Raw genomic sequence first — 144,179 nt, 5'->3', positions numbered from 1 at the left:
GGCCCTTCCAGTTTTTATGGTCTCTCCTGAAAAGTCATGTGTGATTCTGATAGGTTTGCCATTATATATTATATGTTGGCCTATTTTTTTCTTGCAGCTTTAAGTATTTTTTTTCTTTGTTCAGTATATTTAACATTTTGATTATTATGTGGTAGGAGGATTTTCTTTTCTGATCTAATCTATTTAGTGTTCTTGTATGCTTGTAGGCATTTCTTTCTTTAGATTGGGTAAATTTCCTTCTATAATTTTGTTGAAAATATTTTCTGGGCCTTGGATCTGGGAATCTTTTCTTCTATTCCTATTATTTTTAGGTTTCATCTTTTCATAGTGTCCTTGATTTCTTGGATGTTTTGTGTCAGGAATATTTTTTAGATTTAACATTTTCTTTGACAGATGCATTTTTTCCATTGTGTCTTCTACACCTGAGATTCTTTCTTCCATCTCTTGTATTCTGTTGGTGATGCTTACCTCTGTAGTTCCTGTTTTCTTCCCTAAGTTCTCCATCTCCAGGCTTTTCTCAGTTTGTGCTTTATTGCTGCTCTTTCCATCTTCAGATCTTGAATTGTTTTGCTGGTTTACCTTCACCATTTTGTTGGTGTTTCCTGCATTCCTTTAAATGATTTGTTCAATTCCTGTAACTTTTGTTTTGTTTTGTTTTCCTGTATTCCTTTGAGGGATTTATTCATTCCTCCTCAACAGGCCTCTAAAAAGCCCTCACTCTGTTTAGCTGTATTTCTTTAAGGATTTTATTTCTTTCCTCCATTATCATCTTCATAAGCGTAGCTTTAAGGTGTGTGTGTGTGTGTGTGTGTGTGTGTGTGTGTTTCATCTGTGTTAGGGTAGCCAGGGTGGCTTACCATGGGATAACTGGGTCCTAGAGATGCTGTATTACGCTGGTTTTTGTTGATTATGTTTTTTTACTGGCCTTTAGCCATCTAGATTTCTCTGGCATTGGCTGGTAGTTTCTGGTACCTGCTGAGATTCTGGGGTGGTGTAGGGGGTGCGAGAAGAGCCCTGTGCAGGAAGCTGGATTCTCCTTCTGAAGCCCTCCTCAGATTGGTGGGCATGAAATCTGACTGGGGGGTGGTTCTCAGGGAACTTCTGGATGTTCTCCTCAGGGGTATGATCTTATTGACTCACTGGATTGGTCAGGAGCCCAGGGATTCTCCTCTCACTGGAGAAAGTACCAGAGACAGCCCCCTATCACTTTCTTGCTCTGAGGTTAATGAGCTGCAGCTGCCCAGACACTGTGCTCAGACAATGTGCTCAATGAGGGCAGGCATTTTGGAGAACCTATAATCCCAGGACCATCTCCCTAGGGAGATATGTTGAGTTTTGGAGAAGCATCTGGGGCTGTTCTTGTGTCTCCAAGGCATCAGGAGGCCTGAGGTTGAAGCTATGGGCCCCTGGTACCTGAGTATTCACACTGTGCAGGCTAGATGCTGAGACAGTGCATGTGTGGGAACCAGGGAACTTTTCTGGGGATTAGGCAGGTGACCCAAGGTTGGACCCTTTTCCTATTATTTTCTTCACTGTGAACCCTCCTCTCACCTGGAAAACATGGGCACTGGTGTTTTGAGTCCCTCAGTTTCATCTGTTGGTCACTCTGCAATTACTGTTGTCCTGCTGATCAGACAGAGTGTTTGATTAGTGCTTGATTGGAACAGTCACCTTGGATCTCTCCAACAGAAAATCATTTTAAAAATAACTTTCATTTTAGAACATTAATAATCGTCTAAAAGGCTCTGCCCTGCAGACCATCAAAGCAGACACTGAGACTTGTGGCCAACTGTTGGGCAACATGCATGGAATCTTATGTAAGAAGTGGGAAATAGTAAGATCTGGAGAGGACAGGAACCCCAGAAGGAGGGCAACAGAACCAGAAAATTTGAGCACAGGGGTCTTCCCAGAGACTCATATTACAACCAATACCAGGTATGGAGATAACCTAGAACCCCTGAACAGATGTAGTCCATGGCAGCTTAGTGTCCAAGTGGGTTCCATAGTAATGGGACTGCCTCTGACATGAACTGATTGGCCTGCTTTTTGATCACCTCCCCCTGAGGGGAGAGCAGCCTTACCAGGCCACAGAAGATAACAATTCAGCCATTCCTGCTGTGACCTGATAGACTAAGATCAGAAGGAAGGAGAGGAGGACCTCCCCTATCAGTGGACTTGGGGAAAGGCATGCATGAAGAAGGGAGAGGGAAGATGGGACCGGGAGTGGGGAACGGAGGGCCTTATGGGGGGATACAAAGTGAATAAACTGTAATTAATAAAATAAATAAATTTAAAAAATAATTCAATATAAGTATATGCCAATTTTAGCACAATTTAAACTTCCAGTTATTTTCACAAATATTTTTCTTATATGTTAGTCGAGTTTCTCTAGCAGAACAGAACCCACAGAAAAATAATTACATTGTGAAAAGGAAGTAAGGTATGTGTTTTTGGTTTTCTGTTTGTTTGTTTTGTTTTGTTTTGCTTTATTTTTCAGAATTTGCTATGGTTTGAAAAATCTATCCCCAGGAGCCATTGTTGAAGGTGTAGTGTCCAGCCAGGCTGCTCTTTGGCCCCTAGAGGCGAGGCCAACTAGAAGATAGGTTAAGAAATATTGACAATTTGTTCTTTTGTGAATCTTTCTTTGCTTTCAGAGCACATTTAAGTGAAAGAACTCTTCCATACCCTCCCACCACAAGTTCCACCAATGGTATAAGGCAAAAGAATCAAGTGATTGTGCACTGAAACCATTGACACCATAAACCAAATGAAGCATGCCTTCTTAAAAGTTATTTATCATAAGATTCCCTGCACTCTGCCCAAAGGTTGCCCATAAATCTCAGCATCTGCTTTGATACCTGCAGGGTAGAGCCTTTCAGAGGCCCTCTGTGGCAGACTCCTGACTTGTTCACTGTTTTCTCCTTCTTCTGATGTCCATCCTCTTTGCCTTTCTGAATGGGGATTGAGCATTTTAGCCAGAGAATCTTATGAAAGAAGTGGGAAATAGTAAGATCTGGAGAGGACAGGAGCTCCACAAGGAGAGCAACAGAAACAAAAATCTGGGTGCAGGGATCTTTTCTGAGACTGATACTCCAACCAAGGACCATGCATGGAGATAACCTAGAACCCCTGCACAGATGTAGCCCATGGCAGTTCAGTGTCCAAGTTGGTTCCCAAGTAATGGGAACAGGGGCTGTCTCTGACATAAACTGATTGGCCTGCTCTTTGATCCCCTCCCCCTGAGGGGAGAGCAGCTTTATCAGGCCACAGAGGAAGACAATATAGCTACTACTGATGAGATCTAATAGACTATTATTAGAAGGAAGGAGAGGAAGACCTCCCCTATCAGTGGACTTGAGGAAGGGCATGCATGGAGAAGGGGGAGGCAGGGAGCTACAGGGGGAAAACAAAGTGAATAAAGTGTAATTAATAAATTTTTTTAAAAAGTTATTTATCTCAGGTATTTTGTCACAGTGATATAAAAACAACATAGTGCTAGAGATCTGTATAAAACCCATACAAAAAATAAATTAAAAAATAGCCAAAAAATCTAATGCAGAAAAATAATAAAATATATTAAAACTCTGCAGTATTTTAAAATATATTCTAATCCTCTATAGTTTAAAGAATGGCATTGCATGACTACTATTCTAATAAAAATAAGATTATTTTTATATAAAAAATAAAAGATAAGTATGACATATACAAAATGGTGATTTATGGTAAGATGTTAATTTAACTCACTGAAAGAGCTATTCATAAATGTTTGGGGAACATGGATAGCAATCTAAAACAAAATATTACATTTATTTCATATCCCCTAAAATCAAAAGAAATTCAAAATAGGTCAATATCCAAAACTCAAAAAAGAGAAGACAGAGGAATCTGGAAACAACTGAGATGTCCCTCAACAGAAGAATGGATACAGAAACTGTGGCATATTTACACAGTGGAATACTACTCAATTATTAAAAACAAGGAAATCATGAAATTTTCAGGCAAATGGGTGGAACTTGAAAAGATCATCCTGAGTGAGGTATCCCAGAAACAGAGAGACATACATGCTATATATAAGCAGAATATTATAAGGATAAACATACTAAAATCCACAGAGCTAAAGAAGATAAATAACAAGGATGACCCTAGTAAAGAAGCTTAATTCTCATTCAGAAGGGAAAACAGGATAGACACTTGAAGCAGTAGAAGAGAGGAAAGAGGACAGGAACTTACTATAGATGTCCGCTAAAAGATTCCAACTAGCAGGGGATTGAAGCAGATGCAGAAACTCAGCCAAACTTTGGACAGAGCACAGGGAGTCTTATGGAAGAAGGGGGATATAGAAGGACCCAGAGGGGATAGGAGAATTTCTCTTATCAGTGGACTAGGGAAGAGGGATACAGGAGAGAGAAGTTGGGACTGGGAGGAGATGAGGGAGGGGGCTACTGGGATACAAAGTGAATAAATTGTGAATTAATAATAATAATAATAATTCCAGAAAAATAAAAAATAAATCTTTGCTTTTCAAAGTGAAGAAAAGGGAAGAAATAAAGAAAGAAGAGAGGCAGACATTATGAGCAAATGGGTCAGAGGCAACCTCCTAATTCCTCAGAGAAGCCACGGGACACAGTCCACAGAGGTGCTCTTGTGAAAAGCAGCCACCTCTTTCCTAAATCAGAGCCAGCACTGCCGTGCCCAAGCCCCTACATCAGCAGTTTCCTAAGTGTCATGCTACTTACTGGTGGGATGGAAGATGAAACCCCTCTGTGTTTTCATTACTCAGAGGATAGAAATTTCAGATGTAATGCGACCCACACCCTGATAAGAAAAAGACATTTGATGCAAACATGCTGGGAAGGAACAGTGGTTTGGCTCTCTAATATTAAATCTAAAGTTCAGATGTTGCCAATTCAATCCGAGTAGACCAGGTAACAACACTCAGAAGGGCTCCTCATATCTGAACAAAGTGTGATTCCCTGGAAAGGATTAGGGCTTCACCATCTGTAGTGAGAACAAAGCTTACAGTTTATTACTCATATTTAGGTACATCAAAGGACAGGGATAAATTCTGATCCTACCATTTGTTCATAAGAACAAAAATAAATAAATAGCCCCCTTCTATTGTCTCTCCTCAAAATAAAATGTTTTCTTCATTCTTTACATATACCTTGCTAATTTTGGAAAACTGCAATTTTCTTGTGCTATTTTATAAAACTATTCTCTTGTACTAAAAACTATTCTTTTGCCGACAAGATAGAAGGTCTTTCTCAGTTGCATTATCTGCATCACCTGAAAACTTGTATATAGCACAAAGCTACTTTGAATATGTGCTTCAAGATAACAGCCCACCAGTTGAGATTCAGAAAGGTTAGTGCAGGTTGAGCTATGGCCTCCATCTTAGCTTCATCTCTCTAGTGGTGTCTAGAGTCAGAATCACTCCCTGCCAGGAACCAGTTACATGTGACAAGAAAAGAGACACCTGAAATATGTTTGAGTAGGTAAACTTGCACTTATTTACAATCCAAGATGGAGATGATTTCCTGCACTCTAAAGTAAAGCACAGAGACTATATTGTTCCCGCTGCAATGATATTTGAAATTACTCATAAGCAGAGCTCTGAGCTTTTAACTCCATCACACTGTATGATGCTATTGGGACCCCTTTCTAGAAGAACACTCATGGTTCTTGCTGATGTAAAGGGATTCCTACCTGGTTTTTGTTTTGTTTTCTTTTGTTTTTTGTACTGAATTATTTGGTTTATTTGGTGCTAAGTTTTCCCTAATACACAAAAGACATTTTGTGTATTACAAAATACACAAAAGGATTTTGTGGTAACTGTTTAAAATTGAAGTCAGTTGACTAACAGAGTACAGCTATTCTTGGATGGTTTTGTCCTGATCCTTGAACGACTTTCCTGATATTTGCAGACTAGAAGTTTTTAAAAAAAATATATTGTAGAAGATCAGAGTGTGGCAGAACAGAGAAGGAATGCTCTGTCTTAGCAGAGGGCTGAGATCATTGCTGAGCAGGGTTCTGTTCTGGGAGAGTAACACAGGGCTAATGTAAATATCAGGTAATGTTTTTCTTTCTGTATCATAAATGGTAATGATTTGGGGTCTATACCATCATACTGGAGAAAATCAACTACAAGGAGGAAATACTAATTCTGGCTTACAGTATCAAAATTACGACTCCATAGTAACTTGGCTGTTCCTAAGTATGTGCATAAAGTAAAATGTTATCATGGTAGCATATATACAGTAGATCAAAGCTCTTCAGCCCAGAGTGAGTGGAGAGTAAAATGTAGGAGGAAGTAAGTGGAATTTGATCAAGCATACCCATTGATAAAGTCTCCATTGATTTGTCTGCTCTGCAGTTACCATCACTGCCCAACAGTGCACAAAGTGATAAATCTATCAATACGTTGATCTATTGTTGTTGAAGTTAGAATCCTCATGAACCATTTCCCAAAGGCTCCAGTTCTGAACACTGCAGTTTTGGAAAACACTCACCAAATAAATAAGCTTATGAGACTATTTGAGGTCTTCTAGTTCAATATAAAAATTATGTTAATGGCACCAAACACTTTCCCTCCCTAATCTCAGATAATTTTGAATTCTTCTCAGTAGATGTCCTGGAGTAATTGTCCTCTGTCATGTACACTTCCAGGGTCAAATGATAAAAGACTAAGATTTACTCCTCTATATGTCAGAAGGTAACTATTTAGAGATAAACATTTAAGGTAAGAAGCATAAAATGGAGCTATTAGGGTATGTTTTCTCTAGTATGAATTGTTTCCTATAGAACTATCAAAGAAATACTGAAAAGGGAAAGTAAAAAGGTAAATAACAAAGATGTTGGAAAAGTCACAAGGAATCAAATGAACAACAACCTAAAATACAGATGTCAGTGAATAAACATACAGATCAAGAGTAAATAAAAATTTCAGAGCCAACAATGCTCCTTCTAAGAGCCATAGACTATCTTAAAAAAGCTTGAACACCAGGCATGAGAAGCCCTCTTTTGAGTTGCTCAAGAGACAGTTCTTGGTCAGATCTTTCAAGGAGACTCCCAAAACATACAACCTACTGCTGTTGCACATGGTTAGTGCCAAGGTGCCAGTCTCTATTGATAAAGACACTATACACTTCAGAGATAAGACCAGAGGTCACTGAACTGTGACTGATCTGAATGCCCTCTCTCTGAGGAATAGTTTTCATGGTACCAGAAAGCACCTTGAAAGCTTACAAAGGATCAAAGAAACCAATAGTTCTAATCCACTATGATGCCTCAGTCTGCATCATGGAACCTTCTCTTTGCAAGAGAGAGAGAGAATAAGGAGAGGGAGATGGAGAGGGAGAGGCCATTACAGAAAACCATGGCCAATCAAAATGCAGAGAAGTAGGACCCAGGCTCAAGGAATATACCTACAAAACAACTTTACCAAAGGCCATGTTTGTAGCAGCTTTATTTGTAATAGCCAGAAGCTGGAAACAGCCCAGATGCCCCTCAGTGGAGGAATGGATACAGAATTTGTGGTACATCTACACAATGGAATATATTACTCAGCAATAAAAAACAAGGAAATCATAAAATTTACAGGTAAATGGTAGGAGCTGGAAAAGATCATCCTGAGTGAGCTATCCCAGAAGCAGAGGGATGCACACGGTATATACTCACTCATATAGACATATAATATAGGATAAACCTACTAAACTCTGTACACCTAAAGAAACTAATCAAGAGGGAGGACTCTTGCTAAAATGCTCAATTCCTTTTCAGAAAGGCAAAGAGGCTGTACATCAGAAGAAGAAGAAAAGAGGGAACAAGTCAGGAGCCTGACACAGAGGACCTCTGAAAAGCTCTGCCCTGCTTTATCAATGCAGATGCTGAGACTTATAGACAATCTTTGGGCAGAGTACAGGGAATCTTAGGAAAGAAGTGGGAAACAATAAGATCTGGAGAGGACAGGAACTCCACAAAGAGAGCAACAGAACCAAAAAATCTGAGCACAGAGGTCTTTCCTGAGACTGATACTACAACCAAGGACCATGCATGGAGCTAACCTAAGACCCCTGCACAGATGTAGCCCATGGCAGTTCAGTAACCAAGTGGATTCCATTGTAATAGGAACAGGGACTGTCTCTGACATGAGCTGATTGGCCTGCTCTTTAATTACCTCCCCCTGAGGGGGAAGCAGCATTACCAGGCCACAGAAGAAGACAATGCAGCCACTCCTGATGAGACCTAATTGACTAGGATCAGAAGGAAGGAAAAGAAGACCTCCCCATCAGTGGACTTGGGGAGGAGCATGCATGTAGAGGGTGGAGGAAGGGAGGGATTGGGACAGAAGGAGGGAGGGAACCGCAGGGGGATACAAAGTGAATAAAGTGTAATTAATAAAGAATTAAAAAAAAAGAAAGAGGGTATGGAAACACTGTAAGGTGCAATCAGGGTGCTTGCTGTGAGATCATGGTTTTTAGTAACATCAGAAACTACTCCCATAAAGTCTCACAAGCATGATTGCCTAAACATGAGCTGAACAAAGACAACAGACATTCTAATGTGGATTTGGAAAGCCCAAGAGGACTTAGGCCTACACAGAGGACTACAGGCAACAAAGAAATACTGAGAACAGGAGAAATAGTCTTCCTCAGGGAATAGTGTGTGTGTGTGTGTGTGTGTGTGTGTGCTAGAGAGTGAAAGAGAATCCCTCCTGTCATGGTCGGAGTTCTGGTGACTCTTCTGATTTGACTGCAAGAATTTGACTGCAAGTTCTCCATCCAATGTCATAATAACAGAAGGAGATGGCACGGTCCCTTGAGAAGCTATTACTTGTTTCTTTCTGGACACCATTTTGTCCTTATCATACATCTATAACTGAACTGGAGTTGCGCATCAAACCTGCCTTATTTAGAAGCCCTGCCTCTTGTGGTAGACCTTCATCTCTCTGCTGAGCAAGGTGTGACTGCTGATCTTGACTTGAACCACCTGCCCCATCTGCCCCAGACTGATGTCTTCACTGTCTTCACTTCCTCTGTGGGCTCCTTCTCCAATGTGCTTGGCAGACAGCTACACAAAAATGCTATGAAAATCACCTCTACTGAAACTGGAGCAGATGTGTCATGCCCTCTTTCGCTCTTCCCAAATGCATGCTTTAGTACACTTCTACCGTGTGCTGAGGGTGCATCTTGGGAGCAGGATGCTTGCCTAGTGCATAAAGCACACTGAGTTGAATCAGTGTATCAGAAAAAAAAATGAATCCATTTTAATATTGACTGAGTACTGCCTTGGATATATTTGAGTTGTGTTACCTCTATGACATTTTGAAAGCAGAAATATAAATGGTAGCAGAATGACTTGTTACCTAGGTATTTCAGATTCCCTAGTGATGTACGTGACTAAGGACACGAAGTGATATAGAGCAACATTCCCAATAGAGAAACTGGACATCAAGAAAAAAATAGTTTCAGTTGTGATTCATTCAGCCAATTTCTATTTCTTTGAATAAAAAATAATACACCAATAGAAAATTTAAGTATTATCATGGAACACTTGATATGAAGTGAAAGAAAAACCAAGGTGGTATGGCTGAGATTTCAAAGACATTGAGCTCCACATAAGAAAGACTGGGTCTTTTGCCTTTCGCCCAGAATACAACTTAGGATGACTTTGGCTCCAGTGAAGCACAAAAGGGCTGTGATAGGAGAGGGACACAGGTGGGGAAGAGAGAGGGTGGGATTGGGAAGGGAGGTGGGAAGGAGGAACAGGGGGTATACAAAGTGAATAAACTGTAATTAATAAAAGTAAAATAATTAAAAAATAATAATGATAATAATAATAAAGAAATGAACATTTTAAGGATTGTGAGCATGTCTATAGTTGTCTCTGACTTAATTACATAACGAGAAAGTTTTTATTTTAACTCTGGCCAAGTAAACCCTAGTCTGGAACTTTTTTTATTTGATGAAATGTTTACTCTCACAGAAAAAAGGCAGGACCATGCACAGTTGCTGAGCCAGCTCTGAAGTGATTATACATGAGCGGAGGGAATGATCCAAGGAATGGGGATGGAAAAGTTGCCAAAATTATCATGACATCAGGGTCATAGATCAAATCCATGACCTTGCAAATCTTGGGAAATTCATGTTTACAGAGCACATGCACAATCCTGAAACTTCTAAAAACATTCTCCAAGCAGCCACTTAGGCTAAACTGCTGAACTGTATATCACAATGAATAAAATGTTAATGTTTTGAAGACTCTAAAAAGCAAACATGCTTTTATATGCAGATTTCAGTTATAGAGAAATTCTTGTCCTAAATCAACTGTGCATACCTTTTCCTTAAGCAAATGCTGCACAAATACCAGGCAGCTGAAAACAAACAGTGGGAACAAAACACAGCTCTCTTGAGCTAAGAGCTGTGATTCACGCTCGGAGGGTCTAGCCACTTCTCACTGCCATGAGATGTTTACTGCTGGTGAGAGACAGAGGGACTGATCATCTGCTCTGAGTTCACTTGAGGCTCTAACACCCAATAAACTATGTAGCATTTAGGAAGATGGGTTGGCAACAGCTGAAAACCAGCTTATCATTACGGTTTCTCCAGAAGGTCAAAGGTAATCCTGCATGGTTGCAAGTATTATGACCGATAAGACCCCATTTTGCAGCAAAATAATAATGAAGATACACAATATTTGTTCAGTTAATGACTTTGGTGGAACTGGAATCAGGCAGCCCTGCTTCAGTCCAGTAACTGTTTTACTGTGAAATCCAGTTGCTTCATTGTGTTTCACTTATATTATTCAGCCTGCTTTGCTAGAAAACAGGAGATAACAAGGTGAACACAAAGTTCAGCATGTGATAAACATTGTAGCCAAGCCACCAGAATGAAAAGCTGTACCTACAGCATGAGAAACATCAGGATTGGCTTTGTAAGGAACACTAACTTTTAGTGTTGAATGAAGATAAAGACTCTATGTGACTAAACATCCAGTATATAGGCTAGATATTTATTTTCACTCTTGCTTTGTATTTATTGACAGTTGACATATAGTTGATGCTCCAGTAAAGGTACATATTTTATCCATAAGCAAATATATTGTTAATTGGGACCCCACAAAGATTTTGCCAATGTACAAATTATGCCATTTTTTTTTAAATGAAAGTAACCCAGAGATGAAACTTGTGCTTCAAGTAGAATAACTGACCTTGTGTTATTGGAACCTTGGAACTGACTGTTCCATATCATTTAGAATCTTAGTCCTTTGACATGGAATCACCTACATTGCAAGTTCCCAGAAGGAGAAAGTTTGAGATTTATAATAATGTGCTAAGAATTTGTCACATTGAAAATTAAGCATGTTGGATGTTCAGCAGTGTTGGTTTTCACATGTACCTACTGTTACCATATTATCCGTGTAATATATGATTAAGGTGAAAATCAGAAAAAAATCAAAGACCAGTGGATAGGAAATTGGTTAAACAATAAGGAATTCAAGGATTCGCACCCTTCAGTGTCTCTGTATGTATCACTGGATCTCCAGCATCAAGACTCACTAATATGTGTGCGACCCTGTAAATATTTAGGATTTGTTTTTTGTTTTAATAATAACGAATTAACATTTATTCTCTCAGTAACAAAATGCTTTGTTTCAAGTATTAGATAGTTTGCTTTTTTCCTACAAATAATCTCTTTGGCTCTAGGTAACAGTAAATCTCACTTACTCATCTCTTGCCCATCTGACATAAGAGGTAAGGAACAGGAAGCTAATGAGGAAAAGGTTCAAGTGTGGGAGGACCTATTATGTACTAACCAGATCTTGCCAGGGCTTTTATATGAAGTGTCTCATATACAAGCAAAGCATCCTATAAAACAGATACTATCATTCATTTCCAAAAATAAGAAAGCAGGACACTAAATGAATAAAGCAGACTCACTCTGAAGGGCATAGAAAAGGGATCCAAACTGTTGTTCAAGTCATAAACATTAATAACAAATTAAATTTTGAAAGTTTACGTGTTCCTTTAATGCTGTTATTAAAAATCCCAATTGCCCAGCACTTACTTAGTGCTTGTGAATTTGTGCTTGTGTGCCTGTTTCCAATTGGATGATAAAACTGAATCCAAAAGAGTTTTGGAAAAAACATAATGAATGGATCCAGAAAATTTGTCCACCACAACCTCCTATAAATGATCTCATCTCTGTTTTTCTTTGGGGAAAGCCACTTTCTGAAAAGAAACAAAGTAATATTTAGTTTCAACCCTCACTGTCTTCTGTACTGTTCATGAATAAACTGGACTAATCGTTGCCTGTGAAAAGTGACAGTTTTCTGATATACACATTACCAAAGTTATTGGTTGCTAAACTTGCCCTCTTTAGCCAAATATACAGCTGAATCTAGAAAGTGGATACAGATTCAGTCTTCTGCATTTGCAGCCCCATATGGATAGGCGACAGGTAATTCCAGTTATCCAGTCTGCAGACCTGAAACTCCGAAGGGCTTTCAAATGCCGCATAGCGTTCCAATATTCGATCTGTATTTGAGGCATATCAGTTTCTGCCTGTGAGTGGCCAGCACATCATGCATCACAATGCCATCTTGGTTCTGAGCAACAACGGCTTCCAATTTAAAGAATAAAACACCCTCCAGCTGAAGAAAATTCTCACATTACAATATGTTTAAAAGAATCTATTCCAGTTGTGGTTGGTTGTCTACGAGAAATCTTTTTCATAGTGAGGAGGAAAATTGAACATTCCCATGTGAAAGTCTTGCAAGGGGGAAAAAAATAATGCATTGTATTTTAGACAAACTAGGTGAATTCAAAATGATGGATCATTTCAAAAATATTCATTATACTATTTACTTACATAAATGCGGTTGTATAAAAAGTAAAAAAAAAAAAAGGAATGCATTCACAATTGGTTTAAGTAATTTTCTCTTGGCAAACCACCATATAAAACAGGGGCGTCATGGCGCCACAGAACTCTGAATTGTGGTGGAGCATCATCGGTACACATGGCATTAATCTCTGTCTCGTTGCAGGAGACACCCTTGCTTGCATTAGCAGACTGCCTCTTAAATATAAGATGGTGTAATGTAACTCAGGTTTAAATAACACAATAAATAAGACCTTGTTCTCTTCATTCTGTCTTTCTCACTCATCTCATCCGAACCCTTTATGCAAAAGTACTCCTTTGTTTATAATTTACAATGTAAATAACAACACTTTATTGGGTGGGGGGTTTTAAGAAAGAGGATGTAAAGGAAGGAGCATTCTGGGGATAGGCATAAAAATTTTAGTTAATAAGTTAAACACATGAAAGACATTTACAAAAAAAAAATTACCCTGTGCATACGGACATAAAATAATGTCATACTCCACACTCTTTAATTGTCTTTTAGCAGTCTGACAGTCTAAAATCTACTGTTTTATATCACTTCATGCTACCCATGACAAGGGGAATATTTAGCTGCCTTTAATGTCTACTAATTAAATACTCAAAGCATTCTTAAATTCTTTGTTTTTTTCCAAATATAGAGATATTTAAAAATAACAGACTTTTTCAAATGCATTTTTTTCTATTGAACCGAAAAACCTCTCAGAAACTGTCCCCACTGAAGATAATGACTATTTAAGGAAACAAGCTATTTGTGTGCAAATATTAAGAGGGGTGATTTTGATAACCCACGCTCAAGGCCAAAATAAGGATCACTGGGACTTCTACTGAAGAAGTTAATGGAGGCCAGGCCATTGGCAAGTGACCTTGAAATCCCTCGATGGAGCCTCAAATTGGCTTCTGTACAAGCTTATTATTAATGCAGACAGCTAGTTTATGCCATGAAAAGCACATGGTATCTCTCTCTCTCTGAAACCAGAGATGTCACTCAGACACCCCTAGAAACAAACAAAAGCATCAGTGGGGTAGTGTTTTATACTTTTGCTTTAACAAATGTCACAAGCTTGGTAATTAGTATTTTACGTTGTCAGTGAAACCAAGACTTCATCTGCTTGCTATAAGCTTTGCACATATAAATATATACCAAATAATTATCATATAATTACTATATATTATTAAAGTGCCATATATCATCTTCTAACACAGATAATTTGGATTTTAACATCTGTATTCCTCTGTGATTAGTAATGCCCTTGAGAAACATAGCAAAAAATCTTTCACTTTTAGGTGACTCAACATGAGAAACCATTTTCTCTGATGTGTGTGAATATTGTTATACTCTAGATCTCACACATATCCATGTGCACACTCTTGTTCTAGCCAGTTAGATACATATCTTTTGCTCACTTACCACATTCGCAATCATTAGGGACTACACTGCATTGTAAGAAATTTAAGTACCATGCAGTGTTGAAGCAAGGTCAAGAAATAAAGCCTGAGAAGTCAAAAGACTTTTGTTTTGTTTTTATGGGTTTTTTTCTTTCTTTCTTTTATCTTTTTTTTGAAATTGCATGTTTCAAAATAAAAAAAAAGAAAAAATCCCCAAATGTTAAAGTATTAACATACTTTTTCATATGAATAAAATCTGTAATCAGTTAGATAAGAGCAATGTGCCTTTTTTGGCATTTAATCAAACAATGAAATCATACACATATTTTCTGACACAAAAGACAAATGATGCAATAATCTGAAGGAGTTTCTCTATCTCCTTGGAACTTTGCATACTTGACTTGTTTTCCATATTTTGTGACTTTAAATGGTGGGAAAATTATATTAAAATGCTTGTAGCAGTTCCTCTAAACTAGCATCCTTTTTGTTTTATTGTATTTAATATAAAAGCAGCAATTATTTGATTTCAAAGTTATGAAAATATGTACCTTATGAGAAAACAAGCAATTTGAGCTTTAATTGGTGTCATTTTTCACAGAACTGGCAAGATTCTCGCGTCCCTGGCATGTTGTTTTTCTATAAAACTGCAGAGCTGCCTTCAATGAATGTTTTACGAACGCAAAAGTTGTTATATGAAGGTATATGCATAGATGCCTGGAATATAAGATTTCTGGTGGGAGTTATTTACTGAAGATGTATTTCATTTGTTGCTGTGCATGTAACAACTCCTATTATTCTAAATGTTTCTCTCTTCTCAATAAGACTGCTCTCTGTTTCAGTCTAGGAGACAGTCTACTTATGTTGAATGAGAGGAGCTGCTTTGAAGAAGTAAAAAAAAAAAAAAGCAGAACACTTGTGAAAAAAGTAAAAACAAAAAAAAATTATCATCCTAACTGAAAGGAAGTTACATGGTGTAATATACTGAAAGGCTGATTCTGGTTTTAATTAGAAGGCAGCATAGAATAATACACAGTGGGCAGCTTGCCTTATAGAAATTCTTATAGGAACCACACAACTTCAAATTGCATAAAACGTTAACTTCTGAAGGGTACCTTCATTTGTTCTGCTTAGATTGTGTGCCAAAAAAAGAGGTTTTCTTTAGAGGACAGCAGCTTTATGTATTTGTTAAGAAATCTTGTAATTCTATAATATCTGTGAAGGTTAGCGGTTTCCATAGCTGGGGATGGAGTAAGGTCGGTTTTTAGTTCTCATGTGGGTGCTCATGGCTGCTGTCAAGGCTTCTTACTCATAGATGAGAATGGGAGAAGAAAGTCTGCCTTCTCAAGTCGCTACAGTCAGATTTAGTGGGTTTTATGCAGAAAGCTCTCATTGGGGCCTAAGTGGGTGTTATGATATGTAATGATATAATATATACTGTACTATGCATGTGATATTATGTATACATAATATATTAGGTATGTGACTACAGCCTTGAAAGCTAACCTCCCAAAAGCCTCATAAAATGGAGATCATTTGTTGTCTCCTCTTTGGAGAGTAAGGGAGTATTTTAGAATGAGTCATGTACCATGGGCACGCAAGTAATGTGGACGTAGGATATAAAGTCCAGATCTCTGTGATGCCAGCGGTCACTGTCATCACACTTCTCCACTAGGAAATTAAAAAATAATAAGGACCAGGAGTATTTTTGAAAACACATTCATATTGGCTATCCAAATTAATAATAACTCACTAGAGTTGTTGTGATAAAGGTATTGTTAGCGCAACGACATATTACCATTATTGGTTTGATCCAATTTCATTCCAAATGAATCACAGAAAGATGCTCATCTGAATAATCTGCCCATTGCTGCCATTTATGAACCATGAATGTCAATATTAAAGGTTTTTAAAAGCAGCTCAGTGGGAACAAAGGCATCTATTGATCTATGTATAGGCCCCATCTTTCCACTTATTAATTTACAAGTATGTTTAAAAGAAAATAAAAATTTAAAAACCTCTCCAAAGCAGGAGCAAAGCTACGAAAGAGAAAGTTAAAAGTTGGTGTAGGGGAGTTGCTGTTGTTGTTTGTTTCTTTGTTTGTTTGTTTTTTTTTTCTGAGAAACTATCATTGTGCTGTAAATTTTTCAGAGCTATATTTAGACCCAAAATATGTGCCAAATTATTCCAGTTTGGGTTGTGTCCCTCTTTGTTCACCTTTCTCTAAGTTTAAAACAAAATTAATTGTGTATATATGTATATGTGAGTGTGGGCTTTGCACATGAGTGCAATGACCACAGGGGAGAGAAAAAGGCATCAGATCACCTAAAATTGGAGTTCCCAACGATTTTGAGCTGCCCACTGAGAGTACGAGGAATCAAACTCAGGTCCTTTATAAGGACAGTGTGTGCTATTAATGCGCTAGCCATCACTTCAATCCTCTTTATTTTCTACAGGTACCTTGAAATTCCTGGCTTCCTAACAGAGCTGGCAGTCCTTTCTGCTCAGCGTTCTCTCCATCCCCAGATGGAGGAATAGGCTTTTGCTCACAGTCAGGTCACAGAGTGCTTCTAGATTGTTTCTATCTACAAAATGCAGGTACTCCAAATTTTAGACTTCTGCAGGATATGCAATTTCTGTGGCAACTAATAATTCTACCTCGTGAAATAGTCATGGTGGCATATAAGAACTGGGTAAGCCCAGTTTCAGTATAGCTGTGTTTAGCTACACTGGAATCTGTATTTCAGGTAATTGTGTATGTCAGAAAATAATATTGTGCTTCATATTTCCAACCATATTAAAATATAAAAATAGTTCTTGTGGTTTGCAGAGCATACAAAAGTCAACAAGGAAGCTTTGGGCAAGTTTGTTGACCTCTCCTTTAGACAATCAATAAATATTTGATGATTGGGTGACTAGCTAGATAATTGTGAGAAATTAGTCTCTGTTTAGATTGAACACATGATGAGCCTATGCATATGATAAATTAAAGCTTGTGTCATAACATTCAATCTCAAATTTAGAAATAATTATAAAGGACAGAAAAGTACTTTGGAGGTAGTAATTAGTAGAAAAAGCCAAAATGACGCAGGACTGCGTGATTAATATCCAACTAAAAATCTGGGAAAATCCAAAGTGCATAGACTCAAAAAACATAAAAGTACAGTATTTCATTGTCACCAACAGACAGAACACTCTGGCCTTTTACCCGATTCTGTAGCACCGTGCCCTCCACCCCATTTGATCTGTCTCTGCGGACCAGAGTACCAGTTCCTATATCTGAGCCTCTATGCTTGCTTCCCAGTCATACTCACATTCATTACTTATTTAAACACAAAGGCACCTGGGCTTTCAAAACTGTCACAGTGTAGCTCTGAGAAAAAAATCCAGTGACTTTCTCATAGAAATGGATTGCAGTGTGGTGGTAGATTTCACGTTAAGAATTAAAGAGCATTTTTAGCTTGTGATGAAGAGCATCTTACACAACAAAGCTGCAGGTAGAGCTGCTGATGCAAAGTGAGGCTGAGGAGCCAACAGACAGGCCAGTGAGAGAAATACCTTTTCTTGACCTTTACCTTGCTTTTAAAGCTCAAATTTTAGAACAACAGTGTATCCCTGGGCTCCACTAAGCCATTCTAATAAATGAAGCAATGAGATTTTTTTAACACCTTACACCATGTTCTCAATCAAAATTCTTAGAGTGGTTAGTCCTGCCTAAGAAACCCAAGACCATCATTTCCTCCCACATCCACATGATACATAAACTTCCAGGAGACAGACAAGACCCTGCCTGGCTCTTCCCCAATCTCCAGAACAGACCACTAGGAAGTCACATCACTCTTCTTTCCAGGCTGTATCACTTAAAACCAAGAGGATTCAGAAGACTCACTCACCCTACTTTTTTTTCATTTCTATTAGAAGTTTATTTTTAAAATGCAAACCATAAAAAATTATGACAATTATTTTTAAAACATTCATATTTTTTCCTTGGGTAAAATGTTTTATTTGGAATGCAATCAGAAAGAATGCTTAACAATTAATTGATTTTATTTTCCTTGATCAAGCCAGTCTTGACATGCAGTTTATCTCCAGTCTCCCTTCTCCCCCTATGCCCTTTCCTTACTCTCCTGACAGAGGAGGACATCTCCCTTTCTATCTGACCCTAGCCTATCAGTTCTCCTCAGGAATGGCTGCAGCATCTTCCTCTGTGGCCTGGCAAGTCTGCACCCTGCAGGAGAAGGTGATCAAAGACTCGAACAATGATTTCATGTCAGAGACAGCCCCTGTACCCCTTACTAGGGAATCCACTTGGAATTTGAGGCATCCATGGGCTTCTTCTGAACAGGGGGTCCAGGTCCTCATTGTGTATGGTCCTTATTTGGAGTATTAGTCTCTGCAAGCCACCCCTCCCCCGAACCCAAGCTTCTTGGCCTTGTTGGAGTTCCTTTTCCCCCCAGATCTTTCCATTTCCCTCTCCTTCCACAGGGTTTCCAGCACTGTGCCCAAAGTTTGGCTGTGAGTCTCAGCATCTCCTTTGATACACTGGTGGATAGAGTCTTTCAGAGGTCCCCTGTGGAAGACTCCTGTCATGGGCTCTGTCCTCACTCCCTGCCTTCTCCTACCTCCAATGTCTATCCTGTTTACCCTTCTGAATGAGGTTTCAGCATCTTTTCTAGGGTACTCCCTGTTGTTTACCTTCTTTGGGACTATAGAATTCAGCATGAAAATCCAATATTATATGGTTAACATCCACTTATACATGAGTATACCCTTCTGCTTCTGGGTCACCTCACTCAGGATGATCTTTTCTAATTTCTACCATTTGCCTACAAATTTTATGATTTCCTTGTTTTAATTGCTGAATAGAATTCTGTTGTATAATGTACCACAATTTCTGTATTCAATCCTCCATTGAGGGACATCTGGGTTGTTTCCAGAGTCTGGCTATTGGGAATAAAGCTGCTATGAACATGGTTGAGCCAATGTCCTTGTTGTATACCTGAGCATATTTTGGATACACGCCTAGGAGTGGTATAGCTGGATCCTGAGGTAGCACTATTCCTAATTGTCTGAGAAAGCACCAGATTGATTTCTAAAGTGGTTGTACAAGTTTACATTCCCATCAGCAGTGGAGGAGGGTTCACCTTTCTCCACATCCTCTCCAGCATGCATCATCCCTGGAGTTTTTTATCTTAGCCATTCTGATGGATATGAGGTAGAATCTCAGGGTCGTTTTGATTTGCATTTCCCGAATGACTAAGACGTTGAGCATTGTTTCTCTGCCATTCAATATTCTTCTGTTGAGAATTCTCTGTTTAGCTTTGTACCCCGTTTTTAAATTGGATTACTTGGTTTGTGGGCCACAGTCACCTTGATACCTAAGCCTCACAAAGACCCAGGAAAGAAACAGAACTTCACACCAATCTTGCTTATGAACATTGATGCAAAAATACTCAATGAAATACTCGCAAATCGAATCCAAGAACACATTAAAGATATCCACCACAACCAAGTAGGCTTCATTCCAGGCATGCAGGGTGGTTCAATATATAGAAATACATCAATGTGATCCACCATATAAACAAACTGAAAGAAAAAAAAAACATGATCATCTCCTTAGATGCTGAAAAAACATTTGACAAAATTCAACACTCATTCATGTTTAAAGTTTTGAAGAGATCAGGGATACAAGGCATGTATCTAAACACAGTAAAAGCAGCATACAGCAAGCCTATAGCCAACATCAAACTAAATGGAGAGAAACTTAAATTAATCCCACTGAAATCAGGGACAAGGCAAGGCTGCCCACTCTCCTTATCTCTTCAACATAGTTCTTGAAGTCCTAGCTAGAGCAGTAAGACAACTAAAGGAGATCAAAGAAATACAAATCTGAAAGGAAGAAGTCAAAGTGTCACTATTTGCAGATGATATGATAGTATAATGAGTGAGCCCAAAAATTCTACCAGAGAACTCTTTCAGCTGATAAACACATTCAGCAAAGTGGCTGGATACAAAATTAACTCAAAAAATCTGAAGTCCTCCTGTATACAAAAGACAAACTGGCTGAGAAAGAAATTAGGGAAGGAACACCCGTTACAATAGCCACAAATGACATAAAGTACTTTGGTGTGACTCAAACCTCAATTCTCTTATAAAGTGAAGTGAGGGTTGAGTCACACCAAAGTACTTTATGCAAAAAGTGCACAAAAGTAAAGCCCAAGTGGATCACAGACCTCAACATAAAACCAGACACACTAAATCTGTTAGAAGGGAAAGTGGGGAAGAGACTCAAACTCATTGGCACAGGAGACAACTTCTTTGATAGAACACCAAGAGTTCAGGCTCTAAAATACACAGACCTCATAAAACTGAAAATCTTCTGTAAAACAAAGGACACTGTCATCAGAACATAATGACAGTCTACAGACTGGGAAAAGATCTTCACCACCCCTACATCTGACAGAGGGCTAATATCCAGAATACATAAAGAACTCAAGAAATCAAACACCAACAAACCAAATAATTCAATTTAAAAAATGGAAAACAGACCCAAACAGAGAATTCTCTACAAAGTAATATTGAGTGACAGAGAAACACTTTAAAAAAATGTGTAATGTCCTTAGTCATCAGGGAAATGCAAATCAAAATGATGACTGAGATTCCATCTCACACCCATCAAAATGGCTAACATAAAAAACTCAAATGACAACACATGCCAGAGAGAATGTGGATAAAGAGGAACCCTCTTCCATTGCTGGTGGGAATGTAAACATGTACAAGCACTTTGGAAATCATTCTGGTGCTTTCCCAGAAAACTGGGAATAGTGCCACCTCAAGAACCAGCTATACCATGCCTTGGCATATATCTGAAAGATTCTCAGCCATACAGGACATTTGCTCACATTCAAAACAGCTTTATTCATAATAGCTAGAACCTGATAACAACCTAGATGTCCCTCAATGGAGGGATAGATACAGATATTGTGGTACTTTTACACAATGGAATACTACTCAGCTCTTAAAAACAGGTTATCCACTTGGAAACTGAGCCCACCTGTGGGCTTCCTCTGAGCAGGGCCTCTAGGTCCTCTCCATGAATGGTCCTTGATTGGAGCATTGGTCCCTGCAGGGCTCCCTGAGCCCAGGTTTTTTGGCTCTGTTGGTTTCCTTGTGGAGTTCCTGTCCTCTTCAGGTCTATCTCCCTCTTCTTCTATAAGGTTTCCTGCACTCTCCCCAAAGTTTGGCTATGAATCTCAGTATCTCCTTCCATACCCTGGTGGGAAGAGTCTCTGAGAAGAGGGGCAGGGGCTGTCTCTGACATGAACTCAGTGGCTGGCTCTTTGATCACCTCCCCTTGGGGGGTGTAGTCTTGCCAGGCCACAGAGAAAGATGATGCAGCCACTCTTGATGCAAGTTGATAAGCTAGGGTTAGATAGAAGGGAAGGAGGTCATCCCTATCAGGGAACGAGGAAAAGGGCATAGGGAAAAGAAGGAGGGTGGGTGAGATAAGGAAGAGATAAAGGAGGGGGCTATAGAAGGGATACAAAGTGAATAAATTGAAACAAACAAACAAATAAATAAATATAAAAACAAGGAAATCATGAAATTTGCAGGAAAATGAATGGAACTAGAAAAGATCATTCTAAGTGAGGTATCCCAGAAACAGAGAGATACATGCTATATGCTCACTGATAAGTAGAATATTAGCCGTATTATATAGGATAAACATACTAAAATCTACAGACCTATAGAAGCTAAATGGCAAGGAAGTTCCTAGGGAAGATGCTTAATTCAGAAGGGAAAACAGGATAGATACTGGAAGCATTAGAAGAGAGGAAACAGGACTGGAGCCTACCACAGAGCCCCTGTAAAAGACTCCAACCACTGGAAGATCGAAGCAGATGCAGAGATTAACAGCCAAACTTTGACAGAGCACAGGGAGTCTTATGGAAGAAGAGGGATATAAAAGGATCCGGGGTAGGTTCCTAGGTTGTTTCCTGTTTTCTTCTTCTTCTGATGTCCATCCTCTTTGCCTTTCTGGATGGGGATTGGACGTTTTAGTTAGGGTCCTCTCTCTTGCTTAGTTTCTTTAGATGCACAGGTTTTAGTGGGTTTGTCCTATGTTGTATGTCTATATGAGTGAGTATATACCATGTGTGTCTTTTTGCTTCTGAGACAACTCACTCAGGATGATCCTTTCCAGATCCCACCATTTACCTGCAAATTTCATGATTTCCTTATTTTTCATTGCTGAGTAATATTCCATTGTGTAGATGTACCACAATTTCTTCATCCATTCTTCAGTTGAGGGGCATCTGGGTTGTCTGCCCTTCAGACTATCAAAGCAGATGCTGAGCCTGATGGGCAACTGTTGGGCAGAGTGAACGGAATTTTAGGTAAGAACTGGGAAATAGTAAGAGCTGGAGAGGACAGGGTCTCCACAAGGAGAGCAACAGAACAAGAAAATTTGAACATAGGGAACTTCCCAGTGACTCATACTCCAACCAAGGACTATTCATGGAGATAACCTAGAACCCCTGCACAGATGTAGCCCAGGGCAGTTCAGAGTCCAATTGGGTTACATAGTAATGTGAAGAGGGACTGCCTCTGACATAATCTGATTGGCCTGCTCTTTGATCACCTCCCTCTGGGGGGGGGGGTGCAGCCTTACCAGGCCACAGTACAGGACAATACAGCCACTTTTGATGTGAACTGACAGACTAAGAACAGAAAGGAGAGGAGAACCTCCCCTATTAGTGGACTTGGGGAGTGGCATGCAAGCAGAGGGAGGAGGGAGGGTGGGATTGGGATGGGAGGAGGGAGGGGCTTATAGGGGGATGCAGAATGAATAAAGTGTAATTGATGAAAAAAAAATAAAATAAAAGGATCCGGGGGGTGGGGGGATAGGAAGACTTCCCTTATCAGTAAACAATGGAAAATGAATAGGGAAGGAAGAAGGAGGGAGGGTAGGACCAGGGGGTGGGGAGCTGAGGGAGGAGACTACAACTGGGATACAAAGTGAATAAATTGTAAATAATAATCATAATATATATACAAAATATGAATGAGGAATTCTCACATTAAAAAAAGTGCATTCAAAAGCCAAATGGCAAATGATCATAGTTGTTGATTAGAACAGTAATTAATGAGACACTAACAGGTAAAATACTATCCAAGATCTCCTCTTCTCAAACACTAGATGTCATCTTTGTCTCTAAATGTATTTTTGACCTTCTGCCCTGTCAGTCTCAGATCCAGACTTTCTAACCAGATCCCGTATGACCTCACTGGCTTACTTTCCCTTATCTCTGTCTTCAGGTGTTTCTTATACCTCCTCTGGAGCTAAATAAAGTTTACCACTTTATGCAATGTGACAGTCATAGGATATTACTAATTGTCCTATCATTTCCTTTGGAATGATTCATGTCAAAAGTACAGGGAAGTTAAAGATATCAATAAGTGTTAGTAGATGAATCATTAAACATTTAGTAGTTGTGCTAGTACTGGTTCTTCAGAGGAATAAAATAAATAGGACATAAGTATAAGAAGGGGATTTATTTGATTGGCTTAGATGATTAGGGTTGGCATACTTCAACACTAGCCATCTGTACTTAGAGACAGAGAACATAGCAGTTGTCAATGCAAGAAACTGGTCGCCTCAACAGTCCCAATCAAGTGACTAACGTCTTGGATACATGAATACGCATGGGTGGTAAGTCCACACTGAAATGTTGAGGAAGGTATGGTCTTGTGTGGTGTCCACAGTCAGAAGCAACAGCCTATACATACTCAGTCAGCAAGACAGGAACTGAAATTTCACTGACATTTTCTTTCCTTCCATCTAACAACCACCAGCCCATTTCATAGAGCGACCTACATCCAGGGAGGGTCTTTCTTCGAAAGGAAGAGTTCCATCTATCAATCATCTCTGGAAGCACACATAGAGGTCTGTTTCAGCATTCCTAAACATCTCTTAATCTAGTCAAGTTGACAGCAAATACCAACCATTACATTTGGCATTCCCTAGTCAGTTGTAAGTGGATATAAGATATCATAACAGATTATTACTTGGAATTAAAAGGATTAGACAAATCTGGACAACTTTATCATATCACAAGCTCTAACTAGACAAGCTATAGATATGACTAATTGGTTTCATATTTATGCAATATGCTCAGGTATTGTGCTGAACGAGACTTTTTATTCCCTAACAAAGCTCAGGTTTGGGCAAATATTACAAAACAATATTGACTGCTATAAAAGAAATCTGTATAATGCAGTAGGCGTCTCAGATGGAGGATACGTTCATTTATCTGAAATGTTGAGAAAGAAAGCACATAAGCAGGAGCTCATCAGGAGCAAATGCAGAGGAGAGATAGTCTAGCCAGATAACAGAGCACAGTTAGCAGTCCATACTTCCCAGATTTGCCACTCTGGGAACCAGGAGCATATCTAACTAAAGCCCTGTATAGATTCACATGTGTTGACCCCTTTCAACATAAAAAAGATAGTAGATGAATATGATTGACACAACTACTTAGAATCAGAACGAGCCATATTATTTTCTGGGTCCTAATTCTATAAAAAAAAAAAAGGTGACAAGTAGGATAACTCTGTATGAATGCCCGAGGAATAATTTCTACTCTAGGCTTGATATCTCTTCTTCCATGTGTTCAGGTCCTGAGGATCATAACTCATGACCCCCTACTATTATTCAGCCAGCACAGGGAGGTACATATAGATATAGATCTAAGTATATCTGGGGATTGAATACAGGGCCTTGAATGCGGAGCCTTGCATACGCCAAGCAAGTGCTCTACGGCTGAGTTTTGTTTGTACTTGTTGTCTTGAGACAAGCTTTTGCCACAGTCTCAAGCTCACTCTAACCCAGGTGTTCTGGCCTTAAATTTCTGATCTTACTGACTTGACTCTTTAACTGTTATGTGCCACCGTTCTGCTTCGCTACCATTCTTTTCTGTTGACTTTTAATATCATGTTTTACTACATGTCTGAGAATGTCAATGTATTTATCCCCATTCTTCACCCTACCTCCTCCCATATCCACCCCATCTCCTTACCTCCTCCTAACAGTTTGTCCCTTAAAACAACAACAACAAAAACCTGAATCCAATTTGTGCTGTCTATATACTCATAAGTGGGGTGCCATTCCCTGGAGAGTGATCAGCGTAACAGGGGCCGTACCCGTTAAGAAAATTTACTCTTCTTCCTCCAGAAGCTATCAACTTTCAGTAGCTCCTCAGCGAGGGGTAGAGTCTCCAAACTCCATCTTCCTCCTCACTAGAATATCCACAGGCTTGATCTTTTACAAATCTTATGCAGGTAACAACAGCTAATATGAGTTCAGAGTAGTAGTTCATAAATGCAGTGGTCCTGTGGTACCAAGAAGAAACTGTTTCACTCCGGTTCTCTCTGGTTCTTGTAATCTTTCTGGCTCTTCCACAATGGTCCCTGAGCCATAGAGAGAGTCATATGATGTCCTTTCTGTGGCTGAACATTGCACTGGCACCTGTTCTCTGCATACTGATCAACCGTGGGTTTTTGTATCAACCATGGCCTACTACACAAAGAGGTGTGAGAGAAGCATTATAGGTATAAAGATGTGTATTTAGCAGAGTGTTTGCTACTACGTTCATTCAGCACAATAATAGTAGGAGGTTTGTCCCTAGGAGCTGTAAGCTCTTGGTGAGATCTGTAATACCTGGCATTCTTTTTTTTTTTATTATTTTTTTTATCAGTTACATTTTATTAACTCTGTATCCCAGCCGTGTCCCGATCCCTCATTCCCTCCCAGTCCCTCCCTCCCTCCCTCATCTCCACCGTGCCCCTTTCCAAGTCCACTGATGGGGGGACCTCCTCCCCATTCATCTGATCCTGTTTTATCAGGTATCTTCAGGACTGGCTGCAAAGCCCTCCTCTGTGGCCTAACAGGACTGCTCCTCCCTTCGGGGGTGGGGAGACCAAAGAGCCAGTCATTGAGTTCCTGTTAGAAATAGTCCTTGTTCCCCTCACCTTGGGAAACCAATTGGTTACTGAGCTACCACAGGCTACATCTGAGCGGAGGTTCTAGGTTATATCCATACATGGTCCTTGGTTGAATGTCAGTCTCAGAAAAGACCCTGTGCCCAGATATATTTGGTCCTTGTGGAGCTCCTATCCTTTCCCCATCAGACTAACTCCCCTTCTTTCTTATGATTCCCTGTACTCTGCCAAAGGTTTGGTCATGAGTCTTTGCTTTGAAAACACTGCTAGTTAGAGTCTTTCAGATGCGCTCAGTAGACTCCTGTCATACGTTCAATGCACATCCCATCTGTCTTTCTAAACGAAGATTGAAACTCTATTTCTTTTCTTTTTTTTTTTTTCAATGCAGTTTATTCAGGAACATTGAACAATCCTCGGACCCCGGGGAAAGCCAGCCCACAGCTTAAATAGCCTCTGGGTAGCCAACCGAGGCGTGCCACGGGGGCAATGCAGATAGGTCCACATACATGGAAGCAAGCCAGATCCTCAGCCTTAGCCAAATGTGGAATTGTTCATGACAGAGAGCACTCACCATCGGGAAGGTGGAAGGCGGAAACCAGCTCCATCTTTAAGGCATAGCATTCCGCAGCTCTCTACAGTTCCCCCTTTTTGTTTTAGACGCATCAGGCAAGAGTAGAGGTCTGATCTCTGATATTAGAAATAAATTGGGACTTTGTACTGATGTTCATTTAGATGTCATCCACCCAAAGATCATCAGACCCGTCCGATACCTTTTTCTCAGAGGCGGGACCTGGGGCATCAACCCGCATGCAATCAGACATGCTCTTCTCTGGGTCCAAAGCGGCTGACCCTGAGTGCAGTGCTTAGCCTCGCATCCTGAGCGTATCATTTTAGCTTTTTATGGTATCCAACCATGCTTGGGGAGAATGTCCTGCTTCAATGGCTGTAAAGGCCTGAATGATCATGGCTGCATCACACTGTTGTGAGACTCTAATCTTGCATATATACCACAGGCAAACCAAGGAGACCAACACCAGAAGGCCTGCTAACACTCCCATGCCCGCCCATTCCTTCAGATGATTCATGGCTGCAGCAATCCATGTTGATAATCCTGTGGCTAGTCCTGCGTCCACTCCGGTAGAATTTACTGTGACAATGGCCACTCTCAGCTGCTCCATCGTAGTATCGAATTCTCCAGTCCAATTACCTAAAATATAGCTCGACAATTGTTTAGACAGATTTGCAGCACAGGAAAAATTCTCATGTTGTATGCTAGTGACACAAAGTCCAGCATACTTTCATTGACAGCCAGGTTGAGCGATTTGCCATAGGGTATCAATTTGCTCCTGCACAAGGTCAATCCTCTGATTGAACACCATCAAGCTTCCTTTTAGTTGAGCATTAATTCCTTTATGTACAACTAAGGCATGAGCTACATTGGCTAAATGATTATTCAGGGTCTAAGCAGTCTGCCCAGTATGACTCATGGTTAATGCCCTGGTGGTAGCTCCAACAGCCGTCAATGAGATGGTAGTAACAATGGTGGCTGTAGTTCCAAGATCCCTTTTCTGTCTGAAGAGAGTCATAGCGTGAGGGGCATCAATGGGCACAGGCACCCAGTGAGGCATGCGAGTAACCAGGGCATACCTAAATTTACTAGCATTCCAGCATTGGGCAAAAAAGCAAGTATCATTACCACAATTACTTGGCTCTATCTGGCTAATAATGAATAAAAATGGGGGATATAGACAAACAGGTGTGGGCTTATAGGAAATATTATGAGAAGCCTTAACCCCTCGTTGGAACATCCTGCGTCAGTTCTAGAACTAGCAGTGGTGGTGTCCGAGGTCTGAGTAGGTTCAGGAGACCATTGCCCCCAGGGGCGAGACGTGCTCCATGCCAATTGACTAACTCCATGTTTTCCTCCAATTTTGAAAGTCATTTAAGGTTCTTAAATTATTTTTTTCCCTTTTTTCTTAAATTTGTCATCAATTACACTTTATTCATTCTGCATCCCCCCATAAGCCCCTCCCTCCCCTCCCAATCCCACCCTCCGTCCTCCCTCTGCTTGCATGCCACTCCCCAAGTCCACTAATAGGGGAGGTTCTCCTCTCCTTTCTGATCTTAGTCTGTCAGTTCACATCAAAAGTGGCTGTATTGATCACCTCCCTCTGGGGGGGGGAGCAGCCTTACCAGGCCACAGTAGAGGACAATACCTGGCATTCTTTTCTCCCACAAAACATGTCCTAAAATCCTATCAGAAAGCAGAGGATTACTCTTCTTATATTTGTATCACTGTTGAATCTATGGCATATTTTTGCACACCAGATACTACTGTAGTTCATGGACACAAAGCTGGCTAAGACTACTGACAACTTTTCCCGTTCCCAGCCTACATAGCAGAGTCTAATACTATGAAAGCTAGCCAGAAGGGAGGAAGCTTCCCAGTAAGTAGCATTTTGGTTTCTCTATGTCCTGTAGCTAAAACAAGGGGAATTTTCAATAGTAGGGTCTTACCATCAAGTTTGTTAGGTAGCCAAAACCAATGGCAATAGACTGTGTTGTGTATGGGGTGTCCAGGACAGTCTTGACCAACAGCCTAAGGAGTGGCATCCCACGCTTGGCACTTGGCAGCCTATTGTTTCTGGGAGGAGCACTACCTTCCATGCAGGATAACTCCAATTATTTTTAACACACACACACACACACACACACACACGTGAGTCTGTGCCATCACAAATGTGCCAGCCGTGTGTTGTGGCAGTGAGGAAAACACTATTGGTGGTCATTTTTCTTGCCATCCCATAATATCCATGGATGGAACTCAAACATCAGGTCTATGACAAGTACCTCTACAGGTGAAGACATCCCCCCCAGTACTCCTCCACTATTCTTGATCCCTGCTGCACTGGTCTTGAGCATCATTTGTTGTTACATACAGGGAATTTCTCTTTGTGGTAATGACACTTCAAAAACGTCAAATCTGCCATAGAGGTCAGGCTCCTCTAAAACATTCTGCAAATGATCTGAGGCAAAGGACAGTGTCCTTCTTGCCAGACAAGCCCATGTGTAGTTTCAACTTGCTCAGGTAGGACTAATCCATGCCCAATTTTGAAAGCCAACATTTTTTTTTTTCTGATAAGTACGTCCCACCCACCTCATGCTTCCATTAGGCAGTTAACTTGTCACTACATTTCTAGTTAAATATTGTTTAAAATCTTTCCTGGATACAACACTTCATTTCATAAGTATCTGTTGCCATTTAACTCTTACAATTATGTACACACACACACACACACACACACACACACACACACACTTTTACATTTCATGACAAGTAAGTAATTATAACAATTACCTCTGAGCATCTGTGACAGGCAGGAGAAGGGTGGCGCTCCAGAAGGAGCAACAGAGGAAAGACATAAACGATGATTTCCAAATATCTGTAAGAGGTATGGTGATGTGCATCTTCAAACCTGCTTCAGCTAGCTTAATAAATACACAAACAGGGCTAACGAAAGCTAAAGAGGAGTAAAGAAAATACAGAGGAAACACAACACATGTGTGATTGTGTGAATTTGTCAAGAAATATTTTAAAAATTGGAGACTTTTCAAAATAATTTTGGAAAGTCATCATTTCTCTTCCGATCAACAAGGCAAGGGAAACTAGTAGGATGTGAGTACATATGCCCAAGGAAGCAGGAGGCAGTCTATAACCTGGAGCTGGTATTATGGGAAGCAGCAAGCTGCCAGACTTGGGTGCCTCTGAAGGGGCAGTGTGCACACTTGACCGCCGAGCCACCTCTCCAGACCTTACATTTTCAGTTAGCACTGTACAATAACTTGATGAGAAATAGACAAACTGAAAAGGGTTTGCTGTAATGAGAAAGAGTGGGAAAGATCTGGGCTGGGTTCTGTTAAGTTGTGTTTTCGTAGGTGTTCCTTTTCAGTGACCATTGCCGTGAGTCTGCAGGTTCTGGCAGTGAAACACTGTGAAGTCAAACTCTAAAAGGCCTCAGAAGAGCTCCAGTGGTGGAAACAATACAATATGACCAAAATACGCACTTATAAATACTATAGGTCTATCGCATGATGAATAAACCGTATCTAATATTTGTACATTCACATATGTATTCAGAGTGGAGCAAGGCAGAAGCAGAGAGACTATTTCTGCTAATGCCTGCAACTAGTTGGCAAATAAACCTCCCACAATATGAATACAGTGCATGAGACTTCTGGGAATATGCCTTTCTGTGTTGAATACATACACATAAACACAGAAATTGGAATGTTCACATGTACACATGCATATATATTTTAAATAACATTTCGATGCAGTTTGAAAATACATATGTATATACATAGGCACACACATGCTGAAATGCCATCCTTCAACATAATTCATGATGTGTATTGAAATGTATCAAAGCAGAAACACATTCCAAAAAGAAATACTCACTGCAATTAAATCATAAAAAAAAGTCTAATTTGTTCACTTAGTAGTTCAATGTTTATTTTGACATTTTGGTCGGCAGACTCTTTGATGAGAGTGAACCTGGAATGAATTAAACTTGGTTATAATTTAAGCTCAAAAGTTAACATGTTTCTTTGGGGAACACACTTACACTCGGAGGCATTTATGTGAACACTTGAAAACACCCATTTCCACCGCTTTGAACTTGAAACCTGAACATATTCATGATGGTCTTACTTGAGAAATGAATTGGAACATTTGTGGACTTGAAGATCAGTAAGTCATTTTATGTGACAGCTTTATTGAGATACAGTATTCTAGTAATTCTTTCCTTTTAAAGTGTTACTGTCAATGGTTTAAAATATTTAAGAATACTTCAACCAACATTAAAATCAAATTTATTTTTCTGTATTTTTACTTGCATACATATTAACAGGTGTTATTATGTATTTCCATATATATTTAGATTTGCTTTGTTCTAATCTGTTTTCTCTATCTTCCTGTCCCACACAAGAAACTCTATATTAATAAAAAAAATTATTCCCCATTTCTTCCCACCCAATTCTATACTTAGCCCTATGTAGGCTCTAATCTATTTTTATCTATATATTTGTATATTCTGGAAATTATATATAATGAGATTATGATCTCTTGTAAGTGGTACCTCCTGTTTTAGAATCATTTAAGGTTTATCTGCATGGTGGTGGGTATATTATTCATCTACATTGCTGAGTAATACTCCACTGTATAGATTACCATGTTCTATTTATTCATTCACCACACAATGATTTGGGAATCGATTTCACCTTGGGGCTATTTTCAATAATACTTCTATGAGCATCATGTAGAAAGTTTCACAATGCTACATTTTTGTTTCTCATGGCATAAATTCAAGTGTGCAATATATACAATTGAATGTGCCAACTCCGTATTTACTGCTGTGAGAAACTAGCAGACTACTCGCCAAAGAGGCCTGCCTTTCCTACATCCCCGCCAAAGAGCGTGCGGAATCCAGTTTCTGTGGTCATGTGTCTTCTTGATGGACGTTCGCAGACACAGCCCCAGCAGGCAATGCTATGCAAGACCATTTTTAATTAATTAGTTAATTAATTTTATTTTTGTTAGTTTCAAACATGTTTATAATGAATGCCAGCCAATTTAATCTCCCATATCCCTGTCTTATCCACCTTCCTCTTCCACTGAAAACTTTCTTCGTGCCCCTCATAGTTTCATAGCATTTTCTGTATGTGACCAACTGAGTTTAATTGTGGGTGAAAGGTTATTTAGAGAGGAAACTTATCATTGACTACACCACTAAAGAAAAAACATGTCCTCCTCCATACCCTTTAACTACTCATAGTTCTTCAAGAAGGGACTCACATACACATTTCCCACCCATGAAGGAAGGTTGACTGAATAATTCCTCTTTAGGTCTTGTACTTACACACACATCTGCAGGGAATCCATACATGTAGAATACATGTCCAGAAGACATCTGTTTTCTACACATCTTTCCATCCTCTAGTTCTTTTATTTTTTATTTTTTATTTTATTTTTTGCCTCATCTCATGTGATGTTCCTTTAGCCTTGGGGAAGTTATCTAGATAATGCATTTAGGGCTAAGCGCTTCACTGTCACTTTTAGCATTTTGACCAGTTGTGAGCATCTGCATTAAGTGATAACTGCTACATTAAGAAGCTTCTCTAACAAGACTGAGCCAATATGGATCTAAACATAATTTGGTGAATTCAATTTATTGAATTTTTAAGTGTTTCTCTTAAAAATTAGGAAGTAAATTGACAACACACGCAGCTATTTAGCGAGCAAATTTTGTCCAGGGCCCGTGATTCCCCAGCCACTGGCTCCTGACCAGGTTTGTCACGACACTGTTGCATCGGGGGCACATTTTGCCTGGTAAATGCCAGATTATATTTAAAATACGAAACGCAAATCTTTTTAAACAATAGCATTAAAGAGATACATCAAGTCAATGTGGCAAAATAATATCATAGGTTACTTAATACATTCAAATATATACTTCCAATGTGATGAGAAGAGACTCCAGCCATTTGCTAATGGAGTAGTTTTATAGGCATTTTTTTTCTTTCCTAAACTATCAAATGCCACAGGCTTCAAATTTTTTTTAAAGAATTCTTACTTACTGTTTTATGTGTATGCTCTACCTTGCTTATTTTAAATACAAAACAGTCCTGAAGATTGCATAAGAGACAATACCTGTAAAGCATGTGGGCTTAAATGTGGCCCACTTAGTTATTTCCATCATGTAAATCCAAGATTTAAATAATCAAAATACACAGACATAGAGAATAAGCATTCTGATATGACCATTAACAAGTCATCACTTAATTAACAGCAATTAAAGAAACACTTAGTAATAAGTGTTATCTGCAATCTCAAAGTAAATTAAAATTATCTCTTATAAATTCAGGAAATTATCTATCATATACCTCCATGGATGTAACCCAGCATTACAGCAGTATATTCTCAATGCTATGGCTAACGGATCTAGAAGCAACCCTTAAAGGGGCCTTTATCTGAATCAAACGGTATGGATGTACAGAAAAGATTTGGATGAAGATAAGCTCCTAGATAATTTTACTTTGTATTTCGAGGATCAAAGCATACATAATTACTATATGAGATAATGCTATATGGAAACACTGTTGATTTTTAACAGATACTGGCCTAGAAGTCAAAGAGATGTCAGTGTCTTATATGCTCACATATGGATACATTCTTTACTTTTTCCTTTTGTTTTGGTCTCAATGATACAAAAATGAACAATTTTGTTGCTTCCAGATGCCACTCTTCCCTTCCTTCTCCATTCTCTGGAGACTCTGGGGAACCTAGGTGCATACATTGTTTGTTTGTTTGTTTCCCTATGGACCCTCTCAGTCCTTCCTTTTAGCACACTGCCATTCCCTTGTGTCAGCCATGGAGACCTAGAAACATTCAACCTGGTACCCAGTGTCCTGGACTCAGACCAGTGCTTGCTCAGCCAACATCAGGGAAGGGAAGTCTTGTCGTAGATGGGAACAAGTTCAGAGACCCACAACTGGACAACTCGCAGAGAGTGGGAGACTTTGGAGTCTTAAACAGGATGTCTCCATCAAACCCCTTCCCTCACATCTCAGGGCGCTATGGAGAAGGAGAGGTAGAACACTTTTAAGAGCCAGAGAGGACAGAAGACACCAAGGAAACGTGGCTTTGCAAACACAGCAGGACTGACGCCCATATGAACTCACAGAGACTGGCAGCACGCATAGGGCCTGCACAGTCTATCCAGGTGGGACCTTCAGTGCTGAGAAGGGAAGTGGACATGATTTCCCGTCCCTAACCAAAAAGCTACTTCCAGCTGACAACTGCTTGTAAAAGAAAAATCAGCTTGTTTCAATAAAGTCTCACTGACTATACAAACCACACTTAAGGCCAGGCCCCATGGCAGCGGTAATGGCCAACACAGGCAAACTGATGGTGATTGTATAGATTGGTGTGTGTGTGGGGGGGGGAACATACTTTGTTTGTTTTTATTTTGTTTTGTTGGGTTTTAGCTTTACCATTCTTTTGCTTGTATATTATGGTTTGAAATTTTGTATTTGTATGGTTTGGGTTTTTATTTGGGGTGTGTGGTGTGTGTATGTGTGTGTGTGTGTGTGTGTGTATACTTGTGTGTGTGTGTTTCTTGTTCTGTTTTGCTAAGAAAGAAATCATGGAGTTGGGTGGGTGGGGCATATCTTGGAGGAAATGTTAAGGGGGAAACCATGATAAGAATATATTGTTTGAATTTTTATTAAGTATATAAGAAAAAGGAAAGTAATAAATAGTTGCCTTTAGGATATTAAAATAAATGGCTGTATATACAACTGGGTATAACAAAATAACAATTTTACCTGTAACAATTAAAAATATACTTTTTATGAGAATCCTAAGGTACTAAAAGAAGTTGTGACATTATCACATTTATTTTTATTCTCATACTTTTCTGTGTAAAATTGAAGTGTCTTGTGGATTACCAAACTGGAACTATGGCAATTTGATCTTGGACATAGCTCAGACTTCCAAGAAATTTTTTAAGGAATGATCTCTCTGTCTCTCTGTCTCTGTGTACGTGTTTGTGTGTGTGTTTGTTTGTGTGTGTGTGTGTCTGTTTCTCTCTCTGTTTGTCTCTCTGTCTCTGTCTTTGGATCTCTCTCGCTCTCTCTCATGATGGCGGAGATTGGCCTGCTTGGAGGGTTTTGCAGAGACCTGCAAAGAACAGAACCACAGTTGTTGAGGTACTCAGGCTTTGCACTTGTCATGCTCCGGGCTCAACGCTTCAATAGATGGCATATAGGACTGTACCACCAAGACCCAGATCAGATCTCACATGGTAAAATGGAAGTTCAGATGACAACAAGTTAGAGTCCTCTGGAAAGCTGCTGTGAGTTCTTAACATACGTAATTGTCAACTATTAATCATATTTGTTTATCTATTCAACAACCTTATGAGTTAAGTGGTATACTAAACAATTGGGGGATGTAAAACTAACTCTTACTCAGACTGTACTGTTAATCATCACACAATATATCACAGAATTATATACTAACTAACTATTGTTAGTTCCATATGTAGATAAATACAAAAAGAGAACAGAGGTGGAGGTTCAAATGTAGCTGAATAGAAGAGTTATGTGTATACAAGAGTAGGGCATAAATTGGAACATCATAACATATGAAAAATATAAAACTTTCAGGCTTGATTACTTAAATGGAAATATCAGGAAAACCAGAGAAAACTGGCTCTGTGCACTTACAGATCATATTTCATGGAACAGGCAGGCTCATAGGCTTGGGGGGGTGCAGAAAAAAAAGGCTCAAGCATGAAAAATATGTGTCTAAATAATAGTGGGACCATTTGATTAGAATAAGGAAGCCTAACATTAATCATTAGCATATTCATTGATAAATAAGACATAACTAAATTGTGGGAAGGTTTTGAGTATCATATGCAAGACAGAGGTTTTTGAAACTTTTGAGAAGCATGTAGATTATAGAGAGGCTTTAAAGGAATATTAATATGGAAAAACATTCATAAAACATATTGAAGTGTAAGGAGAAAGAGGCAGATGAAGGGCCAGCAAATTCAGGGAGGACTGTGCTTACCTGTGAAAGTGATAAAGAAGGTTGTAGAGAGGAAGAATCAGTTTCCTTCCGGGACAAGGGCCCGGAGAGTTTGCCCAGTCCCAGGCAGTCATTCCTAAACCTGTGTACAATACAAGCAATACTAAATTGTACATATAAGCCACACTCAATTGCTATTGGTAATGGGGTGTGATTGTATGTGGGGGGGGTGGTTGTGTGTAAAACAATAACAATTAAAGAAGAGATTATGAATTTAAGAGGACTTGGCAAAATCTGGAAAGGAGAGAGAGAGAGGCATTGAAATGTTGAAAACTTAATACTAATGTATGTAATTCTCAAAAGTAAAAAATTCAAATTAAATAACAACAGCGTTGCACAACATTTTTGGAGAAGTGATCGGGTATAGTAACTAGTTGGATTTGGAGTTAGAAATACTGTCTGTTGCACTTGGAAAGCACTACTTAATCGTTACCCTACAATTCTCCATGTTAAAGCTGTTGGTAGCCATACATAAAGGAAGGATGAGGGGAGGGTGATTTGCTGATGGACCATAAGCCCATCCTTTCAGGAACATTTGTCAGGACAATCAATACTAGTATACTGTGCACTAACCCTTCACCTGATTCTCCTCTCTATGCCAATTACTGATTATACTCTCCCATTCTATTCCTCTTATTCTACAAACAGCTCTGACTATAGGATGGTGTCCTGGATTCCACCAGAAATACATCGAGCTGAGATTAGGACAGCTAAAGGAAAACAAAACAACTTGTGATAGTTCCGGAAAGGAGGTAAATGATCCAAGTTTGTAACGTGTATTGTAATAAGACAGCCTAACCTGGATAATAACTTAAGAATAATAAAGAGCCAAAACAAACAAATATCGTCAGATCAATGACATCAAAAGAAAAGGTAATATGACACCCTGAAAAAGTCAATAAATTTATATGAGTTCCAAATTAACTACATTACATTAATGGTCCCAGAGTAGGTACAGTTTGTCACATTTTATCCATTATTTTTTTATTGAAAAAAATTGAGGGTATAATTTAATAATATTTCTTCTTTCCTTTTCTTCCCTCTAAAAACTCTGTATATCCCTCCCTACTCTCCTTCATATTCACGCTTTTTTTTACTAATTATTATTCCATGAGTATATAAATATGCATATACATGTACATTCCTAAACAAAACTTATTCTTCCCATTTAATCTATTTTTAACTTTTTGTTTGCTTCTTTCTCTTAACCCTTCATCTGATGCCTTATTTCTTCCATTTTTTTGTCAGCTTCCTCCTCCTTCAGGCTCATGTCTTTGGCCTTGGACTGAGCTGTCATTTCTATCATTGTATTTTTTCTTTCTTTCTCTTTCCAATAATTCCTTCCACACAAACCTCAGAGCACATCATCAGAATCAAAGCAGAAGAGGCTTTCAGTGATAACACAGGTGCTCAGGGTGTCCCGGGCGTGGTTGGAGTCTGCTTGGCACTGTGACGTCTTCCACTATCTGTATTCTCACATTCATACGTTGAAGGACAAACTTTATTTCTCTTCTTGAAAAGCATTTCAAGATTATGATATTTAATGATATCCTTGAGTAAAGGCTAAGAGACGCTAATGGCATTTGTCCACACAAATGAGATAGTCATTCAAGTTGGAAAAAAATGAAAAATAGGTCTGAAAAATAAGAAGAGAAAACAGAAGGCTAGAAAAGGATTGTGATGACTTTAGTAGACTCAAGGAGAGGAGAGTGGTACCTGTCAAACCTTTCCTTGGATCGTGCAGATAGAGCAGAATTTAGGGGACGTATTTGTTCTAGTCTCTCCCACTTTTAGAGTACATTTGCCCAACAGCATAACACACGTGTTCCCAGTTACCATAATAAACCGCATATGTAATGTTAACTACATCATTTCAGAGCTCCATTTGCAGATTCTTCATTTTGTGCGACTCTTACTTCCCAATCCATAGGAAACAGGCTGTGAATTCCTGTCCTCCGTGGGAAGCTTGTGCTATGGCTGGCAAAATGTGAGCAAAAATAAAAAAGAAGAAGGCTTTGTATTCCAGTTGCCATGTTAGCTGTTATATACACACATACACATTTCATCTCCAGTGTTGTTCTTCATTAATTCATTTTGGAATTCATAATGCATCATTTCAACATCATCTTAGGGAAGCTCAGAGCAGATTTTCTTGGATGTGCAATGCACTCCTTTACAGTGGGGTTTGCAGCTATAATGAGTGGGAACATATAGATTTACGTTACAGATTTATATTATATGTAGCTTAATATTAAACTTTTGGTAAGATCATAAGCTTAGAACTTGTCACAAAACAGACTATATATACACATAATATTATACACATATTATATAAATACACATAATACATATATATTACAAATGGACAGTGTAGTTTAACCCTTACTGTGTTTTCTTAGTTCATTGTTATATATTCAATATATAGCAGTCATTGTTATATATTCAATCATGAAACAGAACCCTCAGGGAATATAATGGTCTCGTATTTTAAAACTTCAAATATCACCAGAGACACAAAAAGAATACCTTTTATTTAAAAGTTATAATAAGAACTATGTGAAAAGATTGGGGTGGCCTTTAAAAATCCTAAATATAAGCAAAAGTAAATCATAATTCCCCCAAATAAAAGCTAAGAACATGATCGTGAAATATTTTTAAAATCTAAAATGAGCACTAAAAATTATCTGAGGATTCATGGGGTCACGTTTTCTTTCAGAATGTGATTTATTTTCGTGCAATAAGAAAAATGACATGAGTGTTTGCATGGAAGCTATAGTTGCTTTTACCAGCCAGCTTTCTGCTTTCAGCATATGCAGTACTCGCTTCCAGTATCTGATCAAGACCAGAAAAAGACTTCTAAAACAGGGCTGTGTACACTGCCTCTGTGAAGAGGCTAGGTGGATACTGACAAGATCCTCTACTGTACTGTGCTCCTCAGATCTATCACTCTGCATTTCATATCAAATTGATTTTGACACATTACACTTGAATAAAACAGTGGTAGAATATGCATGCTCATTTACACTTTGATATTAATTGTTACACATTTATGCACTAAATAAATGTACATAATTGGTAAAAATGCATGGGAATTAGATCAAATTAACCGAATATGCATTGTTAAAGAAATAGTTCTCTGCCTTATTCATTGCTATATAACAACCTGTATAATAAAGCATATGCATGTATATTATAAAATAATTTAGATTTGTATGTAATATCAAAAATATTCTTTCTAATCATCCAATGAAGCAGAGTAAACTTTTATTAAGTTGAGTCTGAAGTTCAACCAACATGATTTGTTCTCCTGGGTGAGAGAAAGTTTTCCTCAGCTAAACACCATCTACACTGAGAGGTTGAGGAAGCATCAAACCTCAGACTGTCCCTTAAGGTAAGGGAGCTTAAGTTAGTAGGAAATCTATGGGAGAGAGGGAGAGACAGCAAGCTCATATTCAATCCACTTTCCTTTCAGTGGCTCCCTTTTGAAATAGCTATGTCACCATAGACACTCCATCTTCCTTTTAGTCAAAACCATGTTTCCCCAAAGAATTAAGTTTTGAAAAAATAGGGAGGAGTGTTTCCACAGGGTGCAATGTTCCCAGTCCTGCCAAATCATACCAGAGATATGTCCAATAACTTAAGCGGCTAGGTTGCTGTTAGCATGCAAGTGATTTTGAACAGAAGATTGAAAATCTCTCAGGAACATATTACAGTACCTATATGACAATATTGTTAATATGGCAACAACTTCTGAGCCAAATAACTATAGAAGGAAAATTTTTGTCATGAAAACTTTTATAAAAGAAAGGAGGTGTGTGTGTGTGTGTGTGTGTGTGTGTGTGTGTGTGTGTGTGTATACATAAACTAAAGTCAGAGAGCAGTACCTTTTTCCACTGAAAGTCTGGGAGAACAGTTTTTGTTCCTTTGTGATATTTGTTAATCTATTTATTGTTAAATGTTAGCCATTAAACCTGTGCATACTGCTCAAGCACGCTCCAACAGAAGAATGCATTCATTTTTCTGACTTAGTTCTTAGAAGCCAGTAAATGATTCTGGCTCTTAAACTTATCAATGAACATAGAAGATTATGGAATTTTTAAAAAACTGTAACAAATATTATCCTTTTTATCCGCTTTTCACATTTCTAGATGGGTGTTAATCCAGTTGAACACTGTTACCAGTTGATCCAAATATGTATGTGGTATGGAGACTACCTTCTGTATTGTAAGAGGTTTAATCTAACCTTTGACTTTTACACACTAGATGTCAGTAGCAACCCCCTTCTCTAAATTGTAACTAATTAAAATGTCCCATATGTGTTAGGAACATAGGTAAGTTTAACACAGTAAAACACACACACACACTGCAAATATATATCAAAAAGTGTCCACTGGGTGTGAAAATTCCCTTATGTTAAGGGCTGCTATATCACAGGAAAAGAAATAACTCTTGGTAAAGATAGGCTCACTGAGAAAATCAAGAGGCAGTAGCTGTCAACTTCACGGTGAGGACAAAGACGGAGAATTGAGACATTAGACATAAGAGCTAGCTGTGTGACATCCTGAGTCTGTAGGGACCACTGTAGGACCTTCTCTAGTGCAAACAACATAAGCAGCTAATGTTCTTCTGCCTCAGCACAGAGATGGGCGTTACTAGCACATGCCTAGGACTGTGACAATCCTTGGCATAATTAATGTAAAAAATAAAAATTTAATTAAAAAAAAAGAAAGAAATTGCAGGTGGTGTAAGCCTGTAATCCCAACACTGGGGAGGCAGAGGCAGGGAGATCTCTGTAAAGGCCAGCCTGGAAGGAAGGAAGGAAGAAAGAAAGAAAGAAAGAAAGAAAGAAAGAAAGAAAGAAAGAGAATTTACTAAAAAGAGTTTGTTCAATATATCCCATCAAAAAAGATAATGTATTTAGTGAAAAATTTCAGCACAATAATAAACTTCTCATACGTCACACTTTTATTAGAAAAAAAAAGGCCTTTGTGCTTATGTACATGATATGATTTTCAAGACAATATGGATTAGGAATCATTTCTTTCATTATTTTTATGGTTCAAAAAAAAAGACTAAGCTTTCTTTTTGCCATTTTTCTGCACCATCACCATGGTGTGAATGAATGTCCTGGCAGATGTTCTCAAGAGTATCAACAATCAACAATCAATCAAGGCAAAGGCCAGCTCCTCATCAGGCCATGTTCTAAATCATAACTCAGTTCCTAGCTGTGGTGATGCAGCATGGGTATATTGGTGAATTTGAGATCAATGATGATCACAGAGCTGGGAAAATTGTTGTGAACCTCACAGGCAGCTTGAGCATGTGTGCAGGGATCAGCCCAAGATTTGATGTGCAACTCAGAGACATAGAAAAATGGCAGCACAATCTGCTCCTGTCCCATCAGTTCAGCTTCATTGTACGGACATCCTGAGCTGGCATCATTGACAATGAAGAAGCAAGACACAAGACAAAAACCTACAGGAGGGAAAAATCCTGGGATTCTTTTTCTAGAGATGTAAAGCATATATATGAAAAGCCTCTGTGGACTGTGAAAAGAAATAAAAGCAAAAGACTTCCCATAAAGAAGATGCTTGGGGGATGTGGTGTAAAATCCTACAGTGTTTTAACTCCTACCTGATTGGGGACACCTATCAGACTGCTAGAGAGAAGTGTGCATTTGACAGGCAAGAGTTTAAGTCATAGACATGCAGCATGGAAAACATGTGCAATAGAAAGGTAAAGGACAGAGAGAAGCAGAGAGGCAAAGAAACTTCTACCCCAAATGGAACAACAGAAAGAAAATGTGTGGCAAGAGTCAGAATGCAGGAGGCTGGAGCCCAGAGGCTGTGTATAGGTCAGTCTCATTTTGCAAGAAGCTTTGGAAACTTGACCCAAAGAAATTAATAAGCAAGCCCAACTCTAAAGTTTGAATGGCAGCCTAAAACAGGGTTGTGAGAACGAGAATGGAGTTCACAGCTTTCTCATCATGATGTTCTATAGACCTCACACACCCCTGAGGCTATTGGGAGAGGGTTAAGATAAGGGGATACCAGAAGGAGCTGCAGAAAGAATTGGAAGGAAGTCAATAATTATGTTCCCTATTCACTTGTGTTTTCAACATTAAAATCAATCAGCAAACACATATAGCAGCTGACTTCAGCGTGGAACACAGCTCTGTAGCTTACTAGCTTTGTCATTTTGACAAATTAGTTAAATTCTCTGATCCTTGGTTCTCATATATGAAATAAACACACACACTAAGTGAAACCTTGGTAAAAACAAACATTCACAGTGGATCACGTTCTTGCTGATGAGCTGCCAGTCTTTACCCAGCCTCAGTTCTCAAACAAAGGTGGGTGGGGCATGCTGGGGCTCCTTTGCCTTGCCTTGGGATCCTTTGGAACTTTCTCAGGTCATTGTGTCATTACTCATTCCTAATGTATGCCTGGGAATCTTATATTTTGTTTTACACAAATATATTTTAGTTACACAATGGACCATCTACAAATTTTACCTAATTTTGTAAAAGCACAACTTTGAGCTTTGAGGTTAAATTTTCTGGATGAACTTAACAATGTTCTGAAGATGTGTTACACAGTGTTTGTGAGATCAGCAGCACATCACATGTAGTTGTGTGGGGTATGAGGTTTGTACAGTTGCAGAAGAAAAAACATGCAAAGTTTTACATGAAACTAAATGTGGAAGAGAACCTTGGTTTGGAATGAAATGTGCTTTGCATTTTTAATGAGACATTTAGTGGCAGGATGGTGGGAAAGATCCTTCTAAATGAACATCCTAAGTAAACTGCATCAACTTCATGCTTCCTCAGCCTGTGGGGCAGGATGAGGATCAGAGAAGACCATGTGTAGAAATACTTAATACCTGGCATTAGAAAGTGAGCTCTATTAAAGTTTAGAATTATTACTATTGTCAAAATAGTGAATAAATATGATTATCTAGCATTTGCCATGTCATGTAACACTGAAGACCTTGAGAGACTTAGGAAAGTGAGGTGATGGGCACAGTTAATCTGTATCCTGATATCTCTCTGAGAAAGCTAAACCCAGCTGCCCAGCAGGTGTGATAAAAGGCTGTCGTGTGCTAAAGTTTCCCATGAGGATAGTGGCGCCATTCTAGCCACACTGGATAACAGAACTAGCCTTGAAAAGTAGCTCAGTCTCCAAGTGGGTACCCTAGTAAGGGGAACAGGGACTATTTTTGACATGAACTCAATGGCGTGCTCTTTGACACACACAACCCCGAGGGAGGAGCAGACCAACTAGGCCACAGAGGAGGACATGGCAGCCAGTCCTGAAGCTACCTGATAAACCAGGGTCAGATGTAAGGGAAGGCGGTCCTCCCCTATCAGTGGACTTGGAAAGGGGCAGGGAGGAGATGAGGGAGGAAAGGTGGGATTGGGAGGGAATGAGGGAGCAGGATACAGCTGGGATACAAAGTTAATAAACTGTAACTAATATTAAAAAATAAAAATAAAGTGGGAAAAGAAGAAAAGTAAAGAGCCCCAATATTGTAGCACAATAAAAAGAACACTTGGAAAGTAGGGTTGTTTCCTAGGAACGATATCAACATATATAATCATGATAACAATATAAGACACCCAAAGTACACAGGCAGAAAATGATAGTGTATAAACTTTTAACATAAGGGGGAACTCAATTTTGTCTAGAAACTTCAATAAAGGGTTAAAGAAATATAGGCATAAACACCAGACATAAAGACTATTACATCTGGGTGAACAGATATAGACAAAGTAGACCTGATGGCTGACAGAAAATGAAACTATAGGGGTACTTTCTCAGAAATATATCAGGACACAGGATAGTTGTGCCCATCACCTCATTTTCCTACTTTGGACTGGAACTTCTTGTCACGTTGAGACATTTCTTTGGCCAGAAGTGCAACAGGAGCTTAATGCACCAACTCTTTTGTTTTGCTTTCTTTTTTTTTTTTTTTTAAGTTTTATTATAGCTGTGGCTAAGTTGTACAACCACCACTGCTGAAGGCACTATTAAGGAAAGAGACTTAAAGAGTGAGGCTACAGAGGCTGAGCACAGCCCAACTCCAACGGGGTGCCATCCACATGTGCTACAGTGGGATCAATGGATCCTCCGCTTTAGACTTGGATGAAGCTTGTCCCAGAGGAGATCTTAACCAACTTAATGAAAAGAACACTTTTCTAAAAACAGAATATCAAGCACGGCTACTCGCTTCAGCTTCTCTGACAGTTTCTACTGCCTTAACGAAACAAAATTGAGGTTGGAGTAACATGAAAATGGGAGGGGATTCAATTCTTCAGAATCTGAGAAATTTCTCCTTAGGAGTTCATGTTAGCCAGGTTTTAGTAAACGAGGAGCTAGGAAATTTGATGCCTTCCCCCATTGAATAAAGAGGACCCACTTACGTATATCCCTAACATTTTTTTATAGTAGATCAAAATAAAAAAGACTGATTTTTTTTTATTTACACGGAATTTTTAAGGCAAAATTTACACTAGTTTTATCCACTACAAAATGAATGAATTCATGTTCATGTTACCTTTAAGGTCTAAATAAATTCCCAGGCATAACAGAACATGAAAACCCCGGATGTCAGGCGTCTTCCGCACCAGCTGTGTGTGAAAAGCATGTGTGAGTTCCTAAGTGCAGAGCGGAATCCCCCATATTCCCATCTCTTTCAGCTCAGTACTCACCTTGCCTGTCGGTGGGCACTAACCAGTCGCCGAGAAATCGTGCGGCGCTAGCTCGAATTTTTTGTGTGACATTTATATCAAAATGGAATTCACTTGTCTTCAACCATATCGCTCAGATCCAAATAAGACTAATCTGCTTATCTGTAAATCCCCCAACAAGTTCATGGTTCATGTTCTGTCATTTCTTCCTTATCAGATTAATTATCAACAACCTGAAAATAAAGGCAACTGCTTGCAAACATTGGTCTTCTCGCCTCCCCTCTGGTCCTCTCCTACAGCCTTTATATCTCTGTGATCATGCCTCCTTGGTATTTAAAAGGCCACACCATGCTTTTAATTTTATTTCAGAATCTCCTGCCAGTTTTTTCGAAACACAGACTCCCAGGTTTCACCCCATCCCCACCCCCACCCCCACCCCCAGGCCTACTGAGTCCGAGTCAGTATCAACACATCCCAGACAAAGCCTGTGCTCAGAAATGTCTAGAAAGGACTGTTCATACCTGCTACAGGGTAAATGAAGCCACATAGGTGCTGGGAAGACTGAACCAAACCCCAGTGAACACACATGTTGCTGTAAGCCAAATGGAGTGCCTATGTTTTCCAAACAGAAGTGATTGAGCAAAAGAATTTAAGCAAAAGAATGAAACTATGGGACACCCGGAAAAGATAAAGACTTTGAAGAAGATGGGAAGCCATAGGTTCCAACTAGAAGCTTTTCGGTTTCCAGACTTGCAGTCTGACTCCAGTAATTCACCACCTAAAGACTGCCCACAAAGCACAGCGAATTGCGTTTTCTTCTATTTGCATGAGAAAATAGATCTCAGTGAAGGCAAAACACACCCCTCACCATATTTTAGGATGATTACAGCCAATCTCAGGTAGTTAAAGTAATTTACCCTTCATCCTGGTACCTTATACCCCACCTGAGGCATGCTGAGCTCCTTGGAAATGGGCCACCTATTGTTCCTCACCACTTAATTATTATATTAACAAAGTGAAGCCGCCTTGGAGTTAGCGCTTCACCGTGAGTGTGCTCGCTCTATAGAAAAGCCTTTCGGTGGTATGTGATGGAGGTAATTTTTCTTGTCAGCTTACTTCAAACATCCAATAAGTATAAATCCAACACTATTTGAGTTTTGCCAACATTTTGCTTCCATGTCATTGTGCTGTTTTCATAGTATCTTTACCCCCAAATATAAAGCCTCATTTCTGAGTCTGAATGCAAAGCAGGCTGCCACTTTTCTCAGAATGCACAGTGCTGTTTTGCTGCCCTGGCTCCTGGGACTCAGGGCACCTTTGTCCATAGTGGGCAGAATCTGGCCTGCCTGGGAACACAGCACAAGAGCACACAGTGAACTTTGGCCCACTTGGCAGAGCTTTGCACTTTGGCTAATTGAAAGCTGGTGGACATCCATACCCGTACACATAAGCAAGTGAGTAAAAGCTTTTTTGGAGCATTACATGAGCAAAACTGGCAGCCATAAATTTTACCTGCTCTGTAACTTTAACCTGTGGGGACAGTACGAAAGGATCTTGCTCAGAAGAAAATAAATGAAACATTCTATGGCATTCCAAGTTAACATTCAATTCTTCTCCAGTGAGTCTTTAGGAATTAAGGCCTGTTTCTAATTATTTTAACCATACCCCTAGACTATGTCTGCCTCTTCAAAACTAGCGCATGGTAAATAGTAATAATAAATACTGATTTTATTCAAGTTACATGTATGGACTCTTGATTGCCTAAGACTGGGGAACAACTGCTGTCTCCTCAGACTCTAAGTTTAGCTGGGTCCATTCACTAGCGTGCCACGAGCGAGTGGTACCCAGTTTCTACTCAGAGGAGCCACACCCTCTCAGTTTTACATCAGGGTACACACATCTCTTTTTTTCTACATCTGATTTGAGAACAACAAATGAAAATATGTTGTTTGCTCTTCACCAGGAGCCATGCGTAGATGAGGGTCTGACTGCTGACTTCCCTGGTTGTACTCACCATACTTCCTGAAAGCTAACTCCCTTAGCAATGGCAATTTTTTTTCCAAAAACCTCTCTTTGAAAAAGACCAGTCTCCTAAATGAAATATAATCCTATGAAAACAGCTTCTGTACATTTTCTTTTCCTTTTCTCAATGTTGCAAATGTAGGCCTGTGCCTCCCTTAGGTGGGAGAGCTCTGAAGATGCAGTGTCATTGTTATAAAGAAGGGCTGCTGTCAACTTAAACACTCCTGCAAAGCCAGATCTCACAGCAAGAAAATAGACAGATGGGTAGTGGCTACAGAACCACAGTGTAACCTCATTTTAATCTTGAGGGTTCACCCCTCAGTGTGAGCAGCTGATAGACTCAGAATAGGTCAGTTTCAACCAAGTTCAAGTGGTGGCACTTAGCGATATGATGGTAGAGTTCAGTGGTAACGAACACTGGCTTGAAGCTAAGACAAGCCTGTGGTCCCTGGGTTATCTTGTGTGACTTTCAGAATAAAACACAGATAGAGGGGTATCCTGGGAAAGGGAATACCAATGAAGGGCAATGCAGGAGGTAGTACTGGGAATATCAGAGGTAGGGCTCTCCATCAGCTTTCATCCTCAACCTGAGGGGTCAGTTCTCACTTACTCTTTACTCTAACTTCAGAGCAACTGGGCAATAATTGAGCAACTACTCTAGGCTGAGCACTAAGGTCTCTGAATTCCTACTGTCTGACTGAGGAGAAAGGCACTGAACTACAATGGATAAAAACAATTTCCAAACAACTCTGAACTTTACAGCAAGAATATGAACAAAGTTAATTGAGTGAAGGTGAAAGGCCCACTTTGGAGGTGGGCATTCAATTAGAGACGGCTTGCTCAGCAAAGAATGGGAGACGATTCTAAGCACTGAAAACTAACAGCAGAATCCTAGCTTGACAAGCTCTGGAAATTACACATTATCTATCTGTGTTCAGAACAGAGAGAGAGAACGTGGAAGAGCAAGGTAATGATGGCTGAAGACCCACGGGAAATGAAAAGGGATTTTGACTCTATTTCTAAGTGAAAAACACTGGATTAGAGTAAAATTAACTTAATAAGATAACATGTTTTTAAAGAACTGTGTGTTTTCCCCTAAGAAAATGCCCAACCATACTTTTGTCTCCAATAGCTCTAATATTGAACTGCTTCTTTTTTTGCATTGCTTACACAGTAATGGTGTCCAGGCTTTGAAGACCTAAAGCTCTAACATCACCTTCTGATTAGACACCAGGTTTTTTTAATCTCAGCTTTTAATCAGCCTGTTCAGGAGTCAAGTGCAGCCAAACTGCAATGACTCCTACATCTTGGACTGTGCTGGTTTTCTACAGGTATGGCAACTCTCTCATGCCACTTCTCCACACCAGGGCGAACCACAATTATAAGCACATACACTTGCATGTGTATATGGCATCACATGTCCCGAGGTTCTAGATGCATGTACATAAACCATGCACTGTGAGAGGTGCCTGTGTGTGTGTTTCCAGAAGCTCAAACCCATGTGACACCCATAAGGACATAGAGTAGAAACAGAGTATGTGCCTGCATATGTACTGCCGGTGCCAGATGTCTATCTCTTGCTAAAGGTGTCCGAAATTTCCACAGGTTGCTAAATAGCATTAACCCCTCAGCAACTATTCTGACGTCTACATAAAAGTCATCACTCGCCCTTCGTGGATATATTTTCCCTCCATTCGTGTACTTAGAATATGTCCTGTCTCTTAAGTCCTCCAAAGAACCTTAGCCTCATGCCTTTTTAAACAGCCTCTGCAAACAGAAACATTTGCTTCTTACATTCACAGGACTTGGAAAAAAAATTCACATCCATAGCTGGGCAGCTGGACAGTGATGGCATGTGCTTTTAATCCCAGCACTTGGAAGGCAGAGGTAGGTGGATCTCTATGAGCTCAATGCCAGACTGGTCTACAGAGTAAGCTCCAGGACAGCCAGAGATATAAAGAGAAATCCTGTCTCAAAACAAAACAAAACAAAACAAAAAAAAAAACAAAACAAAAAACAAAAAAAAAAAAAAAAAAAACAAAAAAAAAAAAACAAAAACCAAAGACAATCCAAATCTTCTATACCACTTAACTGAGAATTGGGTTCTTTATGCAATCTTCCAGAAGTGACCCACTTACAGAGAGTTGTGTGCACTGGGGGTACTTACAAAATTTCGCTCGTCATTATTGTGATTGAAGCATAATCATTGGCAAGTACATGATGGCAGGTACTTTTTCTCATAGCTAGAGCCCCAAGAAAAGTTACTTGTAACATTTACAAGTAATGGCAGATATATTGAATTCTATTATAATTCTAGGCACTCATTGTACTAGACGTTGACTGCTGTATAACAAAGTACCTCAAAACTTGGAAGCGCCAATGCACAAGTACTTGTCTCAGTTTCTGAAGCTCTGAGATGTGGGAGGAATGAAACTGATGCTTCACATTAGTCTTCCATGAGAGCCATTGTGAGGACTACAGTCATCTGAATCTATGACCTGGGCTAACCACTATGCTGCTGCCCCTTCACACTCATCTTCTCGAAGAAGCCTGGGATGCTCTCTGCCATGATTACAGACATCAGTAACTACGTTATGTGTCCTCCTTACCACTTTCATGGTGAAGGAAATTACTTACCCCCAGTGTGAGTGATTCATGTGAGAAAAGAGAAAAGAAGAACAACAAGAAGAAGAGGAGGAAGAAGAGACAGAGAGAGAGAGAGAGAGAAAGAGAGAGAGAGAAAGAGAGAGAGAGAGAGATGAAGGCAGAAATGTTAACATCCTTTATAAGTAAAATCTCAAAAGCCACCACTTCTGTCCTATGCCACTGAAAAGATGGGTGGTCAATACTGTCTTGGTATTCTTTGTGTTTGTACAGGATTAGCTTTCTGAGTACTGTACTGGTAATTAATAAATTAATTATTGGGTATTATTTAACATATAAACTAGATCAACTGACATGATAAATTGTTCTATGATCAATCTTATCCAAGTGTAATGAGGAAAGCCTCTTTTTGTTAATTTTAAAAATTATCCTTGGAACCCTCCTACACTGCTGGTGGGAATGTAAACTGGTACAACCACTCTGGAAATCTATCTGGCGTGTTCTAAGACAATTAGGAATAGTGCTTCCTCAAGACCCAGCTATACCACTGCTAGGTATATACCCAAAGTTTGCTCAAGTACACAAAAGGGATACTTGCTCAACCATGTTTATAGCAGCTTTATTTGTAATAGCCAGAACCTGGAAACAACCCAGATGTCTATCAATGGAGGAATGGGTACAGAAATTGTGGTATTTTTACACAATGGAATACTACTCAGCAATCAAAAAGGAGGAAATCATGAAATTTGCAGGCAAATGGTGGGATCTAGAAAAGATCATCCTGAGTGAAATATCCCAGAAGGAGAAAGACAAACACGGTATATACTCACTTATATAGACCTATAAGATATCATAAACATAATGAAATTCATACACCTAAAAAAGATAATCAAGAGAGTGGACATGGGGTAATATGATCAATCCTCGTTTAGAAAGACAGATGGGATGTGCATTGAACGTATGACAGGAGTCTACTGAGCGCATCTGAAAGACTCTAACTAGCAGTGTTTTCAAAGCAAAGACTCATTACCAAACCTTTGGTAGAGTACAGGGAATCATAAGAAAGAAGGGGAGTTAGTCTGATGGGGAAAGGATAGGAGCTCCACAAGGACCAAATATATCTGGGCACAGGGTCTTTTCTGAAACTGACATTCAACCAAGGACCATGTATGGATATAACCTAGAACCTCCACTCAGATGTAGCCTGTGGTAGCTCAGTAACCAACTGATTTCCCAAAGTGAGGGGAACAAGGACTATTTCTAACAGGAACTCAATGACTGGCTCTTTGGCCTCCCCACCCCCGAAGGGAGGAGCAGTCCTGTTAGGCCACAGAGGAGGGCTTTGCAGCCAGTCCTGAAGATACCTGATAAAACAGGATCAGATGAATGGGGAGGAGGTCCCCCCCCATCAGTGGACTTGGAAAGGGGCAGGGTGGAGTTGAGGGAGGGAGGGAGGGACTGGGAGGGAATGAGAGAGCAGGACACAGAGCTGGGATACAGAGTTAATAAAATGTAACTGATAAGGAAAAAATAAAATTCAAAAAAAAAAAAAGAAAACATTCTTCTTTTCTTCAAAAGAAAAAAAAATTATCCTGTGTGTGTCCGATCATGTGTGTATGTGTGCGTGCATGTGTGCTTATGTGTGAGTGTGTGTGTGTGTGTGTGTGTGTGTGTGTGTGTTTATGACGTGGGGGGTAGGGGCCTCACATGCCACAGCGGGTACATGGAAGTCAGAGGAAAACTTTGTGAAACTGGATCTTTCCAATTACGAGGTTTCCAGGAATCAAATTCTTGCTTGCTTCCCTGCTTGTGTAGCAACCTTACAGGAAGGAGACCTCTTTCTAGCCAAGTAGGCGAATGTTTTCATCTCATGAAAGGACACTTATTTTTAAGTTAATTTGAAAGATCCTAGGTTGGTTATTTTTAGTAGAACTTGAACATGGAGAGAAATGTCCAGGGCTGCATTGTCCAAGAAGCAGCTAAAGGCAACATGTGGACATTGTATGCCACATCCTTCACAACAAGGTCCTGAACTGACTAGGGAGGCAAAGGAATAGAAAAGTCAAACTATCCCTATTTATAGATGACATGATACTATCCATTAGAGGTCCTAAAAATTCTACCCAAAATTGTCTAGGTACAATAAAAAGTAATCAGCAATGTGGTAAGATAAAGGATCAATTTGTATAAATCAATAGCTTTTCTATACACCAAAAACAAACATAATTTTCTATACGTGATTTTTCATTCAGAATAGCCTAGAAGAAAATAAAATATCTAGGAATGAACTTAACCAAAGACGTGAAGGAGCTCTACAGTGAAAACTTTAAATCACTGAAGAAAAAGCCAAAGAAAGTTACTAGAAAATGAAAAGATGTCCCATGCTCATGGATTGGTAGAATTAACATTGTAAAAATGGTCACTTTACCAATAGTTACCTACAGATTCTAATCGCAATCAAAATTCCCATCTCATTATTTAAAGAAACAGAAAAACAAAATACAACTATCCTAAAACTCACACGGAAACACAAAAGACGCCAGATAACCTAAACAATCCTTAACAAAAGGGGTTATTATTCCATATCTTAAGATATATTTACAGACCATAGTAATAAAAATAATATTCACTGACACAAAAAAGACTTATCGACTGGAAGAATGAAACTGAAAACTGAAACAAACTGCTAGAAGGAAACTGGGGTAATACCCTGCTTGTTGCAGGTGTAAGAAAGGACTTTCTAAGTTGGACTGGATTTGTCCAAGGATTAAGGCTAACAATTGAGGACTTGGACTGCATAAAGCTAAATAGCTTCTGCTTGACTAAAGAAAAAACCAACCAGGTGAAGAGGAAGCCCTCAGAATAGGAGAAAATATTTCCCGGCTCTACATCTGACAGAAGATGAATATACAGAATATATAATCTAGAACTCACTATGTAGCCAAAGATGTCTACTCGCAATGCAGGAGTGTCTCACTCTGAAGTCTTGACTGGTCTATAATTTGCTGGGGTACCTATATACCTCTGATTCCCATGTACTGGACTTGAAATTCTGTATTAACAAAAAGAGAGGGCAGGGCAGTTCTCAAAGGAAGGAGATGGGGGGCTAACTAAGAAACATCTCTTAAAATGTTCATCATCCTTAGCAATTAGGAAACTCCAAATAAAAATAACGTTGAGATTCCATCTTACCTCAACCAGAAGGGCAAAAATCAACCAAACAATACAAATGCTTGAGGGAATATGAGGAAAGGGAAAACTCATTCACTGTTGGTGGGATCACAGACTGGTACAGCCCACTAGGAAAATCAATGTGGACAAACCTTAAAAAACTAAAAATAAATCAACCATATGACCCAGTTATGTCACCCATTGGCTTATACATAAAGGTCTTGACATCCTACTCAACAGGTACTTGCTCAATCATCTTCATTACTGTTCTAGACACAGTAGCTAGGAAATGAAAAGAACCTAAAATCCCCTCAACTAACACATGGATAATTTATACATTACAGAATGGTAGCCAGCTATAGAGAAAATAAAACCATGCCTTAGTTTTTCAGGTAAATGGGTAGAACTAGAAAAGATAATACCTAGACTGAGAAATACAAATGTAATATGTTCTCTCTCATCACAGGTGCCTAGCTCCAAATCTCCAGATGGGAGTACATAACCCTGGGGTAAGTAAAGAAGCCAAGAAAGTAAAAAGGATAATTGCTGGAGCAGAGAATGGGGATCAATAGGAGAAAAAATAGTAGGGTACAGTGATCTGATTTGAAAAATGGGAAAGGAGGCCTTAATTAGAGAAGGGGAAATAAATATAGAAGAAAGGGGTAAAATTACAGTAAGAATGCCTCAAAAGGTCATTAGGAAACAAAATCACTAATGACTACCTACCTAAAAAACTATGTCATACATAAGTCTGTGTGTATACGTTTATAGTTTAAATGAAAATTTTCCATCTAGCATGACAATGCTCCCTCAAAGAGCTAAAGACCACCAAACAAAAACCTGACACCAAGCATAACAAGTTTTTTTTTTTTTTTTTGAGTTTTGGGTTGGGATCTTCCAAGAGACTCCCAGAATACTACAGACTGTTGCTAGTACCCTTGTTTACCTCCCCAATGCCCAAAGGCAGAAGATAAGACCCAATGCTGAAGACACCATGCTCTTCAAACAGCACCCAGCAGTCCTTGAGCTGGAACTGACCCAAATGCCTACTCCTTACTCCTAACTTCCATGATCCCAGAAAGCACCACTTCTAAAGTCTTCCAAAGGAATGAAACCAACCAAAGTGCTACCCAGCTCTGGTGCCTATCCCTGAACCACGACAATATCCAGCACAACCGGCTAACCCTCAGGGTGCAGTAGAGGACAAACAAATAGACAGTAACCACCAGGTCTCCAATCAGACTTAAGACCTGCATGGTAAGATGGAAGTCATACCTGAGACTGGAACCCTAGCCATCATCTACTCAGGGCTAGTAAAGGCACGGATTTTGGAGGAAAGCCTACAACCACCATTTTACTAAACCACCATGCTCCCTAACGACATTCTAAAGATTTGTCCTTATGCCCACGGATAGGTACAGCCTTCAGCCCTTACCACAAGGAAACATCTCTTTGCAACAGATGGAGACTGTTAACAGAAAAACATAGCCAATTAAAATTCAGATTTGTGGATCTTAGTCTCAAAGGATTCATCTACAAAGCAATTCCTGCACCTAAGACTCAGTGAACATTACAGATGAGGGGACGAAAAGATTGCTAGAGCCGGAAGATCAGGGAGATTGCTATAAAAATGGCTCCTAGTGATGTCAGAAGCTACACCCGCGTAGTCTCACCAACCTCATTGCCTAAACATGAGCTGATCAAGGACAACAACAGATATGTCAAAGTGGACTGGGGAGGGCCTCTACACAAAGACATGCAGGCAATTAAGAAATGCTGAGAGGCAGGAATAGTCTTCTCCAGTGAAGAGAACTCGAGGTGGGATTTTAATACCAAATGGTCAGCCCTGAAAACATACATACCATATGCTCCTAGTCAAACAATCACACATATGTATATACACAAGTAACGACTTGGAATGAATTATGAACCCATAGGACTGATTACTTGAACTGAAAGTGAGGACCTCCACTCAAAAACAATTTGACATGTGAAATTATGCTTCACTTTTCCTTCCTTCAGTTTTCTCACTAGCAACTTAAATGTACTTATTCCCCAACAGGAACAGTGCTTGACAGAATATACAACATAAAAATTAGTTTTTATACCATAAAATATTCTGCCAATATAAAGTCTCCAATATCAAGTATGTCACAGTTTAGCATGAATAAAGGCTTTTATCCTGTACCACACACGAACGTGCACTTCCCACATAATAGCTTTGGGAGATGTTTTTCTTTGACTTTCTTTAAAGACAAGTCATTAGATAGAACATTTGGTTTTCTAAAGTGCGGTTTTGGTTAGATTGGGTTCGACTGGGGTTATTAATATATTTATATCATAACACTGATGATCATTGTTAAGAAAAAACACTAAAATGAATAAAGTTTGCAAACATACACATAAAGTTATTGTTATTTGAAACATGAGACAACTTGGCATGTTTGCTAATAAATGCAAGTGTTCAGTCTCTTACCTTGAAGTACAGAGACCCTATATTTGGAAAATCTGTGGTATAGATCACTTCAGTCTCATCTAGGGTAATAACCGCAACTGTTGAGATCTGAGCCCAGGGGGTCCTGCAGAGACTGATGCACCAGTTGAGGACCATGCACGGAGAGGACCTAGACTCACTGCTCAGATGTGGCCGATTGTCAGCCTCCATGTGGACCTCTGAGTGTGGGCATCAGGTGCTGTCTCTATCATGAACTCAGTTGACTGATCTCTGATCACTCGCCCCTGATGATGCAGCCTTGCCAGGCCATGGAGGAAGAGGATCCAGGCAGTCCTGATGAGACTTAACAAGCTATGGGCAGACGGCAATGGTGGAGAACTCCCCCTTTCAGTGAACTAGAGGAAGGGGATGAGGGAAAAAGGGAGCAAGTGTGGAACTGGGGGAGTTGAGGGAGGGGATTCAATCGGGATATATAATGAATAAATTGTGAAGAAAAAAATAAAAATTAAAAAAAAAAAAAAGCAAAGGACTCTCTGTTCACAAGTCACCTTTGCCAGATTGGTCACTTTCCATTTTGCTCTCCCCTCCCCTAACCTGCCACCATCTCCAAACCCAAGCCTAGTTCCAGAGTAGCAACCTGTGAACCTTCACTGTTTGCAAGCGACCTTCGCAGGATAGGGTTAGGTTATATTGTTCCTTTCCCCCTTCCCCTCAAAACCTCCCTTACACTGTGGCCATCTCCAACCCCACAAGCCCAAGTCCAGATCTGTGGCCTTCAATGTTATATTGTTCAAGAGTCATGTATGACTGGTGAAATATTCCTATTCTTCCCCATACTTCCCTCTGCTCACTGCCATCTCTGCACCCACAAACCTAACTCCAGACCTGTGGTTTGGCAGCCATATCTTCCTTACCTGGCCGAGTTAAACGGCTCACCCACCTACTTTAGTTTTGTAGCTAAGGTCACACAGCTCTTACACTGACCCAATATAAATTAAGCCAGGTTATCACATCAGACATAACCAAAGAAAGAAGGTCACATACCCAAGACAAAGGACAAAAAATTAAAACGACAAGAATAGCCAAGACAGCATGTCTCACACAAATCCACTAGATCTATTAAAATGTTCTTTAATAAGAACTACCTAGAAGAAGCCCATTATAAGAATTAAAATAACAATAATATAATTGGTTAAAAAAATAAATTAAAAATAAAAACTCAATGAATTTAAAAGACAATAAAACAAACATTTCATTGTGGTAGAATAAAAATAAATGCCTGTGTGATGTTCAGAAAAATACAAACACAGAGCTAAATAAAATTATTATTATCTTCATCATTTTGAAAATAATTCAGGATTTCAATAAAGAGATAAAAACATTGATGAGAACACAAAATGATGGTGGAGTTGACAAACTCAATATCCCAATTAGAAGACTTGGCAGAAAGCCTTACAAGTAAGATAAATCAAGCAGAGGAGAGAAGAGAATCTCAGAGTTTGATGATAATTATTTTGTTAGATTAAGTTAGCAAAGAAAATATGAAAAAATAACACAGAGAAAAGAAACATTCAGGAAGTTGAAACATGATCAAAAGTCCAAATCTTTCAATTATAGGCATAGATGGGGTAGAAGACTACCAGATCAATGACACAGACAATATCTTTAACAAGATATAGTAGAAGAAAACTCATCCAGACAAAAGAAAGAATACTCATACAGATATAGGAAGCACACAGAACTCCAACTAGATAAGACCAGAAAAGAAGCACCCTGTGATATATATATTAGTTAAAACATAAACACATTGAAAGGTGCAGGAAATATACACAAGTCACATATAAAGAAAATCAATAAGAATGAAACTATTTTCTCAATGGAAAGAAAAACCAGAAGAGTCTGTAGCAATGCATTCTAAATTCTAAAAGTCCATGGCTGCCAACTTAGACTACTGTAGCCAGAAAAATTATCTGCAATAGTTGAAGGAGAAAAAAGCTTTCCATGATACGAACAACTAAAAGAGAAAAGAAAATAAGAAAAGAAAAATAAAGAAAAGTCACAAACAACAACAACAAAAACATAAGCAGGAATACTGGGCATAATACTTCAAACTAAAGAGAGAAGTAATACCGAGAGAGTTTAAAAAGAAAACAAATGAAGGCATAATTAATGAAACACAAAGCACAACTGAAAATAAGAACTAACAAAAACAGCAACAAAACAAAAAACTAAACCCAAAAATTACTGTAATCTATATACTTAAAATATGGCTTTAACTCTCCAATAAAATACTCAGGCTAGGTGAAGGAATTAAGAAACAAAACCATCTATCGGTTGTCTACAAAACCAAAACCAAAACCTCCTCTTAGTTATAAAGATGAGCAGAATCTTAAAGTGTTAGCTACAAAGTATTACAGCCAAACACCAAACAAGATACACTATATTCTGTCGCACATGGAAATGTCTTTAAAGGAGACCATGTGTTGAGAAACAAGACAGAAATCTGAAATAATCTTAGGTAGCCTATCCGATTCTTAGACTTAATAAGCAATAAAACTTAAAATTAACAACAAAGAAAACTCTAGTAAGTGTATACGTTTGTGCAGATAAACAACTCATTACTGAATGCTGAATTGGCTAAAGAAGAGATAAAAATAATCCTGGATCTAAATGATAATGAAAACATAACAAAACATCTGGGATGCATGGAAAGCATTTCTAAGAGAAAATGTTATAGCCCTAAGTGGCTATGTTTTTGGAAATCTTATAACAAAAAGAAATGGCTTAATGATTCAACTCAAGAATTTGAAAAAATAAAATAAAATAAAACCAAACCTGTAGGAAGCTGATGAAGTCATGAGTAAATGTTGACATGGGAAAAACCATGTGAAGAACAACCATGCCTCAGACCCACTGGAATAAGCAAAAATTTCTCAGAGGTGAGGCTCAGAGGCATGGCAAAGCCTTCCTCAGGTCCAAGTAAAAGTGTTTGACAATGACTGTCCACTGAGAGCAAACGCTAGTAACTGATGCTTCCACCTCCAAGGATCTGAACAGAGAATTATTTTTTAAATTTATTTATTTTTTTATTAATTACAGTTTATTCACTTTGTATTCCAGCTGTAGCCCCATCCATCATCCTTTCCCAATTCTATGCTCCCTCCTTCAACTCCTCCCATGCCCCTCTCCAAGTCCAGGGGAGGTCCTCCTCCCTTTCCATCTGACCTTAGCCTATCAGGTCTTATCAGGACTGGCTGCATTGTGTTTCTCTGTGGCCTGGTAAGGCTGGTCCCCACTTAGGGAAAGGTGATCAAAGAGCCAGTCACTGAGTTCATGTCAAAGGCAGCCCCTGTTCCCATTAATAGGGAACCCACTCCGAGACTAAGCTGCCATGGCCTACATCTGAGCAGGGGTACTAGGTTATCTCCAGGCATGGTCCTTGGTTGGAATATCAGTCTCAGAAAGACCCCTGTGCCCAGATATTTTGGTTTTGTTGCTATCCTTGTAGAGCTCCTGTCCCTTTCAGGTCTTTCTGTCTCCTGCTTCTTTCATAAGATTCCCTGTACTCTGCCCAAAGTTTGGCTATGCGGCTCAGCGTCTGTTCTGATACCCTACTGGGTAGTCTTTCAGTAGCTCTCTGTGGTAGGCTCCTGTCCTGTTTCCTGTTTTCTCCCTCTTCCTATGTCCATCCCATTTGTTTTTCTGAGTGAGGATTGATCATTTTACCCAGGGTCCTCCTTCTTGCTTAGCTTCTTTTGGTGTACAGATTTTAGTACATTTATCCTATATTATAGGTCTAATATCCACTTATAAGTAAGCATATAACATGTGTGTCTTTGAACAGAGAGTTCTTAAAGAAGAAATAAAGATGGCTTAAAAATACCTCAGAAAAGTGTTCAGCATTCTTAGCCATCAGGCAAATGTGAATTGAAATAACATTGAGAATACATCTTAACCTAGTCAGAATAACTAAAATCAGCAAAATAACTTACAACAAATGTGTGGCAAAGGGAATTCTCACTGCTCTTGGGAATGCAAACTGGTGCAATAACTGTATAAATCAGTAAGGAGAATCCTTACAAAACTAAAATGTAGATATACCATATGACCCAGCAATGCTCTTCCTTGGTATATACCCAAAGTACTTGACATCCAGTTCCACAGATACCTGCTCAGCCACAAGGCTAAGATATGTACATCTTTCAGCAGATGACCAGATACTGAAAATGTGGGGCATGTACATAATGGAGCACTATTCAGTTGCAAAGTAAAAGAGAAAAGAGAAACAAAACAAAACAAAACTCAAATACCAGGAAGTCTGCTGTGCAACAGTCACTCCTAGAACTGGGTGCACAAAGGAGACCAGAACAATAGTAATGTAAACAGACTTACTAGACATGCTAACACAAAAGGTGGTAAGTCTCAGGGTGTCACATTCCCTTAACAAAGAACTACAGGACGAACTACTGTTGGGATAATTAACCTCTCCTCAGCATCAACCCCTCCCATCAAGACAAAGTGATCAGTCCTAAAAGCATGTATACACAAACAACCAAAACAGAGTTCATAGGTTATATTTATAAATTTATGCGTACATATACATGTATATAAACAATTAAAAAAATCAAAGAAATACAGGCTATCAGTTTGAAAGGGAGAGGGAGAAGGTATTGGGAAGAGGGCATAGAAGAGGAGGACCTCCCCTATCAATAAAATAAGGGAAAGGCATAGGGGGAGAAGAAAAAGGGAGGGTGGGACTGGGAGAAGATGAGGGAGGGGGTACAGCCAATTAGCAAGTGAATAAATTATAATAAATAATAATAATAATGATAGGAATGAAAAGAGAAAGGGAAAAAGATGTAATTATATTTTAATTAAACTATATATAAAATAATAGTAAAATTTAAAAGATGTTTAGAAAAGAAATAAAAACAAAAGCGAAGTCTTTTCATTTAATACAGACTAAAGATAAATCTGGATGAAGTGTATCTTAGGCAAAAACGGCCACCTTTAGCATTAAACAGAACATGAGACTATACGTTTTCTTCGTTTCTCCAGGCACATAGAAAATATTCCCTATCAGGGCCTGGATGAGCGCACTGAAGTACATTTGTGGCCTGCCTTGTCCTTTCTCATGGCATCATTGATCCACTCTCACAATAGTTCATTCTTCCTCATGAAAAACTAAAAACTTCTTTCAAGTGTTGATGACTATCATTTGTGTGTCTCATGATAAAGCACATTCTAACACATCAACCCATTGTGCTGTCCCCGTCCTTATTCTAAATATCATCCTTTCAGTTTAAAGAATGCTTCAAAAGATCATACTAAATAAATAACAAGTTAGCTTTCAGGCAAACAAATAAATTTGCATTGTTTTATATTCATCATAAATATTTCACCTAATTACTGAGGTGCCTTGTTTAGAAACACAAAACAACATTATAAATTAATTAGCACTGTCCCTGCTGATTTTTTTAGAAGTTGTGTGGAATCGAAAAGCCACAAGTCAAAACAGGCTGCAGAACCACTCAGAACATACATCATATACAAGGGAAAGTCCACAAGCACTGTAAAGTGTAATCTGTGGGCTCCATCCTGAGCCACCACTAAGGTGTCTTATTAGCTGCAGCGCTATTTATTTTCAAGTTCACGGTCAAAGAGGCTCTGCCTTCATTTTTTTTTCTTCTCTTGATTTCTAAAGACCAAAACAGAGAAAAGCTTATATTGTTATGACAGTGATTAAAAGTAGTATTTTCTTCTTACTGCAAAGTAGAAAATCTTTACATTATTAAAATATAAGCAGATATTTTGAAAGACATAAAAGGTCATGGATGTAAAACAAATGTAATATTGATATAGGGATGATATAGGGATTCATTATTTCACATCAAATGCAAAGGAAACACATTTTGTCTTAACTACAACATTTCAATTATTTTTCTTCCTGAGCATACTACCAATAGCTACCAATTTATTTATATGTTGTCTCTTGTTTTTTTTGTTTTGTTTTATTAAGTTTATTTATCTATTCACTTTACATCCTCACCACAGCCCTCTCCCTCTTGTTCTTTTGGTCACACCCTGTCTTCCTTTTCCCCTTTCCCCTTCCCCTTCTTCTCATAAAAGGGGAAACCTTCCCCCTTCTACCCCATATCAATCTACCCCAGCACATCAAGTCTCATCAGGACTGAGGACATCGTTTTCCACTGAGGCCAGGCAAGGCAGTCCCACTAGGGGAAAGTGACCAGATAGCAGGCAACTGAGTCATGTCAGAAATAGCCCCTACTCTACTTGCTAGGGGGACCCCCATGAAGACCAAGCTGCCCACCTGTTACACATATGTAGGGGGCTAGATCTACATGCTCTTTAGTTGGTCTTCAGTCTCCCAGTTTCCATGGGCAAACTGGTTGACTCTGTTGGTCTTCTTGTGAAGTTCTTGTCCCCTCTGGGTCCTTCTGTCCTTTCCCTCACACTCACACAGGCTCTTCCAGCTCCAGTCCATGTTTGGCTGTGAATCTCATCATCTGTTTCTATCTGCTGTCTGCAAGTGTGGCAGAGTATCACTAATAGTGTCAGGGGTTGGCTCTCTACCATGGGGTGTACTTACTTTTAAGTGGATATTAGCCATATAGTAGAGACTATTTGTACCACAATCTACAGACTTAAAGAAACTAAGTAACAAGGGGAGAGCAAAGGAGGCTGCTTGACTCTCAGAAGGAGAAATGGAATAGACAGAGGAAGTGAATGAAGAGAGGGAACTGGGTAGGAGACAGTGTCAGGAGGGAAATGTGGGTAGAGATCAGATGTGGAGAGAATGGGGGCAGGAGACGAGAGAGCCGGGAGAAAGCAGGGAAACCAAGGCAGGGCATCTCTGAAACAAGCCTATCTGATAGAGTAGTCTTCTGGGAAGAAATAAGAGCTCTAGCTGAGCTCCTAGCAGCAGGGAACATGGAGACTAAAGTGGCCACCTCTTACATCCAGACAGAATTTCTAGTGGCGAAAGGGGAACATCAACCCACTCACACAACCTTACCCTGCCTACAAGAAGTGGAGGGTTCCCTTGCAGTGGACTGGGGGCAGGGGATGGGGGAAGATGGAGGGAGGGTGGGACTGGGAGGAGTTGAGGGAAGAGCTTCAGTTGTGATATATAATGAATAAATTGTAAAAAATTAAAATTAAAACAGAAATTTATGAGTTGCATAATAGCATAATAAAATGTGACACTGTGTCAAAAAAAAAAAAAAAGAAAACAGAAAAAGTGCAGGGTTAAAGAGGGAACAGAGATTGAGGGAATGTCCAAACAATAAATTGCAATTTATAATATTCCTAAGTGGTGGTAACACAGGCCAAAGGAAATAGAAAAGTTCATAATCCCTAATTTTAAGTTTAAAACAGTAAGATCTCCAAACTTTATTAAAACAGTGCAGTAATATTTTGTCAAAATTAGTTTAAGTATAATTCTTATAAAATAAGTGTTATAAATATCAAATTAGCTCCCAACTCTTAATGCTTAAGCCCATTTAAAATTTTAATTGTATCATTATAAAAGTATTATTTGATTTTTCCAAATAGTCTTAATTATATATATCATTATAAAATACTTGCCTTTTTTTATTATTAGACCTTAAAGCATCTGCTGATTCTTTACTGAAATCTCTGCTGAAGCAAATTGTCTTTTCAGAAAAGTAGCAACAGCCTGAAGGAATTAGTGCTTACAAGAGAAAAAAATCAAGAAAAACAAAATATTTTGTTTGACCAAGGAAAAAAATACCAAAAATGGTTTGGTTTAAATGATACACTAAGTCCTAATCTTCCTGACTTAAACAGCTTGGATTTTTCTCTGAGTAGTTGTGAAATCAACTTGAATCCCTTTAATGCTCACATCTTATCTTTTACATGCCTTTTTTGGCAATATTGTTGGATATTTTGTCAAAGGGGTTGTAATGGAAACCAAGCTAATTAACATGGAACTATTTGAAAAGTCCGGTTTTTGTTACATGGGTACATGCATTAAAAATGAGTATATGCATCACATCCAACAAATCCAAGAAGCACAGTGGGAACTTTGCTTTCAGTCAAAGAATACAAAGATTCCCCGAAAATGCAGGGGCTTCTATGGCTATAGTCCCTGACAGCCCCAATCCAACCTACTCAATTGGCGCCGGCTGTAGATTTCAGACTGCAGTTTCATGCAGGTCATTTTAGTTGACCACTGCTTTTGACCACACTAACAGGTTAAAAGCCATCTTTCTTCATGCTAAATTGAAAAAGTGAATGATTCACTCTCTTGACAAATGCCCAGGGTTTTCTGAGCAAGTATCATACTCTTCTCTGAAAAATATCCAACAACAACAACAAAACTTCATTGTTCATATCCCCAAGAACTAATTCTTTCCCCTGGCCTGCTATTGCTTCTGTTACAGCAATGGCCTGTGCTTGGCTCCTGCATAGTCCCAAGACACCTTTGTTCTAACTTCACTTAATTTAATATTATTATTAATTGTCCAGGTTGTGTGTGTGTGTGTGTGTGTGTGTGTGTGAAACATAAATTCTATGCTGAAAGTAAGAATGAAATTAAATGGCAAGGGAATGGGGGAAAGAAAGATATAGAGACAGAGACAGAGGTAGACAGAGAGCTTAATAAACAAACTAAGCCAGGCCTGGTGGCACATGCCCGTGATCCCAGCTACTTGGAAGGCCGAGACAGGAGTATGACAAGTATAAGACCTAATTGGACAATAGAGTAAATTCAAGGCCAGCCTGCAAAACTTAGTGAGATTCTGTCTCAAAAGGAAAAGTGAAAAAAGAGTTGTACATATCACTTAGTTTGTAGAGTACTTGACCAGCACACACAACACCTGGGTTCTATGCACAGTAATGACAGGGGAAAAAACATTTTAAATAAGCTAATAATAATTTGATATTATTATTAATTATCCAGGTTTTTGTGTGTGTGTGTGAAACTTAAATTCTATGCTGAAAGTAAGAATGAAATTAAATGGCAAGGGAATGGGGGAATATATATATATTTATACTTATAAATATATATATTCATTTATACTAATTATGAAATAATAGGCATTTTAGACTACATTTTTTGTAAATGTAAATTTGTATTAGTGAAATGTTTTATTACCATGTAGTAGGTTTTTTTTTTAAGATTTCCATGTTACTGAATTAAAATTTAAAATAAATCGATAAATAGCTAAGAGGCATTTCGGGTAATGACTGTCAGACAAGATAAGTATTATCTTATTGAAAAATAAAGAGCCAATAATATAGGCATGAAAGATAAATGATAAATATTTTATTTAAATATATATTAAATACTCAGGACTACTGGGTGTTTTGTAGCATTTACTACATTTCTAATTCTTCCTAAACAAATAAGTAAATGGTCATTACTTAACATGGGGGAACACAGAATATGTTACAGCTTTTCATTACTGTGGTAAATACTTGAGCAAAACAACTTTTAAGCAGAATTATTTATTATGGTTCATGGTTAGAGACTGTCCAGTGTGTACTTAGCTGAGCTATTGATATACAACATCATGATGTAGGGTTCGCCAAGAAAAACTGCTGGTGCAAGAAAAACCAAGACAAACAAGAGAGAAAGACAAAAACATCAATGGAGTAGGAATAGGGTATAGCATTTAAAAGTACTGTGCCCACTTCATTCAATCAGTCCCCAATGACAGGATAGTTTATTTGACTGTAATTCCAAAGATGAATTGACCTTTTCATAAAATTAGAATTATTGTGATCCAAGCAATTACCAAGAGACTTTATCTCTCTTACCTCCTCTCCAAATCCAGTCCCACAATCTCACACCTATCGCCATAGCAGAGAATCATAACGACCTATTTTAAAAACCTGTACTCCACAAAATTAGAAAATCTAAAGAAAAGGGATAATTTTCTTGATACATACCAATTGCCAACAACAAATCAAGATCAGATAAGCAATTCAAACAGGCCTACAACCCAAGAGAAATAGAAGTAGTCATTAAAAGTCTTTCAACTAAAGAATGCCCAAGGCCAGATGGTTTTAGGGCAGAGTTCTACCTACCTTTCAATGATGAATTAATGCCAATACCCCTCAAATTATTCCACAAAATTGAAACAGAAGGAACATCACCTAATTTGTTCTATAAGGCCACAGTTACCTTAATACCAAAATCATATAAAGACCTATCAGAGAAAGAGAATTACAGGTTATTTTCCCTCATGAACATAGATATAAAAATTCTCAATAAAATACTTGCAAACCAAATCCAAGAATAAGTCAAAAAGATGATTCACCACGATAAAGTAGGCTGCATCCCAGGGATGCAAACATAACTGACATATATAAATTGAAAAATGTAATTTACCACATAAGCAAACTGAAAGACAAGCACTACAAGGTCATGTAATTAGTTACAGAAAATCATTGCTGAAACTCGGCCCCTTCTTCATGATAAAAGTGCTGGAGACATTAGAGATACAAAGGACATACCGCCGTATAATAAAGGTGGTTTACAGAAGGTCCATAGCCAATACCAACCTAAATGGAGAGAAAATTAAAGAAATTCCCTAAAATCAGGAAAAAGACAGTGTTATTTACTCTCTATATACCTATTCAATAAGGTGTTTGAAGTCCTAGCTAGAGTAATAAGAACACATAAGTAGACCAAGGATGCACAAGTTAGGAAGAAAGAAGTCAAAGAATTTAAATTTGCTGATGATATAAATACATATACATATATAATGAACCTAAAAATGTACATATGTATTACTCTAAAATACATCAGGAAAGTCCTACAGCTGATAAACACTTTCACCAAAGTAGCTGAATGTAAAATTAACTCAACAAAAATCAGTAACCCTCCTATATACAAAAGACAAAAAGACTGAGAAAGAAATCATGGAAAATCATAGTTCACAATAGCCTCAAATAATAGCAAATATCTTGGGAAAACTCTAAGCAAGCTAGTGAAACACCTATCTGATAAAAACTTTAAGACATTGAAGAAAGAAATTGAAGGAGATACCACAAGATGGAAAGATCTGGATTGGTAGGATTAACACAGAAAAAAAAAAAAAGCCATCCTATCAAAAGCAATCTACAGATTCAATGCAATTTCCATCAAAATTCTAACAAAACCTTCACTAGTATTAAGAAAAACAATTTCAGCTTCACCTAGAAACACACACATGCACACACACACACACACACACCAGAAAAGCTAAAACAATCCTAAAAAATAAATAATAATAATAAAACTGACAGAGATATCACCATCCTGAATTCAGGTTGTACTGCAGAACTACAGTAATAAAAGCATCATGGTATTCCCCCCCAAAGGCGGCTGGAAGAAAGGTGCCCACCCTGGCCCTGTGGCGAGTAGACTACAATTCTCGAGTACATGGTAAAGAGATGGGGGGAAATGGAGTTGTTGTGAAAAGATGGGAGAAAAAGTAAAGCCAAGTGTTCTGTACGCTGTAGAGAGAGGTGAAACTGGAGACACAGTGGAAGTGAGGAAAAGCCCAAACAACCACCTGAAGCCATGAGGATGTCTGGGCTGGGTTGCCTCCAAGAGCCATGTCTGTGTCTGGTTCGGTTGGCCCTACCACAGCCCGGGGTTGTAACTGATGTCGCTGATCCGTGTTGCCACCAAAAGTCATTGGGATGTCCCTGGTCTGGGCTGCCTCCTGAGGTCATGAAGCTGAGCTGGCCCCACCTCTCATCAGCTGTGGCATTCAGGAGAGTTGCCCTGCACCTCACCTGGGTAGCAGGGTAGAGCTGGTCTTGGTGTTGTGGGCATGAGAGGAGGAAAGCAGGCCTTGCCTCTAGGCAAAGTGGGAGAACTGGCCCTAGTAGAACAGATGCAGGAAACTTGGCAAGCTGACCAACTCAGCTTCTACCCAGACCTAGATTCAGAGCTTTGGGTTGGCCCACCCCTATATCTATCTCATGTATGAATTATTGGCATATATGAAGGGACTGGTCTTCCAGATCCAAAGCTGCAGGCTCTCCATGATGTAGGGCTGATGTAACAGGATATCTGAGAGGAGCCCCAGTGAGGCTCCAGTATTAAAAAGTGTAGCAGAAGCCAAAGGCCTCAAATCAGACCAAAGACTCCATGTGTTGAACATCTGCAAGTAAGCTGTTTGGGCAAAAGGGCATACTGTGTGACATACCACAGCCTCCACAGCAAGATTGAGTTAGTTTGTTTGTTTGTTTTCTCTTAGGAGGTGAGGTTGCAGGGGTAGAGAACAGATATGAAAGGACTAGACGAATATGATTGGGGTGCATGATGTGAAATTCACAAAGAATCAATATAAAGTTCAAAAGAAGACAGCATATGCTATTGGCATAAAACAGACGCATTGATCAATGGAATCAATTGAAGACTCAGACATAAATCTACAAACTTATGGACACCTGAGTTTTGATAAAGAAACCAGAAATGCTCACTGGCAAAAATACATCATCATCAAAAACTGGTGCTGGCTCTTAGATTTTCTTTCCCAGTGTGATTCTCGTTTTTCTATTTAATCTCTCACAACTTTTATGCATGCCCAGTTCTAAATACTTGTCTTGTTCCTCTGTACCTACTTTAGTTATCCAGTGTCTACTATTCCTTTCTTTTCATAGCTTTACATTTCCTTTCTATTATTTCCAACTCCGATAGAAGCACCTTTGCCTTTAGTAATTTAGTTGGAGTCTATGAGAATAAAACTATGATCTAACTTCTTCCATCCCCACCCTGATAGTTAAAACGTGGACAATTTCATCGTTGAGCTCCACCAGGATGATTTCACCAGTCTCCCTTTGATGTCGCCCATCTATGCCTCAAATTAAGTAAATGTTCTTTCCCTTCACATTCAAAAATCTACAGTTACTTCCTGACTTTCTTTTTCCTTTGCTCCTGTACAAAGGTTTTGTGTTGGAATGGACAACTTCTGGCTTGACATTTCTGAAACATGAGAAGCTTTCTCAAAACCCAGAATAACTATTGTATTACTATTTGTAGAATATGTATTAGTATGTATATTAATATGTATATATTACATATATGTATAACATGTAGTTTTAATGTATGCGGTAGAGCATCCTTTCCTTATGGTTACCATAAGCTCCTTATCTTTATCACAATTAATAGCTACTTAATTCTATTCATTGTCATTAGTGAAAATCCCTTTCTTCCAAGCTATACTATAAGGTCTTTGAGGACAAAGACTGTATCAACTATCTTAAAATATGCCATTGTATCATATATAACCAATGCTTAGATGCTAGGGAATTAATCAATGGATTTTCAGACAAAAAAATTAAGGACTTTGGTCATTTTCATATTTATATATTTCTTTTGGCAAAATGATGTGTTGAGCTTCTAAGTAAATCCTTAGAACAGAATTGGCCAACCCTCTTGGGCAGTAAGTCATCTGTTTCTTTATGAAAGCCTAGAAAAGCTGCTGTGTACAAGGCAATTTCTCTTTTAGAAGGAGGTGTCTAGGAAAGAAAAAAAAAACAGTTACTTTCTGTATGATTTATGAGTGACTAATCCATAATTAGATCTCAGTGATGGGGGTGAGCATCAGGGTTAAAGCTATTTCTTTATCCAATTAAGTCTTTGCAGGAAAACATAGGTGCATGCATAAGTTCTTAAAAATAGGCACAATTAGACATCCCAGGGGTATATGAATCAGGTAAGTCTGTTATTTGGCAGAGTTCTGAAGGGAAAAAGGCATCAAATGATCAGTCGTTTCCCTGAATGCCTCTCTCCTTTTTTTAATAGCTATTACTCTCCTTCTATGCTCATCTCCCCTGAGATAGCGTGTTGGTTTCTTTTCCTGACTAAGTCTTTCAAATGTTAAAGATAAATACAAGTCTCAGAATACCAACAACACTTCTCTCTGAGATGTTCCTTATCCATTAAACCCAAATGGGGTAACATTGGGACCCCATCTTACTCGGATCAGGTGAAACACTCCCTGGGTAAATCTGCTATACAAGGCTGTTCCCTCTGCCCTGAGCCAAAAGCAACAAGAGTAAAAGCACAATAATATGGTAATATCATTCCAAGATCCCAAACATATCTGTAAAACTTCAGCTGGAAGTTGATTTAACCTCTCTGGTATTGTCATGTGACCCCTGAGGTGGCACCTTCCTTCCCTAAGTGAGCAGAGCGATTACCATTACCCTGGAAGCCAGAGCTCCCTGGAGATTTGGAAGAGTCTTGAGAAGGGATAAAGTTTCATAGCTTATTGCAATTCTTCCAGCACTGAAATCTCCTGGAGCTGAAACCCATTCAGAAATGACGAGGCGTTTGAAGCTGCCTGAAATGAGGGCTCTCTGCTGAAGTGACTAGCTAGACCATAGCTCACCTGGGAAAATGTGAAATCAGGTTCATTAAAAACACTATTCCTGCAATGAAACAGAAGCCATGGTAATTTTGCCGACTTTAACCCAGGCTTGATCAACTTTGTGGATTTCTAATAGCCCATTTTTACTTGATGTTTTCAGACTACACCGATCTTTTAATTTCTCCCATCTGAATCCTGTGACAACTTCTCTCTCTGCCTCATTAGAAATGAGACAAATAAACTGCCACCCTTCCAATATCAGGGTAAATACACAACTACAGATTCATCAAACTGAACAGAAATCCTCTGCTCCATAATGCAGCCCCACCCTGGAATCTCTCTGGCCAGTTTCCCACACTGCAGACCACAGGATATGTTAGCTTGCTAGGACTTGACTGATAACCCACACATGCGCTGTCATCCCACAATAAGCAAAGCAAGAATGACAGGCCTCCTGTGCATTCACAAAATTCTTGTTCCCACATCTGAATGGATTTTCAGATACAACAAAACATGAACCTTCTACCCCCCTGGATTCATGAGTCACTTACACACATGTTTTAACACTGCCATCACTCAATCAGGCTGGTGTTAATGGCATCTTGTAAACCACACTTGGAGCTGACCACAGTGATCATAGTACAGAGGTGACCAGCAGAGGCTACATATGCTGGGGGCCTACAGAGTTAGAGAGAGAGTTAGCTTCAATGCTGGAAAAAGAAAACAGGGGCACTCCCCGGGGAGGGAAATGAACAACTGACTCACAGAAACGTGGTAAATGAAAAAGTTAAGCATCATGAAGATGATTTAGGAAGCAATTTCAGACAGCTAAGGTTCAGCAAATGGCAAAAGACTAAAAGAAATACTTATTCTCTTAAGAATGTGTGTGATTACTTGCGTGGACTTTAGCCTGGCTCCAGAGAGAGGTGCTTCTGATATTAGTTTGCTGACTGAAGGTAAAAGTATAAGAAAACCATGGGCAGAAAATGGATGTTTAAGACTACCTGTAAGGCCACATAAGCCATGATTCCACTGTGGCTGCCTACCAGCCTTTGACTGGTCATTCTGGAAACCAGAAACAAGATGCCTCCAGAAGTGGGGGAAGGAAAAGGAAAGGAGTACTGTAGGAAGGAAAAAAGGAAAAGAAAATAAAAACATACTGATCTGGTACTTTGTTGTTTTTTTGTTTTTTAAGTGAAAAATTGTAAAGGACAAAATTAATAGGTCAGAGAGGCACATTCAGCTTTTCAGAACTGTGAAATTAGGAGCAGGGGGAGAGAGAACAGGAAAGAGAAAGGGAGGAAGAGTTACAAAGAAAGAGGAGAGCCTACTAAAGAAACGAGCCCCCCTGTACAGACAGCCTGACGCCAGATGGCTTCTTCTAATAAATATTCAACCTTAACTCTGTTCCCATGTAACTTTGTTGTAAAGCTGCCAGCACACCCACACAGATCTGGGCCAGCAAAATGATTACAGTAGTACAAACAAAATAGTGCAATAGAGGAAACAGACAGACAGGGTCCTGTCCACAGACAGGCAAGGCTGTAAGATGTGAGCTGATGGGCCTTTAGATTTAATGCTTTTGAACTCGTAATAATAAGTAGCGCTGGTGGGGAGGGCACCTCCAAAGAGAACAAGCCTTTAACTCTTATCTGAGCTTTGCTGCACACTGCAGCACGGAGGACTTGCACAACTTTCTCCCACAGATTACAAACCAACTCCATCTCAGATACAGTTCTCCAGCAGAGCCTCTATTTTAAGTACATTTACAGTAGTATCAACTGCATTTACTGGCCCCCTCCCCTTACACTTTTTAAACTTAGGCAAATGTGAGATGCTGCATTTGAGAACCCTCACGCTAGCTGATTGAAAATGGATGATTCATCAAGTTGTTGTTTTGGTTTTTGTTTTTTGTTTTTTTTTCTTTAGGAAACAGGAAATTCTCTTCAGTGTTTTCTGTGTTTTGTTTTGTTTTTCCCCTCTCTCACCTCTATGAACACAAAACAATTGGGTACGTAAATTCTATTTAAACATGATACATACTGGTTCTGGATTGGGGAGACAGGAGGGATTTCAATGCTTATGGTAAATAATTTTAAAACAATTATGACAATAGAAAATGTCTAATAGATGAAATGATGTATGGAGGTTTTGAGCCAAATAATGTCACATTCAGCTGAAGGAAAATGAATAAAGTAATGAAAAAATTTTAACTTGTTCTTTGGAACACAATTTAAATGTGATGCTTAGTCAGCCCAGAGTGAGCAGGAAGAGCCCTCTGAGCTCTTTCCTCCAGTTATAAAGAGTGGACAAGGCCAGCTAAGGACTAAAACACAGCAATTTGGAAGAAAATATCCTGATTCAAAAGCGAGATTCTTCCTTTCTTTTATTTCCTAGTAGTCGATCTGATATCCACAATTGTCCTGAAACAAGAAAAATCTCAAAAAGGTTCACCATAAACCAAGTTTTCTTTGGCTTCAATATCGAAGAAATATTTCATAGGGTTATCTGTAAGCACTAGCAACTCTGTGAGAGCAAATGTAAGAAAAACCAACAAAACGAAGCATTACACACTTACCAAGAGCTAGATAAGTTTTAAGTGCATACTGTTGTTTTGACAGTTTGAGAATCTGCACAGATTTTACATTTTATTACACTGACATCAAAAGCTGTATTGGTAGGAAAGGACCACACTTCCAACAAAGAGAGGCAGATAAAAATTAGCATTTATCTTCTGGTGATCGTGAGCTTTCTAACGGTAGGCCGTAGTGTTTTCTTCGCACAGACGAGTCTCTCAGGGAACTGAAAATGCACTGGAAGGTTAACACTTCCCAATTAAGGGCATGATGGAGAGCAATCTTTGAAAAGATTGTACAAACTGCACACAAGAAATACAAACAAGGCAAATAGATCTGTATACAAAATATGCAGTTGTGCATTCACAAAGGGTAATGGCACGCAATAATGGAAAATTATTTGAACATCTGCTTGCACATTAATCTGCATATTTTTGCACATGCAATCATCCATTTGCATCAGCATATTTTACTTGTCGCATGCACACGTTAGACACCTGTTATTAAAAACCAGGTCCATAATGTGTTGCTGATTCATTTGAATATAATTCCATTTTCATAAGATTTAGCAAAGTCCAAAGGGCAGAGCTATTTAAAGGAAAGTAACGAAATGCACAGTATGTGATTTTAGTGAAATGCTGATGTGTGTCTCTCTTGGGTGTCTAGGTGCAGTAAACTTCTCCCACCAAAGCAAGAATAAATTGGTCATGAATGAAATCAAAACAATGTGGTCGAGACAAATGGGAGCATGCTCTACCACCTCTTTTCTGATTAAGAAGAAAAAAAAAGATCAGTGGCTGCATCACGAGCTTATCAACTGTGCCAAACACTACCTAGCACATAGTACATGCTCAATAAATAGTTAGTGATTGTTTGGTAAAGAGGGGAATGCCATAATGTAATTAAACGTCAAAGTCAGCAGGAATTTGCTGAAATGGTACATGAGACTCTATCTGACTGCTTTTATAGTCCATGTCACGTAATCCATTTGGAAAAAAGCTTTGGGGAAATACTAAGCTAAAGAGACCAGGCTCTTCTGCTAACTAGGAATGTAATGTTAGACTAACTTTTCTAATTTTGTAAAGTGGGAGACTGTGTCGAGTCGGCAAATACGTGGTACATATGGTACTGCTCTCTCTTTCGTCAACCGTGGTAGACGAGAAAAAAAATCTATCCCCGCACTTTTCCCCACTGAGTCTGGACTTTGCCATAAATTCCTTCTTAGCACAGCTCTCCAGGCAACCACCACCAACTGATCAAATTTGGCACACAAGATGAATCTATTTTCTATCCCTGGACTATATTATCTCTGAGGCCCCTTCCAAAAATTGAATCAAGAACTCTTACAGACCACTAAAATCCTACATTTTAAAGCAACTATCCTAACTATTTGCTTGCTTCCTAATTAGAGTGTATCGAATATGCTCTTAAGCTAGATGTCCACTGTCAAGATTTGAAAAAAAAAAAAGGTGCCCCCCCATATAGAATTTCACTGTAATAGAATTTTAATGTGTTTAACCCATGAAATATGCCCAAGTAAAATAGTGTTCGATGTATTTCCCTCTTCTGGATTATCCACAAAAGTACTCTTTTCCAGGCAGTTATGCAAAGCAGATCAGGAAAGCAGCATGAAGCACTCCTTTGCACAGCACAGCCCTTCAATACTGAAGAGAGACAGCAGCATGGTCCCAGGTTCTGCCAGACAGCGTTGGTGGTGTGAGAGAAAGCACAGCAACCTGGAGGCACGTTGAAAGGACACATTCAGACTCCTTGAGTGATATGGAAAAATGAGAAACAAGTGCAGCTCTCAGGATAGGAGCTGAGAAAAATTCCCCCAAAGCCCTTCAGTGTGATGAGCATTACAGGAGGCTGAAATGAATCCATCAGTATATACTTAGAGTTTGCTTTGAGTCCAGCTCTGTGTCACGTTCTTAGGAAAGGGAATAAGATAGTGCCTGCATTGGAAGAGACTGCATTCAAACTAGAAAACAAAACAAAACAAAACAAAAAACCTAGTGTTACAAAACTACTGGTAAGAAAGGACATTGTTGTTTTGTTTTTCCAGCTACCTAGACCCACACAGCTTCAGCAAAGAATGTCCCAAGTATTCTTTATGTCTAACAAAATCCCCTTTTGGGTGATTTGGTCCATTGAGTTATTTTCCTAGCTATTCATTATGTCATAATATTTCCATTCATAACCGTGTTGGGCTGGGTTCCTTCACCTGCATATCATACAATGCCCCCTTCTCTCATAAAATTCTTTCCCATAAGGAGCTTCCATTCCCATGTTCCATCTTTGTGAAATGGGTGGACATGATGCTTATACCCTACCTCTGTGGGTAAGTCTACAATCTAGATGCACAGCCACTGGGTTCGCTGGGACTGTTAGAAAATAGAAACTTACTGTACGCCCAGACTTGCTGGTCACTACTGATCACCAAAGACTAGCAATAAATCCAAATACACAGGAAAACAGTAGGGAAAGATGGATGCCATCGGCACCTCCTCGGATGCTGTGAGTGCCATAATAGAGCAATGCTTGACTCTAACTATATTTCTGGACTTGAAATTATCCAAGCCCATTTGTTTTGACTTCCCACCCACCATCCAGCTTAAAGCAGTTTAAAGTGAATTTCTATCACAAACAATGAAAACAAGCTGGCAAACTCACCACATCAGTGGCTTGCAGTGCAGCAGGCAGTTGGCCCCACATAATGAAACCTAGGCCCTAAGAATTCAGCCTCTTTCCTAAATCATGTCCCAAGTATCCTTTTGTGGGAGCACCAAGCAGATCCCGTTTCTCCCCTCAATGCAGAGCACTCTACTGATATTCTTTCTGGAAAATATTTGAAAATGAGACACCCACCGTAATTATCCTTGACAATCTATAAAAGCTTTCCCTTGAGTGACGATTTTTTTCAACTTACTAGTTAAAAAAATACTTTGTGAATACAGTGTATCTGATTATTGAAAAAAAGTCACAAGGAAGATGTTCATGTTTAACTGTATTCGTTAGGCAACAGTTGTTAATTCTCAATTTAGGGCCCTCTCTTCTCTTGCTTATTTCTTTAATTTTCTTTTTTTTTTCTATTTTTTTAGTATTAGTTAGAGTTTATTAACTTTGTATGCCAGCTGTATCCCACTCCCTCATTCCCTCCCAATCCCATCTGTCCTCTCTCATCTCCTCCTTGCCCCTTTCCAAGTCCACTGAGAGGGAAAGGCCTCCTTCCCTTTCATCTGACCCTGATTTATCAGGTCTCTTCAGGACTGGCTGCATGCAAAGTCTTCCTCTGTGGCCAGCAAGGCTGCTCTTCTTCAGGGTGGTGGGGAGGTGAAACAGCCAGCCATTGAGTTCATGTCAGAAATAGTCCCTGTTCCCCTTACTAGGATACCCACCTGGATACTGAGGTACCATGGGCTATATCTGAGCAGAGGTTCTAGGTTATAACCATACATGGTCCTTGGTTGGAGAAACAGTCTCATGAAAGACCCCTGTACCCAGATATATTTGGTCCTTGTGGAGCTCCTGTCCTCCCCAGGTCATATTAACTCCCCCTTCTTTCTTATGATTCCCTGTATTCTGTCGAAGGTTTAGTTATGAGTCTTAGTATCTGCTTTGATACCCTGCTGGGTAGAGTCTTTCAGAGGCCCTCTCTGGAAGGCTCCTATCCTGTTGCTTGTTTTCTCCTACATCCAATGTCCATCCCATTTGTCTTCCTAAGTAAGGATGGATCATCTTACCCCGAGCCCTCTTTCTTGTTTATCTTCTTTAGGTGTCTAGATTTCAGTATGTTTATCCTATCTTATAGGTCTATATAAGTGAGTATATACCATTGTGTGTCTTTCTGCTTTTGGGATACCTCACTCAGGATGATCTTTTCAAGGTCCCACCATTTGCCTGCAAATATCATAATTTCCTTGTTTTTAATTGCTTATTTCCCTTAAGAGCTCAGTGGAGTTTCATCAATTCCCTCAAAAAGAAAGGGCCACGTAATGTAAATATCTCGGGAGGCAGGGCACCCATCTCCTTGGGACAACAGACGCGCGCACTCTGGAGGGCATCTTGGGATACTGGCAGGGAACACTGGCTATCTCTGCCTAACTTCCACACATAATTTATGCAATGGAATGAGCTAGCTGGTGGAAATAAGTAATACGTAAACAACTAAGAAGAGGCAGGATTAAGTTTCTCAGGCAAAGCATCAGGCTGATCTGTAACGGCTACCTGCCTGAGCTTTTTGGGCTGCCAGGAGCCCATAGCACATTGTCTAACTTAAGAACTCGCACTGCTGTTTTAATGAAGGTTGCCTGTGGGAACGTCCCCATCACAGCATCCTAATCGCCAGCAACACTTTTTAACCAAGCATTTGTTCTTTTTAACCTACTTCCTGTTTAGAAAGCCCTTCTATTTTGTGCAGAGTGTTTACTTTTTCACCTTGTTTGCAAGAGGACTTGCATTTTATTAGCTAGAATTCAAATAGGGCTAAATGAGAAAAACTCAATAAAAAGGTTGAAAAATTTCATCCAATAAATTTGCTGTGAACTGCCAAGCCCGTGACTGTGCCTGCAGTCATCTTAGCTGTAAGACACATAGTGTTCAATAGTTTGTTTTGCTTTAAAAACTGAATAAGATAGATGTGTTCATTCATATGAAGTAATATAACTTTTCCTGGAAAAGTTTAATATTATACAAATCCATTAGCATATTTACAAATTAATCTTCCCTTAGGAAAAAGAAGTTAGAATTTACAGCAGGAAAGGCTTTATTACATTTAAAACTGCATTTTTAAAGAAAAGAAAAGAACAAGAAGGAAAATTACATTGAACTGTAAGTGCCCTGTTATGACTAACAGTTTTGTAGTTCCAAAATTTGTGAAAGAGTGAAAGAGAATTTTCTAGTAGCTCTTAGGCAATGCAGCTACTATATATCACAAACTGAAAATTCCTGTAACGTTAAACCTGTTTTGCAAGCTAAATGACACTAAATCAATTAGACACTCAAGGCTATTATTGTGAACTTCTTCTGGATGTGTTTTTGTCTAAATTTTCTAGCTACTTGTTCTCATTTTGACAAGATGGAATTTGAAACCTTCATAACACCAATAACAACAAAATCCAGTCCTTGTGTTTCATTTCTTCCTCAATTAGTTGTTGAGGTTGAACTAGTGCCTGCTCACATAATTAAGTCCTGACATCCTATTGTCCTAGAGTAGATGTTCTTACGGCCACAGAGAAAAACTCAGAATGTGCAGTAAGTGTCAATGTGTATGCAAATACCACACACATAGAGTTGAAAAGTGATTTGATTTTGCTCAGTCCATTCTTTCTTCATCCTCAGATTTATTTTGTGTATGCCCTTTTCTTAAAGGAAGGTTTAAGTCAAGTTTATACACACAGAGTATAAAAAATATTAACAGCCACTCCATATACAAACTTCAAATTTACTTCAATGAAATAGTGTTTTCATAATTATTTTTTACAATGTTTCAAACTTAACAAAGGAAATCAAGGTAGCCTCTATGCGAAAATGTTCTTTCATAGGTTAAGAACCTTCTGTGCCACTTGTAGAACACTGTCTCTCACATTCTCCGGGTTGAAAATCATATAGTAATCGCAATAATAGTAAATCTACTCATTTACTGATCACTTTAATAATCACAGCAATCTTACCAGGTAAAAATTATGATCACTTGTAATTTGTAGAAGAAGCTATTAAGGTCGAAGTTGGTGAATAACAAGAATGTCTAGCCAGTGGACGATGAGCCCCCAAACATAAGCCTTTCGGGGTCTGAGTCCAGAGAGTCCACATGGAAGCTTCAGATCGTGAAGCATGCATCCCCAACTTTACCCTATACCTTCCATTTCAGGTCATTCTTTCCTGTACTGTTCTCTAACATAAGAGTAAATGTGCCACTAACATGTGCTCCAGTCACTTCAAGAATCTGGACCTCAATACAGAATGATGATGGTTAATTGAAAGGGTTTTGTTTTCTCCTTTGTATTCAACTAATCTCTGCCTCCTGCACCATATATCTACTGTATCTAGAGTATTTCTCCTTTTTATATTTTTCTAGATTCTTTTTCTAAATCTTCTAATTATTTGGGTTTGTTTCATTGGCCTGAGACAATGTTCTACAATGATGTTTAATGACTCCTGTAAACATTTCCTTTTCAGATTAAACATCCTCCCTTTAAACTGAAGTCCCTTGAGAGATGATGCAGTCTCTCACTACTTTCCCTAGGGCAACAGCTATCTGAGAACCTTTTTAAAGGGACAGAGCATGCTGGCTTTCCAGCCCAGTAGAGGAGTTCTCTAACCCGTGACAGGTCCAGAGGTTAGCCCTCAGCATCTCAAAACTAAAGACATCTTAAACAGAAACAGCTTCCACAATATTTGACCATCACGACGGCATGCCCCCTTATTCATAGACCCATTCTCTTTCACTTCAAAGTTCTAAAATTATGGATAAAAACGCCGATTAGTTTCTGTAATTACCCTAAAGGTTTCTCATTTCCCACAAAATATACAAATAGTATCCCCTGGAAAACCTTGGATTCTTCCATTTGTATGATTCAATAATAACTTTGAACAAGGAAGAACTCTCTGGGCAAAAAGCCTAGAAAAAGGATCATTTCCTCTCTCCCTTATGAGGACCTTAGACTCATCCAGAATTTTAAATTTAAATAAAAGAAGTGGTAATTTATTTATTTGTTTGTTTGTTTATTCACTTTGCATACTGATTGTAATCCACTCCTTCCTCTCTTCCTGGTCCCACCTTTCCTCCTTTCTTCTTCCCCATCCTTCCTCCCTTACTACTCAAAAAAGGGGACCCCCCCAGCCCACCCAAATACATAAAGTCACATCAGGACTGAGCCTATCCTCTTCCTTTGTGTCATGGCAAAGCAGCCCTGCAAGGAGGACATAATCAAAAAACAGGCAACAGAGTCCATGTCAAAGATAGCCCCTGCTCCCCTTACTAGGGAACACACATGAAGCCTGAGCTGCCCATCGGCTACATGTGTGTTGGGGGCCTAGGTCCAATACATGCATAGTCAGTCCTTGGTTAGTATTTCAATCCCCAGAAACTCCCTTGGGCCCTGGATAATTGGTTCTTTGTTGCTCCTGTTCCTTCCCTTCTATCATTCCCGCCACTCTTCCACATGTCTCCCTGCACAGCACAATGTTTGGTTGTGAGTCTCTGTTTCAAAATCCTGCTGGGTGGAGCCTCTCAGGGAACAACTGTGCTAGGCTCTGGTCTGATAGGATAGTATCATTAATAATATCAGGGGGTTGCTCTCTCCCATGGGGTGGGTTTCAGGCCAGGCATTAGTTGGGCATTTCCTTTATCTCTGCTCTATTTTTATCCCTGCACATCTTGTAGGCAGGGTAAATTTTGGGTCATATACTTTGTGGGTGGATTTGGGTTCCCCTTCCTCCACTAGGAATCCTGTCTAGTTAGAATGCAGCCTCTTCAGTCTTCATGACCCCTGCTACTAGGATTCTCAGCTGGAGGCACCATCATATCCTCCCAGAAGCCTACCCTCTTACTAGGGTTGGACAACAAGTTTTGTCATAGTGATAGGATGGACATCCTCCTTACTGGTTCAACTGACCAAATGTTATTGGAAGTACTTGAAGAAGTAGTCTGAAAAAATAAAAATAAAAAACAAAGAGAATTTTTACAACTAGATCAAAATATCAGAGTCTTAGCCAAGCCATGGTGGCATACACCTTTAATCCCAGCACTTGGGAGGCAGAGGCAGGCGGATCTCTCTCTGAGTTCCAGGCCAGCCTGGTCTCAGAGAGTGTTCCAGGACAGCCAGAGTTATACAGAGAAACTCTGTCTCAAACACCATACCTCAAAAAATTCAGCATCTTATGATAGTGATGGTGGATTCAGAATCTCTGGAAAAAAAATAAGTGCTTATTTTATTTTTCTAGATGCATACAGGTTTGAATGGCATTTCTATCTTCAGTATAACACAGTGTATTAATAGGTGAAGTGTAAAGGGGACATCTGTCAATTCTCTTTAATCAAGAGAAAAACTAGGAGATGGGAGTGTTTGGTGGCATTCTTTCATTTCATGAAGAAAATAGCAGCGTAGCAGAAAAACAAACAAACAAGTTTAGTTTTCCTGGCTAGTATGCTTTCCAGACATCCTCTCTCAACATGTTCTGCAGCCCATCACACTTGGCCTACACTTTCTACACCTCCAGACAGAGATGCTCACGGATATACCTGTTTACTTTGGCATGAACTCAAAGACAGAATATTGGAAAGCTGGGTCTCCTCTTGTGCACTGACAAATTTCCCCCTGCCACACACAGTGAGAACATCAGGTAGATCCATTTACTCCCACCCCCGCACCGCACTGATCTTCCTAAACTAACATATTAATTATGGCTCCTTCGAAATTTTCTCTTACAAATGTCGGCTCAGACTTCAACACCTAAATGCATATATATATATATACATCTATCTATCTATCTATCTATCTATCTATCTATCTATCTATCTACCTATCTATCTATATCTATCTATATCTATATATCTATATCTATCTATATCTATCTATATATGTATATATCTATGTCTATATATCTATAGATATATATCTATATATCTATATAGATAGATATATATGTATATATATATATGTATATGTGTGTGGGTGTGTGTGTGTGTGTGTGTGTGTACTGTGCAAGCCTGTTTGTTCCAGGTATCTTAAAAAAAAATAAATAAATGCAGTGTATTGTACTGATCATCACGCTGATGTTCCTGATTAAAAACTAAATTGTTTAAATGAGTAACAGTTTTTAATGCCTTCTAGAATTTTTTTGGTAGCTTTTCAAGTTGAAAGATTGGAGAAAATGCTACAATGTACTGCTGATATTAAACACAGATCAAATAAGTTTTATATAGGCAATGTATAGAATATTATTATCAGTTGGTTCTGCAGTTGTCCTTCAAATTTATTGAATGGTAACCTAAACCTATTAAGGAAGTCTACACATGCAGAGTAACTGTTGCAGGTCTAAATACATTTCTTCCCCTTCACATACAAAAGTTATTATTTCCATAAATGCATAGCACGAGAAAAGAAAGTGCAGCGGCCATAATACGTACTTATCCAGCCTGTGCCACTCACTGTGTTTAAACTTCCTAGAGAGCAATATCTTTGTTTCTCGAATTAATAAAACATATATTACAGATATCTGTATCATGGGTACAACTAAGAGTTCCAGAAAAGAAGCCACAAGAGAAAAGAAAGACACAAAACTCAAATGGAATAACCACTTTAAACAGATAAAGAACTAAATGTTGTGTGTATAGAGTTTATATTAACCAGAAGGGGTAAAGGTTTACTAAGTGCTAACCATAACTCAGTGGGTACAGGGGGAAATTCAATGGTGAGAATTATGTACATCAGGTTAGGTCATTTTGGGGAAAGATTTTTTTTAATATTAGTTACATTTTATTAACTCTGTATCCCAGCTGTATCTGCCCCCTCATTCCCTCCCAACCCTCCCTCCCTCCCTCATCTCCTCCCTTCCCCTTTCCAAGTCCACTGATTGGGGAGGACCTCCTCCCTTTTCATCTGATCCTGTTTTATCAGGTATCTTCAGGACTGGCTGCAAAGTCCTCCTCTGTGGCCTAACAGGACTGTTCCTCCCCTGGGGGGGTGGGGAGGTCAAAGAGCCTGCCAGTGAGTTCCTGTCAGAAATAGTCCCTGTTCTCCTTCCTATGGGAAACCAGTTGGTTACTGAGCTACCATGGGCTTCATCAGGTAAATTCCAGAAATTTCCTGTTATTTTAATAATACTCCAAGAGTAATCACATGGGTGAAGTACTGCCCCATGGTGTCCTTTAAGTATCTGTGTGATGGAGTGTGGTCAGCATCAGTGAAAGGCTTCCACGGTCACACTAGAGATGAGTCCCTACAAGCCAGCAGACCAAGGAGAAAAGAATGGTAAAATATGTGCGCTAAGTTTTAATGGGGTAGGATGTGACAACCATGATTCTGTTGTTTAGAAGTGATCAGGATGGAGAATTAAAAGCAAGACAGACTAGAAAATGTAACTGTGTGGCCATCATAAGTGAGAACTACAAAATTATTGGGATTTTGTTTTTTTTTTTTTTTTTTTTTTTTTTTGTTTTCGTTTTTGTTTTTTTTAGGTCTGAATTCCACCTACTCTCTATCTTTCTGGTCATTCATGAATACTCATGCCCTCCCTTATTTCTACAAGTGGACCACATTCCACAGTCTCCCAAAAGGCAACAGTTCACTTCTTTCATTGAGATTAATATGACGTTTTTCTTTATTCAAGTTAAGGTGGCTTTTGGTTGTCCCATGACAATAATGAAGATAACTCCCACTTTTTTCTACTCTGCTCCTATAATGATATGAATCCAGAAATAAAAAAGAGCATTAATACAGGCCTATATTAAAATAGGAAAACAGACCTATAGTAATCACAAACCACTGGCAATGGTGGAGCCCACTGGGCCATCAGTGAAGGGAGTATAATTAAGGTTCCATTAGGTGCTAAAAGAAAGGTATACTCTTCTATGTTTGGATGAACGGTTCTGTAGACATCTATTAGGTCCATTTGATTTAAGACCTCTGTAAGTATCATTATTTCTTATTTAGCTTCTGTCTCAATGATCTGTCCCTTGGCCAGAGTGGGGTGTTGAAGTCTACCACTATTAAGGTGTTGGGATCAATGTGTGATTTAAGCTTTAATAATGTTTCTTTGACAAATGCAGGGGCCCTTGTTTTTGGTGCATAGATGTTCAGGATTGTGATGTCCTCCTGGTAGATTTTTCCTTTGATGAGAATGAAATGTCCCTCTCCATCTCTTTTGATTAACTTTGTTTGAAAGTCTATTTTATTCAATATTAGGATGTCTACTCCGGTTTGCTTCTTGTGTCTGTTTGCTTGGAAAACCTTTTCTAGTCCTTTACTCTGAGGTAGTGTCTATCTTTGTTGCAGAGGTATTCTTCTTGAATGCAGCAGGATGTTGGATCCTGTTTCAGAAATCAATCTGTTAGTCTTTTTATTTAAGAGTTAAGTCTATTGATGTTAGTAGATATTAGTGATCAGTGATTATTAGTTCCCTTTTTTGTAGAGTTGATGATGATTCTTTGTTTGTGTGTTTGTTTTCTTTTGCTTTTTGATGTGATGGTATCATTATCCTGTGTTTTCTTGGGTGTGTTGAGCTCGTTAGATTGAAGTTTTCCTTATAGTATCTTCTGTAGGGCTGGATTGCTGCATATATATTGTTTAAATTTAGTTATGACATGGAATATTTTGTTTTCTCCATCCATGTTGATTGAAAGTTTTGCTGGATATAGTAGTCTGGGTTGGCATCTGTGATCTCTAAGCCTCTGCATGATATCTGTCCCAGCTCTTCTGGCTTTCATAGTTTCTGTTGAGAAGTCTGGTATGATTTTGATAGGTTTGCCTTTATATGTTACTTGGCCTTTTCCCCTTGCCACTTTTCATATTTTTTCTTTGTTATATAGACTTGGTGTTTTGATTATTATGTAGTGGGAGGAGTTTCTTTCTGGTCTAGAATTTTACTGGTCTGTAAGCCTCTGGGCATCTCTTTCTTAAGGTTGGGGAAATTTTCTTCTATGATTTTCTTGAAAATATCTTCTGGGCCTTAGAGTCAGGTAACCTGAAGATGGACCTTCAAGTATCCCTGTGGATTCTCTTCTAACCTGAGAAACACAGACATCAGGGTTTTGGGGTCCACAGTAGAGCCTGCTGGTCACTCTGCTCTCACTGTTGAGCTACTGTTCAGAGTTGGTGCCGCCATCTTGGATCCTCCTCCCCCCCTTGTTTTTTGTTTTTGTTTTTGTTGTAGTTGAAGAGAATGATACCCCAACCAAAGACAATGTATGGGGAGGACCTAAAACCCAGGCTCAGATGTAGTCCATAGACTCACTCTCCAAGTGGATTCCCTAATCATACTAGGTGCTTTCTCTGGTATGAACTCAGTGGCAGGCTCTCTGATCACCTCCCCCTGTGGGGTGCATCCTTTCCAGACCACAGAGAAAGACAATGCAACCAGTCCTGATGAGACCTGATAGGCTAGAGTCAAATAGAAGGGAAGGAGGACTTCCCTTATCAGTGGACTAGGAGAGGGGTATAGGGGGAGAAGAGAGAAAGAGAAGATGAGTGAGGGGGGCCACAGCTGGGATACAAGTTGAATAAATTGTAATAAATGATAATAATAATAAAATAAAAATTTTAAAAATACAAAAAGAAAAAGAATTTACTTCTTTTAAAAATATCCAAATATTAGCATTGTCCAGAAAATTTTAACAGGTTTATTTGTAATTGTTATAAAGTTGAACTGTTGAAATGTGTTCACTGAAACATTTTGCTTGCATTAATGCTTTACATCTTGCATTTATATTAAAAATTCACATACAAATGAAAATGGAAAAACTACCAATACCTGATTTCTGACCCCTATTTTTCCACTCGCAATCATATACTTAGGTACCTTTTGACCCAATGGAAAAAATAGCTAACATTCAGAACTACTGAAACAGGAAGGAAAGTCAGGTTTTTTGTTTTGTTTTGTTTTGTTTTGTTTGTTTGTTTGTTTGTTTGCTGCTGCTCATGCTTCTGAGAATTCATAATCAAATCTAAGTTTTTGACATTTATGTCCATACTTTTTCCTAAGTGTTTTATGGCTTTAAAACTTGAATTTGGACATTTGATAAGTCTTTAATTGATTTTCTGATGCAATTTCTTTATTTAGCATACAGATTATCTGCTCTCTCGGAATGATATTTGAAAAACATTTCTTCCTTGTTGAATTTACCCAGCAGACAAGAAAACTATGGAAATGTGTTTATTTCTGAACATTTTGCTGGATTCCTTAGCTCAACCTGTGTATCCTGATACTGGAACCACATGTACCAGTTTTGGTGTGTCTTTCAAGCACATTTTCAATTTGATGCCATAAAATTCATTTTGAGAATTGAATAGATGGCTCAGCAGGTAAAAATAGTTGCTTTTAAGCACTGGAACTCTCAGTTGTCTTTCTACATGTTAAAAAAGTTCTAGTCTAATCTATTAAGAAAATGTTTGAATTCTAAACTCATATGCACTAAATATTAGTATACCTAACTTTATAAAATAAGCATGTAAAACCGATTGAGCCAACTACAATAATAGTGAGTGATTTCAACACCCAACTCTCACTCATAAACAAAACAAAACAAAACAAAATTAAAGACGTCAAAGTTAAATAACATTATAGATCAAATACATGTTATAGTTATTTACAAATATTTACTCCAAAATATCGGAATATTCATTCTTCTCAGCCTTTAGAGATGGCCCTTTAGGACACATACTGAGTCTTACCATATACAAAATTTTTTAAAATAATTTCTTAAATTTTATCTGATTTCAATTGAAAAAAAAACTATTAACAGCAAAGAAAAAACAGAAGAGAAAAATTTAGGAACATTGAGCAAAGTTTTAAATGGCGAATGGTTTATTAAGAATATCAGGTGAGAACTTAAAAATTCCTTAAATTGAGTTAAAATTAAAATGCCAGGCACCAGAACCTGTGTGACACAATGAAAGCAGTATATTCTAAAAAATATACAACTATAAATAACTATATTTTCTTCTAAAAAAAATCAAAGAAATGATCCTTAGAATAAAAAGGAAAAACAAGGAGAAAAGAGGCTTTAGGAAGTAATGTAGTAACAATACACAGGACATTAAAGAAAGGGAAAGGCTAGGAGTGAAGAACACAAGAGGACAAAGAGGTTGGAGAAAATTGGGGAATATAGTCTATGAAAAACATATTTTATGAAAATGTTATAAAGGTATCAGATATATTTCAAGGTTTTTTAAATGTAATTTTTGTATTCACTGTTTTGACACTGGTAATTTAAGGGTATCTCATTTAATTTCCACATGCTTTTAAGTTTATCAATGGTTTCTTATTTATTACAAAATTACATTTAATCGTGATCATAGAACATATTTTGTATTTTTAATCCATTTGGGCAAATTGAGCTTCCCGTTGGGTCTAACAAAGTGAGGAATGTTCTGTATCCACTTGAGAAAGCACATCTTCTGCTGTTTGAGGAGACCTCTGTTTCAGATGTCTGCTACTCCACATGGGGAGGGAGGCTACTCAATTCTTCTAGCCCCTTGTTGAGCTTCTGACTGTTGCTCAACCTATCACGGCAGTAGGGTAATGAAGTCTCTAGATTATCTGTACTGCTACCATTTCTGAAAGTACGTTAGCTATATTTTAGTACTTTATTCTTAAGTGCATGAGTATTTTCATATGTTTCTAATGGTATAAAACTTGCATTATTACTAAATAACTCTAAATAAAATCCATTTTTCCTAATATTAGCATAACCTTTCCAATTTTCTTATGATTACCATTTTCACAATAACCCCCTTTTCTCTCTGCTTACTTTTCTTTGTATCTTAAAATCTAAAATGAGCCTCTGGTATCAAATAGTTGGTTCTTAGTGTTTTTTATCTAATTATACCAGGCCTACTTTTTTCTCTTATTATTTATTTTATTAATATTGACTATGCTAAAATACAGCTTGATTTATGTCTGCATTTCAATTTTTATCTATGCATTTGTGTTTTGAACATTTTTTCTCCTTTGTTTTTTTCTGTTGGGAATTTTTTATGTAACATTTGAATGTATTTAATAATTCTTACTATGTATTTTAGTAATTTCCTTAATGGTTGCTTAAGGACCACACGTATCTACAATATTAACTAATAATAAATAGCCTCGGGTTTGCATTTTTATATTCAGAGTCAGAAGAAATGCTTCTTCTCTATAGCCTTCTTCCCATGTGTTAACTTTTGTTTTATTGTCAGACCTTCTGCACCTCTAAGTGGTAAAACCCAACAAGCACTGTTCTTTACATAACATTACATCTTTTGAAGAAGCACAGGGAAGAAAAGTGAACACGAATGCATGCCTTAGTTTCTTTTCTATACTAACTTCCCCATTTATCATTTCCGTTTCATCAATAAATGAATCAATTTTGTTATTGCAACTGTTACTCCTTTACAGAATGACTTCTGCCTTGAACTTTTCCACTCTGTTACAAGTAGCATCAATCGCTTTGAACCACGTCTGAAGATAACTGTAGCGCTTTCCATTGAAGAAAGCAAAGGAAATGACGGATTTCTATGTACATGCCACTCAGGAACTTGGTACCAAATGATGGGCACTACTAGGACTACCAGGACCAGGGCTCTTCTGCCTGATGTTCTCTGTAGGGAAGTGCTTGTATGGTCAAGGCTAGTATGGCCAGAGCAGCAGAGTCCTTGGCAGAGGCATAACACAGGTGAAGCTCCATGACATCATTGGAAGTTCTTGGCAGTACCGTAACACAAGTGGAGTTCCGTGACGTCACTGGGAGCTGCACAGTAGAATGTCTAAGAATGCCCAGAATGCAGACTCAAATAAAGTCACTGCAACAGGATGGGAAGTGAACCTCTCCACCCTACCTTTTTTTCTGAAAAAGAAAAAGGAAAGAAGCCAGGGTTCATGCCTATACCACTCCTGAGTGAAGCAGAAGAGTACAGAATGGCTGCAGCTTGGGGCTTACATTTGCCCACTTTTTATCAGAATTTAGTTAGCTTTTAGAGAAGTACTTTTTACTTTACTTTATGCCCATGGGACATTACCACCAATCTTGGTTAGTTTTTTCTTTAGTCTTGATTTATTTTACCTACTTTACTGGGAGGAAAGCTTCAGAATACATTACCTTGCCATTCAAGAGAATGTCTAGCTGTTTCAGTTCCATCTTTTCAGTAATACTGAGTCAATTTCATTATGAAAAGTATCAGTGAAACTTGGAGAGCCTTCTTGTTGAGGTTCTAAAGTATATAAGCTGCAAACTTTGCTTCATTGGTAGTGATACTAGAAACCAGCCTAGCCTTCCCTGTGATTATCTCTTCTTGCTGTTCTGTTAAATGCAATGAAAAGAAACACAAATGTTCTGGTTCTCTCTAAAGGCTTTCGCTACATTGGCAGGCTTGCTATATCTGCTTTCCAGGTTGTTATATACAATTTTACCAAATACATATCACTATTATGACATAAGGCCCCAGTGATTTCTCCATTCTCAAATTTGTCTTTTGTATATCAGTTGATCAACCAATATACCCCTTTGTCTCATATTTCATATTCCAAGATTTTATATAATATACTTTAAGATACTATTTTATTACTATGTTAATTGGGTGAAACAAAAAAAAACCCTACTACTTATAAACAAACCAAATCAAGGTTTACTTCTTACTTATTAAATAATACTGGGCCAATGGACAAATCTCTAGGACAATACTCATAACCAATAATAATAATAATAAAAAGGCTGTTTCAGAAGCGAGATTTGACATATTCTTCAAACAGCAAACAATATAAAATATAACTGTGTCTTATTTAAAGATAAGAAACTCTATGGAACATCATAATGACAGCATAGAAAGCCTTGGTGGTCATTGGTAGGCACAGAATGTTATAAAGCTGAAAGTTTTCTGAGAGAACATTTTGAAATGTCAAGAGGAGCACTTCTAACAAACACTGGCATTAGCCACCTTGCAAAGATATTGCAGATCACCTAACTATGGAGATAACATTTGTGTACTGGTTTTTCTGCTCTCATTTTTTTTCACATAGGGACTGAATTTCTACTCCTAGAGACACTTTAGTTGCTATTGTGTTAGAAACAGAATTAAACTATGCCTTTCTAAAATTCATGTTGAAGTCCTTAGCCCCTGCAGCTCATAATGTAACTGTGTCTTTTGATAAGATCTAAAAGGAGTAATTAAGGTAAAGTGCGATCATAAGGGTGCACTCCAATCAATATGAAGGAGCAAAGGCAGGTTTATTAGACCAATGGGTAACCACATGAACACAAAGTGACAAAGGTACAGATATAAGCCAAGACAAGAGGCTTCAGAAGAAACCAAACCTGCTGACTTCTTGAGCTCAGATATCTGGTAGCCAGAACTAGAAAAAGATAAACTTCTGTTGTTTAAGTTGTCCTGTCTATGGTATTTTGTTATGGCATCCCAAGAGAACTAATATACAAGGGAAAGAGAAAGCACATAATTGGTGTTTTAGAGGCTGCTAACCAATAGTAATTTAGATATGGTCTATATTTGGAATAAAGAAAAATAAATGTATATATTCATTTATATATATATAAGAGAATAATATATAGTATATATATAAATATAAATTTCATATATATATGAAATTCTAAGATGTAATAGACAGCTGCACATTCTGGTTTCTCTCTGTGGAATTTGGGAAGAGCTGATACCAGCGCTGATCTATATTGAATTGTATGGACATGAGGACAAATGGGAAATGTAGGTCAAAGCACATGCCTAAGGAATATCCTATCTGCTGACCAGATCCTTTGGATCCTGTGGTACTGAGGCAAGCTAGACTTGGATGGTGGTTTACTTTGAACACATGGAATAACTTTTGTGTCTGAGTTACAGAGATGGTTACTGGCTGGAGTTTTCACCAACTTCCTAATGAGGAATGTCTCTGAGCTATCCTCAGAACCATACTGGTTAACTGAAGCACTGCGAACTCATTGAACTAACTCAAAAGTGTTCAGCCAAAGTCAGCACCATTTAACAACTTGCAAGCACATCTTCAACAATTCAGGTATTATGATAGTAAGACTAAAGAAAAAAGCCTTGGACCCCTGCTTACCATCAACCAAAAGGGTATAAATGAATGTTTGTGAGGAGCCCAGCTCCTTTCAGGCACTGGGAACGGTGCAGTGAAACAAAGAGGAAGATGAATGTGTCCCTATCATTTGTCAGCTTAAGGTTATTTTGTTCTCCAGAATCTGCTTTCTTAAATGTTAATTCAGGATCATAACATTGGTTTTTGGGTGATTCTTGAAAACTTTTTTTTTAAAGAAAAACATTAAAAAAATACTTAACATAATACCTGGCAAATAACTATGTGGTGAATTTCTTTCTTTCTTACTTCAGTCCACCGTTACTCTCTACACAGAGCAGCATCTGAGGAGGGTTCCTTTGGGTATCACTGAAGTTTATCAAACATCATAACCTTCATGCCAAAATCTAAGACTTAGTGGAAAGAGTGCTGAGCCCTTCACTGGAGTAAACCAGCTCGTGAATATCCCAGAAGAAGCTTTCAGGACTCTAAGTGCATTCTTCTTGAAGGAGTGTGTGTGTGTGTGTGTGTGTGTGTGTGTGTGTGTGTGTGTGTATATGTGCGTGTGTGTGTGCACATGTGAACGCACATGAACATCTGCACACACATCTATTTTCTCCCAACTTTGAATAGAAGTACTAATCACAGAGGGCAAAATCAAGAGAACTTGTGAAATAGGCTACAAAGAGGATGTCATAAAGAATACAGAAACAAAACAAAATTATCTTAAAATATGAAAACCTTTATATTTTTATACATGGAATATACTACGTGTGTTCTTTCCCATGAGATAGGGTTAGCTCTCCTTCTTGGGCAAAGAGAAAGCAATACAAGCTAAAGAGTGAATTGACCCGTGTTATCTCCAAACATCATGGGTGTGCCTAGGTCGGGTAACATGTTGTTACTGCTGCATTGTCTGTGGTGGTGGACAGGATTGGCAGTATCCCCCTCCAACTGCCAGGTTGGCTAACACTCTGAGAACAGCTTTGCTTTTTCACGATGTCAGGCAGTAGTTTTAAATATATGGTACACAGCCTATATATTCATAGTTTCAAAAATTCTGATTAGGTGCAAATTACTCTTCAAATTACTTTCAAGTCCAATCTAAGCCAGCAAGTTGCAGATTGTATGAGCAACATGTGATTTTTTTTCTTCTTCTTCCTTATGTCTACCATCCTATCCCTTCACCTCTTGCAAAACAGAATTTTCTTCGAAGGTAGGGTGTTAACTTTCTTAATCTGACCTGCTACTTTTATTTTAATCTCAAAATTTCCCCCAAACAACTCTCCTAAATTTACTCTCTTTATTTTTTTTCTGCTGAAATTTAGGCTGCGATTATGTATTCCATAATTCCATACTGACTGACATCATAATCAATTCTTTATTTTATTCTGAAAATACTAAGTTTACTATTTACTGAGTATAATCTTAAATTCTTTAGAGGTCACAAGTACTCTCACAGCCATGCAATAATACAAGGGCTCTTTTCTCCATAGTACATAGTTTCTGGAATATGTCAGAAAATAGACCTACTTACTACATTAAAACCAAGACTCTAAATTGGTCACTGTATAAAAAAAACGATTTTTTTAAATTGAAGTATATGATTTTTGTTCCCTAGCTCTATTACTTTCTACTTCCTAAGATATTGCTACAACCCTCCATTTACTGATCACCAGGAAGTGTAACCGATGGAAATATCAACCAAAAGTAACAGGAGCCCACTAACTCACTAGGATTCCCAATCTCCGTGATCCCATAGGCTTCGTGGGTTCCAAAGCTGACTCAGTGGTCATTGAAATCACAAAAGCATTAAGAGCAAGGAGTCATAAATCATCTTTTCAAAGTCTGCTGCCTACATGAGCTCCCCATACGGAAAGGAGGGGAATATTTAGACCGTACTTGACAGGCTGCCCGCTCCTGAAATTCAGCTTCTTAGTGATTTCATCACAAAAATCGGACATAACTTTCTCTTTTTTTGATCAGTCTGCCCATGCACAAAAACATGTACAGATGTATACTTACGCCCAAAATACTGAAAACAACAGAATGGAGATCACTTATTGTTAATTCAAACTATTTAAAATTTAAGAGATATTTCAGTTATTTTGTTATATGTAAAATATTTAAGGTTTTTTTTCTATAAAAAGTATACATTTATTTATCTTAATCTATTCAATCAAATATCCCCTCTATACTTTTAAGAAGGAAGTAATATTTATCTTATTTTAGCTTCAGCTTTTGGTAGAAATTTTCAAGTACTTTTTCTATAGACATCTGCTTCTCTTTTGTGGTCTTGTTTTAAGATAGGAAATGAACCTTGTTTTTCATAATAATATAAATTTTACCATAAGAAATATAAGCACTGTTTGCTTCATTATTTACTAAAACCGAAAGCAATAATAAAAAAGTAGAGAAATGCATCAAATTCATTCAACCAGGTCATATTCATTGGAACATTTCTTTGGTAATTGCAAAATGCTTAAGAATATGTATTCTCTGAAGATCTAATGTGTTTTCATGTAAAACTTAAAGAAAATTTATCTTAAAGATAAAATAGAACTTACCTTCATACACATAAGTCTAAAAGTAATTTTAGAAGCAAGTTTGGCACAACGAATACCGTAGCAATTGGACATTTATTTCTAAAACAATTGGTTATTTAAATGAAGTCTATTTTTTTAGAACACACTATTTATAGTATGCTTTTGTAAAATTAAAGAGCCAGATTATGGTGTCTGTCACATCTTGAGACACATACAGTTGAATACGGCAAAACTTTTGAAACATGGCTGGTCAGATATTTAACAGGAAGACAGACACCTACACACTGTGAGCTGAGAATCACGGGGAACTATCCATGCCAGCAATGTCTCTCCTGCTCTTGCATTCTTATCACCATTTCTCCAGTAGCATTCAGAATTCTAATCACTACGCATTGTTTTTTCGCATCATTAAAAATCTTTACCAGAAAGCAAACATATTATCTAAGAAGTCATTAATAAGTCATTAACACCTTGCCTTAAATTAAATCACTCCGACTATGCTAATAGTTTACTTAAGAGCCCAGAGGGAGTACAGTACCAAACAGGTAATTTTGATGAAGATAGACATTTTTAAAAATACAACCTTGGGACATTTCAAAAGAAAGGATAATAGACTACTTTTTGTTTGGTCATGAGAAGAATTGAGAGGGTCATAAATGCAAAGGTTGGAGAGGTATAAAAGGAAAAGTACCAAAACTAAAACAATACCTATGTCATCATTTTCCTCCAAAGCAAGGAATGTAAAGCTTGTGTGTGATTGACAGCTCCCAAACAGTTGCAGTGGATGACTTATACTGCTAGCCCATAAAATCTGGGCTTAAGTGACAGCTCTGACCTCTGCATTACCAATGACAATTCTGCCTGGCATACAATTCTTAGCACCACCAGGTCCCTGACTTTTTTTTTTTTCTGAAGCAAAATGCAGTGCACAGGAAGGACTCACCAGCACTTTATGTTGAAGCACAGCTTAACTCTTAAGACTTGCTGAAACACCCTCAATTACATAATTCATAAAAATCAGACAGTCAATTACTGATTACTAAAATTACATACCGGTAATTCTGAAGCAAGTGCTTAATATCAGTTTGGGGTTTGGGGAAAGGGGATCAGGCAACAGTGCAACTAATGGTTTGATTGGAGTGACCAGGCAGGTGACGAGGCCTTAAGACAATCCTGTCCCACACCCTCTCTCAGTGAGCGTTTGACTCTCCAAGCCCTTTACTCGACTATAGTCGCTAACATGTTTCTGCGGCTCAGCAAAAGAAATGTAAAATAGCAGCGTTTTACTGAAAATTGCATGAGTGGATGTTTTCTGAAATTAATTAATAATAAAAGAATAAAGCTGTCAGTCAACGATATTCATCATGCTCCAGGGCTATGTTCAATGTTTTCTAAGCGTCCCTTTATTTCTTAAAAACTCTAGTTATCATCCTCAAGAGTTGAAATTAGATATTTAATTGACTGGAGGGAAGGAAAACGACTCACTTCACAATAAGGTAACTATTTAAAAACATTTCTGTAAAATGTTTCATACAATCACCACCAGCCCAAATTCTTGGCAAACATCCTTCTGTGTATATATAGTTGTTTTTACAAATTCCATGCCTTAAGAGTTAACTCCTTCAGAAACATGTTTATCTTAATTAGGAAAGCCAACAGACTTCTAACAGGAAGAATGGGCATTTTCTCTGTGGTGTGGAAGCCATCAAAGGCCCAGGTCTGCTGCCAGCCAGCCTTCCTTCCTGCCTTTAAACCCAGGTGATTGCAGACAGCTGAGCCTGCATTTTCCCTAAAGCCTCTCTTGTACCATTCCACTCTGCTGCCTTGTCACATTTGGACTCTCTTGTTGTCACCCTTCACTTTCTGTGTCATTCCTTGTGTGTAGTTTTTGTATTTTTGCCTCAGGAAACCAAGGGATATTCATGGCACTGAGGCAAATAATGTGGAATTAAAAACTAAATTCTTGAGGCCTTATCCTAGCAACAAGGCCATCGCCATCTGTTCAGAGGACAGGCCAGCCATTATCTGCTGCATTCTTTATACAACTCCATCACCTGTGAGGGGGAAACACTGCCCCTTTCCTGGGCGCTCTCTTTGTCATGAGAGAGAACGGGCTGTTCCCCCAGGATCCTGTAAAATCCAGGAAAGCAAATATAACTGGAGCCACTTACAGAAAATTTAAAGAGACATGTCAGAAGGCCCTAAATGGCCATTCCAAAGTAATCTGATAATTGTCATCTGTGTGCAATAAAACCTGACAAAAATATATTGTTGGTGTCTCTGAGTACTCATTATATTATTTAAATTAGAGAAAGGCAAATGGAGAGGCTGTGTGTGTGTTCAACGGTAAAACAAGCATTATAGTCTATCTTTCTGTTGTTGTTGTTAAAATTGTGCTTGTTTCAGCTTTTAAAACCACACCAAAGGCCATAGTTTTAAATTGTTATTTTAGGGAATGGACAGGCCACTGAGTAGCTGAGTGGCAAACACTCACCTAGCAGGCATAAGGACTTGAGCTCAGTCCTCAGCATTGAAAAAAATAAATGTTATTTAGGAGACTTCACAGTAGGAATTAACGTACCTAAAGGTTGTCTTTTAGCATAAGATGAGAAGTTTCCTCAGGGAAAAAAAAAAAGTAAACAGTAAACACAATAAATAGGTTATATTTTATATAGTAAATATATATTATTTGGAATGAACAATGTTCATTTCTATCCTAAAACAAGAACACAAAAAGAAGAAGAAGAAAAAAAGCCCCGGAAAATCTTCACAGAAGCTGAAGCTCAAGTAAAATAAATCTCACCTATTTTCTTCTTCTAATACATGTGGGGAAGTCTGAGCCAAGTGATACACTAACAAATGCTTTTATACCAATCATGATACAATGTGCAACTGAACATTCTAAGAAATTGTAACATTCTTTAAGAAAATACATCACTATAGTAGCCCTCAATGGATACAAAGTGTTAACTTTAAAGTTAAAGCTTATATAATAGACAAACACAGACCACACACATGGTGGAAAACAAAGTGAGGAAACCCAGCTTCTGAGGTGTGTGTCTGTGTGCTCCGTTCTCTCCAACTTAAGAACTTACAAGTCTTTATCCCAAACTGCAAGCAAGCCTAGCATCTGGAAAGGCATATTTGATATTAATATTCCAACACAAGGAATTTGTGTGGCTGCAAATGCTCAAGCTACAGTAGCACTAGCTCTCTGTTCTCTTAGGCCAAACCTTATAGACTTTTTTAACATGTCTTCGTGAAGATTTTTTAGAAAAAAATGGTACTTTAAAGTGTTTATATTTGACAATTAAGAGCTTTTACATGGATGATTATTACGATTTTTTTTAATGTGTGAGTACATACTTATGTGGCCAAGTCTGTGTGTAAGCATGCATGAATAAGTGTGGAGGCCAGAGGTTAATGTATTTTATTGATATGAACCTTTTACCAGAGTTATAGCTGAGTTCAAGAAAGATGAGACATGAGAAATAGAGACAGAGATTATAGATATAGATAGCTATTAGTTGAACAAGGACCACTTGTTGAAAATATCTTTTTTCCAATGAGTACTGTTGACTTCTTTGTCAAAGTTTATGGTATGGGTTTATATGAGGGCCCTCATTCTAATCCACAGATCAAAGAGGCTGTTTTTAAGTCAGTACCATATTGTTTTTATTATTATAACTCTGTTATATAACTTGAAATCTGGAATGGCAGTACCTCCAGAAGTTTGTTTATTTATTTGTTTGTTTGCTTGCTTTGTATGGTTGGTTGGTTGGTTAGTTGGTGTATTGTTGTTGCTCAGAATTATTTGGGCTATCTTTGGTCTTTTGTGCTCCCATATGAAATTTAAGATAATTTTTTTCAATGTTGTATTGGAGATTGCCTTGTGTCTATACATTGTTTTCAAAATATCAATCTTACAAATCCATGAACATATCAAGTTTTTCTCTCTTCTTATATTTTCTTTGTTCTTCAGTATTTTAAAGTACTCATTGTACTGGTCTTTCAGTTCTGTGGCTATCTTAATTCCAGAATATTTTTAAGGCTATTTTGAATAGTATTGTTTCCATAGTTTCTTTCTTGCTGGTGCCAGGGAGCATCATATAAAGTAGGAAAGTCAGTTCCTGTATTTCTTATGAAGGACTCATCCACAAAAGGTTTTCAAATTTACAAAACATAAAAATAAATGAAACAAAAAGCTGAACGTAATTGTAGCGGACACCACTGGTACCAATAGCTCATCACTCTGCCGACTGGGTCTCAAGCTCACACCTTGCAAGCATCCAAAGGGAAACCAGAGATGGGGGTGGGGAGATGGGACAGGCACAGGGAGCTCCTCAAAGGTCATGACTGAATAGAGTCTCTTCTCTACCACCTCCCAACCTCTCTTCTGTTGAGGGGAGCCACCTCTCAGACAAAACTACCAGAATCAGCACATAATTCCTTGTTATGGTATAATATGTAGAATGAATTTTAGTTTTGGTTTAAGTAAACTGATACTTTACAAAAAAAAAAAACAGTATATGAATGTATACCCATCTCCCTTTTCTGACCTCGACAGACATTTGCATGTGATATATGTTTTTTAAGAGATAAAAAGAAAGTCTGCTCAACAGTTGCCCATCCGGCTCAGCATCTGCTTTGATAGTCTGAAGGGCAGAGGCTTTCAGAGGCCCTCTGTGGTAGGTTCCTAGGTTGTTTCCTGTTTTCTTCTTCTTCTGATGTCCATCCTCTTTGCCTTTCTGGATGGGGATTGGACGTTTTAGTTAGGGTCCTCTCTCTTGCTTAGCTTCTTTAGATGCACAGGTTTTAGTGGGTTTGTCCTATGTTGTATGTCTATATGAGTGAGTATATACCATGTGTGTCTTTTTGCTTCTGGGACAACTCACTCAGGATGATCCTTTCCAGATCCCACCATTTACCTGCAAATTTCATGATTTCCTTATTTTTCATTGCTGAGTAATATTCCATTGTGTAGATGTACCACAATTTCTGCATCCATTCTTCAGTTGAGGGGCATCTGGGTTGTTTCCAGCTTCTGGCTATTACAAATAAAGCTGCTACAAACATGGTTGAGCAAATGTCCTTTTTGTGTACTTGAGCCTCTTTTGGATATATGCCCAGTAGTGGTATGGCTGGATCTTGAGGAAGCGCTATTCCTAGTTGTCTGAGAAAGCGCCAGATTGATTTCCAGAGTGGTTGTACAAGTTTACATTCCCACCAGCAGTGCAGAAGGGTTCCCCTTTCTCCACAAGCTCTCCAGCATGTGTTGTCACTTGAGTTTTTGATCTTGGCCATTCTCAACAGTGTGATGCAGCCATGATCATTCAGGCCTTTACAGCCATTGAAGCAGGACATTCTCCCCAAGCATGGTTGGATACCATAAAAAGCTAAAATGATACGCTCAGGATGCGAGGCTAAGCACTGCACTCAGGGTCAGCCGCTCTGGACCCAGAGAAGAGCATGTCTGATTGCATGCGGGTTGATGCCTCAGGTCCCGCCTCTGAGAAAAAGGTATCGGATGGGTCTGATGCTCTTTGGGTGGATGACACCTAAATGAACATCGGTACAAAGTCCCAATTTATTTCTAATATCAGAGATCAGACCTCTACTCTTGCCTGATGCGTCTAAAACAAAAAGGGGAAACTGTAGAGAGCTGCGGAATGCTATGCCTTAAAGATGGAGCTGGTTTCCGCCTTCCACCTTCCCGATGGTGAGTGCTCTCTGTCACGAACAACTCCACATTTGGCTAAGGCCGAGGATCTGGCTTGCTTCCATGTATGTGGACCTATCTGCATTGCCCACATGGCACGCTGGGGTTGGCTACCCAGAGGCTATTTAAGCTGTGGGCTGGCTTTCCCCGGGGTCCGAGGATTGTTCAATGTTCCTGAATAAACTGTATTGAAAAAAAAAAAAAGAAATTAGAATTCTAGGTGTAAGAAAAAGAAATGTTAAGGTGTTAGATTAAAGGAAATCCAGGTATGCCTGGGAAATGGGGAAAATGAGAGGTTTAAAGATAAAATTAAATTGCCATACAGAAACAAAATATACAGGACTTTGTGATTCCTGGATTTTGCTTCTAAACAGGCTTGGGAGATTTTAAGCAAGGAAGTAATTTAACCCAATTTGTTTTTCAAAATGATATTCTTTGCTCTATATTGATTGTATATAGCGATTAATTTCCTGGATACATTTTTTATACAAGTATAAAAAAAAAGAAAGTCTGGATAAGGATATGCAGTTAATGCTTTTTGTTGGTTAATAGGGTAGAAAAGTTTAACTGTTGAAATACATCCTGAAACATTACTGAGTAGAACAATATTATTATATCAGGAATTGTTTTAAAAAACAGTCCAACTAAACAAAAAATACAAAGAAAATAGATCAAATTAAGTTAGGAAACTCTTGACATCTGTATAATTTTGTGAAAGTGAAACATGCATTCTTTGTTGTTACTATTCGCTCTGTTTTCATGTCTGATATATCCTACATGTAACCTTTGAAAAATGGAATTGTTAGATACACCCTGAGCTCAAAAACATAACTGATTGGAGCTCTTATTTGTTTCTCGTGGAGTTGATACAGTCACTTTTTCTACTGATTTTACACTGATTCCTATTAGGCGTGGGTGGGACCGGGGCACAGCTAGATGGTGAAATGCTTGTCACCTTGGGATTACCACAGACAAATACTAGTGTGCAGCATTTTGCTAGTGACTCACATGCTTGTGAAGTCTTCCTCAAGTTCTGTAAGCCCAAGGGACAAAAAACAACCATCTATTTAATATTAGCCTAGAAGAGATATAATTAAAACTATGAAGAGGAAAATGAATATCATCTCGCTTTTATTTATATTTAGAATGTGTTTTCAAATGCAAATTTTTTATTTCTGCAAATTCTTAAAGGATAATAATTATAATAAACCATGTACTATAGGCTGAAGGCAGATGATAGTATGAATAAGAGTCATCTGAAGTTAACTTTTATCTTATGTGAAGGCCTAGTAAACCTAAGGTGGAACTGTCACAACAAATGGACATCTTCCTGCAATACAGGGCTTTTAAATCCACTTATTTGCTTTTTTATTCATAATATCTAAAATAGCATTTGTCACATTGTAGAAACATGGCAAATATAATGTTTTAACTCCTTTAAGTATGTAATAAAGTAATAATTGAATATCTACGTCTTCTCATATCATCATTGTCATCATCTGTCCCAGTATTGCTGATTTTTCAGGGCTTAAACTGGTTTGCACATGTCCTCTATTGTCAATGCCAAATACATTGCAAATGGAGTTCTTCCCAAATACATACATATATATATATATATATATATATATACATACTTAGGGGAGGAATGGGAAGTTAATAGATAAAAATAGGTTGTATGTAAGCTCAAATAATGAAGTAACATATTATATTTAAAATAATGAATAAGGACCCACTGAGAAATGGCTCAGTGGGTAAGACCACTGGCTGCTCTTCTAAAGGACCCAGGTTTGATTCCTAGCATCCATTGAGCAGTTTACAACAGTCTGGAAGTACAGGCCAGGAGATTTGACACCCTCCTCTGGCCTTTCTAAGCACTAGGTACACCCATACTAGACAGACTACTGAGAGAATACTCATACACATAAAACACTATGTCTCATAGAAGAGACACAACTCCACAGCCTTAGGCCACTCAGTCATCCTGTATCTTGCAACCCAATTTTATAGGAAAAAGACAGGTGGGGAATATTAGTAAAGTGTTTAAACAAGGAAAGGAGTAGGTGAAAGGGGGATTAGGAGTAATCTAACTGAAACTAAATATGTATTTTTAAAAACTTAACAAAAACCTACTAAAAGTAAGCTAATTTCAAAATGTAATCTTACAAGCAAAGGAGGTCAAACACAGGGAACCCTGCTTGGGTGAACAATGATGCCGGAAGACACAGGCTGTTAAATAAAAAGTCACAGTGCCAAACACACGATATCTCTGTACTAGTTATGGTCAGGGTGTCTCTGAGGTTTCCAAAACAACTTAGGTTACTGACATTGCTCTTATTAGCTAACCACAGCTATAAGGTAAGAGTCCATTGCTGAAGACACCACACACTTCAGCTGCAAGACAGAAAAATTAAGCTTGAAGCAACTAGGATGTTTTTTGGTGGCTGGTTAGCATTCATCCTGCCAAAAGTTGCTGTGTAGATTGATGGGGAAGAAAGACATTAGTGATTCTACCCAGCATTGGGCCCTACATGCTACAACACCAACCTGACAGGCAAGATATGCCCAAGGGTATAACGGAGGCATGACCGTTATGGGATGAACAACAGCTTTCTAGAAAGAATGGTGTACTGCTCCACGGAAGAGGATTTATGCCTGGCGCTTTACATCTGGTCAAAGTCCATGATGGGGAGGTCGAAGGCCCTAGGGTAGAATCTACTGTTGTTATTTTGCTGAATGGTTATGATGTCTAAACGCCTACAGAGCATTTATGTTCATAGCCATAGACTTAAAGCTGGTTGCTCTCACACTTGGACAGGGAATGTTCTGCACTGGGCTTCAGTCAATACAGATACTCATAACTGGTCAAAGTGCTGAGACTAGTGGCTTGCATGCTTAGCCCTAACTTGGAATCTCCATCAACTTGCAAATCCCTGCCAAGACTCAGGAACATCTTGTAACAAAATGCAGATAGAATGTAAGAGGCAGAGAGTGACAAGACATTAGGAAATGCTGTCTTCTGGACAGGATATGGTTATTACCCTCAGACTTACATCAGCTCCAGTTAGCTGGACAAGATCCTCACATGATCGAGCCAGCCAAAATTGCACCACAGATGGAAGAAGAGTTTACTTGGGAGGAAGGTCGTTCTTCTCTGTGGGTTTGGCCACTAGTAGGTTGCCTGCGCTCTGAGGGGTGACCTGGTAATGAAACATAAAAGGACAACACTAAATGGGCTGAGCAGGTAACTTATCAAAAAGAGGAGGAGGAGAGGATATGAAGTTGAAACAGATGTTGGCAGAGACTGGTGGTGGAGGTGGAGGGAAGAAATGAGGATATGTATGATATTTTGTTGTATCCACATGAAATCTTCAATAAATATTTTTATTTTTAAGAAAGTAAATGTAAAATAAATAAAAAAGAATCTTAGAAAAAAAGTAACATAAATGCAAAAGGAAGCAGTAATAAAAGAATTAGAAGCAATAAAAAGATAGCACACACATGAAGAGAGTTAACAGCAAAATGTCAGGGCTCCTTGGCTGTCAATAAGGATTTTAAGTGTAGGTGAACTATACTTCTCAATTAAAAAAGATAGAAACTGGCAATGAAACATGTTGTTATAACTAAAATTAGAGTATGCTGTCATCAATCAGTAAGTGAAAACAAAAATGCATCTTATTAAAAATTTCTGAAGGAGTCATTTGATTTCAGATTTTTGGCAAAAACCCATCATTCAGTGGACACTTGGGTACCATAAGACTGAGATTGTCTTTGGATTATGTATCACTGGCTCTGAATTCTAAACTCCATGCTGATAACCTTACCATTCTAAGGCAAAATGTTCTTCACATGAAATAATAGCAATTTGAAATACTGTGAAATGATCTGAAAAATTCTCCTTACCTAGGAAGAGGCCCACTCAAAGCAGAAAGGACAGGCAACAGGGATGATCTTGAGATAACTTCCGCTTTGATAGCCTTAACTCAGAAAGCTTACGTGATTTTGTTAATTAGCTAATAACAGAGACTTATTGTCTCTTAAACTTGGGAATCTCACAGCGCAGACAGATCAGCAGTGAAAACCTTCTTGAAGGGAACACAACACGCAGCCAGATGCATGGCCTCAGAACTGCCTGTGTCTCACGCTAGGGGTGGGGGGATGCTTGTAGACTCAGCATTGGGGAGAACGTGGCTTCCAGGATGGCAGTGATGAGCGCATTAGTATTCCTAGGGCCTCGGGCTCTCCATAGGTACCACTGTTGTGGAACATATTTCATCTGAAAAGAAATAGCCCCCTGAAGGGCACACATGTGAAATCTAAATACTACCCTTTCTTTTTGAAATTTTAATTCTGCAACTTAATATAGAGTCTACTGTTACCAGAACAAACGCACCCACCCCAAATCATCTCAAAGTAGCTGGAGAATCCCCAAAGCATAATGAGTTCTTACAGAGTTCCCTTAGTTATGGAGAGGAAATCATTAGTAACCTAAGACAGAAATAAAGAAATCATCTAATTAATGTATTCAGAGATGAATCTTAATGTCCAATTATTCTCTTGATTTGACACAACCTAGTAAAACATAACGTAGTCAGCAACAATGTACTACTGTTAGAAATAGCAGGGAGTAGCCCAGTGGGGGAGGGCAAGACATTCTCTTATCTTTTTTGTTTTCTTTTCCGTAACATACAGTAAGAAAATTTCTTACTTAAATTCATGTACTTTCTAAGGAAGCAAACAGAATTAACCTGGTAATTATATTCTGCTCAAAAATATGGAGGTTATTACAAGCGAAGCTTACAGGTACGGTTTAAACAGAGGTCTAGAGTCCAGTTCAGTAAATGTTAACAAATTGTTGCCTTGCCTTTCAGGGTAGCCTCTCGATTCAGCTTATCAATTAATTGAACCATGTGTAGGGTCCAGAGTTTTTAATTGGTCCAGCATTAAACAGTGCTTCTGACAAGAGGCTAAGAGGCAGGGAGAGGGAGGGACAAAGTGAGAAAGCTGAACTACCTGTGCTGTGAGCAGATCCTTTTTTGTTTGAAAGATGAAAGTAAAGAAAACAGTTTTCAATATGTCATTACTTTTCATTAAATACTAGGATATATATATATATATATATATATATCCTAGTATATATATATATATATATATATATATATATATATATATATACTAGGTAGTAACAGTTTTAAAAGGAACTGCAGTGAAAACCTGAACCTCTTTCTCATCTCCACCTTCCTGCTTTTCTTCTTAAAAAAAAAAAAAAAAGTTTTTTAATTAAATTCTTCTTTCTAGTTGTTTAAATTCTTCCAAAGTTGAAAGGCCATAGCTCCTAAACATTAATAATTTATCAGAGCCATAATTAATATTTGGATGTATTTATGATTGTCTAGCCTCATTTCATTCTTCCTCATTTAAACATTATATACTCAAAAACATACGAAAAAACATACATTCACAATATGACTGCCAGGATGACTTTCTTTTTCAAAAACTTTCTTTTTCCTCGTTATTTTTATATTCAGCAAACACCTCCTGTCTGGAGACATATTTTACTCGCTTTTCTAGCGAAGTCCTACTGCACCACTTCCTCTTTCTCATCGCTTCATTACTCATCGGTCAGCCCGGTGCTGTTGCTTTTAGACTATACAGCTCTATTCTGAGTACCCAAATTATAGGTATGGTTGAAGAGGCTAAGGTATGAGCTAACACCCAATAAAATGGCCATATAGCAATAATAGTCAGCTGGCTATAGAAATGAAAAATCCAGAGCAGGCACTATACTGGACACTGAGAATTAAACTCTCACTCCAAGGAATGCATAAGAGACCTGATCTTCAAGAACAGGAAGTCCAAGTGAGAAGACACAGTACATAGAGATGGCATGCACCTGTCACCTGCCATTAATAATACTGGACCAAAAGCCTAAATGTAGAAATTCAAAGAGTCCTGATGAGACCTGATAAGCTAGGGTCAGAGGGAAGGGGAGGAGGACCTCCTCTATCAGTAGACTTGGAGAGGGGCATGCGAGGAGATGAGAGAGGGAGGATGGGGTTGGGAGGGGATAAGGGAAGGGGCTACAGCTGGGATACAAGTAAACTGTAAATAAATAATTAATTAATTAATAAAAATAAATAATTTTTCAAAAAAAGACGTCAAGGACTTGTGTTTTTCTTTTGAAAAAACAGTATTTTGAGCTTTACCTCAGATTTATATAAGATTCAGTTAGACAAATATGACATGGATCCACATGGGTTTTCCAATCTGAATTTTCATTTATTCCACCCTTAAAGTATGTGTTTATTAAGCGATTCTCTCTCCCCAACTTTACCATTCTCTTCACCTCTACATATATGGTCATTATAGGATTTTTTAAAAATCCAAGAGAGCATTCTTTTTCCACCTCTTACTTTCAAATTCATTTTGTCATAGAAGACATATGCGGAAAGGTGAAATAATTTTAGTTTCATGTTGAGATCTATCTCCATATCTGTGTTGCACATTTGCAAAACACTTTTGTCTGGAATGTGAACAATCAGATTTTAAAATAAATGAGTGATTCTTTGAGTAGCTTATAACATGCAATCTTGTTTCTAACTCCAGAGTGCTGAGATTATGGATATGTGCCTCCATGCTCATTTTTATCCATTGCTGACTGTCAAATAAAAGGCTTCCTGACTGCTCAAGTAGGATGCTATCAACTGAGCCACATTTTCACCCCTACTTCATTACCTCTTAATAAGTTATGTGTAGTTGAAATTTGGCCAACATTTCTAGTCTAGGCTGGAGCCTAAGGAATAAACACTTACAGAACTTGGAAGGCTCAGTTGACAGCTCCTCAGAGGACAACTCCTTCTTCCGACTGGTCATTCTTGAACCTTAAGGGCCCCATGGTCAAGTTGGAAACCTGTTAGAGTCAGAAGGCTTTATCTTTACACAGTAACCGAACCTGAGCCCAGAAAACCTGTGTGTTTTCTATGTTCCTGTGATATAGACTAGTCTTGTTTAGGGACCTCACCTTGAGAACTTCAGTATCAATTACACCATGGAAACTTTCAGTGAGGGTTGTGCCTGATTCACTTTATATGCTTAGTTGTCTACAACATGTACAATCTCAACAAATGTTTATAGGATAGCATGAGACCCACTCATAGAGTAAATGGTGGGCCTAATAAAACCTGATTAACATAGATTATTAAATACCCAACTCAAGTCTTCTTGTTATCCTAACTTATATGGAAATTAATAAATCAAGAAAATATTAAGTAATTACTGTCCCATTTGCTGAAAATGGAAAAGCTGAACTCTGTGTTGTCATGGATACAGTATTCTATTTTCAGTACTAGTCTGTCCTACTTGTTAATGACTGTTACAGTAACCAATAGGAAAATAACACTTCAGCCATCACATTTCATTAAATGTAACACCTCACATTAAGCTTAATGGGACAATAAGAACAAAGCCCTGCTTGCCAATTGTTTACAGAATTCCGCCATTTCCTTTACTGCCTGTGATTTAAATAGTATCATTCTTCATGACTGGCTCTGCCCCCACCCCCCAAAAAAAAGGTTAAAAAAAAGCTTTCTGTGTGACTTAATAATAAAGGCAGGAAGTTTGCTGATATTTAACAAATAGTTGAGTTTTAAGTTTCTACTCTCTTTGATTTGGAGCTTCTGTTTCTCCACTAGATGTGCCCTTGCTTCCCAATATTGCAAGTTCAATGGAAAGGACAGTAGCATGATGAGTCTGAAGCACCAGAGCCTTGAGACACCAGCATCAACAGAGGTGAATGAAGAACACAGAAACTGTTGAGCCTGAATAAGATTCTTTGTAGTTTGCTACTGACGACAGTCACAATGAAATAATCACCACCATCACTGAAATCTGGAATCATGGTACATTATTTCCAAGGAAAGTTGAGCTCTGAGGGCAGTGAGTATAATCAAGTTTAAGGGGGGGGGGGGAGAAATTACAAACAAACAGCATAGGCTCCAGAAGAAAACTGAAGGGTAATTAAGTATGTTTTATGATGCACACATCTGAGCAAAAGATCAAGGAAATACTGGAAACTATAGTATTAATTTAAAGTCAAGGGAAATGAGTAAGGAAGGAGAAAAGGACAGATAAGTCAGAGGGACTGAAAAAAAAAAACTCAGATAGGATATAAAAGACTGGAAACAGATGTTTATATTAAACTGCCAATGGAGTGATGAAACCCTGCAGATTGTGGTACCAATTTAACTAGAGAAAGCTATGGCGAGCAGACAGCTCTGAGTTGGAGCCCTATTTTCCACCAGTCAACTAGAGGAGGTGGCTGCTCCTGCTACTGCTAATGATGAGGGCCATATGCTAGCAAGAGACATAGCCAGTGTTCTCTGCTGTGCTGCTTAAGGAAGATACATGAAATTTTCTTTATCCATTACAAAATTAGTACAACTTCGAAATAACTACGTGCAGAAAGCACGCAGAGGGGACCATATTGCTTCTCATTGAAAAAGTCAAGTGTGAGTCATTAAACAATTTTTTTTTCATTTTAATTCAATAACTCAGTTAAAGTAGCTTTTACTGTGATTTAGCCATGGCATTGCTCTAAGTGTTGGTTGATTTTATTCTTGTGGTAGAGAGAACGCTAACAAGGACAACAAGAAATAGACATGTAGTAAAAAGATGATGTGCTATTTAAAAAGAAAAAAAAAACAAAAAAACAAAACAAAACAAAAAACACTTGCTGCTCGCAGTCTCCTAAATGAAAACATCAGCTCTGTGGGAACATGCTAAATAGTTCACTGCCTCAGCAAGGACAGGGTCCAAGCCTTGGTTTATAGCTATTCATTTAGGTCAGAACCTTAAAAAGTTAATTACTAAATTAAAAAAAGTCATTTGTGTTTTAAAACAAAAACAGGGAAAACAAAAATAAATAAATAAAATGGGAACAGGGGCTGCCTCTATCATGAACTCAGTTGCCTGCTCTGTGATCACCTGCTGCTGGTGATGCAGCCTTGCCTGGCCACAGAGGAAGAGGCTCCAGGCAGTCCTGATGAGACTTAACAAGCTGTGGGCAGATGGCAATAGTGGAGAACTCCCCCTTTCAGTGGACTAGGGGAAGAGGATAGGGGAAAAGGAAAGGAGGGTGGGACAGGGGAGTTGAGGGAGGGGCTTCAATCGGCATATGTGATGAATGAATTGTGAAGAAAAAAATTAAGATTAATATATACATACATTATCTAAAAAAACATTTAGGCTTGGGTGTTCTCATTTGTTTGTTGCTTTTATTAAAATGACTTTGATGTCAAAATAAACAAATATCCAAATTAGAAGAAAATGAAAAAGCAACTAAGAGAAATGGTATACAAACTGTTTTGTTTTCTTTCTGAAACTAGCTGTAACTGTGTTAATTCTGAGGCAAACACCTAGTTATTCTGACCAATTCAGCAGGAGAGAGACAAAAAGAAAAAAGGAAAGCTTGACAAATGCAGTGACTCCTTATCAATGTCACGTAGATATGTCTGAAATGTACTTTTGTTTGTTTCTCCCAGCCTTAATCTCATTAAAATATGGAGAGCACAAAGGGAGAGCCGCAGAATAAAAATATTTTGGTAGTCCTCATTAAAAAGAGTTTAAGTACTTTGGATTTTATTTTATTGCTTGGTAATAAAATTCAGCCAGCAGAGATATGTCCAATCTGGAACGCCAAGACAGAACCCTAAGCAGAGTTAACTCCTAACCAGGGAGATTTGACCCAGACTTACCCGAAGGAAGCCTATTGTACCAGAAAAACCATCTGTACTGCTTAAGCTACTGCTTCATTTTTAATGACCTCTGCCTTTTGCTGAAGGCTTTTATACAACCCTAAATATGAGAAAGAAGACAGGAAAAGAGTTCTGACAGAATGTTAGCCTCTTAACAAACAGTATCAGATAAACTTTAATACGACATGCTTATCAATCAAATTTTGTCGTAAAAGATGAAAGAAAAAGAAAGAAAAGGGCAAACACAGCATATACCAAATAACTAGGAGACGGCAGGAAGACAAGGCAAAAGAGACATGCAATGAGAGAAAGGTTATGTTGCTGGCAAGCACCTGCCATTCCATCTTGTCTTGAGGCCTTTAACTAAGGCTCAATGCTTTTTAGTCTTTTGGATCTCTGGACACCAAGAGTGAGCATCTACTACTTGGCAGCATTTCAAACTTGTCCGTGGGGCAAAATTTAATCCACCTGTGTCCCCGCTTTTAGTGTGACATTTCCCTGCATGGCAGGCCTGACCCTGCAACTCCATAACTACCCTGTCCACAAGCCACCCTTGTCTCCCTATGAGCTTGTGCACACCTTCAGCCCCTTGGGAGTCATGAGTCCCCGCTGAAATTCATACCAAAGCTGTGCATTCGCAGTGGAGAAGAACAGTAGCTCTCTCAGGCAATTGTTACAAATGATCCTTGAGCGCTCAGGAGACCAGCTTGCTGAGGAAAGCTAACGGTCATTGGGCTCTGTACATTCCCCGCCCCCCATGCCCACTCTGTTATCCAGCTTAGGTTCCAAGAATTCACAATGAACAAGAGTGTAGAAAGAAATTAGAATTGTAGACATGCCAAAGGTGTCCCTTGGAGCAGTGTGTATATTGTGTTGTCATGTAAAAGAGCCCTTGAAAGATAAAGGAGCCGAGTCCAATTATATTACAGGTTCCATGTTCGTCTGAAGCAGTCTAACATCAGACTTTCAAAGATATCACAGTGCCTGCAATAATGAATTCACCTCTTACTTCCAAAAAGACATTGGAAAATTAATTCCCAGTGCTAAGACGATTTTGGCAGCAGAACAGACACATTACAATTTTCCAAGTTACCTGGCAATCATTTTGAAATGTTATCTTGTGTAAAATGGTACTCTTGTGTCTTCCTCACAGACATAGACCGTCTGATTCTGGGGCTTTATTTTTTACTAAGTTAAAGAAGGCATATCCATTTTGATGCTGTCATAAAAGCATAGCAGTTATCTGTCAGAAACATTTATAAAAATATCTAAATATAATTTCACATAACAATGCTAATTTTAATTATGAGTAAGTAAAATCTCATTAAAATTAAACCTTATAAATAAATACATTGAAAATAAAGTTTGTTCTTATTGTATGATTGTTATTGTAGCTTATAATGAGAAATATCAACATAATAATTTAATCTCATCCAGGACTGCAGTGAATTAACATACTTTAACTAAAACATAAACTCCCAGATTTCTATATCTGAACTTAGGAGTGCCTATTTAAATGACATCAAAACTTAAGTCTTTATCAAAGTACTTACTGAGCATGTGCAAACACATGTTAAACCTGTAACTCTAGCACCACAGAAGCTAAAAATCTAACTCTAATTTAGAGGTGTTGAAAACTAAGAAGACACATAAAATGTCCAGAATTTGAAATGCTAGGTGTGATCAAGAAGAGCCTTCTGCTGTCTACACCTGTTCTGTTTATTACTATTAAGAACCTAGGCTTCAGAATGTAAAATCAAATTCACAGCAGGTCCATTCTTTATGCTGGGCTCTCTTTAGGTTATCACAATTTACCATCCCAAGAAGGTAGATTTGAATAAATATTTTAGCAGGAGAAAGAAGAGAAGGGAGAGAGAAGGGGAGAGGGGAAAAGAAGGGGAGAGCAAAAGTAAGAAGGGAAGGGAGAGGGACAGAGAGGAATAAAAAGGGAGAAAGTGGGGGAAGCAGGGAGACAGACAAGCCAGCCACAGCTGGCTACTCTTTCTTTTGACAAAACCCAGCAGTGGCCATTACCCTTCTGTTTATGGAAACACAAACTACTTTATTTAAAAGTCACTCATTTCTATGATAGCAGTGGACATGTTTTCATCAACAGAGCAGTTCAGGAGGAAAAATTATATTATTAGTTAATTTTCATTTTATGAATTAGAAATTTTTTCTCTGCACAGACAGAAATTTCAAACCCCTCCAGAAATGGAAGTGTGCCCATGGATTGATGACTAAGATCAAGTTTCCAGTGTGCTAATAACCTGCTCCAGTGAAAACATATTTTTAATTTGCTTTGAGAGTTATTTATTTTTTTATTATTATGCTAAGGGTTTATAATTTAATGTCAAACATAATTTTGCACGAATTATGTGAGTGTACTCTGATGCAGTAGATAAGCCTGTGTGCCTGCTTGGCATGGTCTCAGACGACGTTTTTGAGAAAATGGATCACCATTTGGCAGGTTGCCAGTCCATAAACTGCTCAGTAGAACATTGAAAGGAAAAAAGTTGCAAGGAATGTTCATGTTTTGCAAAAGGAAAGAAAGGAAAAGCGAAAATCATTAGTAATACTAGAAAAAGAAAATATAATTATACTCATGGTTTTCTACTAAATGTAAGATAAATTAGCAAACCTAATTAAGCAATTAAAAAATTCCAAATAGAAATTGCAAAGTCATATTTATTATAAATCACCAGCCAGCTAAGTGGAACAATGTTTTAACCAGGAATATTTGTTTAAAATATATATTAGTCACCTTTGTGTCTCCAAGCTTTATGACTGGTTTGGTAAACATTCAGAAGCATCAACAGTGGGCCAACTATTATGTAATGAATGAGAGACACAAAAATGAAATCTGACTATGGCTACTCTTTAGGTGCTCTGTCTAATGGAAAAGAGAGTCATATAACATCCTTCCAATGCAATACGGTAAGTGCACTAATGCAGTTACACCTAGGATGCTTTGGAACACACAGGAGTAGCATTTGGCCAGGATTTGTGCAAGAGATGAAAGGTCATAAAATGTCTCCAAGACAGGTTGGGGCAACAGACTCAATGCTACAAAACAGAAAGTTAGAGAACCATCGGGTTGGCTTGGGCCAAATAAAAGGTTAATTTTATTTATCTGTTCTCAAATTTAAATAACCATAAATATCATGTTTGTGTGTCATTAAGTCAATTCCACATGCTTTCTCTAACCTAGGTTTCACATCAGCCCCTGCGGTTGAAGTATGAGGGGTTTGACAGCCTCTCTCTGCATTTAAAGACAGTGATGCCAAAATAGCTGTATGGCCAGCCTGGGACACCCAGGTAACAAACGCTCTCGGATAGTGCACTCCTTCACCTCCCTGCTTAGGAATGTTGTCACTGACATCGTAAGAGTGAACAACGTAATTAGAGTCACATGAAACATCATTATGGACTTTGCGCCAAAGCAAAAACAACAATGTTATCAACTTGATAAAATCAAATAGAAACAAAAATGAGCTTGCTGACTACATATTCCAAATCAAAGTATGGGAGAAAATATACCCTAGTTATTACTACATAACATAACAGAGGAGCAAATCACCATATCAGTGAGTAGGCAAACCAGCTAAAGAAACGCTTCTCAAAGGACAGTGCACAAACGGCCAATAAATAAAAGAAAAATCATTCAACTCTTTAGCTATTCAGAAAATACAATTAAAAAAACAACAAACAAACAATGAGTTGAGAGGCAGAGAATTTTGAGTTTTAGGCCTACATAGGCTGAAATATGAATTAAGGGACAATTCTAATCTTTAGAGGGTATGCCAAGGGAGAGCCTGGGCTACATAATGAACTCAGAGGGCTGACTGGGCTATTTGGCAAAACCCCAACCCAATTTAAAAAAAGAAAAAAGTTACACTGAGGTCCTGTCACACAAACATACCCCTAGTCACAATAGCTAAGATCAAGAGAACAACAAGAAAGTAACAAGTCTGGCAAAAATGTGCCACAGGTATCATAGGCGCTAGGAGTTGTCTGAAGGCTCACAGAGTTCCTTCACTGACATGGACAAAGAACTGCATGCCCAAGAAAGACAGAAGACCAAGCCTCAGAGAAAGAGTGTAGTAACTTCACCCCTTTAGTGTGGGAGGTCCCTAATGTTTGGAACCCAATAAATGGACGCTGGCTTGGGTATTTTATAGGGCTCCAGGGCCCTTTCCCCAGGTGTCCTGTTTAGATACTGACCACATGCCTTCCCACCGTTTCTTCCCCTAAGGTGTTCTGGGAACAAGAAGCTGGTATTTCAGGAAGCCTGCTTTCTCTTCGCTCCTCAACCTATGTCCTTGCTAATTCTCCTGGAAAGAACTTTTCAAAAAATAAAAATTGTCATGGAAATGTAAAGCGGCCTATTTAGTTAGTCTGATGGGGAAAGGATAGGAGCTCCACAAGGACCAAATATATCTGGGCACAGGGTCTTTTCTGAGACTGACATTCAACCAAGGACCATGTATGGATATAACCTAGAACCTCCACTCAGATGTAGCCTGTGGTAGCTCAGTAACCAATTGGTTTCCCAAAGTGAGGGGAACAAGGACTATTTCTAACAGGAACTCAATGACTGGCTCTTTGGTCTCCCCACCCCCGAAGGGAGGAGCAGTCCTGTTAGGCCACAGAGGAGGGCTTTGCAGCCAGTCCTGAAGATACCTGATAAAACAGGATCAGATGAATGGGGAGGAGGTCCCCCCTATCAGTCGACTTAGAAAGGGGCACGGTGGAGATGAGGGAGGGAGGGAGGGACTGGGAGGGAATGAGGGATTGGGACACGGCTGGGATACAGTTAATAAAATGTAACTGATAAAAAAAAATAAAAAATAAAATAAAATAAAAAGAAATAAGCACCTTGACAAACTAAAAATAGAATGGCCTGGTTGGTTTGGGTCAACTTAATACAAGCTAGAATCACCTCAACTAAGGATTTCCCTCCATCAGACTGACTATAGATAGTCTGTGGTTCACTTTCTTGATTGATGGTTGATACAGCCCTTGGCATCAGTAGGCAAGCAGAGCCAGCCAATGAGGTGCAAGCCAGTAAGCAGAGCCAGCCAATGAGGTGCAAGCCAGTGGCAGCACTCCTCTATGACTTCCGCTTCAGTTCTGCATGCAAGCTCCGGCCTTGAACAGAAAATTTGGCTTCCCTCGGTGATGGATTAAGAACTGTAGGATGAAGTGCTTTCATTCAGTGTTTTATCACAACAATAAAAAGCTAATTAGGACATTGAACTACAGTTGGTTACACTGCTCCTTGGCACATACTTGAAATAATCTGAAGTAGCATGCAGTCGAAATACCTGCATACTTAGGTTTAACGTAGCACAACTCAGAATAGGCAAGTTGTAGACTTAGTCTTAGTAACCACCAACAGGTGAATGGATAAAGAAAACATATATATATATATATATATATATATATATATATACACAATAAATATTACTTGGCCGTAAAAGGGAATAAGATCATGTTACTTACAGAAAACTGAATGGCACTAGACATGATGTTGAGTGAAATGAGCCACATAGATACAGAAAAAAAAATATATATATATATATATTTCATGACTAACTCACGTTAAACTAAATTAGAAAAAGAAAACATAAAAGTGTAAGGGAAGCAATTTGGGAAAAGACAGGTAGTCATGGAAGAGGAACTATGACAAAAGCCAGGGTAATTGTGGGTGAGTGTATTCAAAATAAGTGATAAGCATACACAATAAATTTCTTTATTCTCCGCAATTAATCTATTAATAAACATTCTATTAAATCTATTTACTAATAAACATTCTATTTAAATTGTCATAATTAATTTAGTGATTAAAGTTAAAATTATTAAAAATTGATATAATTAATTTATTAATATACATTCTATTAAAATTGTTACTGGGAGAGATAACTCAGTGGTTAATAGCACTTGCTGCTCTTGGAGAGAACTCAAATTGGTTCTCAGAAGCATATGGTGGCTCACAACCATCCCTAACTCCAGCTCCAGGGAATCCCATGCTCTCTTCTGGGCTCTGTGGAACCAGACATGATACACAGAGACATACAAGCTCACACACAAAATATTAAAATATAAACATATTTGTAAAATCATGCAGAACATATAGAAGGGTTTATTTGGGGATTAAAGTTCCAGTCCCTGATGGCCAGACAGAAGCATGGCAGCAGAAACAGCTGAAAGTTTCCATCTCCAGGAAGCAGAGAAAACAAACTGGCGATGTATAGAGCTTTTGAAACCTCAAAGCCTGGCCTCCTAACAACAAAGCCACACCTCCTCCTCCTAAGCCTCTCCGAACATAACAATAACTGGAACCAAATATTCACAAGACTTACGGGGTATATCCAAAGGCACACCATTATAATAGCCAGTGAGTTAAGTGGCATGAAAATGCATCATAAGTTAGATCTTTACACCTATAGCACAGACATTATAGTGCATCAAGGACTCTTCTCCATCAGACTAGTCTAGGCTACCACCTGAAGATACTTACAAAGCATGTACAAAACATAATACAAAACACGAATGATGTCTTCTTTGCATTATGCTGAAGAAATTAATATTTGAGGTACTGATGTCAGTGTAAGACAATGTTATTCCCAGAAAACAGTAAGTCTTGAAGAGCCCCAAAGTAACACAAATTATTATTAATAATATCCAGACAACTGTGAACATGCTTATAACATTTCTTATATAATTTATGTGTACTTTGTGTGGATTTCTGGTCCTGAAGTGGAAATATACACATAGAATACAAAATGACATATGAAACCCATATAGAATTGAAAGAAAATACTTTCTAAACAACACAACTAATAGGATTTAGAAGAAACACAAACCTACTTTAGAAAAAACATAGCACTCCAAGTTGCTGGAATAAATTCAACAGAACTGAAACAATTTGTCTCGTTTTCTACCATCTAAGAAATTTTCTAATTAAGTGATCATAGCAGCTAAAATCTAGTAGACATTACAATGTGCAAAATAATTCATGTCCCCAATGTTTGACAAAAAATATAGCTTCAGGATATTAATCCAACTTAAATCATATGTACCATTCAATATTTTCATTTTACATAACACTACTCAGCATATTAATCAAAGTTTTTTTCCACACTATAAATAGGCAGGAACATTTATTTATATTTTCTACTTATTCTATCCAATCTTTTTTATATCACGTACATGTGAAAGTAAATGATGTAACTGAAGGCAAAGCTTGTTGGTTTTATAACCCGTACTAAAATCTCAAAAATGTGCATTTTCATCTATTGACTCCTATCTTAATTAGGGTTGCCATTGCTGTGATGAAAAATGACTGGAGATAAGAAATGGGTTATTTGGCTTACAACCACAGTCCACTGAGAGAAACCAAAGCAGGAACTCAAACCTGGTGAAAACCTGGAGGCTGGAGCTGATGCAGTGGCCATAGAAAAGTGCTATTTACTGGCTTCTTCTTTGTGGCTTGCTCAGCATGCTTTCTTATAGACCCCAGGACTACCACTTCATGGCTGGTCTTCCTCACAATGGTTAGTCCCCACTCCCATTGCTCTACAGGCTTGCCTAAAGTCTGAGCTTCTAGAGGAACTTTCACAGCTGGGTTTCTTTTCCTCCTTTCAGGTGATTCTAACTTCTATCCACCAGCACAAGTACTTAATCTTTTATCTAAAGAATGTTTAAGTTGGGGAGTTTGTTAATTTGTTCATTCGTTTTAGATACTAAACATGAACCAATATAAACTGAAGCTCATGGTTGATGTGGGAAGACAGAACCAGAGAAACAAAGTTACAGCAACTTCGGGGTGTGCTGGCATTTTGGGCTACTTCTAGATCTAATGACAGAACCCTGCTTTAAAAGACACCCTCAAGACATGTAGCATCCTCTAAGCACTGATTTAAATAAAGATTTAAAGTCGAAATAGAAATGAGGAAAATAAGTCATCAAGAGGCCACATCACAGCACCAGGGTTATGAACAACTCATCATCGCTAACATGAAACAATCTCATTTTTGTATCAATTTTAGAGTAAAATGTTTACCTGTAAATGTTATCTTAAATTACTCAGATAATATAAGTATGTATACCATTTCCGTTTTTGAAATACCACTCAATACATGAAAACGTTATGTTGAGCATTTTGAAACAGATGTATCTATTTCATGAATAAATAAAAACTTAAAAAAAAAAAAACAAAAACAGAACAATGTGTTAGAACATTAGAAGTCAAGAGCCCTGGATCCCATGTACACATTCAGATGTTTTCTTATAGGACTTTACTCCTCTGGTCCTCAGTTACATCGTTTACTTAATAAGAAATATTCTGTAATTGTCTTGGTTAGGGTTTCTATTGCTGTGATGAAACATCATGACCAAAACCAACTTGGGGAGAAAAGCATTACATTTCCACAACGCAGCTCATCACTACTTAGAATGAGCCAGGCCACCCCCCATCAATCACTAATCAAGAAATGCCTTACGTTTGGATCCTTCTCAGTTGAGGTTCCCTCCCTTCCTTCAGAGAACTTTACCTTCTGTCAAGTTGGACCAAAACCAGCAGGCACAATTGACCCCTTGTCAATTTGGCACACAAACATATTACTATAAGGATTTTTTGTTCATCCTCAAGTTTATAGATAAATATCAACATTACAATATAAACATTCCAAATTTTGAAAGTCCTATAGTCTTTAAAAATTCAAACACATAAAAAATCCAATCTCTTTAAAATATTCTGTCTCTATTTTTTGTTTACATAGTTTTTATTAATTTATTCATTTTATATCCCGATCATAGCCCCCTCCCTCATCTCACAGTCCCACACTCCCTCCCTCATCTCCTCACAGTCCCACACTCATTCCCTCTTCCCCTATTCCTCAGAAAAGGGGAACCCGCCTCCCTTACCAACTGAACCCAAACTGTAAAGTCTTCTCAGGACTGGCTGCATTCTTTTCCTCTGTGGCCTGGCAAGAACTGGGGGAACTGATCAAAGAGCAGGCAACAGAGTTCATGTCAGAAACAGCCCCTGGTCCCCTTACTAGGTAACCCTTACTAGGTAACTGAGCTTCCCATTTGACTATTACAATTTATTTGAGGTTAATGAGCGGTAGCTCTTAGACACTGTGCTCAGACACTGTGCTCACTAGGTACAACCATCTTGAAGAACCTGTGAGCCAAGAGCCCAGAGGTCTGGTTGCTCTCCCTAGGGAGATAGGTTGAATTTTGGAGTGGTATCTGCAGCTGTTTCCATGGCTCCTGGGTATCAGTAGGCCTGAGGATGGAGCTGCACACCTCTGGTACCCAGATGATAGTCACGGATGATCAGAGTAGGCAGTGGGTAGAGGCTCAGACCAAGTGCCACTGAGAACCTGGGAACTTTTCCCAGAATTAGCTGGGTAACCTGAGGTTGGATCTACTTGTTTCCCTTACCATGGGCTTTTCTCTTACCTGGGAAATACAGACGCTGGTGTTTTGGGGGCCAGAGTGTTCAGTCTGTTGCTTGTCCTGATGATCAGACACAGTGCATGATCAGGGCCACCATCTTGGATCTCCCTCTGTCTCTTTTAAACACCCCCCCTTTTTTTTTGTAAGAATTTCAGGAAGAGGATCCAGGCAGTCCTGATGAGACTTAACAAGCTATGGGCAGATAGCAATAGTGTAGAACTCCCCCTTTCAGTGGACTAGGGAAAGGGGATGAGGGAAAAAGAGAGGGAGGATGAGACTGGGGGAGTTGAAGGAGGGGGCTTCAATCAGGATATATAATGAATAAACTGTAAAGAAAAAAGTAAAATTTTATTTAAAAATTCTAAAAATTCCACTCCTGTGGAATCCTGTAAAATAAAAAGTAACTTAAATACATTCTTACTTCAAGAAAGAGGAACTGAGGCACAGTCACAGTCTGAACAATACAAAACCAAACTCCAAAAGTGTAAATAATTCCATGTCCAATCATCAATTATCTGGGATACTTTCGGGATCTTCTGGAATCCTACACAGGACTTGGGCCACTTCTCTGGCTCTGCTCTCTGCAGTACACACAGATAATCTTCTAGATTCAGGCTGGACCCATTTGACACCTGCTCTTCTTGGTGGCCATCCAGTAGTGTGGGCATCCCCCAAATGCTAGGGTCCTCTACTGCGACTGAACTGAACTCTTTCCAATAGCCTCTCCTGGGCTCTCTTTAGGAAGCCCTGCCCTATCACACAGTGCCAAGCCTTAGCTACTCTTCATGACATTTTCATGCCTACAAAAGCAGTACTACCTGGTGATTATTAAACTACCAAGTTCAGCTGCCAAGAGGGGTGGGGGACATGCACAACCTTGGCCACTTCTGGAACGGAGCTTCTGTGTGCTGACCCTGAGGAAACTCTTCCCCGTAAACTTCAGTGAGGCTGGTCTGTTCCTAATTGCAGCTGATTGATTCTGTAGCCCCAGTTGCCTAGGCTCCCTTATCCCAGCAAAACAAAGCTTTCACTTTAGTGGTTCTGGTATTTTGTTAATCACAGCCAATTCTTCAGCCTCAGCTAACCAGAACCACAGATTCTTAACTCAAATGTCTAGGTAGAGTCTTTTTTCCCCTCTATGACACTTCAGAAACCAGGCACCCATTATCTGCATTATCTCTCAACATTCTTATCTCCCAAGCTCCTGTAGAATAGCTTGCTAAGTTCCCAATGGATTTTCTAGACCAAAGTTCCAAAGTCCTTCCACAATCCTTCCGAAAACAACATCGTCAGGTCTGTGACAGCATTACCCCACACCTGGTACCAACTTTTCTTGGTTAGGGTTTTTATAGATGTGATGAAACACTATGACCGAAAATGAACTGGGAAGGAAAGAGTTTATTTGCCTTATATTTCCTCATCAGAGTTCATCACTGAAAAAAAGCCAGAACAGCAACTCAAACAAGGCAAGAATCTAGAGGCAGGAGCTGATGCAGAGGCCCATGAAAGAATGTGGTTCACTGGCTTGCTTATCATGACTTGGTTATCGTGACTTACTTGTCATGGCTTGCTCAGCCTGTGTTCTTATAGATCCCAGGGGCACCAGCACACCTGAAGTGGACTAGGTCCTTTCCCATCAACCACTAATTAAGAAAATGATGCCCTACAGCTAGATCTTATGAAGCATTTTCTCAATTGAGGGTCTCTTCCTCTACCTATGTCACGTTGACACGAAACTAGCCAGCACAATCATCTACTGAAACAATCCTCAGGAGGTCTCCACGTTCCCTAAGTAACAGTATTCAACTCACCACTATTCAACATTATTCTTCCTACCATGGACAAAAGATGCTTCCCAGAATGTGGTAAGCACTTACCATTAAAATTAGTAAATACTGACCACATAATGGTCGCTAAAATGTAAATAGGTAACATGCACTATGAAAAATAGAAGTATACAACATGAATCAATGATTAATTATAGATGTTACGTAATAATTAACATTACAATCTTATTATAGCTAATCAACCAGGATAAATATGACTAACTGCTGCAAAAATAGGTAGTCCAAATTATCCTGAGTTTTTCAAATAGTGTTTGAGAAAAAGAAAAGAGAAGGAATACCATAAATTTGTGATAGGCAAAATAATTAAAGACAAATTTCATTGGGAAAACATCCATATAGTCTTTTTCTGAAGTCCCACTCTATGAATCAAAAAAAATTAAAAGGAAGATTAATAAAAACAAGGATATTTCTCTTTCAGAATAGAATGATCATTCCAAATTTACATTTTTGTATAAGTCAAGTTTTACATTATTTTCATAAATTTTAGAGGTGGTAGATTCAAATATAAGAATTCTGGCTGATACATCTGCCTTGTTGTATTTTGACACTGGAAAAAACTACATACCTTTATTCATCCCCTTTACCCACTCCCATGTTTATCCCCCAAATCAAATTGAGAACAGTTGACATGAAAGGTGGATGCAGTAGGGCCCTGACTAAGAAATGGAAGCAAAGACAAAGGAATTACCAGGAATTTGTTGACCAGCTACTGGAGAACAAAAGAGAGACTGTCTTAAACACAGTGGAAGGTTGTTCTCTGAGCACCACAAGAGCTCTGTGAACAAAGAAAGGAAGGAAGGGAGGAACAGAAAAAGAGAGGGAAGGATGATATGAGGAGACAACAGGGAAGAAAGGAAGGGAGAATGGATAGGTAGAGAAAAAAGGAAGGGAGAGAGGGAGGAAGAGAGACAGGAAAGAGAAGAAAGACAGAAAGACGGAAGGACTCGGTCCAGTAAGAGTAGTATAAATAATTCCCTTACCTATTCACAAATATAGACATTCCTTCACTTTCTATATAATCAGATGATTCTTCATTTAAAAAAAGAAGTTTAGAATTATAGTTAGAGTCAATATACACGTTTTCAGTGGGTTCATCAAGGTGGGAAGCACTGTCCCACTCATGGCATCTTGGCGTGGTGCATTATTAATAGCTTTGACAATGAGTTGCTAATTCTTGCTGTCCTCATCTTGGTCTCTGAGCATTTCCTCACCTACCAACAGACATACAAGCAACAGAAAAGGGGGAAATTACCGAGAGCAACCAACACAATTGTAGAGGTGAGATTGTTTCACTATTTCTTGAATTTATACATTGAGAACTGCTCCACTTAGTGAGAATACTGGAATTATCATAGTTAGAATGCTATTAAAAAAAAGCATTGCATTGAAGAGCATAACAGGAGTGAACAAGCGTGGAGAATCTAGTGCAAGAGAACTTTAAAGGAGATAAATTGAGGAAACTATAAGAAAACTAAAGAGCTGAAAGGGGCCCCAATGAGATGATTGCTGGTCTCAGAGAAAGGAAAAAGTGTCACATGTGACATAAACTGCAGATTATCACAGCACCCTATGGAATTTAATGGCACAATTATGATCTCAAATAAAATGTGAACGAGATGCTGTCGAGTAAATCAGTGAAAAGGGGTCCACATCATTATGTGAACTTTAAAACATAGGCTACTGTCGAGTAAATCAGTGAAAAGGGGTCCACATCATTATGTGAACTTTAAAACATAGGCTACAACCTGTGTGCTGTGGCTCATTTCGTCTGGATAAGAAGGCCTAATCTTATTTGAGATTACTGTTACATCATTATTACTTAAAAAAAAAAAAAAAGAAAGAAAGAAAACTGGTTACTTGTGAAATTTTTCGCCGTGTCAGAAACCGGTTGGTACAGTACTGACTGATAGCTCCCATGTTGGTAATGAGGAATCACAATCAAGGAACAAATTTTACCTCCTTATAAAATACTGGCTTCACCGTGCATCATTTTGTACATTGATGATGCTGTTCATCTCAGTTCCTGGTGTGAATGTGAGTAGTACTGACAGAGAGAAAGCCGGCTAACTGCTAACCGAGGCCTACAAGCAGCATAAACAACGTCTGGGAATGAATTCCTTCCCAGCTCTGCTAACTTGGACACGTCATCTAACCCAGGCTGAATCTCAGTTCTTTACTTCATAAAGTTAACGTGAGGGAAATCACTCTGACATGAGGTGTGGAAACACAATAAGTGATCTGTGGTGGGGTTTTTGTGGTTGTTTGTTTGTTTGTTTGTTTGTTTGTTCCTCTGTTCCTCCCTGCGCTTCCTTCCTCATAGCGCTGAAGGGCTATGGTTCCCATTCTTCATTGTCACATTTCGAACTGTAAGTTTTCAGGTGTCTTCCCACATTTTCCCACTAAATTGAATTCCACGGATCTGTCCTTATTTCTCATTCTCTAACTCTTAACTCTGTATCTATTAACAGCCCCACTAAAGCTCTTCCTTAACTATTGCTCTTAACCTCTACTTAGTTGACTCCAAATCTCCCTGATGCTCCCTTGTCTTGGAAGTCTTCTCAGCAGGCTAGTCATCTGCTCAACATTCATACAAAGAGTACTCCGAATGTGCCAGCGTCTCTACGCTTTCTGATTCCTTTTCCCATCTCATTCATCACACTGCCAATTATAGAGTCAAACAAGCCAAGAATCTGGGTGGCTTTCTTGGTCCTCCGTGTAGGCATCTGTGATGCCCTAACTCTACTGATCAAATAGTTCCATTCACTCCCATAGCCTACAATGATGCTCAGAATCATACCCTTTGGGACCCCCTGTTTTGATGTATATTCATCATTTCAATCAGATTGTCTTTAATTGACATCTCCCTTCCATTATTTCAAACCTTCCTGAAACTCCATCCCACATTCCAAAGACCCATTCAGGCCGTGGTCCAATGGCCCCACCCCAGGAAGACTTTCTGGATTTCACAACAAAGAACACAAGGCAATCAAACAGTTTACTTCTTTAAAAGCGTATTGGCTGTTAAGAGGTGTTCACATATATTTAATAACATTTTATAGCCCTCAGAAATGCACAGTCTTTCTCTAGTCCACTGTTTGTTTTTGACTGTCATCCCAGTGTAGCAAGGAGAAAGACATTAAATACCCTGAAACGCCAGACAAGAAGATGTACTAAGTACATAATCTTAAGCTATGTACAAAATTAATCAACTTTCCAAGAGCTGGCTAAACACCTCTAGCAAAGGAAGTTTTTTTTCATCTGGTCAGTGCTTTGAGAGGTACAGTTTCAGGACTTCTGCTGTGTTTGACTTCGAAAGATTTGCTAGAAATCTGACCACCAGATAAGTGGAGTGCTACAGTATAGTCAAAGGCTTCTTGCCAAAGATTTATAATTAGCAACAGAATCAGCTGGCACACCAAACTATATTTTGTTTCTTTAATCTCCTTTTCCTCCCTTTTGTTTTCCTCCTCCCTGTTTGTGGCTGATAGGGCCAGATGATCAATAATCTTTCTTTCACCAACTCTGATCATCATCTTCACTACTGCCTGGATGTTATTATTCACTTTAATACACTAATCCTTTGGTTGAAATTCTAAAACCACAATTCTTTATTAAAGGACCATCTTGGCATCCACATACTGATAGCAGCTTGTCTGGTGTTTCAGAAAAAAATAAATAAGTCTGAATGAAGCCTCTCCTCCTAAAAGATTTCACTGAAGAGAAAATCCAAAGAAAGAAAGATTTCAGCTCAGTGACACAAAGATACCAGGGAAAACGGAATCTTATTACATAAATTAGAGAACAGGAAAGTTTCACCTTGCAGTTACAATTAGATGTCAACGTGTCATTGCATGACAAAGCACTGAGAAATATTGTGGCACTTTATTGGATCTATTCTCATTACTATCACGATGAGAAATAGAATACTCACTGTACTGGTTAGACCAAACCTTTGTACAACGGCTGTAACCTTTGGTAGAGCCCAGTGATTTTTGTTCCTTTTCAAAAAGACATTAAAGTGACAGTGTGGCAGGCCATTTTTTCCACCACACACACTAAAACTAGTGTGCGTGCAGCAAAACCCTGCCAAAGCACGTTGCATTCATACAAAGATCCATACAGATCTTAATCATAAAATAATCCATTCTGTACTCTGTTTTTATGACATTTATATGAATCTGGCCACAGCCTCATCAAGCAGTTCACAGAGGAAAAATTGTTCTATTTATGTGGTTGAGACAGGGTGGACTTGATTTTCAAGCAAAGGGAGAAAGAAATGCCCAGTTTTTTTCTAGTCACAAATCTGGAACTCAAAAGAACTATTTTACACTATCTGGTGACTATATTTGTAACTGAGGATCATAAGAGAAGAGAATCCCTTCCTCTGTCTCCTGTCAGTAGTAAAGCCATATCTCGGTATTTATGAAACAGAGAAACTGAGTGAAGACACCTGGAAATAGTTTTCCCCTTCTCTTCTATGTAATTGCAGAAGGCAAGAAATGGATGTGTGGGCAAACGTAGAAAAGGAACTGCAGAATGCAGCTGCCTTAATTTACTTCCGCCCCTGCATTTTAAGACCTAATTTTTGAATTAATATCTCCAATTTTTTTTTAATCTTTTTTTAGGTGTCTTGGATTCACACACAAAGAACACATGACATCTGAAATGTTGTAATTTCTCTACCCCTTTTCAAGTTTGTGACAATGTTAAAAAAATTAATCTCTGTGCTTGGCTAGTAAAATCTTTTTTTTTTCCTGGATTTTAGCGAGACATACAGAAATAAAGGCGACTGTTGTATTTCACGCACCTTCTCTTAGAAAACTAATTTTCTGGTACACTATGTGAATAAGTAATGTGGATAAAAATATCTCACTGGCACAATGGCTTAACAGCATTTCTCATCTGTCCATACTGCCCTTTATTAGTGTAGCATAGCTCTGGCTTCACTAATGATGCTCCCAGTTCAAGTTCAGCTTCGTGTTGTCACTTATAACTCTCTGGGATGCTGTGGTCACTCCTTTAAAGTCAGAACCTTGACCCTGATACTCTAAATTCTGCATTTATGGTTGAGATACACGTGTGTAGGCTTTTTGTTGTTGTCGTTTCTTTCTCCAAAGGCACCATCATTTGCTTGGGTAGGAAAGAATTCCAGAGACAGCCAGGATCATCTATGAAAATCAAACACCGTGTGACCAAGAAAGCAGATCAAATGTGATTTTTTTTACATGTTTCACCAAAAAATAAACTTTTTTCTCTTTATTCAGAAAAAACAAACAAACAAACAAAAAACGCTCTCTCTTCATGTAGAACAAAGACAGGAAAAGAGTGCCAATAGTGCGAGGCTATTGTAGGAAAGGGAATCAATGTATATGATTACATGATGCTCTGTCCCAGTTAAATAGGATACCTTCCAGCACATTCCTCTCCCTTCAAAACCCACTGGTATTTAGGTGGAACACTACACACTACTTTCCTTCTCTCCCAAACCCTCCCCTAAATAAATGACAATATAAATAGACACATAAACTCCACATGAATCATTAGTACGTGAGATACTGTTACCCTGAGGCACTGGAACTCACATATCTCCTTGCTTCTATTTCAAATCTTTAAAATATTTTCTTTTCAAATACTTACGAAAGCACGTATGGTTGAAATAAAAATAAAACACATACAGATGACATTTTTAAGCATGCCATTCTTATAACAAAAAGACGCGTTCCTTTTTACTGTACCCCATGTCTGTCCAGAGAAAGAGAAGCTCTGAGGCACTGGCAGCAAAAAGGTGCCGCAGTTCTCGTTTGGAGCTGACATCTTGCATACAGTCCCCTTGCCAATGTTAAAGTCCATGGCAGAACGTGCATGCCATTGTTAAAGGGGCAAAGGTTTCCAAGTGTGTGTGTGTCACGTGCAACCACTGTGTGAAGATGAGAATGTGTAGACAAACATCAACCCTCTGAAAATACTTTATGAAAAATAGTTCCTCTATTTCACACACACACACACACACACATACACAAAATAGCTGAACAGTTTGTTCTTAATATTTCTATTCGTCAGTGTCATGTTGTGTTTTTTCCATCCCTGAGTTCTTGGAAATGATCTTCCAGGTAAAAATTGTGATCAATTCTGCAAACCAAACATCTTAAAGTCTAATTTTCTGAAAATGAGGCAGCTTCTGGTAACCATGTATAGCTTTCTATTCCCACCACAGTCTTTGCCAAGTAATAGGATGACAGCTTGTTTCTGTGAAGACAAATCATAATGCCATTTAACAAATAGGTTGAAAATGCCCTGAATATTTGTGTGTGTGTGTGTGTGTGTGTGTGTGTGTGTGTGTGTGTCTTGAAGACATCAAGAAAGCCATTTTGTTTTATCCTGATATGGAAGGTTTCCATGTCCCCAAACTGCGCTTTTCTTGACACACTGAGATCTTTTTCAGGAGTGACATCCTTTCCATAGGAAAGATTGTATATCAAGTGTGCCTTGACCACAACATGAAACTACTCACAGAGAGTACAAAAAGGTGAAAAGAAGTGCCACATAAAAATCAGACAGGCTGGCCTCCCAAGCCTGTGCACTGAATACATTTTCAAATGCCAAATTTTCCTGGAACAAAAGAAGAGCTGCCCAATGGAACCACATCATGATGTACACAAAAGTTCCATGAGCGCAGCTATCCATAAATTGGCCAAGCAAATAAATGCACAGGAAAACTTCTATTCACGTAGAGCAGTTATGCCCATACCCTACAGTTGAACATGAAAGAGACATTGAGGCACTCTTCCTTCATCTGGTCCCAGTTCACACAGCTCGCCTCTACCTGCTTCCAGCACCGAGGGAGACTGCAGTATGCACAGAGAGACAATCTTCTCGACTACTCGCCCCCAATGCATGCCAACCTCCTTATTTTCAATGGCACAAAAAGAAGAAATCCACTTGTGCCAGTACTAGAAGAAAGTCATTTGGGCCACATTAAGAAATGGAATCTAAGGTCTACAGTGTGTCACCTTCTCACAGTTATTTTCTCCAATACAGTTTTTTTTTCTTTGTGTCCTGACTGTAACTACTTTCCAGCTACATATGAGCATCTATACATCTTTTTAAACAAACATTTAATGTTGCCAAAAGAACTGATCCCTGGTACCCATTAAAGAAACCAATTGGCAAAACAAGAAAATTTTTAATGAGTATCTACAGTATGCCAAGTTAGATGCTATGAGCAATAAAAGAAACATACTACAAGATATCAATCCTCAAGTAATTAAAAGATCACGCATGGATAAAATTACAGAGAGTAGACCAAGATTTTTTCCAGAATGCAAGAACTGTGACTCTTGAAAGCCATGAATTAAAGTCCAGAAAATTTGAACAGAAAATTTGTAATGTGGACTCATCATAGAAGACTCTGAATGCGTGAGATGAATGTTTAATGAGGAAGAGTAGATTAGAAATTGTGAACAAAGTTCAAGGCTAAAGTTACCACTACATAACTGGATAAACAATGATAGCCAAATAGACTCTTCTGGTTTCGAGCAGTTTCTTCTGGCACCCAATAATAACAGAGAAAGAAGGACAACAGATAAATATAACAAAATGATTATCTATTGTAATCGTCCCCCAAAGAGCTTCAGAAGAAACTCGGCAGAAATCATTGAGGAAGCTCTGTTGCAGTAATACTAAAATGCCTGAAAAGCATTGCCCCTCTTGTCACTGCAGGAAGTAGAAATGACTGTATCTTGTTTTGGTCAAAGCTACACAAGACCCCAAAATCAAAGAAACAGGCGCACAAAGGAAAGACTCGGCAAGGAACAGTGAGTCACAGAGAGTCAGCAGGACAAATAGTCAAGCCAGGATTGACTGTAGGAGCTCCTGTTTCTCATTCTGGGCCTAGTGCCCACGAAGATAGCAACACCATCATCAGCGTCGTCTTCTAAACAAAGGACCACAGTATAGAGAGAACAATATTAATTATTGTCAAAATTACTTGTGGGCTCAGTGACTTCAGTAGAACAATCAGTTTAAGTGGCAGTGACAACTCCTCAACATAAAACACACTTGTTCCGATCCAAACTGGATTTAAGGGAAGGTGAGGCACTGTCTGAGTTTTGTTTTTTGGTTTTTTTTTTTTTTTGGTTTTTTTTTAATCGGGTTACATGTGAGCTAAAGTAGTTCACATTTTTAGAATGAACGAATCAAAGGTGTAATTGTTTTTGTCATCTGCACAGCAATTTTACTCCTGAATGCATTGTTTTAGGCAGGAATTAATAAAAATTGCATGCGCTTCAGGTGCTGGGTAGATCACCCCTTTCCACACAGCCCAGCCCGAAGCTGTGAATGCTCCTTTTCTTATTATCAGTTAATAATTCTCTCTCATTGAGGCAAATTAGGAACTTGACTGTGTTAGAGAGTCCAGAACACTGCTAGAGGCAAAGGGGGCTAAATGGCAGAAATTCCTCTCTGAGCAAGATGCATGAAGCACGACATTGTGTCCACCACAAAAGCCGCTCTGTATTTTTGATCCTTTCTAATTTAATTAGCCCAAGAGGTAGTGCATTAATTTGCCAAGAATTCTTCTGATGCGAAAGCTGCCCTTATTGCAGCGAAGGGAAAAAATAACCTGCGTGCTACAGTGGCATGCCAGTAATGAAAGGGGGTTATTTTTGTGTTACAAATGGCATTGCAGGGTTACAAGAGACCTTTAAACCTTTTTATCTCTGGTTAGGTCATATGTAACACAGTACAACACAAAGCGCTAATTAACCAATTCTGGTCCAGAAATCTTTTAGAAGGCTTAGGAGAGTTGCACAGTTAGAACCCAGGTCAAACGCATTGCTTTGTTTTGGATTTAAAAAACTGAACACATCTTCTGGTGTATACATTAAAAAATAGAACAAAAAATATCATCAATTGGCAGTTCAGTTACTGTACAGACTGAGCACACGAGATATTTATTCTGTTCTTTGTTTCCTTGCTGTTTAATGATATTCTTTATGTGGGCAAGCTGGAGCCTTGAAGTCCCCTAGAAGGTCTCTTGGCTCTTTATGCTGTATTTATTTGGTAAATTGTCTCCATGTTAATCTTCTTCATCAAATGCTTGGAGTCAGTTTTGAAAAACTTTGATCAGATCTGCCACCGCTAAGCCTCTTCATCGCCATGTGCTTCTGATATGTGCTCGTGCACTCAGATGGCTCATTTACTCATTAAAGAACAAGAAACATGCGTCCTTCCACGATAAGTCCTTCCCAATACTTTGAACTGCTAATTAAGTCTATGTAATCATGTCTCCTGTTTGCAGAACTATTTCTTTTCTAGAAATTACGGATCCCGTTGAGGGACTCTCAACACCCTTGTCGCACTCCCTCGGCACTTCCCAGGCCTGCTGCCTGGATGAGGCTGCATAAAAACACTCCCAGAAACAACCCAAGAAAACCTGAGGATTATTACATCTTACATTTCGTTCTCTGAATTTTTAATGAAAACCAGCACAAGGCAAGGGTTTTAAAGGAACACATGGATATTTCCCTCCCTGCCTATGTCTATCTAGAAATCAGTAACTGAAGGAATGATGGCATTCAGAATATTCTTGAGCCTTCTTTACGGATACCCACTAGCAGCCTGTCTATGGCATAGTGCGAGAATCAGTAGCTAAGCAGAAGGGGAAATCAGCATTGTCAAAAGCAGGGTCCGTCCAGGTACAGGAAGTGGCCAGAGTGAGACCAGAGAACCTGAAGAAGGCCTGGCAAGAGCTGGATCTTTTTAAAAAGGCAACTGTGGGGACCAAGAAGATGTCTTATAAAGGTGCAAGGTGGGGCAGCAATTTGATGTTCATTGCAAGGGAAGGATAGGATTGGTGGGGAAGTTACACTGGGAAGATTTCTGAGTCTGATTCCAGCAACATTTTCTCATGGGCAGCAATATGAAATCTTCCAGTTTCTCAAAATAAGAGTACTCGTTCCTATGTCTCTACTGTAACAAAATAGCATTCTTCAAGACAGGTGGTCCAAAGCTTGAAATACTTTTTTAAATAATACCATGCAGTTATTAAATCTGTAACTAATTTTTCTTCATAATAGTTTTTATTTTTCATGTTTCTCTTGCAGTTTATGCTTAAACAGATGATCATCTTAAACAGCAAGATGATAATTTCTATTCAAATTTAAAGTTCATAAACAGTGTGGCTCCAGATAAGATAACTCAGCTGGGAATGTGCTTTTACGGCTTCGTGTTAAACTGTTCTGAATTTTTCCAGGTTGTCCAAAAGATTTGAAAGGGTAAAGGATTTTTTTTTAATACACAGTAAATACTTCTGAAATAGTGAATTAAAATGAGAAACAGATGACAAATTTATTCTACTTTTGGCTTCTGTAACATCAAACAGCACACTTTCTTCAAATGGTTTCATCAGTAGGCTGGTAAGTTCTTAAATTGATTGACTCAAAACTGTCACATATTTGATGAGTGGAAATGTATTAAACAGTACCTCCTTTTTCTTCAACTCTTGACATTTTTACATATCTTTTATAATAGACTGAAATGTAGTGTCATTGCCAAAACTTTCTCTTTAATTTCATATTTTCAATGAGAAAATAAAAATAAAAAACAAACATTATATGTTTTATTTTAATTAAGAGATATTTATTTTGGTTAAGTTGTTAATATAAAAAGATGGATAAAAGTAATCTAAAATTTGCCCAGAAAGAATTTTTTTAAATGCCTTTTTACTAATGTGACTAACAAGCACACATACTTATTGAAAGCAATGTTACCAAATGATAGGACATAAAACAAAACTAGAAAAAAAATAAAGATTTTTTTAACTAGAGTTTAATGAATGAAAAAAAGATAATTTTGTGATATGACAAAATTGATGTCTGCTCCCCAATTCTAGGTTACTTTATAATCTCAAAAAGTACCCAGCAAAACAAAAGACTTTGCCTACATATACTTTCCAGATAAAATCCTTAGGTCTCAATCTGTACTTCATAAAACACCATGAAGCCCATAGCCGGGCACTTGGCATGAGAATGCGTGTGTCCCATCACAGCCTCTAGGACTCAGCTAATGCTTAAAGCACTATTGGCTGGGGAAAGTTGAAGAAAAGATAACACTGTAAATTCTTCCCTGAACATACAGAGTGAAAGATCAAAATCAAAAACTAGATGTCTCCCCAAATATCCCAAGGATGAAAGCAGGCATTGAGTCCTGTACAGATGTTCATTTACCAGGGACCTGAGGAATGCATCATGCTGTGTACCGTCAGAGCCATGGACGAAGCACATTCGTGCAAAGAGTGGATTCTTCACAAAGATGACTAAGATGTCAGCAGGAAACTCCCCTGGGTTGGAGCGCCCAGGAGAAGCAGAGGGAGAGAGACCGAATGCCTGAGGCCTAGGTCCAGAGAGAGGGAGGTAGAGTATCTGAGAGCAAGTCGCCTAAGCCCCGTGGGTGGCATATGAAAAGCAGCAGTCAGTCACCTGATGAGCTGTGTCTTTCCTAGAGAGCTATTTCCTTTCTAACATAACATATTTATTGACTATTTGGGAATTCCACATAACGCACCCCAACCACATTTACGTCCCAGTCATCCTAGGTCTACCCTCCACCCTTTGCTACTAAGAGGAGGAGGAGGAAGAAGAGGAAGAGGAGGAGGAAGAAGAGGAGGAGGAACAGGAAGAGGAGGAGAAGAAAAGAAGAAGAAGAAGAAGAAGAAGAAGAAGAAGAAGAAGAAGAAGAAGAAGAAGAAGAAGAAGAAAAAGAAGAAGTCCAGTTTGTGTTGTCCATATACTTACACTCACTGGAGCATGGTCAGACTCCCAGTGGCCACCCTTTAAAGCAAACTAAGTTCTTCTCCACCTGCACCCATGCTGAAAGCCATCAACTGTGGAAAGCTACGCTTCAGCATCCTTATCACAATTTTTAAGAGTTCTCTTCGACAGCTTTCCTATCTAGGCTGTTGCTTTCTTTAGGGAGGGAGGAGTTTTCACAGAAGCCTTCCATGTCTTCCTTAACTATGAGTCTACAGTCATCAACATCACTGCGAGAGTAGCTTCCTTGTCCCTTTTAATCAGTAGGAGCATAGATCATAGTTTCTGGTGACAGCACAGACCACAGACATCGACCTGGCCTCTGTGCCACAGACTTCAGCATGGTGTCTGCTGGCAATGCAGACCACAGACATCAACATGGCCTTCTACCATCACAGGGGCCAAGGACACCATCATATGTGGAGAACTGTTTTCAATCCATAGGCAATTTCTAGAGAGGAAGTTAGAGAATGCAGTTTTCTGACATCACTCCCTTCTCACTCTCTGCCCTGCTACTGCTGTCAACCTGTGACAGACACCAAGAGACAAAGAAAAGAATATGAAACAACATATCTGAAAGTGATGGAGAAGGTCCACCCAGGGTATCCAACAAGGTGAATATTGATACTTAATCATGTACAGGAAATTAGAGAATATCATATGAAATAGCATTCACAAGAACTTCTGGCAATAGCAAAGGGTTTTAAAAAGTAGCAATGTGACTAGATTCAATGGCACTTGCCTGTATTCCCAGCACTTGGGAGGCAGAAGGGTGAGAGCTGTGAGTTCGAGGCCACCCTGGGTCACACAGTAGGCTTTAGGCCAAGCTGAACTACAAATTTCGAATATTAAAATAAATTATACCAAGGAGATATGAAATTATAATTAGGTGTGCAAGCCTCATGAGCTCTCCTACTAAGTTATATGATCTACCCAAGTAGAATACTAGGGGAAGAATAGGAAATGGGTAAGATGAAACAGAGGAAGTGAGTAAGAAAGATGGCTAACCTAGAAAAGAAAAAGAAATTGACATATGTTTGTGCCTCTGTTTTCCTTTCCTCACCCAAGACACAGTCTTGGTGAGTTTAACTACTCAGAACAGGACTCTAGGGATCACCTAGAGTCAGGTTGTTCTTTAGCCAGTCTGAAAGGGTGTGTTTCCCCACTAACAAGGAAGGTGTCTACAGACAGTGGTGAAAGTATGTGCAGGTTCTGGTACCTGCGCTAGTCAGGGAGGATGGAGACACTGAAAACCTATTTCCATGAAGAGTGGTGCGATTTCAGATCAAGAATTCCGCTTTTCACCCTTTCCCAGCCTTCATCTCTTAGCCAGGGAAACGTGAGGCTCTTTTGTAGATGTGAGGACATGAGTAATGAATCCCTAGGGACAGTCGTCACCTGTACAGCACACAGGCTGAACCACAGAAGACAGTTACCAGCACCATGAAAATGTTCATTCATGCCAATTGCCACCTGGTGTGTATCTTTCTTCCTTTCTCTCATCACTTCTTCCTCTCTTTTTAGTCTGCTTTTAATCGACACTTTTGAATACCAAATGTAATAAAGCCAAATCGCAGATCTTGATCAACAAAGAGTAGTAAGGAATAAGGACACATTTTCAAACTCTCCTTTCCCACCCTTCTAGCCACAGAATAGCATAATACCATATGCATAAAACAGTGGTACACAAGTATGAAAATGTGCATGTGAGTGAAAGTGTGTGTGTGTGTGTGTGTGTGTGTGTGTGTGTGTGTGTGTGTTCTAGCTCAAGTGCAGGCATGCCCTTCAATCCCTTGGAGACAGCTCCTCTTCTACTTAGCACACTCTTGCTTGGCATCTTTCCTACATTTTCTGGTCTTTCATTTTGACAGGTTTTTAAGAGTTGAACATATGTGAGGAAACTGAAGCCCACTCAGAATGATGCAGACAGAAGCTCCTTCCAGGATGAGGGTTAACAGTGGTAGGAGTTGGTAATCCGCTCAAGAAGACAGGGAAGGAAGTAAACACGGGGAGGATACATGGACAGGAAATCGTGAAGACGTGGAAGGAAACAAGAACCAGTATTTCCTCTAAAGGTTCTTCTAGCCAACTTGTCTTTCACCAACTTCGGTTTAGAAAGAAACAGGCCTTAAATTTTGATATTTGAAACATGTCACACTGTGTATGTCTATGTTGTTGTTGTTCTTATTCTTGTTGTTGTTGATGTTGTTTTGTTCTTTTATTTTGTTTACATAAGTCTCTCCCTGTGCAGCCCTGGCCGGCTCGGAACAGGCTATGTAGACCACACTGGCCTTGAGTCATAGGCTGCCTCTGCCCGTAAAGTGCTAGAATCAAAGATACGCACTGCCATATCCAGCCACTTCACATTTTAAAAGAACAAATAACACTTCTTGTGTTGCCACATTTTACGATGTTTTAGGAACAAGTACATAGTTCACCAGAGCTATTAAAATCACCTGAAATGGTAAAAACTGTCACATTCAAGTCCAAACCAGACCCATCAAGCTGGACTCTTTCTGATAGCTGACTCTGGCTGATGGCAAAAGGTTTAAATACCGTCCTGAAACTGATTTGCAGCCATGGCTGTAGGTAAGAAGCATGCGTCTGTATGTAAGAGTATTAGCCACACGCCTACTATCATGCCTCGGCAAATGTCAACTATTCTGGGCAACTTTTTGTTATCCTGACGGTATTGCCAAGAATTCACTACATATAATCATGTATTTTTTTTCTAACTTTATAAAGTTCTTTAAATATAAAGTAAATGTTTATGCTTCTGATCACAACTCTTTTCTAGTAAAATACGATTTTTTTAAAAAAAAAAATACCTAATTTAAAAAAAAATGAGCTTTCTAGATTGGCCCCGGTGGGCAGAAAAAATTCAGCCAGATGAATGGTGCAAAGCTCTTATTCAACGACCCCTGTGGTCTCCACCCACCCAACTCTAAACACACCCCACGTCGTCAAGCTATTCCTGTCTGCTCCCATTGTCAGCCCCCTCTTCTATCCTGTATCTGGGTTGACTGTACGGACTCTTATAATTCAGCAACTGAAAATAGAAAATTAGGGGCTGATTTAAAAGAAGTCAAAAGATTCGCTCATGCAAATATTCTTTAGTTCCCTGGCTATGGGCGTTTTTGCCCTAAAACACAGATGTTGACTTGTACCCATGTTCGGATCAGCTCCTGGGGACAGGAGGCACTGGGTCTCTGGAGGTCTGCGTGAAGGCGTGGAGATCCGTACAGGCTCTGCGCACCAATGATGGACTGCTCTTGCTGGTTGGGCAACATGTTTTCTGAAGGTGCAGAATCCACTCTGTTTCTGTCACTTGTCAGAATTAAGCATAAATAATGTAAAAACAAACAAACTGTGCCAGTACAAAATGTAGTATTTGTTTACAAGACACTTGCAGAATCTGACAGTGGCCCTCTGTTGACAATATTTAGGCCATAACCATATTGGCCAAATTTTACACACAAAGAAATCTGAAGCTTTGGATAATGTTAAATAGTTTTAAATCTCCTCCTGTATCTAGTGTCTAGTCTCAGATATGGTCAGGCAGAGTTCCTTGTTTTAGTAATCACATCTCAGAGCCTGCTGTAGAGCAGACTAGCATTCCCAACTTCCTTGATTCCTTAGATTTGGGGATTTTTTTTTTTTTTGAGCATTTACAACACTCTCAAAAATGATGAAAAACAAACAGAATTGGTATCTTTTACTCTTGCCACAGAACATTCAGGGGGGAAAGTGGAATGTCTGGTGTCCATTATTATTATGTCCTCCTAGTATACAAACACCAAAAAAAATTTAAGAAAAAAACACATACTACGAGCTTTTGGTTGTAGATTCCACTACACTGTAGCCCTGTGAGAAACATCTCCAAAGATTAACATAATCCCATGGATACATACTTTCCAGAGTATCCCTTGAGTGATCCCTGAGAAGCTGTTTCTTGCAGTCTTGGTGATACCCGGGTGGAACCTTCCTTTCAGTCAATTTTAAGGATACCCAGGGTGTTCATGACAAAACAGAAAGTGCATCCATCCAGTTCATAACTCACCCTCTGTCTGAGCTTCTGATAGCATGACAACAAAAGAATGGCTTTCCTTGAAGACAGCACCACCGTAGGTAAAGCCACACTTCCTGTGTGCCTGTTCAAAAGCTACATAGTGAATTAAAACCCAGAACCTAATCCTTGTAAATCAGAAAAAGAAACCACAGCCTGTGGCTTTCGTCATGCGGTTAGCTAACACATCACAAGATGCCCTGTCTTTCAGGATCATGTGTCACATGATATTGAGGACGAGAGAGTTTTTCAAAGTTCTCATTCCTGTTTTAAACTCACATAACCACAGACATGCATTTGCCATGCTCGAGATCAATTCTGCACCATGGTTGCATCGAGAAATTGGGTACTATGCCTCTCAAAGTACCTGGTCTTGTTTTCGGTGTTCACCATGCCATTAAGATTATTTATTATGAAGCGAACACTTTATTTCCGAGACTGGAAAGCAGGTGTCTGGCTCATCTCAAGGGAACATTGTACTCAAGAACACACGCCCGGATAAAGAAGGAGACTTTTCAGGCAGCTGTAAACAGGGGGGAAAAAACACTGTATTCATTCTGTTAATATTATTTTTTTGCTCTGTATATTTGCTCTAATAACTGGCCTGGATATTGGCAAGTAGGCTAGGCTGGCTAGGCAGAGAGCCACACTTGAATTACACTTACGATAGTGTGTCCTGTGTGTTTTGTGGATTGTTTTCTGTTGTTTCTGTTTTTATTTTGCCTGAAATTCTCAGTGTAGAAAAAAAAAAGGTCCTTAACTCCACACAGATCCACTTGCTTCTGCCTCCTGAGTGCTGGGTGCTGGGTGCTGGGTGCTGAGATTAAAACTGGGAAACAACACTCTACCTCAACAATTTTTTCAAGTTTATGATAAAAGTTTATGATATATGATTAAAATATATATTTTTGAAGAGAATTGGTGTTAGCTCTTCTTTGAAGGTCTGGTAGAATTCTGCGCTGAAGCCATCTGGTCCTGGGCTTTTTTTGGATGGGAGACTTTTGATGACCGCTTCTATTTCTTTGGGGGATATAGGACTATTTAGTTGATTTACCTGGTCCTGATTCAGCTTTGGTAAGTCAAATCAATCAAGAAAACTGTCCATTTCATTTAGATTTTCAAATTTTGTGGCATATAGACTTTTGAAGTAAGTCCTAATGATTGTTTGTATTTCCTCAGTGTCTGTAGTTATATCCCCCTTTTCATTTCTGATTTTGTTGATTTGGGTGGTGTCTCTCTGCCTTTTAGTTAGCCTGGCTAAGGGTTTGTCGATCTTGTTGAGTCACTAGCATATAACATGAGAATTTTTCCTGTGCTGCAAATCTTTCTAAACAATTGTCGAACTATATTTTAGGTAATTGGACTGGAGAATTCGATACTACGATGGAGCAGCTGAGAGTGGCCATTGTCACAGTAAATTCTACCAGAGTGGACGCAGGACTAGTCACAGGATTATCATCATGGATTGCTGCAGCCATGAATCATCTGAAGGAATGGGCGGGCATGGGAGCGTTAGCAGGCCTTCTGGTGTTGGTCTCCTTGGTTTGCCTGTGGTATATATGCAAGATTAGAGTCTCACAACAGTGTGATGCAGCCATGATCATTCAGGCCTTTACAGCCATTGAAGCAGGACATTCTCCCCAAGCATGGTTGGATACCATAAAAAGCTAAAATGATACGCTCAGGATGCGAGGCTAAGCACTGCACTCAGGATCAGCCGCTTTGGACCCAGAGAAGAGCATGTCTGGTTGCATTCGGGTTGATGCCCCAGGTCCCGCCTCTGAGAAAAAGGTATTGGACGGGTCTGATGCTCTTAGGGTGGATGACACCTAAATGAACATCGGTACAAAGTCCCAATTTATTTCTAATATCAGAGATCAGACCTCTACTCTTGCCTGATGCGTCTAAAACAAAAAGGGGGAACTGTAGAGAGCTGTGGAATGCTGTGCCTTAAAGATGGAGCTGGTTTCCGCCTTCCACCTTCCCGATGGTGAGTGCTCTCTGTCACAAACAATTCCACATTTGGCTAAGGCTGAGGATCTGGCTTGCTTCCATGTATGTGGACCTATCTGCATTGCCCACGTGGCACGCCTGGGTTGGCTACCCAGAGGCTATTTAAGCTGTGGGCTGGCTTTCCCCAGGGTCCGAGGATTGTTCAAGGTTCCTGAATAAACTGCATTGAAAAAAAAAAAAAAATATATATATATATATATATATATATATATATATATATGGTTGTTATTCTTAAAAAAAAAAAAAAAAAAAAAAAAAAACAATAGTCCATGGTCAAAGCCCTGTCCACTGGTATTTTTTTCTTTTACTTTTTCATTTCTTTCTTTATTTGTTTGTTACAGTTTATTCACTTTGTATCCCAACTGTAGCCCTATTGTTCCTCTCCTCCTAGTACCACCCACCCTCACTCTTCTCCTCCCACACCCCTCTCCTAGTCCACTGATAAGGGAGGTCCTCCTCCCCTTCTATGTGACCCAAGCCTATCAGGTCTCACCAGGACTGGCTGCATTGTCTTCATCTGTGGCTTGGTAAGGTTTCTCCCCCTTCAGGGAGAGATGATCAAGGAGCCCGCCACTGACTTCATGTCAGAGACAGTCCCTCTTCCCCTTACTCAGGAAACCCATTTGGAAACTTAAGCACCCTAAGGCTTTCTTCTGAGCAGGGATTCTAGGTCCTCCTCATGTGTGGTCTTTGGTTGGAGTATCGGTCTCTGCAGGCCTCTTGTGCCCAGAATTTTTGGCTCTAATAGTCTCCTTGTGGAGTTCCTGTCCCATTCAGGATTTTTAATTAAATTATTATTTTTATATTAGTTACAGTTTATTTACTTTGTATCCCAGTTGTACCCTTCTCCCTCTTTCCCTCCCAATACCACTTTTCCTCCCTCATGTCTTCCCTGCCCCTTTCCAAGTCCACTGATAGAGGGGGTACTCTTCTCCTTCCATCTGACCCTAGCTTATCAGGTCTCTTCAGGACTTGCTGCAATGTCCTCCTCTGTGGCCTAGCAAGGTTGCTCCTCCCTTGGGAGGGAGGGAGGGAGGTCAAAGAGCCAGCCATTGAGTTCATGTCAGAAACAATCCCTGTTCCCCTTACTAGGGACCACACTTGGAGACTGAGTTGCCATGGGCTACATCTGAGCAGGGGTTCTAGGTTATATCCATGCATGGTTCTTGGCTGGAGAAAGTCTCAGAAAAGACCCCTGTGCCCAGATATATTTGGTCTTTGTGGAGCTCCTGTCCTCTCCAGGTCATACTAACTCCCCATTCTTTCATATGATTCCCTACACTCTGCCCAAAGTTTGGTTATGAGTCTCAGCATCTGCTTTGATACACTGCTAGTCTTTCAGAGGCCCTCTGTGCTAGTCTCCTGTCCTGTTACTTGTTTTCTCCTACTTCCAATGACCATCCCATTTGTCTTTCTAAGTGAGGATTGATCATCTTATCCAAGGTCCTCTTTCTTATTTATCTTCGTTAGGTGTACAGATTTTAGTATGTTTATCCTATCTTATAGGTCTAGTATCCACTTATAAGTGAGTAGAAACTGTGTGTGTCTTTCTACTTCTGGGATACCTCACTCAGGATGATCTTTTCTGGAGCCCATCATTACATTTTTTTTAACGTGACTTCTGCGGAGCAAATTCAGAGCCTCGTGCTTGCAAGGCAAGCACTTAACCAATGTAATCATCTCTCCAGTTTGTGTGCTCAGTTGATGTTTTACATTCCATAATTATTTTAAGTCCGCAGTTGCACTTCAGTGGATGTAAGGAAATCTCTCTGAAATTTCCAGTTCCTGTGTCCATGGCGATCTCATGCTGAGTTCTCTGCAATCACTTACAAAGAAGAAAAGATGGTGGAAGGAAGCTTTGCAGGTTGTCCTTTCCTCTGCCAGTGTTAAAGACATGTGCAGCGTGCTTAGATAGACAGTTTTTTCTCCGTTAGGAAGAAGTGTCTGCTAAGCAAGGTGGTGTACCTCTTTAATCCCAACACTTAGGGAGGAAGAAGCAGCTGGATCACTGTGAATTTGAGGACAACCTAGTCTACAAGGAGAGTCCAGAACAGCTAAGGATACTCAGGGAAACCCTGTCCTGAATCCCTCCCCCACAGTGTCTTAAATCAGGATTATGTTTTAAAATACACTTAAGCACAGTGCCTGTGAGAGAACTGGTGCTTAATAGATACTACCCCACAAAGAAGACTGCTAGCTTTTAAATGATTTCATTTCGTCAGCCTCAGCATATGCATGAAAGAAACAGACTTTTCTACCATGTTGAACTCTGGATTTTATTATTTTCAATGTGGAGCACTGAGAAAAAAAGAGGGGCAAAGTGAAAGAGGTAAGGGTGGAAGAGACGGGAACAGAAGGGAAGGGGGAGGGGGAAAGAAGGCGAATGAGAAGGGGAGGAAAGGGGCAAAAGAGAGCAAGAAAGGAGGGGAGGGAGGGAGGGAGGGAGGGAGGGAGGGAGGGAGGGAGGGAGGGAAGTAGATGGAAATGAGCATAGAAAGAGGAGAGAACAGGAAAGGGAAGATGAGAGAAGGGAAGGGGAGGGAGAAGGGGGGAGAAAAGGAAGAGGACAGGAGGAGAGGGGAGGAAACAAATTCTAGCTAAGTGGAAACCTCTACTCTGCATACATGGGCTCAGGTAAGGAAACCCGTATCTACTGAAGATGTTTCTTCCCAAGAGACAAGCGCCATTTACTTATACAGAAGAACATCTTAATTATCAAAGAGAAATTCCAGTAACTGTGCCCTTCTTCACACCCATAGTTAGAAAGGATTATAAAGCTTCTCTCCCTGAAGCACAGACAGGGAATGCACAAAACAGGAATTTGGCAGGAAATGCTAGCAGGAGTCTCTTCCATGGACTCAGTAGTACATACGTAGTCACACTTAGAAACAGGAACATACGGTCTAGCTTAATGGGCACAAACCACACTCTTGTATTTGAAAGATTCATCCTGGAGAAAGAGAAGAGGGCCAGCTCCAGAATTCTGTCCTGCTTTGTTCTCCCCTAAGAATCTTATTACTACTGTAGATGGGGAAAATTATAAAATATTTTGCTATAAAATATTCATTCAGTGTAACTGCCTATATGACCAGAGCACACCTGAATGATAAGTATATTCTTACCTGATCCATTCACTAATTGAATGCAATTTAATCTATAGTTTAGGATGAGATTTCTTTAAGTTAAAATTAATTAACTAAATTCATGCATAGATATAGGAACTGATGAGTGCTGTGTAATAATTTTAAAAAAGACTATGGTAAATTAATTATAAAAGAAAGACAGAAAGTCCCTGCTCCCCATACTAGGGACCCCACTTGGAGACTGAGTCTATGGGCTACATCTGAGCCGGGGTTTCAGGTCTTCTCCATGCATTGTCTTTTGTTGGGGTATCATTCTCTAAGGCTCTCTGATCACCTTCCCTGGGATAGGGGGTGCCTGGTACAGCCTTGCCTGGTCACAAGAAGACAATGCAACCAGTCTTGATAGGCTAGGGTCAAATAGAAGGGGAGGAGGACCTCCCCTATCAATGGACTAGGGAAGGAGTGTAGGAGAAGAGGGAGAGAGGGTGGGATCGTGATGAGATGAAGGCGGGGGCCACAACCAGAACACAAATTGAATAAATTATAATAATGATAATAATAAAAGAAAAAAGTTATAGAAAAAAAAGAGTATTTAAGAGAAAGAAAGAAAGAAAGAAAGAAAGAAAGAAAGAAAGAAAGAAAGAAAGAAAGAAAGAAAGAAAGAAAGAAAGGGAATGCATCTTTCTAAATGAGTGGTCAGTAAAGACCTGATATCCTGACTACACAGAGATCTAGGACCCATGAGAAATATCCAGATGAAATGATTTTTTAGAAGAGACACAAAAGTTTCAAGTTGAAAGAAACCTCAGCACCTCTAAGGAACTAAGGAAAGCCAGGAAGGGAAGGAATCAAAAGACAATGGGATCTTGGAGCACTGTTACTGACAGGGAGAGAAGTAGGAGGAATCCTCGGGTGTCACAGAAAACAAACAAACAAACAAACAAACAAAGAAGCCATATGGGTCATGATGGGGGTTAGATTTTATTCTCTATGTAATGTGAAAACACCAAAAGAATTGAAGCAGGAAAAGAACATGATTTACTGTAGCTGTTGAGTATGGATGGAATAGATTTATGAGGAAACAATAAATAAAAAAGACCAACTGGGAATTCATCACAGTAGAGATAAACTCTGTAGAAAACAAGATGGTGATGGATTAGAATAAGGTAATGACACTGGAGGATGGACAGAAGCAGATGAGCCCCAAAGCTCTTTTGTGGATGAGATGGACAGAACTGGCTGGCTATTCACTTGCCTGGAATGGTGATGAAGAAAACAAGCGCAGGGAAGACCCACAGACGTCAGAACTGAGCTACACGGGGTTTGAACAGAAATCTTTCAGGCTTCAGATTGTATATGCCTGTTTGTTCTGGTATGTAATAAGCAGCAAGGCATCTGGTTCTGAAAGGGGCTCGAGGAGGGACTGAAATGCGTACAAAATTAAAGAGCATCCTGGGATACCACTGGTAAAGTCTGCTCTTTGAAAGTTGCCTTTTTATCATCATCTCTAAGTGATGTCAACTTGGGTTTTGAGAGTTAAATCAATACTTTCTTTATGCCTAGATTTGGAATCGGTAGAAAAGTAGAATGTCGACCACACAATATAAAGACGAGTATGATTAGACAACCAGACTCAGAAGAATGGTTGTCCTTTACTTTCCACCTGCCATTCTCTACTCTGACCTTGGGCACACTTGTGACACTGCTGAACAAACCCAGGATAGGAGAAGCATACAGAGTGTGTCCACTGTGCATTTTGTCTTTTGACTGTCGCCATGCTTTGGGGAAGCAAATGCCATTAGAGAACAGTCCCTTGTCAGTGTAAATTAGTTGTAGAAGTATCAGTTTGGCATTCTTTATTTTCTGCAAGTAATGCCGAACAAGGATGAAGATTTAAGCCAGATGGTGGTGGTTCCTGTCTTTAATCCCAGCACCCAGGCAGGCAAAGGCAGGGATACCACTGTGAGTTTGAGGCCAGCCTGGTCTACAAAGTGAGTTCCAGGACAGCCGAGGCTACACAGAGAAACCCTAGTTGGAAAAAAAAGAAATGAAGACTCAAAGCAACTAAGTCTCTTTTTTACTCCACCACTCAAGCTTTGTTTTAGGAGAGTGACTTAAGCACTACTACAAACTGATCACAAAATGTTTCAGAAATTAGTAAATGTGTAGGCTTTCTTACCAAAAGGAATAATTTCATTTTTTTTTCTTTTTTATTTTATTTTTTTTTATCAGTTACATTTTATTAACTCTGTATCCCAGCCGTGTCCCGATCCCTCATTCCCTCCCAGTCCTTCCCTCCCTCCCTCCCTCATCTCCACCGTGCCCCTTTCCAAGTCCACTGATGGGGGGGACCTCCTCCCCATTCATCTGATCCTGTTTTATCAGGTATCTTCAGGACTGGCTGCAAAGCCCTCCTCTGTGGCCTAACAGGACTGCTCCTCCCTTCGGGGGTGGGGAGACCAAAGAGCCAGTCATCGAGTTCCTGTTAGAAATAGTCCCTGTTCCCCTCACTTTGGGAAACCAATTGGTTACTGAGCTACCACAGGCTACATCTGAGTGGAGGTTCTAGGTTATGTCCATACATGGTCCTTGGTTGAATGTCAGTCTCAGAAAAGACCCTGTGCCCAGATATATTTGGTCCTTGTGGAGCTCCTATCCTTTCCCCATCAGACTAACTCCCCTTCTTTCTTATGATTCCCTGTACTCTGCCAAAGGTTTGGTCATGAGTCTTTGCTTTGAAAACACTGCTAGTTAGAGTCTTTCAGATGCGCTCAGTAGACTCCTGTCATACGTTCAATGCACATCCCATCTGTCTTTCTAAATGAGGATTGATCATCTTACCCCATGTCCGCTCAATTGATTATCTTTTTTAGGTGTATAGATTTCATTATGTTTATCATATCTTATAGGTCTATATAAGTGAGTATATCCCATGTTTGTCTTTCTCCTTCTGGGATATTTCACTCAGAATGATCTTTTCTAGATCCCACCATTTGCCTGCAAATTTCATGATTTCCTCCTTTTTGATAATTTCATTTTAATTGTATGTCTTAGAAGGGCCGAGGATGCCTATAAGCCCTTTGATAGGCCATTCCAACTTTCAGGTCCTATCTTTCACATACAAGATGAAAGGGCATATATGGATATCTTCTCTCTAAGAAGTGAATCCCATTCTGTAGCCATCATATGGACTGGAGTGGAAATATTTAAAAACACCCTAGAGTAGAACTGGTAGGCTGCCCTGAAGTTCAAAGTATCTTCAGGAATATCTTAGGACGGCAATGAGTTTCAACATCATAATTACTTCTGGGTGTCACCCATTTTGTAGTAAACAACTGGTCCTGTGTGTGAGGAACTAGAAAGTTGCTCCTCCTTTGGACAGGTTATTGAAAGGGGCAAACCCATGGATCATCTACAGTAAGCAAAAACAAGCAAGATGCAAGCAGCCTATCCCACAAGGCACAGAGATGAGAGATAGCAAGTATGCATTTGATCAACAATGAAGACTAACAGAGCAAAGTTTTATTTGATTCAATTCATTAGCTCTCTGGACACTTTTTAAACAAATGTGAGTCATTTATTTGTCATTGATTTTCTCTTTTTTACTTCTCTGGTGGGTTTTGTGTATTTTAACGGAAAGTCTTTCACTATCCTGCAGAAATAATTTGGAAGATACAGAATGCTCTGAAGAGACATAACCAATACAAGATAGGGGCCTGCAGAGCTCTGAGGCTCCTGGCTCAATGGGGCCTCCTTTCCTTCAAATGTTGTTTTTGTCCTACGCTGAATTTGTCTGTGATGTTTTGTTGTAGGACAGAGCACCATTTAGCAAGAAGTCATTCTTTTGGAAATTCTGTTTCTTTTCTTTCCATGGCATCTTCTAGAAAATATGCAATGAGTGGGAAGCAGGTCAGGTATTTGCCGTTACTCATAAGTCATTTGCTCTCATATGATCTAATATCCACAAAGCTTTGCTATTTATGGCACATGTTGAAAGCAGTCGACATATGCAGACTTCTTCACCACGTAGTTTTATACTCTCCTTGAATACAAAGATGTAAATTTTGTCACCATTTATGCAACCTGCTAAAAATCTTGCAATTAATTCAAGTGAATGAGTTTTCCTCTAAAATTTTAATTAAAACATGAATGCTTTGCACACTTCAACTCTAATACACTACATGTGTATATGTTTTTTAATTCTGAGTGATCATTGGCTAACAAAAAAAAATTATTTATATGTTTTCTCATACCTGAAAATTCCAACAAGGCTGCTATTTGTGTTTAAAAAAAAAAAAACAAACACCACAAATTTCTTACCGGTAACA

The 144,179-nt window shown here is 38.9% G+C and overlaps 1 long non-coding RNA gene across 2 annotated transcripts; it reads right to left on the bottom strand.

Moving 5' to 3' along the window:
* Positions 1-35,922: 35,922 nt before the first annotated feature.
* LOC132656033 (uncharacterized) lies at positions 35,923-134,874 on the bottom strand. 2 transcript variants are annotated; one of them, XR_009593991.1, is made up of 5 exons: positions 134,750-134,874; positions 133,857-134,016; positions 104,625-104,722; positions 100,866-101,012; positions 35,923-36,022 (listed from the first exon to the last, which is right to left on the bottom strand). It is a non-coding gene; the product is annotated as an uncharacterized LOC132656033 (long non-coding RNA). The 2 variants fall into 2 exon arrangements; XR_009593990.1 differs by lacking the exon at positions 35,923-36,022 and adding an exon at positions 97,826-97,998.
* Between the last annotated feature and the right edge of the window lie 9,305 nt (positions 134,875-144,179).

The sequence above is a fragment of the Meriones unguiculatus genome, chromosome 8 (assembly GCF_030254825.1).
Source record: "Meriones unguiculatus strain TT.TT164.6M chromosome 8, Bangor_MerUng_6.1, whole genome shotgun sequence".
NCBI classification, from domain to species: domain Eukaryota; kingdom Metazoa; phylum Chordata; class Mammalia; order Rodentia; family Muridae; genus Meriones; species Meriones unguiculatus.
Note: the sequence above shows the minus strand (reverse complement) of the source record. Positions and strands in the feature narration are given on the sequence as shown.